Source organism: Crocodylus siamensis, chromosome 5 (assembly GCF_052110815.1).
Source record: "Crocodylus siamensis isolate JL-2025a chromosome 5, ASM5211081v1, whole genome shotgun sequence".
NCBI classification, from domain to species: Eukaryota; Metazoa; Chordata; order Crocodylia; family Crocodylidae; genus Crocodylus; species Crocodylus siamensis.
Window position 1 is genome coordinate 44,631,137 of NC_143399.1, and position 144,179 is coordinate 44,775,315.

General features: G+C 44.5%; 1 protein-coding gene across 3 annotated transcripts; it reads right to left on the reverse strand.

Annotated features, from left to right (window-relative positions):
- Positions 1 to 16,945: 16,945 nt before the first annotated feature.
- PRRX1 (paired related homeobox 1) lies at positions 16,946 to 100,782 on the reverse strand. Of its 3 annotated transcripts, none has more exons than XM_090046545.1 (4): positions 97,602 to 100,752; positions 32,219 to 32,394; positions 26,925 to 27,106; positions 16,946 to 22,412 (listed from the first exon to the last, which is right to left on the reverse strand). In XM_090046545.1, the coding sequence occupies exons 1-4, from the start codon at positions 97,840 to 97,842 to the stop codon at positions 22,274 to 22,276; spliced, it is 738 nt and encodes a 245-aa protein (XP_089902671.1). In that variant the 5' UTR covers positions 97,843 to 100,752; the 3' UTR covers positions 16,946 to 22,273. The 3 variants fall into 3 exon arrangements, with proteins under 3 accessions (XP_089902671.1, XP_089902672.1, XP_089902673.1); XM_090046546.1 differs by lacking the exon at positions 16,946 to 22,412 and adding an exon at positions 22,419 to 22,963 and having other exon boundaries at positions 97,602 to 100,782; XM_090046547.1 differs by lacking the exon at positions 16,946 to 22,412 and adding an exon at positions 22,970 to 26,340 and having other exon boundaries at positions 97,602 to 100,780.
- Positions 100,783 to 144,179: the final 43,397 nt, after the last annotated feature.

The following is a 144,179-nucleotide window of genomic DNA, read 5'->3' on the forward strand; positions in this document are numbered from 1 at the left end:
CTCCATGGATTTGCCTGCCCTTCTCCACTGGACTCACCATCTCAGGGGCGGGCAACTATTTCATCTGATGGGCCATTTAACAAGTTTTAGTGAGCTGTCAAGGCTTTCACATAATCTTTCAGGTGATATAATTTTAATAAATTATAGATAAAAAAAAGAATCACATATTAAAAGTCAAAATCTACTATAACACATTTTAATTTTATTTAAAAAATATTGTCCCAATTTATGTTTTTTTTCCAGCAGTGTATATAGAAGTGATTGCATAATAGCTGAAAATAAAGACTTACTCTTATATGTTGTGTGGGGGGAGGGGGGAATGTGTGTGGGGCATGCGCATGTTTGTGGGGAGGGACTGCCTGTGTGCTAGGTCCTGGGAGCTGGCCCATGGGTGGGGGGAAAAGAGAGCAGAGGGAGGCAGGGGTGCATGCAGCAGAGCTCACCTGAGCAGTGTGGTACAGGTACAGGTGTGGTCTGCCCTCCACAGACACCTGGCCCATGGCTGCCCTTGCAGCACCCTGCATGGGGCTGAGCCTCACCTGCTCTGGCCCAGGGAAGCCCATATTGTGCTGCTGCCTCCACCCACCCCATGCCTGCCAATGGCATCATCCCAGCCCCAGCCCTGGCCCCAGCCCCTATGCACAGCTTCCCAGCTAGGCTGCTTTCCATTCATTTAGCTGCCTACAGGTGGCTGTTCATTGTGCCTGGCAGGCACAGTGGGTGGAAGGCAGCCAGAAACTGGAGCCCTGTGTACTGGGGCAGGAACCACCTGGCTGCAGCTTTCCCCAATCTGGAGCAATGCAGCAGGGGCAGGAGGAGCCAAGAAGTACCCAGGTGGCTGCAGCAGCATCAGAAGCAGCTCTGCCAAGAAGCTGTGCATGCTGGCCAGGGCTTGGGCCATTGGTGAGTGCAGGCCAAAGTGTGGTTCAGGCTGCCCCAGGAGGGGCTCAGCCCCATGCAGAGTGCTGCTGGGGCAGTGTAACAGGTGGGGTATCCTAGGGTCACCGTGCTCTCCCCTAGCACCCCTTTTTGTGTCCAGTTGCCTACAAGCACCCTTGAATCTCACTCACCACATCTTTAATCTTAAATGTATATGGTAGGGAGGCTGCCTCTTCGTCTCCCTGGACATGGTTTTTCCTCCTGTACATTAGCCCTGTTCCACTAATGGGTGTTCCTGTACATCCCAGCCTTATGGGCTATGCATGGCTCCAACCACCCCTGTACCCTGCCCCAAGTCGCACTGATGTACTGGACATTGTTCAGTCTTAGACTCTTTGACGATCGGGCTCTCCGCAGCACCGCATCTTGCAACTGCACCTCCCAGGGCACTTGTAGAATCACGGCCCCCCTTGTCTGGGGTTTCTTGCTGCCCCTTTGTCTGGGGCTGGTGTTTCCACTCCGCCGTGGGTCCCCTTATGAGGCCTCTTCCAACCCCTAATAGCCTCACCCAAACCTCCGGTTGTAAACAGTAAACACAACTCAAGCCCCTAGGCTATAACAAACTTCTACCAATTGGCTACAACATCACTTGAGCCACCCCCAAGGGTGCTCTATCTTTCACCCGTACCAACTGCTCATGCATTCTGGCCTCTTCTCCTTTCTTGCTCCAGCAGAGTTCCTACCTCTTTGGTTGCCAGCAGGGAACTGCCTCCTGACCTCCAGCCTGTGATTTATATAGGAGCCAGGCCCTGTCCCTTCCAGTCAGCTGACCAGGCAGGTGTGGGTCCTTAGGTCCCTTTGGTTGCCCTGGAAACCTGCACCTGGGTGGTTATCCTGGCTCTCCAAGTAGCAGGCTTCCTTGGTGCCCTACTACAGGCAGCCATGAGCTGGACATAATGAATTGGCAAGCCAGATCCAGGCCCTGGCCCATATTTTGCCCACCCCTGCACTATCCCACCAACCCCTCACTTTGGACCCACTAGCCTCTCTAATCCCACCAATCCCCACCTACAGAACCGACCAACCCTTCCTGTGGACCTGCCTACCTTCACCCTACTCTAACTTACTTGCATTGGACTCCTGGCACCAGCAAGTGTCTGTACAGCCAACACACAAACTACAATCACACCACTTAAAGCAGGTGCGGGCAAAATACAGCCTGTGGGCCAGATCCAGCCCACCAGGCCATTCAAGCCAGCCTACAAGGCCCTTTAAAAAAAAAAAAAAAAAAAAAAAGTTTAGAAAATAAATATTTATCTGCTCCTGGCTGCCTGTCAAAGATGACAGAAGCCAGGGGCAGTAGGACCCAGGGGGAGTCATCAGCAGGATGCAGCAGGCAATCCCTGTCCCACCCCCAGCCATTTCCCTGCCTTTTTGTTCCCACTCTGCTCCAGCACCATGTGGTTCCTGGCTGCATCACTGGACCACAAGAGCCCAGGGCCTGCGCCAGTACTGGGAGTGTGCATGTGGGACTCACCCTACAGGCATACCCCACCATACACATGTACCCACCCCACCCCCCACACACTGCCATACAGGCATACCCCACCATACACATGTACCCACCCCACCCCCCACACACTGCCATACATGCAGACCCCCACATCCACTCGCCACCTTCCCCTCCAAACCCCATCTCCACCCACAATCCACACACACACACCCCTTACTCCACAGACATATCCACACCTTCCCCCACATATCCACAGCCCCCTACAATATATAAGAGTAAGACTTCATTTTAAGCTATTAGATACAAATCACCTCTATGTACACTACACAAACACATGTAAACCAGGATAAAAAAAATTTTTGAAATCAAAATTAGTGAATGTTTTAGATGTTTGCTTTTAAGAATATAATTTAGTATTTTTCTAGTTCCAAGATGGCAAGCCCCTTTGCTGAAAGGAATACTTCCAGGGGGAGGGATTTCTGGAGGCAAAAAAGTCAGGAATTAGGGAGCAGGATTTCATCACAAGATGGCAGCCAGGTGGCAGGGTGTTGGATGTTTCTGGACTATCTGAGCTCAGTTGCCCTGCCCTCTACACATGAGCAGAGACAAGGAGCATTACAGTTAAAATCCATGTCCCTCTTCCTTTGAGCTTAGAAAATGCAAATGCCTCAAAATAAATCCTATAAGCTACAGAAGCACAAGTTGAGGGTTTACTAGGTTCGAGGCTAAATCACAGCTTCCCCATCCACTGCCTAAAACAGCTTGTAAAAGCCTTTCACTTCACTGTAAACTAGTGCCCCCTCTGTGGAAAGTGGAAAGTGATTTTCTGCCTCATCCATATAGATAGCCTTCTGTAGATAAACCCTGCTGTTTGGGGTACGGATTGTCTTTCACCATGTGTTTGTCAAGGGCCCCAGTATGGTAGGCGCTACTTTCTAATGACAAGTACTACTAGAATAAATAAGAAGTACAACCCACTGAAAACAAGAGAATTCACAGATATCTAGTCTGTACACCATATTGGTAATGAGTCTTCATTTGGTACAGCACTTTTAGATAAGAATTTCTAGAGGATCTGCTCTGTTTTGGGAAACAAAAAGGCTTTTCCAGTGCAAAGGTGAAGAAAGCTTGGCTATTTTGCTTTTTGTGTTACTTGGTTCAGGAAAGTGAGATTTTCCTTAAATGTACTATTGCTCTGGTTCCTCAGTAACTGACTAAACTTCTTCCCATGGTTCAGTCAGATTAAGTGATTGCAAAAGTCCAACCAGGCCTTTTAAAAGCTAGGAATTGATTGATCTTGTTCTATTTACAACATGAACAACATGCTACTGAACAAGAGTGAATGGGTGGAGACTTTCAGGCAAATTGCCTCCGTGAAGCCTTCCTGTGCAACAAAGCTTCAACACGCTACTGAGCAAGAACGAGCAATTAGTGACAGACAGGCCGGGGGGCGGGGGGGGGGGGCAGGGGCAGGATGGGACAGACAGAGACACACACACACACACACAAGGCTGAGCTTTTAAATGAGTTTGCCTCAGTGTTCCCAAACAGAGCTCAAGATAAGTCTGCTAATGGGCTCTTAAATGGGCACCAGAGGGATACCTGCCCACCAACTGTTAATGCTGACTTGGTGCAGAGTCACTTGGATGGATTGGATGTGCTCAAGTCAACAGGCCTGGGTGAGCTGCATCCGAGGGTACTGAAGGAATTGGCCGGTGTCATAGCAGAACCACTGGCACGGTTGTTTGAGCACTTGTGGCACTTGGGTCAGGTGCTGGAGGCCTGGAAAAGGGCCAACATGGTCCGTATTTTCAAGAAGGGGAGAAAGGAGGATCCCAGTAATTATAGGCCAGTCAGTCAGTCTCACCTCCATCCTTGGAAAGGGTCTTTGAAAAGATTATGAAGGATCATATTTGTGGGAGTCCAGCAGGAAAAATAATGCAGCAGAGAACCCAGCATGGATTTGTAGCAGGTGGACCGTGCCTGACCAATCTGGTTTAATTTTATGACAGGGTCACAAAATACTTAGACACAGGAGTACAGGTGGATGTCATTTTCTTGGACTTTAGCAAGGCCTTTGATATGGTATCTCATCCCATTCTCATAAATAAAATTAAGAGGCCGTGACGTAGATGTTTACATAGTCCAGTGGGTGGCTAATTGGCTTTGTGGTTGCACCCAGAGAGTGGTAGTAAATGGGTCGGTATCAACCTGGAAGGACATGGGTAACGGGGTCCCTCAGGGTTCAGTCCTTGGACCTGTACTCTTCAATGTCTTCATCAGTGACTTGGATGTGGGCATGAAGTGTACTCTGTCCAAGTTTGCAAATGATACTAAATTGTGGAGGGTAGGGAACAATTGCAGGTAGACTTGGACAGGTTACAGAAGTGGGCAGTACAACAAAGACAACAAATGTAGAGTGCTGCACCTAGGGCACAAAAATATCCAGTACACCTACTGGGTAGACAGTGACCCTCTCAGCAGCACAAAAGCAGAAAGGGATCTTGGAGTCATAGTGGACTCCAAGATGAACATGAGTCATCGGTGTGACGAAATCATCAGCAAAGCTAGCTGCACTTTATCATGCATCAGCAGATGCATGACAAATAGATCCAAGGAGGTGATACTATCCCTTTTTGCGGCATTGGTCAGATCGCAGTCAGAGTACTGGTGTCCAGTTTTGGGTGCCGTACTTCAAGAAGGATGTTGATGGACTTCAAAGGGTCCAGAGGAGAACCAGTCATATGGTTAGGGGCTTACAGAACAAGCCCTATGAGGAGAGACTGAGGGACCTGGACCTCTTCAGCCTCCGTAAGAGAAGGCTGAGAGGGGATCTTGTGGCCACCTTCAAATTCATTAGGGGGATGCAGCAAGAGATCAGAGATGTTCTGTTCACCAGGGCCCCTGTTGGTGAAACAAGGAGCAATGGTTACAAACTGACAGAGAGCAGATTTAGGCTAGATATCAGAAAAACTCCTTCACGGTGAGGGTGGCCAAAATTTGGAATGGGCTTCCTAGGGAGGTGGTGCTCTCCCCTACCTTGGGGGTCTTTAAGAGAAGGCTGGATAGGCATCTGGCTGGGGTCATCTGACCCAAGCACTCTTTCCTGCCTAGGCAGGGGGTTGGACTCGATCTGTTGAGGTCCTTTCTGACCCTGGCCTCTATGAATCTATGTCCAACATGGCCTCAGTACCATGCTAGGGAGCACCACAGTGAAGCATATCACTACTACTCTGTAAGCACTAAACCTAGAAATGCATGCCATGTAGCTAACCTTAGAGCAAGATTGGGCATGCATAATAAGACCTCTGTCTCTCATGTGCTTGTTGAAGTATGATGTTCAATTACAGTGCCTTCCATTCCAAAGGGTTTTATTTCACCCATTACTGAAATGAAACTACCTTTATGATGCGAGACAGCAGCTGTTAAATAGCATCTAACAGCAGTACTATGACAGGCAAAGGCAGGCAGTGAAGAAAACATTATGTCAGTCTGAAACTGTTGAGGGTCTTTAGAGAGATGGTACAATTTGGCTAAGGCATTCAAAATACCAACTCTAATCCCGCCTAAAGTGTTATGAGCTCTATAGACTTTTGATCTGCTGTTTCCCCCCTTCAATATTATGTTAACTGCTCTAGCACTGTAGGGGGGCTCTAGCCTATAATGACAGAGGCCCTGACCCTACTCCATTGAAGTTGGCAAGGTTTCATTGGTCTTTGCGCCACCTATTGTGTCACAAAGAGCATTCCAATCCATACCATAAATGTTGCCCATATGGGTTCTGTCCAAATACCAACCCTGCTACTACAAACACTTGTAAGGATATATGCTTTGTTACAACAGGTAGCTTGTGACAGCAAAAGATTACTGACCATTGGGTTAGAAGATCAAAGGGTGATTAAGCATTAATATAGCGGGGGCCAACTTTTTTGTCAGGTGTGTCACAAATTAAGCCCCACCCCATCTCTGAGTGCCACTCTGATTCTTTTTCGCTATCCAATCTACTGCTCTGCTTTCTGCTCCCTGCCCTATCTACCACATTATTACCTGCCCTCTCCTTGATTAGTCATATGCTACACACAGAGGTTGGCCATACCATTTGTGGCACATGTGTTGCAGGTTGGGCACCTTCTGCTTTTACACAGAGTGTTCCCATAAATGGAAAATAATTAAAAGGAGTTAAAACATTTCTTTCTATTCTTTTTTCAACACCACCGTTGGATGCATGTTTTGCCACAGAAGATACACATGGGCAGAGATAAAGGAGCAGTTCTCAGGTATATGGAGAACACCTGGAATTTTGTATCAATACAAAAATCCTCAGGCCTCAAAAGAGGCTGGATTTAAATAGACATAGCGAGCTGCGAAACTAAAATGTTTCCAGGTCTATCGTCTGCATGCACGAGTGGTTTTACACTATGTAGCATGGGTCCAATCTGTCTGTCTATCACTCTTCCAGAAAGCCATCATCATAATGTCCAAATCCCAAAGAATCCATTTCTCACCCCTCAGGACATTTACAGGGTGCAGAAAGGACAAATGTATTTAGCCAAGGCCACTGAAAGAAATGTTTCATGAAGAAAAACACCTTAAACAAAGTTGTGATAACAATCTGGCTGTATGGGTATAACAGAAGGTTAACTACGGCCTTCTATTCAGGGAAGTAAGGGACTGACATTCACATAATTTCTCTTCGAGGGAATTCCAGGAGCAATGGCACAGTACAACTGAGAATCCAGCTTCATTCATATCACAGCTCAAAAGGGCATTGTCAGGGAAAGCCATAGAGCCCAAAGATTGAAGTGTATGCACTCTGTAAATGGAGTGTGATGTGCACCATTTTCCCCAGGGCCCCCCCAGAATGTGCTGTTCTACCTTGTTTCAGAAAAATAAGGGTCTGTTAAGAATAAGTCTGCAGTCCAGCTTATTCACTCACTCATGCAAATAAACACATTTCAGATTCAAGTCTTTCTCCAAAGAGAAAAGAGGTAGTTAGCTACACTAGTCTAAAGTCAAGTAGAAGGCAGGGTAGGGTGGCACCTTAGAAACTAAATGGTTAAATAAGACTGAGGCTTGTGGAAATGAGAAGTTATCCCAGAGGTAAGCCTTAGTCCAGTGGGTCACAACAACAAATGGATTGTGACTGTCTCAACAACAAGTGGGGTTACAACATTAATGGATGGAGCTGCAGGGGTGGAGGGCTGTTGATTGGGAGTGAGGGGCCATGCTGAGGAAACGGGGCCATAAGTGGGGTTATGTGGAGAAGAAGTTTGGGAAGCACTACCTTAGTCTTTTTCTGGAGACAAGCAGCAGGATAGTAGGGAGAAGCTTTGGGTTCTGGGAGCATTGCAACAGCTGGGCTTGTGATGGTGCCATAGCCGTCAGGATTTGTGGCTGATTATCATTTGCCTGAATCACTGTTTTTCTCCTGCAATAAGTAAGACAGTTACTGCACTTTGGAGACAGAGATGCCTTCTAGAATCATGGAACCACAGAAAATTTGCATGTCACGTAGCTAACCTTAGAGCAAGATTGGGGCTCCAAAGGACCTTAGGAGGTCATCTAGTCCAAGCCCCTGCTCAAAGCAGGACCATCTCCAGCCAAGGCTTTGTCTACCAAGGAGGGAGATTCCACAGCCTCTCTGGGTAACCTGTTCCAGGGTTTTACTACCCTCCTGGCAAGAAAGATTTTTCCTAATATCTAAACCAAACTTGCCTTGCTGCAATTTGAAACTATTGCTTCTTGTTCTGTCATCTTCCAACACTTGAGAACAGCCTAGATCTATTCTTTGGAACCCCCCTTCAGGTAGTTGGAGTCTGTTATCAAATCTTTTACCCCCCCCCCCCCCCAAGTCTTCTGTTCTCCAGATTAAATAAGACCAGGTCCCTCAGCCACTTCTCATAAATCATGTGCCCGAGCCCCCCACCCATTTGTGTTGCCCTTTGCTGGACTCTCTCCAATTTGTTCATATCCTTTCTGTACTGGGGGAGGGGGACAAAGCTGGACACAGTACTCTAGATCTGGCCTCCCCAGTGCAGAATAGAAGGGAAGAATCACTTCCTTTGATCTGCTGACAACACTCCTACCAATGCCGCCCAGTATACTGTTAGCCTTCTCGGCAAGAAGGACACACTGTTGGTTCATATTTAACTTATTTTCTACTGTAACCCCCAGCTCCTTTTCTACAGAGCTGCTGCTTAGCCAGTCAGTCCTCAGCCTGTACCGGTACATGGGATTATTCTGTCTTAAATGCAGGACTTTGCATTTGTCCTTATTGAGCTTCATGAGATTTCTTTTGGTCTAATCTTCCAATTTGTTGAGATCTCTCTGAATCCTATAACCCTACCCTCAGGGTATTTACTACTCCCCCTCCAGGTTGGTGTCATCTAGTAACTTGCTGATGGTACACTCCATCCTATTTTCCAGACAGTTGATGAAGATATGGACCAAAACTGGCCCCAGGATCCATCCCTGGGGCACTCCAGTTGATACCTGCTGCCAATTAACCATCAAAGCATTGCTTATTAACCTTTACACCCAACAATCCAGTCAGTATATCCACCTTACAGTCCATTCATCCAACTTGTACTTCCTTAACTTGGCAGCACAAGTGATGTTGTGGGAGACCATATCAAAAGACTTGCTAAAACCAAAGTATATTAGGTCCACTGCTCTCCTCACATCCACAGAGCCACTCATCTCATCATAGAAGGCAATCAGGTTGGTTAGGCATGACTTGCCCTTGGTGAATCCATGCTGACTCTTCCTAATTAGTCACCTTCTCTTTCAAGTGCTTAGAAATGGATTTCTGGCATTGCAACATCCTCCAGCCATTTCTCTACACCTCTTAATCTGCTGCTGCTCTCTTTCTACCTCTCTCTAAGCAGACCTTCCCTAGCAAACTCCCCTGTAAGACAAACCTTTGGGGACCAAGGAACAGTGAATAGATCCCTTCCCTGCTAGCCTGCTTCCTCTCACCAAGCTTACAGTGAAGGATGGTGAGAAAAAGTTTCTGGGAAAACTCCCTAGCAAACTCCCCCTCCCCTTGGACTCTAGTTAAACAAGAGCCTCAAGTATTGGTCTTGGTGTAGAATTTTAGCTACTTACACTAAATATATGGAAGTTAGTTAATCTTAACTTAAAAAGAACTTACCTTAGATGTTTCCTTTCAAAGGGTGGGGTGACAAACTGAGTTGCAAACTGCCCTGATGGCTACCCAGGTGGCTCTGGGAGTCTCCTTTTATACCTTTCTGGGCCTGGACTGGCTCCACCCTCTTGTTTGGGCTTTTGTCAGACACAAGCAGTAATCACCAGCAATCACTTACCTAGCAGCACCTCCAGCTTCTCAGAGCACACACCCAAACACACAGCCCACCAAACAAGCACTCAGCAAGCCCAACACACAGGAAGGCATGGCTCACTTACCTTTCCTAGAGCAGGATCTGGTATCTTGTGCCTGGTGCCTGGCTTCTTTCCTCTTCCTCTTCTTTCTCTTGCTCCCAGAGAATTGCTTGCAAACTGGTTCTTTTTTTTCTGGTAACAGGGACAAGGTAGAAAAGAAAAAAGGAAGGTGCAGATCCAAATAAAAAGGAGCTGTGAACCAAAGCACTGCATGTAGTAGTGTTGAAACTGGAGTGTTGAAACATTTTTCCTTTTTTAAATGCCTCCAAATGTATCTGTATTCACACCCCTAGCTTGCTTGTTCCTGGTTCAAGGTGAGGCATTATTCTGAGGATCTGTAGAATAGCGACTGGGCAAGAGAGAAGTTTCAGGTGACTACACTGACTTCAGCGAGGCCGAGAGTGGACACACATTCATTGACCTTGCCAAGATAGGAACATAAGGTGTTTATAGATGTGCTCCGGGAGTTGGGGGCGGGGGCAGGGGTGGGAGGGTGCTTTAATTAGAGTGACTCCGAGAGCCGCTCCAATGAAAGCCCCCGGAGCATCATGTGTATCAGTGGTTCATGCTGAAAAATAGCAGTGGGGATGCTTTAACTTAAACTCATCGAATGAGCTTTAGTTACAGCACCCCCACTACCATTTTTCAGCACAGGGATGCTGATACACATGACACTGGAGTTGGCTGGAGCACAGCAATTACCACACTCCAGAAGACTGGATTAATCAAGTTTGCTCTGATGTGCTGTAATTGCAAGACCTTGAAGCAGCCTTGCTGCACATGTATAGGCACTCATAGGGTATAAACAGGGTTTGTATTTCTCCCAGGAGAGCCTTTGGTTCTGGGATTCTGCAGACATATCAGTCCATCCCACTTCAAGTATCTGTGAAGTATGTGAAATAAAATATGCTAACACTTCCCTCCTCCCTGAAGATAATTTCACTTTTTTCCCCATGAAGAGGAGTTACATCAATGGAGATGTCACAAACTCATATCCCTGAATGAAGGCCCCTAGCTAGCCCTGTTTTTGCTGAGTGCCTCTAAATCAATACCAGCTCATTCAAAGTCAACTGCCAATTGTTCCAGGAGCAATCCAGTCAGGCTAAGTGATTTCCTCCACCCCTGAGCAGCAATGGAGCTTGGAAGATCTACATGTTTAAAGGGCAGTGCCAACTCCTCTTTTGTCCCATTCAGGACCACCCCAGATGAGAAACCTGTTGACAGCCCTCATTTTCCCAGGGAGAATGCTGGACAAGATGAGATCATTGATAGCCCATCGTGATCTGGAAAAAACTCCTAGGGAATGAACAGGTGTCGCATTTGTTCGAGGCCTGGTTGTCTCTGTATTTGTACAGGATCCAAAAAGTCACACGATTGCACGTACACGTGCCACCGTTCCAATCTGCATTTAGTGAGTGATTGAATACACTGCCGCTTCTCTGCCAGCAGACGACTGGTGAGATCACACATCCCAGCATGCCTCACAGCTGTCAATGTCCCTAGGTTCCCAAGGATTCCCTACTCTGATTAAAGCACCCATTAGTCTGTCGGCTGGGTGGGAGTAGCTGGTAAAATTTTTATGGGAACGACTTTAGTGGAAGTGACCTCAACTCCTACCCTGAAATACCTGGCGTTTATCCTGCTACCACTGCCATCCACCACTATCAACCAGTCTGAAGAAAGCATCCGTATGTGGTCCTTGCCTTGCAGGCTACGATGGCTTAGCATTGTGAACTTGTGCTCAATATTATGTGGAAGAGGTACCACAAGAGGGCCAGGATGGCCAACTTGGCTACAGCCATTAATAGAATCTGTAAGGAGTAAGGCCCAGGCACATGTTTCAGGTATGTTTTCAGGAATTACTTTGTATAGGTAAATGCTCTATCTGTGTCAACAACAGAAGGGGAATAGCTGACAGACGGAGGCAGCTTCCCCGCAACTATAGCTTAGGGACAAGTTGAGTTTCAAATGCTGCTGAGGTTGTAGAATGCTCCTTTTGACGGGCAAGCCCCAGCCAAACCTTGTTCATGTTCCCTATTCAAGCTGTCTTGCTGAGCCGCAATAACATGACTGCAGTCTGCTGCCTCCACTCAGTAGACAGCACAGCAGCCAAAATACATTCAGCACATTTACTTAGTGTTTTCCTAAGATAACAGAACTTCAGAACTACACAGCTTTTCTTTGCCTGAAATTTTAAGAGTCTTACACTTTCCCACTGGTACTGAGTTGATGTAAAAGCTAGGGATAAAGGCCAGGAACTGGGCTAGGTAAAAAAAAAAACATCCTAAACCTCAAGACAAACTCCAAACCTTCTCCAAGTTTGGAAAGGTTACATTCTTATTTTTTTCTTCTTTCCCCATGCTTCTGCACTTCCAACCACAAGCTGAGGCCAGAAGCTGCAGCAGCAATGGTTGCCATATGCCCCTGCAGCCACGCTTTCCCCTCTACATAGCAAAATAGCATTCCCAGTTCTGTGTGAATTATTTGGTCTAAATCAGGCTCCAACATCACTGGGTCTCCTACCCTGCCTGTCCCCATACTGAAGGTGCATTTTGGTGTCACTGGCTGGCTTCCTGATGCAGGCAGCAGGGGTCAGAGATAGTTTTATGGAAAAGTCCCTTCCCCCATAGTCTTCATTTAGAGAAATTCAGAAAGAACTATGTTCCTTTCTTCTCCCCATCCAGTTTCCAGAATTTGTCTCTTCATCTGAAGGCAGAAAATTTTCCTTTTTATCTAAGAGGGAATGGGCCAAGCAAGATATCTTAGCCTCCTCTTTCCAGCTCAGGGCCAGAGGGGAATTCCAGATGCAGTCCAGATCGGGATTCTCTTAGCATCTTAGCAGAATTATTTTCTTAGCATCTCAGCTAAAAGCAGAATCACCTCAAGCCTATCTCACCTATGTGCCCTATGCAAATATGTCTGTAAGAGTAGCCACTCGGGCCTGCAGGCATAGGGTATGTAATCATAACCACCCAGATGAGGGGGGAGCATGAGACTGACTTTTAAATACTTCTGAAAATCCCACCTGCACCTTCAAAAATTCTGAGCCAGATCTGGGCAATAATAAACAGTCTTGTCCCAGCCATCTTGTATGCCAGACCTTTCTTACCAAATTCAGAAGAAAACATAATCATAAGAGCAGAAATGGACACAAAGATGTCTCCCTAGGAAAGGAATCTGGCAAAGCACTAATGGGAATAGTTTCAGGACTTTGAAATTTTCCTGGAAGCAACAGGTACTCTAGTGAAATTGGAGAGGGTGAAATTCTTCCCACCTCTACATCTGGATATGTAGAAATACTGAATGGCTGCAGCACATTCCAATGGACTGCAAACTGCTAAGGCAAAGGCACACCAAAAAATTCAATAACAATGTGATCCAGGCACATGTGTCACTTGAGAAGGGCTCCTAGGGCTCTGTTGGTGTAACTCCACTGAACTCCATGGAATTACACTAGCAGATTTGCTTTCCAAAAAACTAAGCTGCCGAATGAGACTATTTAACCATAATGATCAGCTTGTGTAAGAAAGCAAAGTTGGGTGACTGTGAACAGTGAACAGATGGGTTAGGTAGAATCCTTAGCATTTTGCCTCTTTATATTGTTAGGTGTCAGTGTTAGAGGATGAGTTGTAATGCCTGGAGTTGGCATGGAGTATTATTAAGAATAGTTTTACAGTGTCTCTCTTTAATGTGACTCTCTGCACCTTTTGCTTTGTATTTGTATAATGAGAATGAACTGTCACTGGGAGGGGCTCAATTATTCTCACATTAATTGTGAGTTCCTTTTTAGTATATTTTGACTGTTGGATTTTCACTGCGTGGAGACCTTGTAAGTAAAAAAAGCTCCAGTTGCACTCCTTTATATTCTGTACACATGTGTTTGCCATTAAAGCTTTCCAACTGACAACAAATCTGATGCCTGTTGAGACTAGAGTGAAAGGTCTGGAAATATTTTTGCATGAGCCTAACAAAAGGCTATACCAAAGAATTAACTATGTAGTCATTAAAGTGCCTTAGATACTGAGCATTTAGTTTAGTACTTCTTTAATAAAGTATTAACTAAATGTGTAGTACCTAGAGTTACTGTGTAGTAGCACCGGCACGTAGTTATTTAGTGACACTTACTGCACATTAGCCTAATAACACTGCACAGTAGGCCATTGGCATGGTTTTTGCCGTAACATTCAACTGTGCAGTGTTATTAGGCTAATGCCCAGTAAGTTTCTTGTGTAGACGCAACCAGTGTAAACATTAAACATATATTTCCAAACTTGAATTTCTTGTAATACCAGTGGCCTAAGAAAGTTAGTCACCAGATTCACTGGAAGCCAACCAGATCTGAATACCTAACTCCTTGGGCTGCTTGGAAAGTCCAACAGAAAGTGAAAAATTTTAAAGAAAGTCCTTTTTAAATCATGCTTTCTGTGAATCTGTGTGCATGCATATGCAATGGACAGAGTTCTTGACTGAAAAGCTTTTCTCACAAATTGCATGTTTCCTAAGAAAATGTCAGTTTCCACCAAAAACATTCTTATATATTATGGGAAAATGGTCAACAAAATGTTGCCTTTTGAACTGACTTTGTGTACCTTGGAAAAATGTAAAGATTTAGAAAGGAAATCTTTTCTGTCAGATGTGTATTTCAAAAAGAAAGGTTACATTTTGATTGGCACAATCAATATTTTTCAAGATATGTTATTATACTTTGTATGTGAAAATCTGCTTCCCTTTTCACCTTTTGTCCTATTTTGGCATGAAACAAATATCAAAATACTATTGTTTCTAGTGGAATAGAAATTCCATATTCCAAACTACTGCATTCCAGATGGATACAAATCTCCAGAAAGGATAAAAAGAGGCATGCCATTCAGTAGTACAAGGCAGCAGCAGGCTGAGATAACACCAGCTAAGATGTCAATATTTCCTCAAACGAGCATGCAAAGGTTCTGAGGCCTGTTCAAAATCATGCCAAACCCCTCTGGCTTCAAAATCAGCTCAGAAACATTGTGAAATCAAGCTTGCAGTATTCCACATCTTTGTTGTTTGGAATTTTGTCAACCAGGAAATAATCAGAAACAATCAAATTTAGACACAGCTTTTATTCTCCACAAAACTAAATGACTAATTCTCACAAGGAATGTGAGTTATGCTTAAACCATGCAAGCAACTGAAAATGTAAAAAGAAAAGAAACAGAAATTTTACTGAGGCATTTTCAGGATTCACAAAACTGGGGTCAGTCAACAGGATCCATTTCTGGCTGTATATTTTTCTGTCAACTGTGGGTTATATTTTGTTACCTTTTGCTACAAACCTATCCCATTCAAATGGCATGCATGGGGGCATCCTACCAGCTCCAGTTTGCCTAGGTTTGAATGAACAAATCTAAACCAAGTAAAATTGTGAAATACTGCCACACTTCATAGGTTACAGACACAAAACACTAATTTTGACAGGCATCAGTCCATATCACCTCACCTAGCTCCAAGATCAGTTCTTTCCTTTGAGGGCACCACCCCACACTCTGTTGGTAGCTAGCCATTCGAGGTGTGCAAAATGGGCCCTATTTGGTTCAGATTTGTCCTGAATGAGGGACAGTGATTCGATCCGTTGATTTGGATCACTGTCTCCAATTCTATTCAGCTGAATCTGAATCTGATGATTTAATGCTGATTCAGCGAATCAGTGATTCAGAGACAGACCCAGCTTTAAAAGTTTTGTTCTACATACCTTGAGGTAGCAGCATGGCTCATGATCACTGCGGTACTGGGGTGGATGGAGCATCCCACAGCAGTGCTGTGGGCTCTCCAGTGTGCTAGGCAGTGAACCCAGAAGTGGACCAGAAGTACTTCTGGTTTACATCTGGGTCTGCCAGGAAGCATGCTCAGGCCCCTCCCCCGGCTCCCTCCCTGGCTCGGCAATCGGCCACAGGGGGTGCCTCCCTCCAACCCAGAAGGCATCAGTCGCCGAGCCAGAGGGGTGCAGGGGGGCCCTGCACACTACCTGGTGGACCAGGAAGTGCTTCTGGTCCACTTCTGGGTCTGCTGCTGAGCATGCTGGGGAGCCCCTCACACTTCTGTGGGACACTGAATCTGTCCCAGCACTGCAGCATTCAGAGCCCCTGCTACCTAGAGGTATGTAGAAAAAACTGTGTCTGTGTCCAAATCACTGAAATTCTCCAAATTGATTTGGAGGGTTCCAAATTAATTTGGAGAGATTAAAGGGTCCTCTGATTCAATTTGGATTCAGAGATTTGGCCACTGAGTCGGACCGAATCTTTGCTGAATCGAATCAGGGACTGAAGTTTTGCACAGCCCTACTAGCCATATTTATGAACCATCATTATCCTCTTAAGCCTTTCTGGACAGATCACTTTCTGCAAAGAGGCTGAAAGTGCAAAGAGAGTGGAATCATCAGACAACATCATCAACCTCTTCCTTCCCCTGCTTTTTTCTTCCTACTTGCTGAGACCTTTCTTGTGGCATCTATTGTTTCTGATGCCCTCTGGGCATTCTTTCTCCCTGTTCCACTTGCTGACTCCCCACTTCCTTCCTCCCCTTCCTCTATTAACGCTTTGCCCTGATACCTCTCCACCAGTTCAGTAAGCTTCCTGCACTCCTTTTCTCTACCTGCTGGTATCTTTCCTTTTCTAGTTTCTCTTGAGCCAGGAACTTGCAATGCATTTTTTCTAATGTGCCCAAGTTATGCCTCTCTTTGTTCTCACTGTTTTTAATGGTAACATGCCTATTAATTTCAATAGGAATAGAGTTCAGCCAAGACTGAATGCTTAAAAAAAATCTGACCTGTTAATACTCTGTTCCCCAGTTCTCTATCACTAAACTGGGAATAACAACATTTCCTTCTTCCCAGGCCTAATCTCTGTGGTCTATTTAGATTGTAAGTTTCTTTGGGGCAGAAAGTGTCTCTCACTGCATGGAGGAACAGTGCTTAGCATAATAAGGGCCCAGTCCTATTTAGGGGCCTCTACACACACCTGTGATAGCAGACCCTGGTGAGAAGGGCAAGCTAGATTTTGGTTCAAATGCCATTTTCCTCTTACCTCACTCAACATTTTCATTTTTGTCCAGTCCCAGATGGTATTCTTATATAGATTGGAGAAGCAGACACATAACAAACATATGACAACTTATGGAGATGGCTTCTTTTTTCCTTTTATTGAAAATGATTGTTTCTATTCTAGTGCAAACACTGTATATTTTACATCATAAAGCAAGATATAATTTACAGAATACATTTCCATGAGATTTTTGCATCAATTCTACCATCATTGGCATCATTGTATTTCAATTTTTTCCCCACTTAAAATTCCATATATTTTACCACCCCCTCTTGCTTCTGGATAGAGCAAGGGTGGAGGTTAATCACCAGAACATGTGCAGGCTGGTAAGAGGGGAGACATGCCTCATGAACATTTTCTACCTTAAGGGTGCCCAAACTTTGTGATGCCATGAATTACCTTGGTAATTTCCTAGAAGCCCACTCACTGCACCTGGAAGGTATGATTAAAGCCATGAATAGTTTCATGCTTACAGGACTGAACTCCTAATTTGCATACATATTTATACAGTTTTATAATTTACAGAATAAACATATGTGATCATAATACTTTGCTTTTGCTTGTTAGATTAATAGAAATTGCCTTGTTGCTTGAAGTAATCAGAAAGGGAAAAAAACCTGGAATTGTACAACGTTGTCCCTGATTATATTTAGAAAAGGCAGCAAGCATTTGGGGTGTATTTTTAGAATCTGTAGGCTGCATCTGACTGGACTGCCCTCTACTCAGGCATACTGGAATTTATTTCACCATCGGGATGCCATTGAAATAGAATATCCCAATCCAAATAACAAGACAGAACCTAGCGGGATTGTCCATGGTGAAAATGCTACAACCATTGACTCACCTGCATAAGTTTATGCACCGAGTTGTCTCATTACACCCAATGTGAAGCTTCACAGGAGTAAAATTAGGCATGTGCATAAGTATTGGCAGGATCAGGGCCTTACTCAAGTTCTGGCATTTATATGCAATCCTTATTTTTATAGTCATTATAACTCAAGGAATGCAAGATGGACATCATTTGTATTAAACATTGTAATTGCACTTTCTCTGAGATGTTTTTCTTGCTAGCATAAGAAATGGTTCCTTTGCTTAGAAACCCAAAAAACACCTTGGTTAAATTGAAAGTGACGGCTGCTTACAAATAAATGCTTTGGCTTCAAAAACTGAGGGAGAGAGAAGGGATTATAAAAAATGTGTGAATTAGTTGAGAACTTTGGGCCTGATCTGCAGGTGGTACCAGTCCTCCAAAACTTCACTTACAACATTAGGTCAGTCTATACCAGATGAGTTGCAGCTTTTGATTCCAGTTCAGGTGTGTGATTTTCCCTATTGCTCTAGTTGGTGCAAGATAAGTTGGGGCAGGGGGGAAGGGGGGTCTGGCAGTCACCCATGTTTGGATGTAAAAACTCAGAAAGAAAGGAAATTAGAGTCCGAGGGCCTTTTCCTATAGGTATGCTAGCATGATTGACACTTGCTGAACACAGTGATCTGAAGAGTCCTGCGAAGATATATCATGGCCCTTTCCCCAACAGAGAAACCCAGTTTTCCAAAGGAAACAGTTTCTCCCTGCTGGGCAAGAGCATCTTGTAACTGTTCACAGTGTCGCATAATGTTTTTGACTGAGATATCACTTCCATCTGATATCTCAACATGGCAGACTAGGAGCGTGAAGCATGAAAAGGTGCAATCACTTGACCCAGGCCACCCAGTGATTCAGTGGCAGCTACAAGGACAAAATCCAGGAGTCTGGGCTTCCAGTGCTCCAGTAAACAACACAAAGTATCTAAGAAAATTGAAGATAACATAAAATGCTTTCCATCATCCACAATTTCATTCTAAAACTCGCCAGTATTCCCCTTAAGATCTTCCATGTCAACTTCTGCTTGGAAGTGGATCACTAAAAAAATTCCTTCTCCCTCTACACACCTAAGTCCTATTGGAAAGGTATACTTCTAACACTTTTCTTTCATTTTTTCCTCTGCCATGCTACCAGCCCCTGCTGATAACCATGGCAAGGGAGTTGGTACAGACGGGTCACTGTTATTGTAATTGTTGTGCTGCCTCCCCCTGCTCTGAGGTCTATCCACACAGTGATTGAGACACATGTGGTTGCCAACATTGCTACCACCTTTAGAACAGCACTTATGGCAGAATAAAAATAGTGCAGGCTTCAAGCCTTCGAAAATCCAAAGTTCCTCCCTACACCAAACGTGAAATTGAGTTGAAAAATTTAATAAATGTTGGCTTCTGATCCTTTTTTGTTTGTTTGTTTTTGCCTGCTGGATCTTGAGTGTTTAAGTTATGCATGGGTCACATTTTCAAATTTTCTTCATAACCATAATAGCCAGAAACTTAAGATTTCTCTTTTAGTGAAAGCTGAAACCAGGAGCTGTGGCTTTAAGAACAAGAACATTGGTGCAGTGGCGGGAAATCTGAGGAAACCACTAAGGCAGACATGATCATAGCAGCCATGTTTTAACATCAACACTTGATGCATGAAACTTCTTTGGACATCTCTAGCTATGTGTGAAAGTCTGGCCAGGAAAATTTCATTAGCAAAGCAGTGATAGATAGAAAAATAGAGGATGAAGGCCACCAAAGAGAATCTAAAGGTCAGTGGGTTTAAAAAAAAAATCAACTCTGTTTTACAAGGTAAATCCCACTGAAGTTCAGAGGTGAAGTTCTCTCTTCCAGGGCAATGAATTTGTACATGGACTGGACTGTAAGGACGGGCACCTGCCCTGGAATAGATATAGAACTGATCAGCTTGCATGCTTCCAAAAGGCACTGTGGTATTAGCTGTTAGATGAAACACAAAACAAAATCCTGAGTACTTTTAAAGCCTGCTGTTCAGCAACATGGAAGTTGGTACAGCTTTGCAGCTGAGCTGGTCTGGAATTCTTCAATGAAGCTATTCTACTGAAATATGTAGATTTGTCAACAAATCTGTTTACATGACAAGATTGATTTTAATGAATCTCTCAACTTGTTTTTTTTTTTGGAAAAAAGAGTTTTAAAATGATCACTGTGTCCTGTTTCAATAGTTTTAAACAGGAAAATTTGGGGGGCTTTTGAGTCAAAAGTACTTTTCATTTAGAATTTTTTTTTTTAAATTCACACTAACAAAAGGTTCAAAAAAGAAAAGGTTGAAAAAGGTTAAATGAAAAAGAAATCATTCAAAATTACTGAAAGGACAGTCTAACTGACTAGAACTAAAAGTGTTCTGGTTTTCAGTTTGCAATTTTTTTGAGCTTTCTATTGGTCCAGATTCAAGAGCAGATTTTTTTTGTAGGAATGTTTTGTTTCTGATACCTTAAAAAAAAAGTGTCAAGAAATGGGAAATCTTTTCCCCACTCATGTCTCATTGTGGTCATTGGGGCTCTACCACTTTCCGCCAGTTGTGTAAGTGGACCTGTGCTTTTTCAAGCATTTACCCTTATACCCTTATACTCTGGTAAAATTTATATTTTACCTATCTAATGCTCCACTTAATTTTAAATGGAGCATGGATCTATTTCGCACCTCCTGTAATATATTGTTTTACATTGATGTCTATTCTCAGAATACTTCACACCCATATTGGGCAGGGGTGGAACAGGGACAAAACTAGCCAGGGATGAGCTGGTGTCAGACTCGTGGAAGTCCCAGGCAGAGGTTAAGATCTGGCCCCTCCTCTTCTCCTTCCCACATGTAAAAAGTCGTGGGCGACTGCCCTGATTGTTCATCCTTAAGGACATGAGTGACTGGTGCCTCCTGAATCTGGGGGGGGGGGCGGGGGGCACCCACAGAAGCTGCTGACGGTGGTGGCCCTGTCAGGGGGGCACCAGCCCTACCAACAGTATCAGCTATTGCGGGGGCACATGCACCCCCGTGCACCCCCTACCAGTCACTTACGCCTAACGACTGGCTCTGCCTGGAAGAAGTAGTAAATCATACATATTGGAGCCTTATTGGGAGAGGGGGTGTTAAGGACAAAATGTGATGCTGCTCCAGGCCAGATTATCTTTACGTGGAAGCCCTCTGTATTAGGCAAAGCCTTCATAGGAGAGTCTGTTGGCTGGCACAGAGCTTTCATGCAAGTGAACCTGTCTCTTATGACTCTCCTGATATCCACCTGGTTGCAGGGCCACACCCTCAACTTAAACCTTATTCCCAACAGGGGGAGATATGCAATGAGGTTCCCTATTGTATTTCCCCAAGGATATCTTCTGGCAAGTCCTCTTGCAGGAAAAAGTGATGCAGCCCTGAATACAGCCTTCAGGATTTGGTCCAATGGAAGCCTAAGTTTGCCTGAGCAGTGAGTTTTGCCTGAGTTAAGACTGGCTCACAGACTGTAAAGTGCTTTGGCACCCTGCAGAATGAAAAGTTCTCTCTAAGTGATATAGGGTAGGGTATGCCCATAAATAAAAGTCATGTGGGTGAATTTGGCACTTGGTATAGAGCAGTCTCTACAGGCACCTGGATGCAGCACAAACATCCTGAATACTTCCAATGCATTTTATTTTGTTTAATAATAAAAAAACACCAACCAAGCTTGCATGTATATCTTATATATATAAATATATACAGTATATATAAAACAAATGCATTTGGACAACACCTTTACCTGTGGCAAAAAATCCGAAGGCACAGGGGAAAAAAGTAAAAGTCCTATTCTTAGACCTACAATGATCTTCCCGTCTATACACATACACTCTGCCTTAAGAAGGGTTTTCTCTTCTTTGGTTTTTCAAAGAGGCTGTGCCAAAACTAATCAGAAAGCAACAACTAGTTTCAAAACCCAAGGAGACTGGAAATAAAACCCAATGTTCCAGGCCACTGAGACAGAGGGACCCACAGCTTTGCACACAAAGGCTTCTCAGATGCTAAATGATAATTGCTCTTCAGCTGCAGTCCACTCGTGGTCCAGATACCTGGGTCTCGTGGATATGCTGGAGAGGCTTTGGCTTCTGAATTCCCTCTTCTAGGGTGACCTGGGGCATAGGAAGTGAAGGGGCAAGCACTGAACCTCAGGACAGTCTAGAGTTCAAGGGCTGAACTGATAGGATTTCATTTTGCAGTCTTGTCCAAAACACAAAAAAACAAGAATGGGATTCTCCTTAACTGAAGAAGCTCATAGTATATTGAGCAGAAGCTATAAACCTGACAAGAATTGATGGCATTATCCAGAAAGGAAGAAAGAATATTGTAACTAATTTGCAGCTCATTTTGCTCCTGTTTCTGTCCCAATATTCTGTGTGTGCGTATATGTGTGTGTGCGCGCGTGTGTGTATGTGTGTGTGTGTGTGTGCGTGTGTGTGTGTGTGTGTGTGTGTGTGTTTTGCCCTCTCTTTCTGAACAAGTTGCTAAGCAGGACAGGTGTCATTTTATTTTTCCCTTCTTTAAGACTTAGCAGCAGTCTTTAATTGACTGTTGGCACCTGATTCCTCTGTAAACTATATTCCTTTGCCTTCAGTCTCAGGTTGGCAATACTGTTGGCCATGTTCATGCCCTGTGCTGGGCTAGTATTGGTACATGTGGCGGAATAGGTAGCCATAGCACTGTAGAAGAGAGAGAAAAGGGAGAAAAAGAAAAAAAAAATCAATCAGAACGTTTTAAAATTCAAATGAAAGCTGTATTTGAGCTTGAAAGTGGTAGCTAAGTGAGCAGGTATTGGCCTGATATGTGCCCAGGTGTATAATGCTTTGTTTTACTGGAGACAGCCTTTCTGAGAGGGAGTGAAGTAGCCATATTTTAGCACACAGCAATTCATCTATCTAAGACTATATGAAGTGTGCACTGCTCCATACACACTAAACCCCTGGCTAGAAGAAGTGTAGCAATGTCCACACAGTGCTCGGGGCAGACTCATCAGCACTGCTGAGTGACTAAAAATATATACAGTACAAAGTCATTATAATGAACCCCCATGGGACTGGGAAAAAAAAGTTCATTAAGAGAGGGTGTTCACTATAATAGGGTTAGTCAATTGGCTGCATTGTCGTTGGCAGTCCCTCGATACAAGGATGACAGTCTTCCAGTAAATGGGAAAGTCATCGGTGAGTCCATAGGTGACTGAGGAGGCCAATCCAAGATCCTCACGTTCGACTGGCTGTATCACAATAATGAGAAAAATGTTGGTTCCTGCTGTTGGGATCATTAAAAGCTAGGGTTTGTTAACAAACAGGGTTCACTATAATAAGGATGGACATTATTATTTGTCCTAAATTGCTTATTTCAGTAAAGCAGACCCATTAAACAAGATTCTTGTTGGCGGTTTGTTAAATTCTACCCCCCGCAAAAAAGGCCAGCCTGGAATTGCATACATCTTCATGTATGGAACAACATGCACTTTCCCATCCCAGACAATTTCTGTCAGACTCTCATGCTTACTGTTATTTTCTGTCCGTCTCTAGTGTTTGTTGAGTAACAGGGCCAAGAAGAGAAAGCTGAGCTTCATACCAATAGCCACCAAGAAACAGAAAGGACCAAGAACACCCACATGTCTCCCTGCTTAGTCTTGATGCTGTATTGATAGCAGTCCATGACTTAGCTCTAGGAAAAGCTCTCTGGGTGCTCCTGAGAATTTAGCAATGATTTGAATCAGAATTTGTGGTTCCCACTGAATGTAAAAGCTGTCCCCTTTGCATTCTTGATGGAACTGTGAGGGGTGGCAAATTGGGGTTTTATCACTGAATAAGACCTCATCAGCGTTTCCATCAGGAAGTTTTGTTCCCACTGCTCTTTTTTCTATTGCTTCCTTTTTTGGGTCAGACTGAAGTGGTAAGTCTCTTTGAAACCACCATGCTTCAACAGCACAAGAAAACTTTTAATGGGGATGAGAAGTGGTGCATAAATTCATTGTGGAGCCAGTTGCCATTCAGCAACTTGGGACCTGTTCTTGTGAATGGATGCGGATTTAGCATGCAGCAGGCAGTGCATATATGACCTATCAGACTTCTCTTTAAGGGCCTGATCCAAAACTACTTTTCATCAGTGAAAGTCTGTCCACTGACTTCCAATAATCATTGGAACAAGCTCATAGCTGGAACATTATAAAAGCTTGCACTGTTTCTACTGCATATTACTTTTGTGACTGGAAAATACATATATAAGGTTATGCAGGGAAATATTATGAGGGAAAGGATCAAACAGCATTAAGGATGAATTGGAGTGAATGCAACATGAATCAATGTGAACTTTTGTTCTCAAACATAAATTTAAACCTTTAACCCTGAACCTTAACTGATGATAAAACATGCTTGGCTATAATTTTATTGTGCTGTAGCCATAGTTAGAATCCCCAGTCACGGACCAGGCCCCTACCGTGCTTCCTGCTGCATCATCACAGAATATAATGATGATCCCCAGTACAATAAACTATTTTACATTCTTGTGCTATATCTACCTTTCCAGATTATGACTCAAACAAAAGTAAAATCCCTTATTCCCATGAGATTTCCAGATTTATTGTGTCATTTAAATAAATATGGTGCACTGAATGAATTAGAGATGGCTTGACTGTCCTTTTTATCATAGGCACCTCAATTAAGGAGTACCATCCAATCACCTTGGATTTGGGTCTTTGTCGAGGCTGGTCCCAGTTGTCTGTGATTTTTAATACTACAAGTTTCTGTTCTTAAAGATTATAATGGAACATACATGCAAATAGGGTGGGAAACACCCTTGAGCACTGGATCTTGAGCCACTTATGCCCTTAAAACAGGTGCTGTTTGGAACTTAACTAGAATATGAATATGTGCTTGTGCTGGTACTATGCACAAGATGAATTGACACACACCTCACTGGGGTTATTTGACCCCAGCAGTCTTTTCTGCCCAGAGCAGGGTGACTGGACCTGATGATCTCACGAGGTCCCTTCTAGCCCTAAACTTCTGAGAACCTGTGAATTTGCCCCTCAAATTTTGAAGACCCTGCATCAGTAACTTGAAGTGTAGCACCTCTCAGTAAAAAGAGCCTGTTGGATTGTGCCATATATTCTGTACATGCATGTGTGCCACATGGCACCAAGCACAATGGGGCCTGGATCTTTGATCAGGATGTCTAGCTCCTCCTACCACACTAGTATTTAACAATAATAATAATAGTGGTAGTAACACCACCACCACCATCACAGCTCAAACAGGGAGTTGGATAGACATGCCCATAGGGAAAGTAGGAAAATTATGAAGATTTTAGCAGCACAGTTCAAGGTTTGTGGCTTCTCTTTAACGAAAAAGAAAACCTACCTATACACACACACACACATATATCAAAAATATAATTAAACTTCATCTTTCCTCCCTGTGAAATGGCTAGACACAAATCTCTTTGGCTGGGAATTTCAAAAGGGCTTAATGGAGTTAACTGCCTGGTTCAGTAGGATTTGTATATCTAACCCAACACTAAACTTTGTCTCCATCTTATGAAAAGTAATTTGCTAGCCAAAAAAAGAAATACACATTGTTCCCACATATATGTATTGCGATATATATTGATCACTTGTTATACATATGTAACATGTGATCCTGGCAGTCTTCTCTTGCTACTGATATCTCAGTGACATACCCCTGACATTTCTTGAGGTCATGGGTTTTCTTGTTAGTAGTAGTATTCTGTGCAAAACCAACAAGCTGAGTTGCCTCCCAGCCTTTTCAGTGACCATGCAGCCTCTTTCCCATAAAGTCCTTTCCACGATGTCATTGGACCCTGGAAGTTACCTTACATTGCCCTCTGCTAAAACCTCTTATGAAGCCTCCCAACATCTTGCGAGCTATGAGGATTATTTTGATAAGTGTGAGAGGTTGGAGTAAGCCAAGCAAGTCCAGCAGATGTTCTGAACTGCAATCATAACAGCCTTAAAGGAGACAAAAACCTTTCTTGGACCTTCTCAACACCTCTTTCCTCCCAGAAAGCAACTCTTTGGCAAATATCCCACAAGGATGGATGCCTGCTGTGAGTTTTCCTTCATAGGAAGGGGCCTTTCCAAACACGTATTTTTACATAAAATCCAAAGGTTAAGGACTGGCTCCAGGGTACAGGTTGGAAAAAAGGTGGTCTTCAATGGCACACGAATCATAAGGGCATAATCCTTCTACAGAAATTGGCTATCCTACCCCTTTCTGTCATGGGATATGATCCATAAAAGCTTGCAAACCACTGATGTAAGGAGAAGAAATATAAGGGATGGTCTGGTTTTAAATACTTTATTGAGTGAGTGACAAAGGACCTAAGAGGAGTAGATCCAATCAACTTAGGGCAACTTTGATGTGGGGCTGTTCTTGGAGGCCAGCACAGGGGGAACAGGAAACCACATGTGACTTTGCCCGATAGACATTGTGCAGGGACAGGAAAAAACAGAGCCAAAAGGTCTTAAGCCGATTCATATGCAGACCTCTGTACTAACAATGTCTGCTGACCAACAGCTCCTTATGAGCCAGCGCAACTGGTGAGCTTGCTTCATTCACATGGAAACAGATTCCAGTTGTTCTGTGGAGGGAGCACAAGAGTGACATAAGGGTCATGAACATTATGGAGTACAAATGCTAAGGATATTTTTCCTTTCGTGATTTTATATTGCCAGCACCTTCCGTGGTTCAGGTTAGTCCAGAGCAGTGCATACCTCTGTAGAGAAGTGACTGTCCTCACTTTTTAGCAAATTATTTACTAATTCCCCAGTCTACCACTCCAGAAAGCTCTTCATTAGTAATGTTGTTCAAGGGAGCTGGAGAGCTGTGCCCCTGTTTTGCTACCTAGATGGTCCTGCTTGTTCATTTCCAAAGCTGGCAGATCAGGCACTGCGTGAGTGAAGCATAAAGTTCTGGGAACAACCAAATATTAGCATAGCAAAAACCCTAGAGCCAGAAAAACCACTTTCCACATCAGCAGCAGGAAGGCACCATGGTGGCTTACAGCCAAGTCATAGGAAAAGAGCAATGGGAAACCTGGCCCAAGGCATGGATCTCACAAGGCTTTCACAGGGAGCAGCTCTGGCAAATAAGTAGGTAGCTCAGAAAGAGTGACTGGACAAGATCAAAGGACACTGATCACCTAGAAAATGGTTTTTCATTCACCTGTAAGGTGAGGCTGTCCCCCAGGAGAGATAGTCAGTGGGTCTTGGAGATGGACGCGGTACGATGGGCTGCTCCACAGCAGTCAAGTCCCCCGAGTAGGTTTTGAGAAGAGAAGCATTCTTGTTGGCCAGCAAGGCTCTCTCGTTCCTGCGGAACTTTGCTCTTCGGTTCTGAAACCACACCTAGGAGGGGAAAAGTACAAACCAGCCCCAGGTGACTACCTGCTCCACTGATGTACTGTTGCTTTTCCTGCATCAATTGGCAGTGGAGGGGCCCTAGGAACCATAGCATAACATTGAAGGGCATAATGGCAGCACTGACAGCCAGGATCATTTTGCGAGTAAAAGGTGGCCAGATACACGGTGCTTGCAGAAGGCAGAGGAAGACAAAATGAGTCTGATTTACCAGGGGTCATTAACACAGAACAGTCCAGCCAGGCTCACACAGTGGGATCAAAGCACAGCTTAGAACAGAAAGACCCAAAGCTCTTCAAAGGGTGATAACTTTCATAAGGGTTCTTCATTTCTCCAAAAGACTCACTCACACAGCACTCCTTCACTTAGGAACCTGCACAGGAAACTGAAGGGTGATTGAACTCCTCAGAAGAAATGTGCCTCTCTACAGGGATTCCCATTACACCCGAGCTGCTGATACGTCTAGCTAACCAAAATGAAAAAGAAATGAAAAGTCAAATGTTATCAACTTGGGGCCCCCAGAGAAGCTGCTCACTGATTGGATCCCTCTTGCTTCCAGGATACCAAGAAACCTCAGAGGAATAGTGGGAACTTCATATTTCTTTCCCAATGCCAGTGCAGCAAAGATCTTCTTCTCAGAGAGGATGCAGCAGGCCTGCGCCATCTTTCAGAACAGCAGGGACCCTTCATTACTGCAGGACAGGGATTTAGGGAAACCTGATGCTTGCCTGTTGGACATACCCATGTGCATGCATACCCAGAGGTTCTCTCAAGTACCCATGTGTATCTGCCGTAAGTGCCCTCCCAACATACATGCACACATACTTAAGTGCGTGTACACACTAAGCAGCCAATACATAGCAGGCAATGCATCACAACATACATGTGTGTATATGCATGCACACATCTGAACACATGTACATGCATATAGACACAAGTGTTTAGCCACATGCTCATGCACGTACACTCACACACATCATCAGCGGCACATGCATGTGCATGCTTACACACACAGAGCTTCTTTTTTGATCCCAATAATCATCAGCATAAAAAAGTTGATTTCATTCATTTCTTTGCCCATCTGATTCTTGTACCTTCAGGCTTAAGCCACTCAAAGGCTCTAACCTCTTTCATCCCCAGATCTTTGGGGAAAGCTCTACTTTATACAGATTACAAAGGTACAAAGAGAACGTTTATACCATTTCATATGGTGGTAACTGATATAGTGGTTAGAGAAGTAGACCATGCCTTGGAATACCATTCTGCTCCTGCATAGTCATTGAACTGAAGGGCAGATCCATTCCAGTAAAAGAAAATCTAATGCCAGTGACCAAAAGCTCAAGCAGAACTCAAGCTGCCTGCCCCTCATATACTGGTGAGGTAATCTGCTTCCTTGTAATTTTCAATTTGATGCAGTATTGTGTCCCCAGCCTCTGGCAAGGATCAGAGCTGCTTATTTGCATGGTGTTTCCAGCCTCAGTAGAGGCTAGAAGCACTGGCAGTCCCATGAGGAAACTTCTTTCTGTATATTGCCTTCCCAGTTCTGAAATACCTTGAAGTTTAAATAAAGTGAAGAGGATCCTTGGAACCAATACAGATTATCTGTAGCACAGTGGAAATGTACTAGGTGGCAGATGGCTGACATAAAGGCCAAGTACGGACTTTCAAAACCCCCAAGGCAGAATCGATCTAAATTATGCAGTTTTCTGTAAGCAGTGTAGTTTAGATCAGTAGCAAACAGAACACACGTTCACCCTTCGGTGGGACAGGGGAGCAAATCTTAGGCCAGGTGCTGCCATTTTTAAACTAGGCTATTTGTGCTGAACTTCTGTTCTGTTATGGGTATAGATGGTTTCTGATCACTTATACCAGTAAAAGTACCTGTACCTGGCCAAGCAGCTTTCACTCTCCCAAGAGGGCTCAACATATACCTAAGAGCAGTGCTATGCTCCCCAACAACATAACCGTTCCCAATGAGTCAGTTATCTCTGTAGAAAGGCAAAACTGTCCTGAGACTGCTCAAACATGGCTAAGGCCAAGACAAACCTCCTACCTAGAGCCTCTAAGGTAACCTTCACCACTTACCATCCCCCTCATCATAATCAAGAACCTTGTTCCCTTCCCGCAAAAGCAGCATATGTTTGCCACATTCATTAAATAGCTGTGTAATGTCTCACTAGGGCTCTCAGCATCCAGTGCATAGCTCATAAAGCTCACTTTGGAGAAGGCTTCTTGACTTGGAAACTTGCCTGTAACATAAATCTGATTACAAAAGTGGACACCATCTCCAAAGTCCTAGTGACCTTTTTCTAATGTCTAAAGGCAAATATAGTTTGCAATATGTTTCCTTTACGGAACATTCCACAAAGCTGAGTCGGGAGTGCCCTCCCTGCTATAGGATTCCATCGGCTGGCTAGAAAGCTCTCGCTCTGCCAGGATATTAACTTGCTATTAATTCTCTTGATTTTGGGAGGATAGACTACAAACTTCCTGGGCGAAGAATGTTCAAGAGCATGGAAGTGTATTAGGAGCCTAAGTCTCATTTTCAAAAGTAACTTAGGCTTTAGGAATTAGAGTCCCATTGACTTTCAGTGAGATTTAGGCTCCTCATTGCTAAGGGTATGTTTGCACCATGGTGACTGTTTTCCCATGCAGACATCTCAGCTAAGGCATAGTCTACACTAGTGTTTTGCCAGTATAACAAACTTTAAACAAGTCTGTGAAGACAGAAGACTCCTTTCTGACGTTCACATTACACCACCCCTGCTGAACAGAGAAGAGCTTCTGCTGCCATCCAGCAGTCATCCAATGGTGTGTGTGGACTCTGCAGCCTCTTCTGTTGGCTGTCATGGTCCCTTCAGCAGCTGGTGACTTCCCTGGATGTACTACACACCCTTCAAACATCTGCTGTAGTAGAGCTGCCAAAAGCTCATGAGTACATATATATTCTGACAGCTGAGCAGCAGCAGCTGCTCTCTGCTGCACAAACTTCTGGTGGCAGAGGCAGAAATTGTGGACAAGGTCTGCCTTTAAACTAGCAAACTTGGGGCCTTGTCACACCTTAGGTTGTGAGCTGAACAAATGTTAATAGGCTCAGTGTTGTTTGTTTTAGTGGAGCAGTCACACCATAAGGTGAAAAACGGTCTCTGGCTGTCTTTCACCTGCACAGCTGTGACTTGTCACTAGAGGCTTAGGGAGAAGGAGCAGGACTAGGAGCTAGGGGAGGCACCAGATCATTGCTTCTACCAGATGGAGCAAGTGCCACAGCCCCAGAGTGCCTCCCACTGCTGCCCAGACCAACTCACTGCTTGAGCTCTGAGGGGCCTGCTCCTTTATTGCTCCAGAGCCTGCTCTGCTGCACCGCCCCTGCCTGGGTTGCCCAAGCTCCAGAAAGGATCGGACCCCTCAGAACTCAGGTGCAGCCAGCTGGCCAGCAGTCCAGCTGATGGTGGCATGGGGGGAAAAGCTCTGGAAAAGAAAAAGGATTGGGCCCCCAGGACCTAGGCATCTGTCAGGTGGCTGGAGTACAGCAGAGCTCAGCAGCTGTAGCATGGCAGTCCTAGGCTGGTTCCCACTGACACTGTGCTCTGCCAGGCTGCGCAGGGTCCAGCCACCAGCTCCCTCCACCTGACTCACCCAGCAGCAGCTGTGATTAGTAGGCATTTGAAGTCCCTGAACACCCTGTAGCAGCCAGGCAGCACCAGGTATGGTGCATGGGGCTCAGCACTGCCCGTCCAGGCTGAGGCTGCACAGGGCAGGCAGGGAGGCTGCGTTACTCAGAGCTGCCTCCCAAGCCTGGGAAGTCACATCCCTGTACCTCCTTCCAGGGGCTTCAGGGGCCTCAGGCATCTGCCCATCACAGCCGCTGCTAGGCAAGCTAGATGGGGGAGGAGCCAGAGGCCAGACCCTGCACAGCCTGGATGAGTAGGAGGTCAGCAGGAAGTGGCTTTGGGCTGCCACGTTGCAACTGCCAAGCTCCACACTGTTCCAGACATTTGGCCCCACCAAGGCATGTATCCAGTCCTGGGGCACAGACGCTGGTCAGGGGACGCACTGCAGCAGACTGTGGGGCTGGGCACAGGTTCAACCATGGGTCAGTGAGAGGAGTGAGCACCAGCCTGCTGCCCCACACAGGCACTGCAGTCCAAATGTGATTGGGCATTTGGTGCAGTGAGCCAGTCCAGGAGGCACAGTAGTCACCAAATGCTCCAGGGCTGTAGCATTGGCTTTCCTGTTGCCCAGGCCCACTGCACCCTGGCATCCCTGCCCTAACTCAGGAAGGAACATTGCATCCTGGGATGCTGGAGGACTACAACTTGGGTGTAACAGCTGTGGAGATTGTCCGTACCTTCATGGAACAGGAGTAAAGTTATGCAGATTAGAAATAATCCTGTCTGGGAGTGGCATAACTTTAAACTGAATTATGAGTGCTTTAAGACACTTAGAAGGTTAATGTGCAGCAAATCCAAGGGTTAAGAGCTCCAGAAGCCACTTAAAATTGCCACGTAGCAGGTCCTTGGGTACTGGCTGCAGGGGTGCTGTGGTAGCATGGAGCTTATTGGAGCAGTCTTGTTTGGGTCTTGTAGTTCACTCTGAACTCCATCCTGCTGTGAATATACTAGTAATGGTGCCTGAGCTAACTATATTTAAGCTAGCTAACTCAGGTTTGCCTGTACAAGCCACCAACAAAGCAATGACTACAGAGCAGACATCAACCAAATCTCTTGTGTAAAAGGAACTTCAGCATCTCAGTCATGTCTGACAATTCTGTCCCTTGTATGAGTATAATGATACACATTTCAACAACACTGAAATGATACACATTTCTTTGTGGACTCAATCTTGATCTGGGGTCTCTGAGGTCTACTGTAGTATCATCATCACCCTACATGATTTCAGTATAACTCTACTACTTTGACCCTATTAAATATAATGGGACTTTTCAAGATTTCTGTCATCTGTGTATTTGAGTCTTAATAACAGGAAGACTTCTACTCTAGTAGTTCATTCAGTTCCTGCATTCCTGCACCTCGCTGACCCAAATTACCTGGGTGAAAGTAGTCTGAGTGAAAACTGAGTTTGGCTGCTGGTGTTCATTACCTGAACTCTGGCTTCAGTGAGGTTGACTCTGCGTGCAAGGTCTTCTCGTACAAAGGCATCAGGGTAATGTGTCCTCTCAAAGACTCTCTCTAATGCCTGAAGTTGGCTGCTATTGAAGGTGGTCCTGTTTCTCCTCTGCTTTCTTTTCTTCTTCTCTTCTGAGTTCAATTGATCATCTAGAATGAAAGATAATTGGAAAAGTGAAGTGCTGGAAGACCCCTCCAAGAGGAACAGTAGCTGTAGAGGCAAACAAGTGAATTAATTTTAAGATGGAGCTTGACGAGCAGCCTGCGATCACAGGGGCCTGGATTTGATGAGCCTTTCAATCCTAAGTTACTAGCACTGGTACCTTCTTTTTATTGCTACATCTGTCCCTTTTGAAATAAGAGAAAAACATCAACATCCTGACCACTAGGATTAAACTTTAAAACACACAATTTTCATGGATTCATATAGATTTACAGATTCATAGATTTTTGAGGTCAGTGTCTGTGGTGGGAAGGGGGGGGTGACTGCCCATAGGCAGTGTCTGTAGCGCCTTTTCACAGGGGGTGTACCGCTAAGCTCAGGGGATGTATATGCACCCACATGCACCCCCTACGCATTGCCAATGAACAGTTTCACTGCATTGTAATGGAACTGAAATGACCTATTCCCTCTGCATAATTAGTCTAGAATACTGAACAAATGTCATGGGCCTCAGAGATGATGGTAACTGAACTGTTGTCCTCCAGTTCCTGCCATCATGCAATTGGTGGGGGCAAGACTGGTTTCCATTGCATTGCAATATTTACTTAGACTTAAGTGAACATTTCATCCACAATTTATTGCATTGATCTTGCACTTTCTTACGAATTATCCACAAATGTGTTTGAAATCTTTACCTCTCTGTAGACAATTGAACTTGTATTTGTTTTTCAGTCTTGCTCATTGCTCAATGAGTTAGGCGTGCAAACTAAATTCTGCTAATGCTTTGTCCATTACGGCTGCACAAAGCTGCACAAAGCTTCAACACTGGTTGCACTAAACGACTACGACTTAGTGGGGCTGACGGAAACCTGGTGGGATCCATCCCACGACTGGGCGGTACATATTGAGGGCTATAGATTGTACAGAAAGGACAGAGTGGGGAAAAGGGGGGGAGGGGTTGCGCTCTATGTTAAGGAGCAATATACTTCAACCCTCATCAAGACAGAATCAAAGGATGAGGAAGTAGAAGGACTGTGGGTTAGGCTACATGGGGGGCAAGGAGAAAAGGATTTGGTGGTAGGGGTCTGCTACAGACCCCCACATCAAGGGGAAGAAATAGATTTGGGGCTCCTGAGGCAACTCTCAGAGACCATAAAAGCTAAAGAGGCGGTGGTCATGGGGGACCTAAACTACCCGGACATCTGCTGGGAGACACAGACAGCAAAGTCCCACTGCTCACGCAGGTTTCTAACCTGTGTACAGGACCTCCACCTGACGCAGGAGGTACATGGTCCCACTAGGGGGAATGCCTTACTGGATCTGGTATTGGCAACGGGGGATGACATAGTAGGGGACCTACAGATCGGTAGCCATCTGGGGGACAGTGATCACCTAAAAGTACAATTCAACATAAGGCGTCGAGTGGGTAAGGTAACCAGTAGGGTGAACGTGCTGGACTTTAGGAAAGCTGATTTCAGCGAACTCAGGCGATTAGTGAAGGATGCACTGCAGAGTAGCAGTTTTGAAATGATGGGAGCCCAAGAAGGGTGGCTGTGCCTTAAAGAAGCTATCCTTCGAGCACAAAGCGAGACGATCCCCGTGCGAGGTAAAAGAGGGAAAGGGGCCAGGAGGCTTCCCTGGCTGACCAGAGAAATCCAGGGCAGACTAAGGGCCAAAAGGGGAGCACATAAAAAGTGGAAACAGGGAGAGATCACCAAAGAGGAATATACCTCTTCTGCTCGTGCTTGTAGGGAGGCAGTTAGACAGGCCAAAGCTACCATGGAGCTGAGGATGGCAACCCAAGTAAAAGACAATAAGAAATTGTTTTTTAGATATATAGGGAGTAAAAGGAAGGCCCAGGGAGGAATAGGACCCCTGCTAAATGGGCAGAAACAATTGGTGACGGACAGAGGGGACAAGGCTGAACTCCTCAACGAGTTCTTCGCCTCAGTGTTCCTAAGCGAGAGGCATGACAAGTCTCTCACTGGGAGTGTAGGGAGGCAGCAGCAAGGCACCAGACTTCCATGCGTGGACCCTGAGGTGGTGCAGGGTCACTTGGAGGAACTGGATGCCTTTAAGTCGGCAGGCCCGGATGAGCTCCATCCGAGGGTACTGAAGGCACTGGCTGACATCATTGCAGAGCCACTGGCGGGAATATTTGAATGCTCGTGGCGCACGGGTCAAGTCCCGGAGGACTGGAAAAGGGCCAATGTGGTTCCCATTTTCAAGAAGGGGAGGAAGGAGGACCCGGGTAACTATAGGCCAGTCAGTCTCACCTCCATCCTTGGCAAAATCTTTGAGAAAATCATCAAGGCTCACATTTGTGAGAGCCCGGCAGGACAAATTATGCTGAGGGGAAACCAGCACGGGTTCGTGGCAGGTAGATCGTGCCTGACCAATCTAGTCTCTTTTTATGACCAGGTCACAAAACGCCTCAACGCAGGAGGAGGGGTGGATGTCGTATACTTGGACTTCAGGAAGGCCTTTGATACGGTATCCCACCCCATACTGGTGAACAAGTTAAGGGGCTGTGACTTGGATTACTGCACAGTCCAGTGGGTGGAGAATTGGCTGGAGGGTCGCACCCAGAGAGTTGTGGTGGATGGGTCGGTTTCGACCTGGAAGAGTGTGGGCAGTGGGGTCCCGCAGGGCTCGGTGCTTGGACCGATACTCTTTAATGTCTTCATCAGCGACTTGGACGAGGGGGTGAAATGTACTCTGTCCAAGTTTGCAGATGACACTAAGCTATGGGGCGAAGTGGACACGCCGGAGGGCAGGGAGGAGCTGCAAGCAGACCTGGACAGGTTAGACAAGTGGGCAGAAAACAACAGAATGCAGTTCAACAAGGAGAAATGCAAAGTGCTGCATCTAGGGAGGAAAAATGTCCAGCACACCTACAGCCTAGGAAATGACCTGCTGGGTGGCACAGAAGTGGAAAGGGATCTTGGAGTCCTAGTGGACTCCAAGATGAACATGAGTCGGCAGTGTGACGAAACCATCAGAAAAGCCAATGGCACTTTATCGTGCATCAGCAGATGCATGACAAATAGGTCCAAGGAGGTGATACTTCCCCTCTATCGGGCGCTGGTCAGACCGCAGCTGGAGTACTGCGTGCAATTCTGGGCGCCGCACTTCAAGAAGGATGCGGATAACCTGGAGAGGGTCCAGAGAAGGGCCACTTGTATGGTTAAGGGCCTGCAGGCCAGGCCCTACGAGGAGAGATTAGAGAAACTGGACCTTTTCAGCCTCCGCAAGAGAAGGTTGAGAGGCGACCTGGTGGCTGCCTATAAGTTCGTCAGGGGGGCACAGAAGGGAATTGGTGAGTATTTATTCACCAAGGCGCCCCCGGGGGTTACAAGAAATAATGGCCACAAGCTAGAGGAGAGCAGATTTAGATTGGATATTAGGAGGAACTTCTTCACAGTTCGAGTGGCCAAGGTCTGGAACGGGCTCCCAAGGGAGGTGGTGCTCTCCCCTACCCTGAGGGTATTCAAGAGAAGGTTGGATGTGTATCTAGCTGGGGTAATGTAGGCCCAGCACTCTTTCCTGCTTATGCAGGGGGTCGGACTCGATGATCTATTGAGGTCCCTTCCGACCCTAGCATCTATGAATCTATGAATCTATGATTTGATTCGGCAGAGATTCGGCCCGATTTGGTGGCCAAATCTCTACATCTGAATCAAATCAGGAGAACCTTTAATCTCTCCAAATCGAATCAGAACCCTCCAAATCAATTCGGAGAGATTCAACAATTTGGACATAGACACAGCTTTAAAGGTTTTTTCTACATACCTCAAGGTACCAGGTGGCTTGTGGATGCTGAGATGGTGGGGAGGATGGAGCATCCCAGGGGAGCACGGGGTGGTCTCCAGCGCACTCGGCAGCGGACCCAAAAGTGGACCAGAAGCACTTCTGGTCCACTTCTGGGTCCGTCAGGGAATGCATGCCCCCACCCGGGCAACTGGTGCCTCCTAGGTCTGGGGGGGTACCTGGGGTCCCCCCATGGCTGATCACTGAGCCGGGGGGGAGGAGGTCCGCTGCGCTCCTGTTCTATGCTCCATCAGCCCCACGATCTCAGTGTTCACGAGCCATGCCTGGTACCTTGAGATACGTATAAAAAACATTTAAAGCTATGCCTATGGCCAAGTTGCTGATTCTTTCAATCAGCATCGAATCTTCAGATTCCGATTCAGCTGAATCAATTCAGGACAGTGATCCAAATCAATAAATCAAATCACTGTCCTCTGAATTGGGCTCAATCCAAATCCAGTCGAATACAGCCCGCTTCAAACACCTCTATTGTCTATGCCTGCCTGCTACTAGTAGTCATTCATCACAAATCATTGTTTGCCTTATATGAGCTTAAAATTTGTTTACAGATGGGGATTCTTTAAGAATAACTTCAATCCCAACTCCTGATTGCCTCAATGTGTGGTTATTTTTAATCCTGATTGAAAGTTTCATTCCTATTTATCATAGTCCACTTTAAAATCACACCTACCTTAATATGAAGTAAGCACAAGTGTACAAAACTCCAACCCACATGGTTTTGTTTCAGTTAGCCCTGTTTGGAATACCAGAAAGAATGCTTAAAGATCTCACTAGAGATTGCTGCTCCCAGAGATGTAGTGAGAGAAAAGGAACATCCATGTTGCAATGCAAAGATATAAATACAGCTTGTACAGACAAGCCTGAGCAAGCTTTAAGACTAGCTACCTTGGTACTGATAGTGGCATAGCTGCGGGAGCATGGAGCTGAGCACAGACTGCAGGGTATGCTGTTGTCATTGCCCAAGCTAACTAGTTCGCACCTAACTCAGGTATGTTTACCTGAGCTGCAGTTGGACCTTTTGTTCACATTAGGCATCTACACACTTAATGTACAGTAGCCTAATAACACTGCACAGTAGTATGCTAAGCAAAAACCATGCCAATATGCTACTGTGCAGTAGGTGTCACTAAAAACCTGTGCGCCAGTGCTACTGAGCAGTGGTAACTCTAGTTACTGTGCATTTAGTTAGAACTTCATTAAGCAAGTACTAAATTAAATGTGCAGTAACTACTGTGCATTAATGAAAGTGTAGATGTGCTCAGTGCAGACATATACAGAGAGTGTTAGTAGGGAATCAGCAGGCTTGGGAAGTTTTTTTTAAACTTTTCCTGTCTTCTTTTGCACCTCAGAGTTTACTATATTTAGCTGCATGCATGAACCTTGGATTTTTAATAAGCTACTTTCCCTTCTGAAAGGGAAAGGGCAAAACAAGATATCATTTGCAGCTAATAGACTTCCAAATCAAAGTTCTCTTGATACATTCAAGGAATGGAAATTGTAGGCTTATGTCTTCACACAGTCCTAGCTACAAAGGTTGAAAAGGATACTTATCAGAGTCATTTAATTGCCTCTGCGCTGGGGCTCTGGCTTGAAGAGTGAGATGTTCTTCAAATATTCTTCCATTTCATTTATAACTACACATGCTATTTTATATATCAAACAAAGGCAATGACTGAATCCACTGGCCTCATTTCATGCTGCACTACCATCTGCTGACAGACAGCCATAGTCAGCTAGCACAGAGCTTTTTATAAAGGACACTCAAGTGACTTCTTTGATTGTGTTGAATACATTAGCATCAGACTAACTGGTTTCAAGAAACACTGCCTTCATGTCATTATGGATCACAGTCAAACAGTCCTCAGTAATGTGATATATTCTATTAGGCCCCTATGTTGAACTGTCTCTCTACTCCCTGTTGTACTGATTTCCTGAATACAAATCCTCTCACCTGGGAACTGCTTTGTAATTCCTCTATTCCTGGACATCCCCATTTGCTATTGTATATATCTGCCAGGTGCATGGATTGAAGGTACTGGCCTATTTTATATCACATTGGCACACATCAGCTGTTGACTCATTTGGTAGAACTTTGCATGGTCTAACCCACTGTTTCCCTCCAGAGGATAAAAAGAAACAAGGAAACACATCACAAGAGGCAAAGTTGAAAAATACCCAGGATGACATCAATGTGGAAAGACTCAGTCTCTGTTCATTCTGTCTGTCACTTGAGCATATTTGCTAAATATAAATATGCTGAATAAAACCAACCCTTTGAAGTTATAGGCAAGACAAGCCATGGAAATATCAAGCAAAAACCTGAGCTGGTTAACATCCTGCATGGCGGAAGTTCATCATGGAAAGAGACTCCCACAGTGCAATGGGTACACTTTGAATATCAGCCCTTCAGTTTGCATGGGACATCTGCCTTTCCTCACTAATCACTTGAACTGTAAGCTCCTTGTTTCACTTTGCTAGCACTGGAGACCGCAACATGGCACAGGCTTTGAAGAAATATTGGAATGAAGGCAAACGTCATTGATGTTTACAGTTACCCTAGAGTTGAACAGACCTATCGGAGATTAGTACAGAAAGAATGGAGACATGTTACTTAGCCAAGCAGCTATCCAGTTCCTGTTCAGACCAGTCCTGGATATAAAAGGCATCTTGAGCAAAGATGGAATTTAGTTGTTCCCATTCTCCACTCTACCTGCGACAGTTTGCTCAGCAAACCACCCATCCCTTTGCTCCATTCATTACTTCTTCCTTAACACTTATTCACAGAAACCAGAGACCATCAGCTCTTAGTACCATATCCAGAAATGGCCCCCGAAGCAGGTATAGATTAACTTTACAATTCCCAAGTTTTTCACCAAGTAGAAAGGGTAATACCAAGCTAATGGTGCAATAAGGTACAAAATAATTCCAACCCTGTTGTTCTTGTCAACCACTTTTTTCAGGTCTAATCCAAGCAAGAAAGGTCCTAAATAAAGACACCATAAATCCTTTTCTTCTCATTCCAACACTTAAGGATAAGGCTTGTGTTCACCATGCAATTCTTCATTCCATTAAAACTCCTTAATTCTTGAAGCCAATTAACATAGGATCACAGAATAGGAATCAAGTCCATAACAGCATTCTCACATTCTGAGGTGGAGTTTTCAGACTTTTCCTAATGGAACTAGATACCCAAATTCAATTAACATTCCAATGGGCACATCTACACGAGATGCTACTGTGTAGTGGTTACTGTGCCTTTATATAGTACTCATATAATCAAGTACTAAATAAATGTGCAGTAATCAAAGTTACTGTGCAGTAGCACCAGCAATCACCTTCTTAGTGTTGCTACTGTGCAGTAGCCTATTAATACTGCTTAATAGCATATTAGTTCTGTTTGTGCTGTGACATGCTACTGTACAGTATTATTCAGCTACTATAGTTAGCATCCTGTGTAGATGCGCCCAAAGGGAATGGAGTACTTCATTCCTTTAGGTATCTATGAAAGTCCCAGCCTAAAGCTTTTGTTGTGCATATAGTGGTATGAAGGATGCTATGAACAAACTGCCATTGTATGAATAATAATGATTTGTACTTTACTTTCAAAGGCAAGTTAGATTTCTACTCAGAAAAAGCATTTAAGAACATGTTTAACTATAAGCATTTGAGTTGTCCCCACTGAAATAAATGGGACTAATGTTTTAAGTGCATTGCTAGATTGAACCTTATAATGTTCATTTATGCAATGGGATAGATCTTCAGATGTCGAAAACCACTTGGATCCGTTGAAATAAACATAGATACACCAATTAGACCAGCTAGGGATATGGTGTAATATACACAAGAATATATCAAATATTGCACTTTAAAAATAATCCTGTTTGTTCTATAGGGATACAACCTAGAGTGACAGTACTCGTCTCCCTCACCCCACCCTAATGTCCCTGGGAAGGGATACAACCCCATGAGAGAAAAGTTTTATTAAGGAAATGAAAACCTAAATCTGTTCTTTTGCCACCTCTTTGCATTGCTTTTTGCTGTCCATCTGGTAACAGTTATTGCACCTGAACTCCTCTGGATCAAGGCCCATCCATTTGGGAACAAAAGCACATTCCACTTAAATTGAAGTGGGGTTTTCAAATTCCAAAAGCTTTACAGCCCCCTCATCTCATCTCCTCCCCATCAGACAGACAATCCCTGGACAGATTCCTTTGCTGTCTAGAAATGCTTGGATACAAACCTGCCCACACTTTTCTTTTTTGCAAGAGAAAGTGTTTGGATATTATTTTTAAACAAGAGTATTGAATATTTAGACTGACATAGGAAGATACTTAGGCGGTTGGAATGCATTAGGAGTGAAAATATGTTTTAGGATTTTTAAAGTATTGAAGAATGCCTACATGTGAAGATAGCCAGTCATCTTGTTCAGGATGAGGTGAGAGAGCTTTTCATTAATAATTGTACAGAGTATAGTGTTTGTGTGTTAATTTACCACGGGCTTTATTTCAGTGTCTTCAACCATTTATGGGATCATACAAACTGTTTATTGCCTTCCACCTTGTTTAGACCTCTGAACTTTGCAAAATCGGTGGAGAATGCTATGAGGTCTTACACCAGTAACATAAGGTACCAGTCAGAGGAGAATCTCTCTCAAGGTATGGTCATCTTATGGCAGTTCAGTTTCAGGGGTAGTGGAAATACTTTATGACCAGCTTCTCTGATGTTTTGATTCCCAACATGGTTCCTGGAAGCATTAAAAAGAACTGTGAAAATGGTAATAGTAAGTATTTAGATATTTGTCTTCATTGTTGCTATTTTGTGCCTTACTTGGCTTCCTCTGGATCTAAAGTAAGGGTATGAAGTATGAAGTAATAGTGGACCAGTAGAAAATAAAGAGCAAGACCTACCACCTGTTGGAGTCAACTCATTGGAAGTCTTCATGTTTAATTTTGTGGGCATTGGATCAGGCCCGAAGTAAAAGCCATGGGGTAGAGGCATAGAAACCAAAAAAGAACTCTAGCACAGCACCAATAAATGATGGACAACTCTCAGAAGGTGCACAGATACAGTTTAGGAAAGCACTCAACAGCGTGGATGCTTGTCTGAGCTACAAGCATCTCATCTCTCAACAGCAGGGGAACAGATTCCTCCTCCTTCTTAGTATTATTTATTTATTTTGTAACATTTCAGCACTTTAAGTTGCAGCCAGAACCTGGACATGCAACTTCCATGTGTGAAAAATAAAGCTGCTTTAAAAATACGATGTCTACTTCTGAAAATATTTGGAATTGTGCTTCAGTTTCAATGTAAGTTGCAGGTGAAAATGTAAGCTGACTCTTTGCTCAAGTGTACCAATGGTCATGAAACCCCACTTATAGGTAAGAATTGTGCGTTATCGTGGTGCATTTATTACTGATTCAGCTGCTTTGTTCCAATGGCAATGCTACGACAGGTGCTTAGGCAAATGTTCAAAAGGTATTGGTGTACTATTTATCTGTAAAGATCAAGTGTCTGGGGCCCAAGGTGGACTATTTTGTGAAGGCCTGCATAAGGTGTTTGGGAAGCAACCTAAACAGCTCTTTGCCGAGGCACACATGTTATGACTTCCCTCTGAATTGAATCTGAGCTGTTACGAGTTTGGCAGGGATAGCTTCATCTACTGTGCTATGACATCACCACAACATCTGGGACAGCACTGCTGCAAAAATCACGTGTTGCAATGATGGCCCAGAAGGTTCCTGTGCTCTCAGCTTCCAGCAGGGTGAGGACATTGAACACAGGTCCTGTCTCACTGTCCTTCCTGGATGGAATCTGAATCCAAACTTCTCCAGATCTGTTGAACTCCATGGAAAGAAGAAGAATAAAAAAGACCCTGATCCACACATTCTTCATCCTCATCAATACTCTCAGGTAGAAGCTATCCCTTCTACCTGAGAGTATTTCTCTCCTAGATGAACTAATGGCTTCTTGCATCCTTTGAATACTTCTACTTTCTTCCAAGCTAAGTAGGTCAGTATATCAGAGGACCAGCTACCCTACCTCTCAGGCTCTACTCTATGAGGAGCACATCCAACCCTGACCTCTACTCAAAAGGTAACAGAATAACTCCCCCATCCTCTCCAAATCTCTGCTGAGCAGTGCTTTTTACCTTCCTTTGAAGAATCAGTTTTGACCAGTACTGGAGACAAGATACAGACAAGATACAATTATTGTACAGCACAGCCTTTTTTTTTGTAATATCAGGGTGCAGTGTCACCTTGATTAGTCATTACTATACTCATTAGACCTGTTTCTCTCATCACTGACTAGTGGAAACATTTCCAATTCATATCAGCATAGAAGAGAAGAGAATCGGGTCTATGGTCTTTTCCTAATTGATGGAAATACAAGTTAGCTGTAAATACAGCTGAGTAAGATTAAAGTCAGTACAACCCCTTACGTAGGCATTCTTAAATTTGTGCATCTCCATCTTAATTCCATTTGTAACTGACTTTGGTAATCTAATTTAAGAGACTTTTAACCTGATTTATAAGTGTCCAGACTCAACTAGCACCTTGGGGCTCTGAAGCATCTGGGGCTGACCAGTGTCAGAGAAAGAGTACTGGTCTAGATGGAGCTAATCTAATCTGGCCATTCCACTGAAACAGCTGCAATGAGGACTACAGTACTGGAGAATGAAAGAACAAAGGCCAAGAGCTGCAAAATGCCAAAGAACAAGCATCCTTCCTGCCAAAAGCTCAAATTTGCTTGATTCCTCATGAAGTGTAATGAGACACCAATGATTCATAGTTCACACATGAGATGGACCCAAAACATGAGGGTCAATAAAAAGTGACTCTATGCCTGTGCAAAATAGAAATTTACAGGCAACGGTTACATTTCAGTGACTCATGCTAAAGTCACCAATTGGCTAATTCACCTCTGCCATCAACTGGCATTGAATGTGGACATTACTCATTGCCTTACAAGAAGTGTCTGGAGACAGACTTCTAAGGAAAACTAAGGACAACACTGGAGATTACACTCACTGAAAATATGGGTTAATTCAAGGGGCACAAGCCAAAATTTTTCGCAACTGTGGAAGAGATTTAGCCACACAACTCCCAGTAATGTCAATTAGAGCTGTGTGGCCAGTTACCTGTGGCACCTTTGAACATCTCAGCTACAATCTATATTTCCTGCCTACTACACAGTTTTGAATCCTGGAAAATGGTATTTCTTGGTAATGAAAAAAAAAAATTATTTAGAAAGAACTGGTAAAAACAATTTTAAAAAGTGTCACCAATACTTTTTCCTCTATGGGAAATGCTGTTTTTTAAATAAAATAAAAATAGTTTGAAGGCATCCAGGGGGGTTTTTTTGTAAAATTTTTTTTTTTAAATTGCAAAAATAAATGTTATTAATTTACGGAAATTGTTAATGTTTTGGAAAATTTTGGCATTTCATGTTCACATTTACAATTTCTCATTTGGGAATTTTGTTTTGAATTTCTTCCTTTTATTCTAAATGTTTATCCTATTTTAATGACAAGTCAGTGAGGGTAGTATGCCATTATATATTTTTATTACTACTCACATTATAAAATAGTCAAAATATTTTGGTTTAAAAATGTCTAGAATAGCTACTACTTGGCATGGATTGAAGGATCTTATTTCCTCTCTGGATCTTATCTCTCTGGTATGTTGCAATGAAACAGGGTGACATCTAGAACATCTTGATCTAGAAACAGGAACTCTGTTTAGTGTTTTAAAAAATAAAATAAATTTGGTCATAATATAATCCAGCAGTAATTGTATTGTATCTTGTACCCTATTACAGCTGCCATATTATGCAAGTGTAAACATAATAACTAATAAACAAGAAAATCCTATATGACACGAAATAAAAATGCTGAAATACTGAAACAATTCAAAACAAACATTTTTCAAAAGCAAAAGTTTTCAGAAATTACCTTGCTTTGAGAAACTTTAAAAAATATATATGCTTTTACTCCAAATCAGGAGAAAAACCAACAACAGTTTTTAAAATGTCGAGATTCTTCACGAGATGAAATTCCAAATTGTGAACGGCTGTATTAGACACCATGCTGGTGTTATATCCCATTATGATAGGCTATTATAATGTAGTTACAATTTGAAACTAAACAATGTAATTTAATTCAAGGAGGTCAGGAGAATCTCTCTGCTAGAAACATTTACCCACAAAATGTAAGATGCTAGGAAAAAGTGCGTCACATCACTTATATAAGCTGGAACTGAGTAATTCCAAGAAGAAAACAAGAACATTGCAATAAATCCATACACTTACAAATAAAGGATAACTATTAAATGTTGAGTCTGCTTAGAGCCGATACAAACAAAAAACAATAGATACATTCTTAAAACTTCTTTTAGGGAAAAAAAGCAAACTAACTTAAAAAAAAAGTTTCAAGCCAAAAACCCATAAAAAGTGTTTCCAGTTTTGAAAATTCTGATGACAGTTTTATATCTGTCTAGATTTATATTTCTTTGTCTAAGCCGCCCTCCCCAAAAAAGACTCAGGGCAGCTTACAATAAGAAAACATAAAAACAGATAAAATAATGAAGCAATAATAAACCAGTTCCCCGCATCAGAGTGCTCTGAAGGGCTGAACACACAACACTGCTGTTATACATCAGTGTAAAGTATGCTGGAATACAAAGGGGGAAAAAAGACAAGCACCTATTCTGGGATAGGCGCTATTACAGTAAGCTGTTACTAGATGGCAGGGAGCAGGTAAAAAACCTGTTTCCTAGGATAACTAGACACACAACCACTATATTCCTGCAGCTTTTACCCTGGTGTAGTTTCTTCCTGATTTTTCCTGAGGCAACTCCACACGAGCTTCAAATTAGTTATATTAGCGCAGAGGTTAAAATCATCTGTCTACACATTTCAAGGATCAGTTACACTGGTATAAATGTATGCTCTGTCCAAACCCCACGAATGCTCATTTTCATCACTGTTTTATTGGTATTCATCATTTGCGCTTCCTGTCTCATGCACTGCTCTAAGGGACTCTTGTCCTCACGGTCTAAAGAAGCCTAGTTCTCAGTAAATAGCAATCGTAAAAGTTGAAACTGTGACTTTAGGTAGATGTGAGCAAAGGCAGCGAGGTCTTGCTGTCAGATCTGCCCAGGATACTCTTCTGAACAATCCCAGAAGAGTATGGAGACCTGATTTGCAGGCATAAAAAATACCTAAATAAAAGTAAATGGATTCAGCTTATTTGACCCTAGCTCCAGGGGAAAAAAGCATTACAGAGATGCTGGAATTACCCCAAACTAAGCATTACACGTTCAAGCATTTCAGAGGTAAGTTTAGACATAAAAGAAAACCGAACATGTTAAGAAATGCCCAGTTCAGTTACCCATACAAATTTAACTCTGCCCTTCAGTAATGCTGTATTTAAACCAATGATTACAATTAAGACAATTCAATGATTGTGGTCCTACTTTAGAATAAATGGATGTTTGAAAATACAGGTTAATTTTTCTCTTCACATGGGCCCAATATAATTGTCCAAGACTTAGCATTCTTACAACCTGGTTCTTTTTTTTCAAATATACGCTGCATACAAGGCTTCAGTTATATTGTAACTATACAGAAAGTCTGACTCTCCATTGTTAAGACCATTTGGGACAAAGAAAAAGCAAAACAGATGCTATTTTTTAAAGGTCCTAGGTTTTAATTAATAAAACTGAAAGAGATTCTCAGAGACACTTGTAAATTTTCAAACAGTTCATTCCACGTACAAAGAGTGTGGGAGAAGTTTGGAAAAGGTACACATCCAAAGATACTGAATCCTGCGTGTAGAATAAATGTTTGTGCATATTCAACATTAAATAAAAGAGCCGAAGCATTCCTCCATTGTATATCTATCCGATTTTTTAATTAAATTGCTGTTACCAGGTTGACAATGTTTAAGTATATCAAATGCCCCTTCTGCATTATATGAAGCTCTATTTTACAGGCTTTTAATGTAATTTTAAGTAGGCACATACTGAATTTTAGTATGTGCCTATTGATTTCACAGAGACCCACACAAAATAAAGCAGGGTCATTTGCAAATATTCTCATGGTCCTAGTGAAATCCAAGGCAGGGACTGGGTACATCTGAAAACCATACTACTTAGAGCACTGGTCAGCAACCTTTTAGGGCTACAGGATAGATTTACCCAGTTGAGGTCAGTGGAAGATGGGCAGGTGCCAGGATGCAGCAACTGCTGACAAAGCCCTCTACCAATAAATTGTCCATGGGCTAGATCAAATGACTCTGTGGGCCATAGGTTTCTGACCCCTACTTTTAGTCTTTGTATAACACCTGGCACTGGGAAGAACTCATAGTCCATGATCAGAGATCCTGGATGCTACTGCAGTGCAAATAAATAATAATTGCCTAAATATGAACTAATGGTATGGAGAGATGACAGTTTTACAGCAGTAAAATCAGCATACACTGGTGTAAGAAGTACCAGACAAATGAAGCAAACCCCTAAAGCAAGGTAATTTTGCCTAAGCCAGTAGAGAACTAGTGCTGAAAGTGTCAGGAGTAAAACTAAATGACACCAGTGTAGGTATCATCTGTCAGCATCCACCCCAGGATACCTTGTCTGATAAGGGCAAAACAGGCTAGAATCTGCTCCAAAGTGCAGCACTAGCTATAGCTACTCACAGCAGCTACTCTGAGATAGTTGCATGTCTGTCTAGTCCTGATCCAGATGTATTTTATAATCATTATGCATAGCCAATATAAAATTACATCCAATTGTATTATATTGTACATCCGATATAAATTACATAGATTTGTCTGTCCAAGGCCTCAGAAGGCTTTCTTTAGACTCCTGGGGCATGTGCAGATGAGCTCAGACATGTGGTATATGGTTCAGCAGACCCATGTGTGGTGCTGCACACCACACACAGCGTACATGCAGGCATTCCCCGCACTGCTAATTTGCAATGCTGGGGGGGAGGTTCTGACATTGGGAGATCCCGGTGTTAAAAAACCCACATGCCTTAAAAAAAGCAGGGTAGCGCAGGTGGCGGCAGCGTATGCCACCAGAAACCAAAGCCTGGCTGGCAATACTCTGGCTGCCAGTCAGACTTTATGCTGCCAGATTACCACAGCTGCAGCCCCTGGAGGCCCTCAGGATCCTAGGTAAGGTTGTTGGAGGTAACCCAGGTGCTGGCCCCAGCCTCCCTTACCCCACCCAGGGCAACATGCCATGTGCCAGAGCATGTGTACACAGGCGCTTCCCAGGGGCAAGCAGCAGCGCACATATTGTGCCACTGCTGTTTGTCCCCTGGGAAATGCACTTGTCCGCTTGTGCGGGTGCACTCCTAGGGTTTTGTTGGGGTTTTTTTGAGGGGGGGAGCGGGAAGTTGCAGATTTTTACCCTTCATTTTCCTTGTCACAAATGCACCATCTGTAATACCACAACAGGTTTTCCCACCCACAGTGATTGGATTGCAGGTGATCATGGTTTGGCAGAGAGGTAGGGGCCATGGGAATGAAAATAATGTCATTTTTGTGGGTACGGTAGCCTGTAGCAAGCCCTCAAGCCACTTGCTGTTGGCTTAAGACAACATGGCCTCATCTCATTCTTTTAGATACATTTAACGAGACAAAATGTATCCCAAGGCACCATGTTACATAACTTTCCTCAGAGCCTAACCAACAGTGCATGTGAGTACAGGCTTGTCTGTACCACCACCACACAGTTTCCAGAAAATATCACCATGTCTACTTGCTCCTGCCCTGCACACACCAACTCCTGAGCACAATGTACAACTGGAGGAATTCTAAGCATATGCCATCACACCTGCATTAAGGTTAGTCATTTTAGGGAAGGCTTCAAAGAAACCATTGTATCAAGTTCTCAAGGAAATGATTATTAGTAGCACGGATTTGGACAAACAAAAAAAATGTAATTGTATAGATTGTCTCATATCAATGATTTGAAGGAATATGGTCCTAGATGTTAATGTAAAAAATGTATTGGGGAGGGGAGGATTACACCTACAACCATCAATTTTGTATAAATCTATTCACTATCATATTGGATCACACAGATAAAGCCGAGTTCTTGTGTAACCATGTTGCTTTTATTCCAAATAGAGTTTTCCAATGGGATTTTGTTCCCTTTCTGCATGCTCTAAAAATTCTTAAGGAACACAGCTTAGTCCTGCTTTTGTCTTGGGTTTTCTACCAGGTCTCAAGGTCATATTGTTCCCATAATATAATAAGTCCTATATGGATTTCATGCGCTCCGAGGCATGATGTGTTATATGTTTGGAATTCCGTGTATGCTTTATACTTCACATTTTACATATTGTAATTTTTATATGCATTACCACACTGATCCTTGGAAAATTAATAAAAAACAAACATGTTTTTTAAAAAAATTTGCCAGTGGCAAATTATGTTCTATGATTTTGTGCTTTGTAACTGATTAGAAAACCAAAACCGCCAGACATTGTTTTCATATTTTCAGTAACGTAAGTATACAAAACCCTACAACAAAGTCAGCATTAACATCCTCAAATACCTACAATGCCAGAAACATTATCCCCTTCCTTATATGGAACATAGAAGCCAGGGGTTGCACCGTCCACCTCACATCCATAAGCAAGATCCTGACCCTACAAAAACTTCCATACATGTCTACCTAACACTCCACTCCACTACTTCAGTACGCAAAAGTCTGGAGTCTGCGCATGTCTTTGTAGCACCTCAGGGCCATTTTTCCAATGTCTGCATTTCCTCCCATCTATTCTCCATACCCACAATCTTATTTCCTGATGTCTCCTGACATACAAAATTAATAGTTGAGTGTAAGCAAGTTTTAGGTCAAACTTTCTATAAACATTTAAGGAGGTGCCTCCCTTTTATATTTTATTTCTCCTGCAAGACATATGACTGTATTCATCATGATTCACTCTCACGTTTCGTTCCAGCCTACTTTTTCTTAACCCTCCAACTATACCTTCCCTTCCTCTCCCACCTTTCTCTCTCTTTCCCCACAACTTATTTTTATGCAAAGTCTTGTAAGATCGATAAGTAGATGTCAAATTCCTTCTTAACCAGAGTGAGTGATCAGCCTGAAGATTATAAACCAAACTAATACTAGGGCTGAGATTGTTTTTACCTGTTAAAAATGCCAAATGCATTCCCAACTTTTCTTGGTTTACTGGAATTGCCATAACAGATAAGAAAAATATATAATCTAATCCAGTATCCTATTTCCAATAGTATACAGTACAGACAGGCTCAAAAGAAGGGGCAAGAACCCATGAAGGCAGCAATTAGTGAACAGATTGTTTCCAATGGCATCAGGAAAGCATTCTTTCTTGTGTTTCTGTTAGAGTTGCTGCCCTTTCAGCTTTAGCTACTGGCCTCTTCTTGTCTTATATATGTAATTTCCTTGGATTGAGCAATGTTAGAAGGAAATTTTGACTCACATACTATTAGGTAAGAATCACAAAACCAGTTGCACACACTTTTAAAGTCACATGACATGTCACATAAAACATTTAAGACACATTGCTGGAAACAGAAATTGGCAGAGAAACACCAAATATTGAAACAGGACCTTTGGTATAAACTGCAGGTTGAATTTGTGTGTCTCAACATGGGGAAAAAACTACCACTCCTAGGTCCTAGTGCATCAGCTTCCCTAGATCTCACAGTTCAATGGAAAAACCAGAATAAAAGGGAAAGCTTCATGGAACATCCAGGATCACTGTAAGACAGGATGGACGCTTGGCATACCTTGCTGGCCCAGCACAGCTGGTTCTAAGTTGCTCCCTTGACAAAAATCAGCAGAAGATAAAAGGCCATTTTTAGCTGACTTGACTCTTCAGCAAACTCACTGAAGTAAACAGGTTGCATGCAACGTGTAAGAAGGCAGGATTTAGCCTGCCAACCTTAGATTAGACTCATAAAAAGGAGACTGTGTGGAGGCATTTGTTAACATCATTCCTTTCTGACAAAATGCAAGGCTTTGATGATAGTGATTCAGGATCCTCCCCTCCATCCTGGAACTGTATCATGGGTCTGTAAGTATCCCATAGATGGAAGGAGTCCTTTGATGCAAATACTGCAGAAGACTTCTACACGACCGCTTGCAAATCCTGACACTAGGGAGGTGGTATCACAGCATTCAGTGCTGCAGAGACTTCAGGCAGCAGCGCAGCTCACAAGTAAGACTCACCTAACCTACACTAGGGGCTTGCCTAGTCCCCAGGGCATCCCAGGATTCAGTGGAAGACCAGCTTAAAACCACCTCAGGTGCCATTCCCCTGGACTGTGGATTTCACCCATTGTTGAAGTATTGACTAAAGGCCAGAATGCTTGAGGTGCTTTTCTGCTATGTGTCTTCTAGCTTCTCTCACAACAGTCCACTCTGTGAAGGCAAATGCATGTGACTATTTGTTTTTATTTCTATTAAAAAAGCAGCAAAGTACAAGTGAGCTCACCTGGGAAATAAGGGAACATTAAGGAAAATGTTGTATAAAACCATTTTAAAAACCTAAGTTCGCAAGGAGAACTCTACATATATTGCAAACCAACCATTTGTGCACTTCTAATGGCCTCTTCCAAATTCAGAGGCAGCCACAATACTCTACAAAATTACCCAGAACTCCCAATAGCCTGCACTGGAAAACATTTACTCAATCTTATTTGATTCATGAATGTCTTTGCTTGTTTAGGTCCCAAAGTGGCCTCACTCCACTGCTGCAAAGTGTCATTATCATATAGTCTCATCCTAACTGTATCTGGAAATTCACTTTGACATGTTTTTTTCTATTCACAGGCCATGTGAACGCATAGACAATGGCCTTTGTGATACAAATGCCAGCTGGCCTTGCCAGTAAACAAGAACATTATTTTCAATAGATATTTCATCTGTTTATAATTTAAATACACAGACCTCAAAAAGCTCAAGAATGTCAGCCTCCAGCTCACCTTATTTGCCAGCTCTTGTTACCAAGGACTGGATCAATTGTGCTGCCATTTACAGTACTAAGAGGATGTTACAGGAAAAATATGAGATACAAAAGAATGTGAGAACATAAAGATCAGGTCTCTGAAGGTGACATTTTCTTCTCATTAACATCCAAAAACAAATGTATTTTAACCAAATCAGACCCATTTCCCCAAGTAATGTATGAATTGTGTTGGAACTGTTAGCAGATTTTCATTTGGAAATCCAGATCCTAACCACTAATGCATTTTATGGGTCCCTCCTGATTGGGACTGGAAAAAATGATGGCATACAAAATCCAGTAACAACAGAACCTGAGCCTGGTTATTAGCTTCCCGGCCACACACCTCTTCCAAGACCAGAGCATCCAGACAGTCAATGCATTCCACAGAAGCAAAATATTTTTATCCAGCTCTACTAGCGTCTAGATAGAATCAGTGGGATTCGAGAGTTTAGATCTATTTAAAAAGACCCAACAATAAAAAGTTTCTCATTCCTTTAACTGAAAGGTAAGGTCAAAAATCCTCCTGACCCCAACAGCCCACAGGGATAGGTATGACTAAGGCATGTGATTTCCATAAGTGGCTCTAGGATTGAGAAAAGGGGCATATGGCAGATGTACTTAGTGCCACAGTTCAGACCATGGGTGGGATGGGGAAGAATCGCAGCTGGATGGCACAGAAGGCACAGGAGCGGCCAGGCAGGAAGAAGACATAGAAACGGGGGGAATAGGGCCTATCACACACGATCAAGGTTCTGAAGAATTATAAAGAGCAATGTGCCAGGTTCAGTGCCAGTCTATAATTATATAAATCTAAGGTGAATCTATTAACATGACTGGAGGTATCTAGATATACAGCAGTTCACGTTGATATTAGCTTCTCACCCAGCTTCTATACTTTGCCTGTCCTATACAAATGCATTTCACATTAGCTAATAAAATTGCTGCGTCTTATGTTTCTTAACCTTTTGGAATGATGAATATTTGGAATGTATTTTGAATGGTCTCTTGCCAAAGTCAAACAACTATCTGGAGGTTTTAAATCAAAAGGATGAGAAATGGAAACCAATATATTTTCACAAAGTTCACTGAAGTTTGAAAAGCAAAAAATAATCCCAGTAAAAGAGGCAGAATCATTATCATCAGGACTTCTGAGAATTGGGATAGTGAGTGATATGTTGGACTCTACACTATACAATATTAAATAGTAATGTTCACGTCCATGTGATGAATATTATAAAACAGCCATGCCTATCATTTCCCTTAATCTGGTTTAAAATATCAGACAACCCAACCTGGAAGATTGGGTGATTTATCAGTAATAAGCTATAAAAGCTTTCATGCCTAGACTTTGTCTGATCCAGGTCAATAACAGCACATTGCCTTTTTTTTTTTCATTTTAACATAGAAGGTCCCAAGATAGTTTAAAGGCACGAGTTAATAAATCTCAACATACCTTTTTTGGTTATGTAACTATTATCATAGTCTTCATTTTCTGAAAGAATAAACTGAAGCAAAGAAAGATCAAATGTCCAGCCCCAGATAACAAGGTTAAAAGAATAAGGAATCAAAACCCCAGACTCTTGCTTCAACCTCTAGGCTTCATTGGTTCCATAAACAACAATCATTTCTATGTGATCACTGACTGGGCCACTTAAAATAAGGATGCAAAGCAACCATCACAATAGAAAACTCCAATTAGCAGGCTTGTCTCATCAAAAAGGTAAAGACCTGGATGGGCCAAATAATAAGCTTCTGGCTCCCTCTGTGGCTATGCTCCATCTAGACACATTGGCAGGGCAGTGCACAGCTGCATACTTAAAATTTCTGGCCCAAGGGCTGTCAGTATAGGCACCAATAAATGCAATACAATTGGTTGAGTGCAAAAATGCCAATAATTTTTCTGGGATTTTTTTTCTCCTCAAAACCTCATATACTTTTCATGGTGGCAAGGGAACACTAAAAAGAAAAATCAGTTAACCCCACCCACACACACATTTTACTAACAAATAGTTTTGGTTTAAAAAAATGTCAGCTTTGAAACCAAAAAATTAAAATCTGAACCAAAATTGTAATGGAAACCTGAACATTTTTACCAGAATTAAAATATTTTCACCAAAGATATTTTAGTTTTGGTTTTTATTTTTTCCATGGGAAAAATGTGGACGTTTAGGTTTAAAGTGAATACTTTTGATTTGGCTGAAAATCAGCTTTGCACTGAAAAGTTGTTTTAATGAGACACTTTAATCCTCTCTAATCATGAATTAAAAAAGAAACTTCTGTCTCTGACCTCCTATAGAATTAGGGGTAAGACATTTCACCTCTGAGCTTCAGCTATCCTTCCAATTCTTTTCCTGCCTTTGAATGTATGTTCTTCATGACATGAAGGGTCTTTCTGCTCATCTCCACTGCTCTTGGCACAATGAGAGCTATCTCGGATCTAGTTGTTTATAGGGTATAATACTGAGTAATAGAAAAAACCATAATAAAGTATTGTGAATCTAAACCATAATGTCAATATCCAGAGAACTATAGAAAAATAGGGCTGGAAGGCACCTCAGGAGGTCATCTAGTCACACTATTTGCAATACTGTGCTTAGCAGTCCTTTTCTAAAGCATTAGCAAAATTATAGTTATAAATTTACAACAACAACATTTGGCAGACACATTGCAAAAGTACTGACTTTTGCATATTAGATGTAAAATGACAAAAATGAGCATAGTTACAAGTACATTGCATCACAAATGGCACTTTGTCTTAATTTCATTCTAATCAAACATCATCATTCTGCTTAGTGTATTAGCATATGCCCTAGCATATATTTTCTAGTCATAGCTGTTATTAAATGAGACTATAGTCAGGACTCCACACTTAGTTCTTTGTTGAATGGGGGGAGGTCATCATTTTTGTAATATGAAATGTAATGAATTTCAAATGAACAACACACAGCTGTAAGCCACTGACGGATAACAGGCTTCACTCTACATCTGATCCAGAGCAGGTGGGTCCTTTACAGCTGTCCTAAAACTTAGGTTGCTTTAGGAAATTGCAGTTTTTATCCACAGAAATATTTAGTTCAATCCCTATGGCAGCCAAGATGGCAGCTGTCCGTGTGTTATCCAAGAATAACTGCTTTATTGTTATACAAGAACCAGTAGACCCTTACCACTTCCATTCACTAATCACTTCTATCAGCTTTCCAAACATACATTTTAATGAACACAGAAACCACAAATCAAATGTATTTAATCATCAAAGCATTGATAGTTATACAAAGCCACAACAGAAGATACACGGAAAAAGTCCTGCTGGTAACTAGAGACTGCAAAAATGTCACCGAACTATGCAGGGGAAATCTAATACAGAAGAACAGAGTCTTTTCAGTCTTCTAACCAAGTGCTCAACAGACAAAAAAAAGAAAGGCACAGAGACAGAAACAGGCAAAGAGAAGCACAGTGTACCTCGGAAGATGCACCAGAGATTAATTTAGTCCAGTGGGACAAACAGTAATGACATATATAATGTCATCAGTGACTAACTATATTCTTACTAGGGGTGTGCAAAGAGGGCCCTATTCAATTCAGATTCAGGCCAAATTAGGGACAGTGATTCCATTTGCTGGTTCAGATCACTGTCCCCGATTTGATTTGGCTGAATCCAAATCTGAAGATTCGATGCTATTTTGGAGAATCAGCAATTCGGCCACAGACACAGCTTAAAAGTTTTTTCTCGAGGTACCAGCGTGGCTTGTGAGTGCTACGATGCTGGGGTAGATGGAGAGTCCCACAGGAGCGTGGCGGGGGGACCCTCCACATGCTCAGCTGTAAACCCAGAAGTGGATTGGAAGTACTTCTGGTCCACTTCCAGGTCCACCAGGGAGCATGCAAAGCAGCCCCCTCCACACCCCTATGGGTGGTTGGGGGCCTGGCACACTCTCCAGCGGACCCCAGGGAGGACCCTGGCCACGGGGGGACCCCAGGCGCCCCCCCCAGACCCAGAATGCACCAGTCACTGAGCCAGAAGGGTATGCCCCCCCACGCATTCCCCAGCAGACCCAGAAGTGGACTGGAAGTGCTTCTGGTCCACTTCTGGGTCTGCTGCCAACTGCTATGGGGAGCCCCCCCGTGCTCCTGTGGGACACTCCATGCGCTCCAACCTCGCAGCACTCATGAGCCCCTGCTACCTAGATGTATGTAGAAAAACACTTAAAGCTGTGTCTATGTCCGAATCTCCAAATTTTCCAAATCGGTTCGAATCAGAGGACACCTTAATCTCTCTGAATCGATTGGGATTCAGAGATTCGGCCACCAAATAGGGCCAAATCTCCACTGAATCAAATCAGGGATGAAACTTTACACAGACCTAATACTTACATGCTTAGTATATGTTTGTGAGAAAACATGGTAGCTTGGCTCACCATTCACAGGGGACTCAAAATGACCTTGCCTGTCTTGCCCACTGTTCAAAAGATTTTGCTTAGTACCTCCATTCAGCCTGTGAGGCCAGAAACAGGGTGAATGCAGGTATGCCCTTCATCTTTAGGCTACCACCAGGCAATGGTTTCCTTGAAGACCTGAACTACTACTATTTCAATAGCTCCATATTTGTGTTGATGAAACATCTAACAGCTCAATTCAGAAACAATGGGGTTTTCTCTTAGCTAGTTTCTAGGCCTACATAAACAAATCAGCCATCTCTGGAAGTGGAAGGATTGTGGGATTAAATACAACAGAATCACTCTTCTGTTTTCTTCAGACCACTACCTCGTGTTTAGGGGGACTTCAAAATTCTCCCACTCTCCAAGCAGGAAGTATCTAGTGCTACAACCACAAAAGCTCATGGGGCTGTTTCTTTCCAAAATTTTCTTAAGAAAATGCTACCAAACTAACAAGTCAAGAGGATAGATGAATTAGAAAGAGACTACAATCGCTCTGTAACTGAAGTGACTGACAACCTCCGGCAATGATGCGTTTCCTCCCCTCACAGGTATCTACATAGTTCTTTCTTAAATTATTTAATCAGACAAGCAGGAAGGCACATCGATGGCAGAAGACACAATGAGGTTCAGGCAGAAGCAATTCTCACAAATCTTGACTTCTGCTGTGGGAGAGGCCAAGTAATCTTGCTTCTCTTTGGCCATAGCTCCCTGCTCCCATAGCACCATAGCTCTCATGCCACAGAATTGCTCAGGCTGTCAATTGGTTTTACAAACTGCATTTTCTTGTACTGACCTCCAAAACCCAGCATTTTTGCTCTGAGGAGCTACAAAACCACTTTGCTGAAATCATCCATCTTGGGAATGGCTTCTCTGGACATCAAAAATAATCAGTCAAGGACAAGCCCAGTATTACAACCCTTCACTCATAGAAATTCTCATTCATGCTCAGGCAGTACTAACAGAAATTGGAGCCATGACCTATAAAGCTGTTGAGTGTCTTTCCAAACTAGCAAAAGACAGATTACAGCACTACATTGCCTAACTGGGGAAGACAACACATCCTTTGAAGAAGATCAACCTCTTACCCTGAAACACAGCAGAATTCAAAAAAGCTATTTTAATTAAACCACAAACTACTGCCTACTACCTCTTTCATTTCAGAGCAAGCTAATCAAGCATGTGACAGAGAGGTAACTCCACGTCCACCAACCTCCCACTAGCATGAACTGTCCTAACCCCTTCAGATATTAGTCTTCAGATTTTCCCATCTTTTCCTATGATTTCTTCTGTGCGCCTGGGAAAATGACTTCACCTGTTCATGCCTCAGTTTCCAGCTCAGTCTTACAAGTACATAACATACCTGAAGTTGATATCATCATTCCTGGAATATGAAAACTATTTTGTAAGTACTAAATGTAAAAATACTACAGACCTTAAGGGCTTCACATCTAGTTAGGAAAGAGCCCTTAATACAGAATTGACTGCCAGATCCTGAAATGGGGTTTTAAAATGCAGTTCATTCAATGTTTGCTGGAAAAACAGAAAAGCATTTTCCACAGAGAAGAGGACATCCAAGAAAAGCCCTTTTGGACTGAAATTGGCAAGAGTCTTCCAAGCATTTATCTTCAGCATAGAATGTGCTCTGTCAGGCGGGCTGTAACTAACAATACGCTAAAAAACATGCCACAGACTTCCACTGTATTTTATTTGGCACCAAAGGATTATTCCTCAGCACAAAGTATTTGCAACTGGCATCAGTTAAACGAGAAATTACAACCTTCAAAAGATCTATTTATCATCAACTGCAAGAGTATGGAATTTGCCGTTGGCTTCAGTGACAACAGATTATGCACCATAAACACTGTGCACACACTGGGCTACAATGTGTTTGGCAGCAAGCAGCAATTCAGGGTGGAAGATTAAGAGGTTAATGTTTAGCACCCCTTTTTGTGCTGCCTGTTTTATGATATGTTATTTCTTTCCCCTCCCATTCCGTCAATTTATGCAGCTGACAAATTCAGGGCATTTGGATTAAACCACCATGATGCTGATATTTTTTTTTAATAGCCTGTCAGAGGTAATCAGTAATTTGATAGACCAATATTTGCCACTGGCTCCAGCCAGGCTGCAAAGAACCCCCAAATGCCAAAGCATCAGTTTAATTTGTAATTTTTTTCCAAAAAAAAGAGTTGGATTCTGATTCCATTTCCAGTCGTGTCAATCCCAAGAAATGCCAATGAAATCTATGGGCCAGTTTTAGCTGGAGTAAATTGAAGTCAATGGAGCTGTCAGTTTTCCCCAGCAGACAATCTGATTCAAACTGTTTCAGTATAAAAGTTAAGGGAGCTTCTCTGCATTTACACCAAGAAGAGTTTTACCTTTAGTAACAAAGCAAACTGACACAAACCAACCTGAAGTTCTTGAGACACGGCAACTGGGCAGGAATTCTTATGAGAAACATATTTTTATGGCATTCCTTTGAAGTAAAAAGGGCAGAAGATATGCAAAAAGGAAAAATATAAGCACCAAAGATGCGTTACGTGACTTTTCCAACCCATAAGACTTTCCTCTTAGGTTTGGTTTGAGTGTAGATGAGTGGTTACTGTACCCGTACTCATTTTCCCCACAATAGTGAAGAAACATAAGACCAGATCTTCTGCTACTGTGAACTAAAGTCCTCCAGTTGCTGCCAGCTGAGTTCTTGCTCCTACTTTGAAGCTGGGATATCTCAGACTGGGACCACAGAGGACTTTGCACTGTGTTCCACAAGGATGAAGGGCAAGCGGCTTCAAGCATTTGAACAGTGCAAGGCATCTGTCAGTTTTTATAGTTGTCTTCAGTGGCATATATGAATGAGTTTATGTCCCTGTTACTCAGGTCATCCCATAGTGAGCCATATGCTGTGGGAATCCACAAGCAAATCACAGCATTTCTGAAGGAGAGCAATTACACAGTATCATCTTACCTGGTTTGGCCCTTCTTATGGAGCACATAAAGGAATGGGTATAAGAAAGGGTAGGACACAGGAGGGGCTGTATTCTTGTATCCCATGTGCCTGGATTCCTATCAGGGGCAGGAGGTAATGCTCCCTCAAGCTATATTACTTTTGTTGGGTCTCTTCTGTGGCAATTACTGAACAGCCCCTGCAGGACTTCACTCTTAGCAACACAGTCCCTGCAAGACTCAACCCTGCTTTGGAGGAGGAGAGCCAAGCAGCAGATGTGCCTGCAGGATGTGGAGATGGGAGAAGCTGCAGACAGTAACCTTCACCAGTCCTTCCACACTTTCCACAAGAGGTTGTACTATCAGGGGCATGGTAAAAAGGAAAACCATGTGGTCCTTATGCACGCACACGTGCACGTGCACACACACACAAGCATACCCCTGGCTCTGTCAATGGGAATTATCACTAAGCTGTCTCTTAGTGCTACCCTTTTCCAAGAATCATAGGACTCAACTGGATATCTCTATTTAATTTTGTTAAACTACAGTAAAAGGAGCCAGGATATTTCTCAGTCCAAAAATAATCTCTTTTCATTGGTTCTCAGAATGAACTCACGAGAAGTAAGCTTCAGCTAAATTAAAGCTTTCATCCAGCAAACCCCAGGTCCTTTTACTGAGTGGTAAATGTTCTCTCTCTCTCTTTCTCTCTGTGAGAACTTTACTGTTTCCTTCCTCTGGTGGAGACCGTGCTCAGATTCAGAGAAAGTAGCTCATAACAAACCTGTAAAGACTAGTTTTATTTTACAAAGACTCTTACTTTAATTTGCCATAGTGGGATATTTAAACATTTATAGGGTTTTCCAAAATAAAAAAAAGTTTGGGGAGCTGGTAGGGAAGGGAATTAAAATTATTTACATATAAATAAAGGCCTACAGACCTGTCCCCCAAAAGGAAACATGTGCTAGCAACATTTCTGCTCAAAGTCCTCGTGGAAATTAAAAATTAAAAAAAAAAAAAAAGCATCATGTTATTTGTTAGGGTTTGAAACAGATCTTAAAAGGTTAGTACATTCTACACAGCACTGAATTAGCCTCAGGTCCTACAGGCATACGCAGCAGCTTAACTTTCACGTAAGTAGTCCTCCAGCTTCAGGTTATGCACATGTGTAAATCCTTATGGCGTCAGGGTGAGAGATTATCTGTCACACATCACGGCTATTACAATTCATTGCATTCATGGCATTAACCATGAAGAGCCAGATCTTCAGCAGGTGTGAATTACGGATTCATGCTACCAGGGGATTTGGCTTTAGGGCCCTAATCCTGCAAACATGTGCAGATCTGACTATGAGAAAAAAAGACAGTAGGAAGGAAGAAATTATCATTATAAAGATTTAGGAACTAACTGCTCCTCTGGATGGGAATGGGTAATTCTGTACAGGACATTTTGCTTTCCCTATACAGTGTATAACACCTTTTCTTGTTATCTGCAGGACAGCAAAACCAACTGCAATACAGCCAGTCCCAAGAATTCAAAATTTATGAGTCAAACCTCAAAAGGCAGGAGATGGGCTTATAAACCTGTTATGAAATGTTAAAATAAAATGAAAAGCACATAGTGGTGCCTTTTTATTTAACATCTGTGTTTTTTTAACCTATGTTCCTCATTCAGGCCACATTTCCAATCTTTTCCCTTCACCTATAAGAGCTAGGAGAAGGAAAAAGAAGGAGAAGGAGGCGGCGGCAGCGTCGCCAGCAGGTGGACATAGGTTCTCACTGTCACAGGGCTCCAGGATCTGAAACTAAAGAAAAAAAACACCAAATGCCACATGGCCCATGATAATGCAGAATGAGCTGTCACCCTGATAACATAGCACCTAGTATAAAGGGGCTTTGGTCTCAGTTGCCATATTGACAACTATTGCTGTATTATCATGAACCGCATGGCATTTGGTGGTTCTTTCTTAAACTCCAGATCCTGGAGTCTTTCAGCATACCATATCTTATGCTATACTATTTACTATTATAATCAGTTTGTGTATAATAAATTACACATGCATACACTCACAGCATTTCGTTCAAAGATTACACAATCTAATAAGCAAGCAAGTATAGGATCCCACTAACTACCATTGATGTCTAACTAGTTTGAGGCGTGAGTTAGGCACCCAAATCCAGATATAGAGACCTGAAGCCAATGGAATTTCAGCACCTTGGAAATTTAGTCCATTTATATTTAGGTGCTTTAACTTTAAGCAACAACCTTTGTAAATATTGGCCATTTATTGATAGGAGAAGCAAGGGTTTTTGTTACACTTTTACGTGGACCAACTGTATAATTGAGAGATGTTGGATAAACTTTTGGACATAAAGTGCCCTACCTTCCCAGGCTGCATTTTTTTAAACCTGAAGAAGAGCATCTTGTGCCCAAAAGGTTGTCTAACATATGATACAGTTAGTCCAATAAAAAAAAAAAAATTACAAAAACCCTTGCCTCTTGTACATTCCTTGGACCATCATGGCTACAATACTCCATCCCTACTATAGTTATTGATATGGAAGTGCATAGTATTATTTTTCACTGGGACAAATCTTGGAGTCCTTCTTAATTCTTATTCACTTGAAGTCAGTTTTAAAATTTATTTCACCATCTATCAAAACAAACCCATTCTCACAAAGAGAGTTGGCTTAGTAATACCAACATGGGAATGATTTATTCAATGACTAAGGAAAAAAAATAAATCAAAATGCAAAATCACTTTGCATTCTTGGACCATTTATTACAGCTAATGAAAGATATGTTTGTAAATGATCAAGTTGCCAATTCAGAAAAAATGGTTAAGTATTTGTTTAACTTTGAGCATGTGTTGAAGATCTCTTTCTGAACAGGGATGATTTCCTAAATCAGGAAAAAATGCCAAAATTCAAAATCAGATATATTATTCCTAACAAATTTGTTTTGATCATATCTGTTTAGAATATTAAAAGCATCATAGCAGCTGGAGAATGAATACCCTTAGTAAAGTATAAAATCAATCTTTCATTCTCTGATGCAGTATGTTTCAGCTGTGAAAGCCTTTGATTCAGCAAATGCCACTGGGAGATCTGTCCCTGCAAGTTACTCATTGTGATTATTCCTTTAATAACAGGTATGCAAAGTCATGCCTATTATGGACATGGTGCTGTTATGTTATGCATAAGCTTCTCAAGAAAGCCATTCTTATTAAAATTATGAAAAAAAAAAAAATCAAGCATTACATACCCTTCCTCCCTTAAATTTGGCAGTTTTATTAGAATCAATAACTACAGGACAGCCCCACTGGTGATAATATACTGTATGCCTTCCTCAACTTTGGAGACAGAAATCATAGGGGAAAAAGAGGCTGGTAGGGACCTCAAGAGGTCAGCAAGTCCACCCACCACCTCCAAGTAGGATTTGCTGTACGTGGTTGTAGTTTTTTTTTTGTTTGCATAACCAGTCTAGAACCAGGATTTTCACAATGGATCAGTATCCTGCACAGTTTCCTGATACTGAGCTCTTCCAAGTACTATAAAAAGAATATGGACAGGAAGGATCATCCAGTGATTAGTGCAGTCACCTAGTCAAAATATCAAGTCAATTTACCATAGGATTTCTTCCTTACCCTAGTCAAGACCCTCAGTTCCCCTCTCTACAAAGAGAAAGGTGGCAAGGGCAGTACCACACCTCACAGCAGGAATGGAAGTGTGAATGACTGCAAGGTATTCAGGTGCAACTACAGAAGGGACCTTATTAGTACCCAAGATAAACAGATTGGGGTGCATTATCACTGTTGAGACTCTTTAGCCCGTTTTTCAGAGGGGGAACGCTCAGGACCCTTCAGCTGCCTCACTTCCCATAGAGATGTGGGTGGGAGATGCAGATACTTGATGCAAAAATGGAAAATTAAAAATTCTCCACTATGTGACTGTGGTCACCCAGAACAGACTGTGGAACACATTATGACTCAATGCCCAATCCACAAACATGAAAGAGGTATCACAGCAATACACTCTGCTGCTCATGACGCAATTGTCTGGCTCAACTATCTAAATGTAAAATTATAGTTGCTGTTCTGTATCTACATCAGCTATACGAAAGAAGCTGCCTCAAGTTGAGCACTCAAGAACTACAGCACCGCCCCCCCCCCCCAAAAAAAATCATTGATGAAACATTTTGGCTGCAACTCTTCCTGCATGGTTCAACCCCTGCATTACTCTAGGGTCCTCTAATCTCTCTCTACAGAGGAAAGGAAATTGTTGACTCCCATGGGAAAACCTCCAGTGCACTCACTATCTCTTGACATGGGTGGGAACTGGTCCAACACCATACCCAGTAGTAACTGTATCTTTTTAGCTAGACCAGTGGGAAGGTGTCCAGACCTATTAGGAACCATTCAGTTAGCAGCAGCTGAAACAGTCTAAAGTCAGTCTGAAATCTGATTCTTTATGCAAATGAAACTTCTTTTCCCCCCTTTCATTAACAACGTTTTGATAATGTCTGTTGTTGCTTTCCATTTTCATCAGAGCCTCTGTATTTCAGCTCCAGTGCAGGTACTTCTCAACCCTTTCCCAGGCAGCTAGTTTCTTCTGGGGATTTTCTGCCCATGTTTGTAGAAGGTAAACTCTGGATAACAAAGAGCCCAATCTATTCCCCAACTATAGATAGATGGATAGATAGATAGATAGAGATCTATATCTATATAAAATATTATATATAGAGAGAGATATATAGATATATGTGCCACACAAAATATCTAGAGACAGAAAAAGTTGTTCTAAAGTTCAAAAAGAAAACAAGCTCTATGAACCAGATGAACAGAATCACTCCCACCTGTACCACTGCAGGCATTGCCACCTACTCTTTGTCTGTTGTGTGTTGTATTACACTTGTTCTAGAGTCCAAACTCCACTCCCCTACTTCCAGCTTGGCATAAATGTTACTTGCCACCAGTTTGTTCAGAGATGTATAGCCTGGATGTTTGGGGTCTGGCATGCATCCCATCAAAATACTTCCATTGATGACAAGAAGCTCAGGAGTTCCTTATGAATACACAAGCAGTGCACTTTTCTAAGGCACTAGCATGGTTTCTTCTCCCAAAGTATGTACCTAAGCACTTCATAATCCTCAGTGAATTTGCCTCTTCAGTCATGGGGGGGAGGGAAGGAAGAACAGTTGACTTTCTCTTACAGAAGGGAAACTGAGGCACTGAGAGAATAATGCTATATTGAGAGCTTAAAGACACATCTACATGATCTCTGTGTGGCTCCCAGAAGCACCATCATGAAAGCACACCCCACTCTTTTGCTCCTTCTCTGTGCTTGTCAAATCTCAGAAATGAGGCCCCTTAACTACCTGAGGGTGAACCCAGAACATGGCAGTGAACCTGCCACAGAAGACGGTTTGAAAGTGGTATTGGATGCATGCTCAGAATAGGCCATCTAGTTTTCAAGAACTGGTGAGCATGGGGTAGGGCTGAGTTGACAAGGTGAGCTCCACAGCAAGGACAATGTAGAAATGCCCTTTATGATTTACCATATGGGGAAACTGGAAGTCAGTATCAGAGACTTAAATCTGTATTTCAAATCCCAGATTACCACCAGGCAGTCCTTCTTCCTTTTTACTTACCTCCCCTGTCTCCAAATAATACTACACATGGTATCAACTAGGGGTGAGTGAAGCTTTGGTCCCTGATTCAATCTGAAGAAGATTCAGCCTAATTCAGAAGCTGAATCACAGAATCCAAATTGAATCGGAAGACCAAAAAACCTCTCCAAATCAATTCTGGAAAGATTCAGAAAAAGATTCAGAGATCTGGAAGGCAGTCTTTCAGGGTAACAGAAACTGAAGGGGGGATGGGAATTGACATCTGTAACTGGGCAGTGACTGTGATCTTTCCTTGAGTCCCCTTCCAACCACAGTGCTCTGGGGGAGGGATGTAGAAACAGTATATAAGCCTCTATTGGCAGTCTTCTTGTCCCTTTTGTGAGCTGTTTCTGCCTGAGCAAAAGAAGAGCAGGCAGATGGCCTGGAAACAGGTGGGTGAACAGAGATCTAACCATCCCTGCTCTTTTCATCCAAATCTGCCTTAACACACACAAGTGACATGAGTTTTGCTTTCAGCAGTTTGACATGAAGTTTCCCAGAAACCCCTATACCTATCTCCTTGAAACTCAACAGGCTTCATGCCCTCAGAAAGGGGATACCATCCCTGCTGCTTTTATCCAAATCTGCCAAAAAAATGACAGTTATAGGTATTTCAGTGATTCCCCATTATAGTTTATGGCCAAATCACTGAATCTCTCCAAATCAGCACCAAATCTTCTAAAGCCAATTTGGTTGAATTAATTTGGGACAGTGATCCAAGTCTCCAAATCCAATCACTGTCCTCCGAATCAGCTGAATCCAAATCCGAATCGAATACTGCCTCATTTGCACAGGTCTAGTATCAACTTGCTTTCCAAATGATCACCTCCTGGACAATCGAAAGATATTTCCCTCCTCTCCCTCCCCACCAGACCATGCCCTGCTCCTTTGGGTAGATTGTTTCCGTGACAACTTGCAACCGTCAAACTTTTGCCATTGCAATTTTTAGGCCCACTCAAAGAAAAAAATATTTTTTTTCCATTTTAACTTAAAATAACCCCTTGACTGTGCTTGCTCACACTTTCTCAAACCAGAGAACAAGCCTGGCAAATTTCAGCATAAAAGTTGAATGCTTTAGAAAGATATGAATCAAGGGAACAGAAAGGAAATGGCTGTGCAGCATTTGCTATGCTGTGGTGTGTGCGTGTCTGAAAACAATGCCTTTGGTTTTCTGTCAACAACACTTTCAAGTTGCAGCAAAATGAGATTTTTGCTTAATAATGTACTTCAGGCCTGGGAAGGAAATTTGAACACCAGAGTAACTAAAAAGTTTTCCTCCCCTGTTCTCCCTCCTGGGTTTTTGTATTCAGGGCATTTGGCATCCTGCTCCGAATACAGTTTGCCACGTTGTAGTGAAATGAGTTGAAAACGCGCCTATGACTTTCAAAACAGCCACAACAGAAAGGGCCTTCTCTCCCAGAGGATGCATCACAAGAGACTGTCCTGAATCATTGAGAAAATGAGGCCAACATGGAGTATGTTCCAGAAGAGAGAGGAAAAAAACAGCAACAGAGAATGAGCATCTAAGAAACACAACTCCCACTGGCGTCAGGGAGACCTAGGAGGGAGAAGCTTTTGCCCTATAGAAGTTAAAGAGAGCTGAATACCTCTACTCTCTTGGGCTCCTTTGAAAATCCCAGTCTAAATTTTTAAGGTGGTTCTTGCATCACGTTTCTTTACCCTCTGCACCATCATCTCTATTCTTTTTTACACTTCAGAGAAAGCCAAATGGTTAAGGTGGTGGGGAAGGGTCCTATTATTTCTCCAAAACAGTGGCATCTGGAGAATCAGGTCCTAGAAGACTACAGAGCATACATCTACACTATGGCAGGAGAATGCACAGTCGCTGCTGGAGAAATAAACCCCACCTAGCCAATCCCAGAAATATAGAGAGGATACCCTAAGAGTATCCTCCTGACACTGCACTTAAGACCTGGGTTTTCAGTATGCTTACAGAGTGTGCCTTGGGATGCCCCCAGAGTATTTTCAGTGCCTCATTTTTGGGGTTGATGAATATGAAGTGGGAATGAGAGAGATCCAAGGTTTACTACCTCAGCAGAGACTGAATCATTTGCTGCTTTGATATAGATATATCCACAGTCTCTCCTTTTCAAGACTGTACCCCTGTGGGGTTTCAGGCTGAAATACTTGCACCACTAAAGTGATTTGCAAAATTAATCAACTTCCATAAAACCAGGATTTCATTAAAATCAGTAGTTGTACATCTAATTTATACACCAATATGTCCAAGTCTCCAGTCCCTCTGAACTATGCCCAGGATGGGACCAGTATGCAAATCATCTTTGATATCTTGGTATTCCAATTAAAATAATCCCCTCCATCCCTGGCATTGCCCATCTCTTCCACAAAATGTCTCTAGGCTTTTCCCCCTTGGAAAAAAAAAAGCACAGTACATAATTTTCAGAGGCACTAATAAAGCCTGGTCCAGCTCCCTGTGCTCAAAATGCTGCCCTCCCCCCCAATCACTTTTCAAATGAGAGTAGGAGGGGAGTGGGCAAGGGGCAGAGGGCAGGTAACAGGCTCCAACAGTCCCCATTATCACAGTTAATGAGCGACTAGCAACAAGGTAGACCTATGTGTTCCAGTCTAGTTCCTGCTCATAGCTGTGCAGACAGCACAGGGCAGTGGGTGCTTTACAGTCCAGGCCCTTTTATTTGAATGAACGATTACACAAATCTAGTGTTTATGCTTTTGCATGACTTTCCAGGGTATTACACTTGCCAGGCCAGTTGTGTAACTATATCCTGGTCACTCTATATCCCCGTTTAACAGCTTTTGAAATATGACTGTTTCCTCTGTCAACTTAAACAGCAAGAAGCCCTGTACAGATGGGAAGCTGTTACCTCGTTTCTGCTCACATATCTCAAAAAGTTGTTCCCATTAAAAGGCCCCGTTTTCAGATGCTTAAACCCTTGCCAAACTTTACTTGATTAGGCTGAATTTTTTTGTGCCTTGTTTCTGCCTCAGCAGGTGCTGGGATTTGTTTTGGAAAATGAAGTAAAGTTCTAACAAAGTTATAATTATTATATTACAGTGAAACTTAAAGACCTTAATCAAGGTTCTAGTGTGCTAGGCATTATACAAACAAACACTCTATCTACTTACAAGTTAAATAAAACAAGATAGACAAAGGATCAGAAAGGAAAAGGATTAAAAGCGGGGAAGAATTTTTCCAGGGTCACATGGCAAGTCAGTTGTAGAGCCTGGACAAGCATACAAGTCCCCTGAGTGCCAGCCTACTGCCTCTAAAGAGAGGCTTTAACAGAGTATCTCTCTGTAGAAAATCTTTACTCACTGGGCGTGTCTACACATGCATTTATGCTGGCTTTAATGAGCTTTAGCACCTGTACAAGTAGATGCTGGCCTATTTCTGCTTACTGCTCAGTAACTTACTGTGCAGTAAGCAGGAATAGGCCACCAACTACTTGTACAGGCACTAAAGCTCATTAACACTGTGTGGACTGACTTGAGACTCAAGTTAGTCCCAAGTCAGTCCACACACACAGTGTTACTGCGCAGTAACTAATCAGGGGTAAATTTGATACTCAAGTCTGTATAAATCACCATAGTTACTGCACAATACAGGCATGCACATCTAGACGCGCGCCCATTCTGTGTAGTAATTTCGTTTACTGCACATGTGTAGACACACCCGCTGAGTAGGCAAACTATTTTGCCTGGATTGTTGTTTGCAATCTAACTGGCACTATTTTAGTAAGATCGAACAGAAATCCTTAAACGATAGAAGTCAGTAAAGGGTAGCTTTCCTACTGCTTGTATTTTATATAGCATTAAGTATCAGAGTCATACTTGGGCTCTTCTGCACCGAGCTAGCAGAGGAGCAGTTGCTATTTTTGTGCACACACATACACACAGACCCCAGCTAACTTGGTGCCTGGGCCTGGCACCAATTGTCCTCTCTCCCCTCCATTCCCTCGTAGTTATGCCACTGCTAAGTATTGCTCCCCATAAAACCCTCCATGTGAGAAGGGTTGTCGAGTGTTCAACACAATCTGAGATTTGGAAATCTGGCTCAGTTTCTTGCTTTGCAACAAAATCCCAATGTGGCCTTTGGCAAATCACTTAATACCTCTGGGTGTGTCTATAAGAGATGCTTAACTTCACATTAGCATAGTTTACTGTGAAGTAAATGTGTGTTTCTACATGTGTACATGTTTACTTCGCAGTAAGACTCCCTAATCCCGAGTAAATTTGCTACCTGCAAATGCAAGTAGCAAATTTGCTTGAGATTAGTAATGGTGCTGTAGTGCTCTGTAGATGCCTGACTGAGAGCAAAATGTGCTCCCTGCCTCTGGGAGCTGCCTGCTGCCAGGGCAGGCTCAGCCACAGGATCCTGGGTGGGGACTATGTCCCCCTGCCAAACCAGCAGGGAGCTCCAAGTTCCCCCCCTCCACCCTCTGAGATTGCAACTGGGGACCAGAAGCTAAGAGATCCTTATCTCCCACCCCCCACTCCTCAATTATGATGGCAAAGCGGGGGCTGGGAGACCCTCGTCTCCTAGCACTGGCTCCACTACCACAGGGCCAGTGCTGGGAGATCATTATCTGCATGCAGAGCAGGGACTAGAAACTGTCCTGGTCAGAGATAGGACCTAACCCATGCCCCAATCAGGTGATTGAGACACGGGACATTGAAAGTTGCAGGAGTGGGGCAGGTCCCAGCCCTCTGCCCTAATCTGCTGATGGGGCAGCTAACAGCAGAACAGCTGCTAGTTGCCCCATCAGCAGATCAGGGCAGGGGGCTGGGACCTGTCCCTCTACAGCTCTTTCCGAGTCCCCTGACCCTGACTGGGGAGCCAGGAATAGCAGCTCCCTGCTGCCGGGGCAGAGGGACAGCCGTCTCCTGGCCCTGTGCTCCCTGCCAGCCCCTGGGCTAATGGGCTGTGGGGGGGGAAGCCTCGAACTCCCCCCAGTGGCAGCAGGGGCCCACTACAGGGCTGCAGGAACACTGCAAAGAAAATTAAATCTGCTTCCTAATCCCTATATATGTAGCTTGCCCAAAAACACATACTCTGGATTAGTTTACACTAGGGTAAATCTAGGCCAGCGTAAATGCATGTGTAGATTCACCCTCTGTGTTTCAGTTGCTCTTCTCTAAAGATAATAGTGTTTCTCTACCACACAGCTGTCTTGAGAAGCTAAATATTTACCACTGTGAGGTGCTTGGGTAATATAATTGTAAAATACATAAAACAGATCCTAAATCTTAACCAGTAGATGGCATTGTGATAACAGAAAAAGCTTTCCAATTCTTACCCCATACTATTCCATATTCCCATAACACTAACTCATTCTAGCAGCTTTCTTTGCTGCACTACTTTCTAAATGCTGAACATGAGTCTTCCACCCCATATGGTTTTGAAAAAGGGTGGGTTGTTTTTCTTGTTTACAGACAAGTTATATTTACAGCCCACACTTCAGCACTGAGTCTAATATTTTTTAGAATATATGCAACAAAACTCTCAAGTACAATGGCTATATTAGAAAGATCAAGGATAATAAAAAGTCCTTTTTCAAATATATAGGGAGGATGAAGAAGGCACCGGGTAATGTGAGACCCCTGCAAAGTATGCTGGGCAATCTGGTGGTCGCGCCAGAAGAGAAAGTGTAACTCTTTAACCAATTCTTCACCTCTGTCTTCTTGTGCAGGGACTGGGACTTCCCCACTGTGCTGCCAGACAGACTCGAGGGGAACACCTCCAAACCTCAGGTTGGGGAGGACTGGGTTTCCGGAGAGAGCTTCTGGAGGGGCTGGACGTGTTCAAGTCAGCGAGTCCAGATGCTCTCCACCCCAGGGTATTGAGGGAGCTAGCTGGGGTTATTGCAGGGCCCTTGGCATGGCTTTACGAGCGCTCGTGGTGCTCGGGCCAGGTGCCAGATGACTGGAAGATAGCCAACGTGTTCCCCATCATCAAAAAAGGGAAGAGAGAGGACCCGGGCAACTATAGGCCCGTCAGTCTTACCTCAATCCTAGGGAAACTCTTTGAGAAGATCCTCAAGGAGCACATCTGTGATGGGCCGGCTTCAGGGATGATGCTCAAGGGCAACCAGCATGGTTTCATTAGGGGCAGGTCAAGTCAGACCAGCTTGATTGTCTGTTATGATCAGGTCACAAAGGCAATGGATGCAGGTGTCGCCATGGACATAGTCTTTCTAGACTTCAGCAAGGCCTTTGACACCTCATTAAAAAACCAGGCGACTGTGGCATTGATGCCTACACAGTAAGATGGATTGCAGATTGGCTGAAGGGTCACACTCAGAGGGTGGTGGTGGACGGGTCATATTTGACTTAGGGAGAAGTGGGCAGCGGAGTCTCCCAGGGCTCGGTCCTGGGGCCTGCGCTGTTCAATTTCTTCATCAGCGATTTGGACAACGGGGTGAAATGCAACCTGTTTAAATTCGCTGATGATACCAAAATTTGGGGTGAGGTGAGCACACTCGTAGGGAGGGAAGGATTGCAGCAAGATCTGGTTAGGTTACAGGAGTGGGCTAACATAAACAGGATGTGTTTCAATACTGACAAGTGCAGGGTGCTGCACTTAGGCAATAGAAACCAGCAGCACACTTAGAGAATGGGAAACTCCCTTCTTGGGAGCACGGAGGCAGAAAGGGATTTTGGAGTCATTATTGACTCCAAGATGAACATGGGCCGACAATGCGAGGTCACGGTTGGCAGGGCTAACCGGACCTTGTCATGCATCCACAGGTGCATCTCAAGTAGAGCCAGGGAGGTGATCCTCCCCCTCTATGCGATGCTGGTCAGGCCGCAGCTGGAGTCCAGTTTTGTGCGCCCCACTTCAGGAGGGATGTGGACAACATTGAGAGGGTCTAGAGGAGGGCCACCCGCATGATCCGGGGACAACAGGACAGACCCTACAATGAAAGACTGCGGGACCTAAACCTGTTCAGCCTTCACAAGAGAAGGCTGAAGGGGGACCTGGTGACTCACTAGGAGGAACCAGAAGGGTTTGGGGGAGATGCTGTTTCCCCTCGTGCCCCCTGCATAACAAGGAATAACGGCCACAAGTCGCTGGAGAGTAGGTTTAGATTAGACATCCGCAAGAACTACTTCACGGTCAGGACGGCTAGGAGCTGGAACCAACTTCCTAGGGAAGTGGTGCTGGCTCCTACCCTGGGGGCTCCTACCCTGGGGGTCTTTAAGAAGAGGCTTGATGCCTACCGCCCAGGCGGGGGGTCGGACCTAAAGATCTACAAGGTCCCTTCCGACCCTACTTCTATGATTCTATGAAAGAACTATGTGGATAACTACATGATTTTTCAGTTTGCTGGCAGTCCCAAATGTTTTTAAAATGTATTAAATTTAAAATTTAATTTTTAATTGATTTCAGGCATACCCCAAATATTTTTTTTGTCCCAAATCTTCAACAAATGAAAAAGGTTTTTTTAAACTGGAATTGAACAAAATGGTCTTTTCAACCTTAAACTAAAATTTTCTTTTTAAAAACCAATTTAAGAATATTTTAAAAACTAAATAGAATTAGAACATCATTTGGAATAAACATATGAAACATTTCATTTTGAAAGCATCCAAGAAGAGTTTTTAAACTGTGGGGGAATTTGCCAAAAGGTGACACAAATTTTCAAACTACCGCTGACCTGAATCAAAGTAAAGTATTATTATATGTCTTGTTTTAGATTGATATCTTGCCATATTTAAAAAGGTTGAGTGCGGCTACATTTAAACTGAAAAACTTCACGCAGCTATAACTAGGAGTGATTTTATATATATAGAATATTCATAATTATTGCCAGGCCAATGCTGGTCAAGATGCATAAAATTAGGTCCCATATACAATTTTTAGTAGAATTTGTTGTAAGTCAAGAGGGGAGGAGAAAGTGGAGTCAACTTAGTCCTGATGGCCTGAAGCAGTTGAGAGTAAGAAGCATGCAACAATGACAGCTATGGTCCTGACTCAATAAGGTATGTACCTAAATTTACGTGAGAGAATAATTCCATTGACTTCGATACTGAATTGACTCTCAGTCACCTGCTCCAACCTCACTGGAGTTAGCGGTGGTCCTTCCATTTACTTCAACTGACCTGGGAGACATAGGCAATGTGTAGAGGGGGCTCCGGGGGACAGCATGTGCCCCCTCTGAGTTTGGCTGCCACCAAAGCCGTTGCACGTGGTTGCTGCCTGCACCTGCCTCCCCTCTCACCATCTATGCAGCCAGTGATGGCTGCAGGTGGTCCCCACTCACTGCTCGCCACCCCCCTGGCATCGCTGACACCACCAGCAGCAGCTGTGGGTGGTCCCTACTTGCCACTGCCAACACCACAGGCAGCAGCTGCGGGCGGTCCCCACTCGCCGCCATGGTGCCCCCCCAGTCATGGGAGGCACCAGTCATTCATGCCAGGGGAACTATATATGTTCACTCCCTGCCACGTCAAGGCAGTTGGAAGATGTGGGATGTTTTACTGGTGTTCTTTTACACAGCCATCAAGTCACCCAGGTTATTTCTCCCCATCAACTTCTTCCCTTGCCTATGGTCTGAGAGGTCCTTGGCACTAGACAGCAGGAACTGCTGGGAAAGACATTAAGAAATGAAGTAACTAAGGATTGCCTGATGTTTGAGAAGTTGTCCATAGGTATATGGACTGGCTGGCAGCCTTATCTGAATCTAGAACAGAAAGCAGAACATAGAAGAAGCTTCCTGAATTGTGGAGCAAGAGCTTAATTGCATCCACTCAGTTCATATCCAGACCCTATCAAAACAATCTCCTGTCTTTTCAATAAATCTTCAGCCATCCATTTCCCACCACAGCCTCCTGCAACAAGCCATTTTTGGGCACAGCAGTTATATTACTAGTAATCACAAAGCTACATGCCCTGACTTAGTCTCCTGGATCCAACCCCACTTCATGCCACCATACAGGTTTCTACCAACATCAGTCCACACTGTCCATCATCCATTTCTGCTCCCCAGTTTCTGCCTTTAAACTAAGGAGGTGATTGCTGTGCCTTGCTAAGGAAGTGTTCAGCCTACAAGGGCTACCAACTGAATGACCTGGTCATTTTTGTTTCACAGATTTGAATGGATGGTCTCAAAATAATTTCTAAAGCCACGTCCAGTCTGGCACATAAGCCATCACTTACTTACTGCATACATGGCTGAAAATTCAACAATGGGGGTCAGAGACCCCATTCAAACCTCTGAAACAAACTAACACAACCTGGTAGATATACCAATGCACTCATCTTTTCTTAGGATGTATACTTGGCAGTTCCTTGTTTGTAGAGGTGCTGAGATAACAGCCTAGTACAGCCATATTGAAAGGTAAATTAAAAGGAAAAATAAAATAGACCTACAACAGAACTCACCAACAAGCCCTATCCCAGTATTAATAATATCCTGTCCTGGATCTGAACGTTTGGGTTCGTGATGATTATTACAATAGGGCAAAATTAAAATCCAAAATGCAAAAGCTTCTGAATTTTTGGAAAGTTCCAGTTCAAATCTGGATTCACATCACAGAGCCCAAACCAGTCTGCAGTAGAAATTTAACAGGTGCCAGAATAGCTCATACCATTGGTCCATGGAGTCAGATACCCTTCTTCCTATCAGAAGTGCAAGAGAAAAAGGAGAAATACTTCCTAATGCTCAGCCTGCTGTACTGCACTATACTCTGTGACCTTCCTGAGCCTGCTGCGGTCAAAGGGTGCCATGAAACAACTCTCACACAATTTTTGTTTCTAGCCATGTACTTTTTAGAGTCAAGAAATCAAAGGGATTGCTTAAGCAAGTAACTATCCAAATCATACATGCACGCACACACTTCAATACAGAGGAAGCTTATAGGAAAGTCAGACCAGCTTCATTTGATTCCCAAAGGTGAGCTCATGTTTCTTAAGTCTCTTCCTCTGCACAACTGTCAGTATTATTGTTAAGTGCAGCAGTCGTCAAGTCAGGTAGTGTATTATCATATCAAAAACCTATATGCAGTATAAGTGATGAGGGCTAGGCTGAAACATCTGGGGCAAAGCACTTTTCTATTGACTCCTAACAATCACAGTATGAACACCTGGTCATTACGATTTCAGTGGGACAATAGGGTTCAGTTTGGGGTGCAAGTGCCATATGAAGGCCTGAAAGTCTTTAAACAAACAGCATTAACCCTTTGAGATAAAAAAGGAGGTAGTCTCATTCTCTTCACACTCGGCTTAGCATTGCTATGATCGCTGACTTGCTTCTGTTTTACACCAGTGCAAAGGACTGAGCACTCTACCCAAAAGCAAGAAAAGTTGAGCTTTTAATATACATATGAGCCTGAGGTAAGAACCAGGAGTTCAGGCTCACAATCCCCTCAACTAACCAGCATTTTTTCCCCAGGGTGAGATCCTGTCAAGTATACATCATTAGAAAACTAAAGCCCCACTAAGTGTTTCATAGTCTCTAAACAGTGGCCACATCTACACGAGATGATTAATGCGCAGTAGCCTAATACTGTGCAATAGCATGCTGGGCAAAATCTGTGCTAATACACTACTGCACAGTAGTATTAGGTGACTGCACAGGAAGCATCATTAAAAACCTGTGGTCCAGCACTACTGTGCAGTTACTCTAGTTACTGCACATTTAGTTACTACTTCATTAAGCAAGTACTATATTAAATGTGCTAGGAAGTCAATCAAGGTGGTTTTGAGCTTCAGACACCGACTAAAGGAGAGACGAGAGAACGTCTGCTGACTTCGTACAGGCAATAAGAGGTTTAGAACCGATGACTACTGATAGACAATCTTGTTCTAACTGAAGTTAAGTGGAGAGACTCATAGAATTGAGTCGGTACTGGTCAGATCCAAACTCAACTCAAAGACAAGGACTGCTTGGAGGAAGAGAAGCAATGGAATACCGCCAGTCTCCAGTTAGCAAAACTGAATTCTCTAAAGAGACGAACCCCTCCCTTGTTCTTCCACTCCCATGTGTGGGCACATGTATACACACACACATTATTCCATCTTGGTCTTGATGCAGTCCTATCTACAAGAAAGTTTTACTATCAAGTCACAAGGGACGCATCTATACAAGATGCTTTACTGTGCAGTAGACCAATTTACTGTGCTGTAAACATCAGTGTCTACATGTGCAGATGTTTACTGTGAAGTAAATTGGTCTACTGCACAGTTAATTTGCTACCTGGCAGATAAATGCAAGTGGCAAATTAACTGCAGAGTAGGTACTACAAAGTAAGGCACATGTAAACAGCCAACTGAGAGCAAATTTGCTCCCAGTCAGTTGGGCAGCAGGGGGTAGGAGATTACTCCCTGCCCCCAGGAACTGCCTGCTGCTGGAGTGGGCTCCGATGACAGAGCCTGGGCCAGAAGCTCCCTGCTGCCAGGGCAAGGGGACATTGTCCAAGCCTGGGCTCTGCCATTGTAGCCTATCAGTTATTTAATATTTATGTCAGCGAGTTATTTACTATAAGAAACTCAAATTCAACCAGCTTTGATCAGACTGCTAAGTTAAAGAAAGGCTTTTGTTCCTCAGTTGGATGAATGCAAATAATGGGGTCAATATTCCAAAACAAAAACACCCAAGATCATGAATTGAGAAAAATGCAAATATTCCGCATTATTTCCTTGTATTTTTCTATTTGAATGGACTTCCCACTAGCTAACAGGAAATATTCATGGCAAATGAATATAAAAATGGAGTACAGGCTCAGCTAAGCAAAACCATTTAGCTTTTCAAATAAAAATGTAGTAAAGGTTTCCTTGTGCCACCCCTACTCTCCCCACCTCATTCAATCAGCCTTAGTTTGGAGCAACCAACCCAGACCTTTACCAAAAACTTACACTATGAATTTGGACCTTTTTCTCAGACTAGAAAATGTTTAAAGTAACATTCCTGCATTGTTTATAGTCCTGTAACAACCACTCTACATTTGCTATATTATCCAAGATCAAAATAACCATAATTACCAGAAAAGTTGTTCATACAGAATGCCCAACATGGACAGAAGCCAGAAAGCTCAAGAAACATCCTGTTATTCTTAGAATTGCAATTTAGTTTTGTGGATGCAAAGGGATACATTTTAGGGAAAATACAATCTTTTAAGTCACCAACCACATTCAAATCTCAGGCATTTAGAAGTCATTCAAACATTGTAAATATCACTGCTATTAATAAAACGCTATTCCTTATACCCCAGGTATGTATGGAATCTTGTTCTAACAAATGAAGGGCAGCATAATCATCATCATCATCATCATTTGAAGAGCTTCATTCAAGCCTGTAAACAAATTTGCAGAACTTCCAGCAAGCAAATTTACTGGTGATCATGTTTACTGAAAGCACCAATTTGAGTAAACCTTGCAAAACACTCAATTTTAAGCACTGATGAGACTGTTTAAATCGTCTAGTCCTACCTTCTGTGCAACTCAGGCCATAAAGCTCCACCCAATTACTCTTGCACAGGAGTCAACAATTTGTTTGACAAGTGTCTTTTGCAGAACTGCCTCTGTTCTGGATCTGAAGGCATCATGAGATGGAGAATCTGCCACTCCCCTTCCTAGTTTGTTCCAATAATTAATCATCCTCCCTGTTAAAAATTCATATAATCCAGTCATTCATTCTTCCTATGCCTTTCTCTGTTGGGTTAAAACTTAATTGATGCTCATGGATAGTAAATTTCAAATTCATAATGACAAGTATTTGCAATGGAAATCTAATGTTATGTTACAGTTGTCCAGTGAGGGAACAAACATGCACCATGTACCCTCCGTACCCAAAATAAACAACTCAGATTTTGAACTGAGAATATACACTAGATACAGCAAGCAGTTCATGAACATATTATAAAATCTGTGCTTACTGTTATGAAGCAGCATCTCTATGGGGTGTGAAGGGACACCACAAATAATCACGTCTAGTCCCATTACCAGAGTATCATTTTTTGCTTGCTTTGCACCAGAAGTGCATTTTAAAGGAGAACAATGTAGCAACTCTATAGATCTGGCTTGGGATCTTTTTTCCACTCATAAGGGCCACATGAGAGAAAGCAATGGAAGTGCCTGTTGGGGAGACAAAAGTTGAGTGATCGAGGCTAGCATGACTGGAGGAGTGAAAAGCAGAAACTTCCAGAATCAGGCCTTAAACTAAATCATACATGTGGACAAGGAAATATGAGCTGTGGGCAAGGCACTTCTGTAGTACGCAAGAAATTATCTCTGTTATCATCTCTGCCATAGATTCCCCACCTGCCCTTGGGCACATCAGTCTCTTTCAATGCTTCCCTTGGCTATTTCCGCTGCAATCTCTTCAGAGGAAGCCTGTCCCTTGCAGGTTGTTTGTACAACGAGTGGAGCCTTCAGGATCCTGTACTAAGAACAATATTAATGATAACATCTGGCATATAAACCACTAATCCCAGCAAGTTTGCACACTCTTTCCTTTCTTATCAGGTTTGTTTGCCACTTGCAAACATTCTGCTATTTCCAGTTCGTGAGGCTAGATGCAAAAGAAAGAGATCTGGATCAAACCGTTGCTCTCCAATTTCCCCATGGTGATTCAGTTGCAAAGAATTTGTTTTCTGTTTTTTTCACATTCCATCTTCTTCTGTCATGACATAATGCACCCCCAATGCCTCATGGGTGCCTTACCTCATGCCACATGGCAATTTGTGCATGTATGCAAAAGAGATAGAAAAATATTCCATGATATGAAAGTGGCTCAGTGGTTTTGCTGAGAAGTAGCAACTACAGGCTAACATTTTGCAGATTTGCTTGCTAAGGGCAATTCAAATCACTGGCTTCAAGGCAGAAATGGATCGATTGTACCTCAGGAATCAGGAAGAAATTTCAGCCCTACTCATGATGATGCAGCTTTTCATGCTAGTGAAATCCTAAGTTTCCCTCCTTCCCTGCAAAATGGTTGGTGGCCAAAAGTAACTCAAGCCATAAAGCTCCAGGTTTCTCATAGAAACTCCTGTATTTCTGTAGAAAAATGGTTTAGATAGTAGGTACATGTTCTCAAGAATCTGCTAAGCAGTCTTTAACCGCAGAGCTCCATGGGACAAAGGCCCCTGGGCAGTGGCAGTATTCAGGATCAAGATGAAGTAGGATCACACTGCTTCTACTTCCTCCCTCAGCTCCTGGAAGCTGTGGTAAGGAGGAGGATCTGGGATTAAATCAGTATGTAAGATTTTTCCCCCTTTTTCCTGCAAATGCTAATTTTCCTAAGAATGACACTTCAAATGCTTGGGCTTCTCAGGGAGATTCACTGCATCTTCAGCCTTGATTGTTTGCCACTGCTTCCAAAGATGATCACATTAATAAAATGGTAATTAATTGACTGACAGGCATATACCTTTCCCCTCTTCTTCTGCATTGTTTCTAATCTTACTGAGATTTCTATATATCTGTAATCCGGGCGGTACTCCAAGAGGTACTCCCTCTCCAATTGAAGGGAGCAAAGCAGGTGCACAAGCGCTGTGGGAGGTGTAGGGACTCTCCTCCCCTATAGAGCAGAGCCAGACCACCAATGGGGACTTAACCATATACTTTTTAATACTGGGAACATAACAGACATAAATCAGAGGGTATAGTGGACACTACATTGCCTCAAGGGGGCAGGATTCAACAAAGGTTAGACACTTACAATCATTGACAAAAAACAGGGTTAACAAAATATAAAAACACAAACAGCAGAACAAACAATATGCGCTGGTGAAATATAAAAGAGGCACAAAATGCAAAATGTCAAATGACAAGGAAATATAGGGCCTTGGTACCTGGAGGGGGAGAAAGAAGGGGAAACACAATGGCCCCTTTCCACTGCAAGAAGATCTGTTTCTTGTTAGCTCACTCATCCCAAGTCACCTCAGCTGAGACGTAAACCCAGATCTCCATGTGGTAGGCAGGAACACTGTCACACAGCTACCACTGGTAGCATGGATCCAGCCTGCTAGGGGTCTTGACCTTGCCAGAGCACCAGCCTCAGATTGGAAGAGCTGGAAGCAGAGCTGGGAACCTCTCAGGTCGCTGCTCAGATCCTCCCTGGAGCGAGGAAGCCTCTCCTGCTGGCTGTAGCCTCTCGTAGGGGATCCTAGAGCCCAGTGGGGAGTCTCTCCTGCCGGCCACATGCCACACTGCTGCAGGTCCCACTACTGCCTGCAAGTCCCACTCCTTCAGGCTCTTCCAGGGCACTGCTCCTGCCCCACTGACTCAGCTTTATGCTGCTCCTTCCTTGTTGCCCCTCACTTGTCTCTCCCCTGAGTCAGCCCACACTGCCCCTTTTATCCCCCTCCAGGGGACCCAAGGGGCCAATCAGGACAGTGGGGGGGGCGAGTCACTGGGGCCTCATTGGTGCAGAAAGGGAATCCCAAGCCCTCCAATCATCTTTTGCCCTTTCAAAACCCCTGGGCTAGGTCACTGCCAGCCAGCCCATCACACATCAATTTGTTATTCCTCAATCTTCATCAAATAGTTTGGACAATCAAACAGCTTTCAGCCTACAGGATGCTTGTGAGTTAGTCTCTGTAACTGTTTTCTTTTTATTAGTGTGACAGGCTGGCTGGCAGTGACCTAGCCCAGGGGTTTTGTAAAGGCAAAAGATGATTGGAGGACTTGGGTTTCCCTTTCCTCACCAATCAGGCCCCAGAGACTCACCCCTTGTGTCCCCTGATTGGCCCCTTGGGTCACCTGGAGGGGGATAAAAGGGGCAGCATGGCTGACTCAAGAGGGACCACAAGGAAGGAGATTCAAAGAGCTGAGCCAGTGGGGTGGAAAGAGTGCCCCAGAAAAGCCTGAAGGAGCAGGACCTGCAGGCAGCAGTGGGACCCTCAGCAGTCCAGCATGTGGCTGGCAGGAGAGGCTCCCCACTGGGTCCAGGATCCCCTGGGAGAGGCTGCAGCTAGTGGGAGAGGCTCCCCTGCTCCAGGAAGGATCTGAGCAGTGACCTGCGGGGTTCCTAGCTCCTCCAATCTGAGGCCGGGCAGCTCAATGTGAGGCTGGGGCTCAAGGAAGGTCAAAACCCGTGGCAGTCTGGCACAGCACTAGCACTAGTGACTGTGTAGTAGCATTTCTGCTTACCACATGGGAGATTTGAGTTTAAGGCCCAGCTGGGGTGACTTGGGGTGAGTGAGCTAACAGAAAAATTCTTCTTGCAGTGAAAAGGGGCCATTATGTTTTTCCCCCCTTTCTCCCCCTCCAGGTACCTAGGCCCTATATTCCTGGTCTTTGGCATTTTGTGCCTTTTTATATTTCACCAACCAGTATTGTCTGTTCTACTGTTTGTGTTTTACACTTTGGTTAACCCTGTCTCTTGTTAACTGGATGAATATGTCTATGATTGTAAGTGTCTAACCTTTGTTGAATCCTGCCCCTTTGGGGCATTGTAGTGTCCCCTATGCCCCCTGGTTTATACTGGTTATGTTTCCAGTATATTTACTCTATAGGGGGAGGAGAGTCCCTACACCTCCCACAGAGCTTGTGCACCTGCTTTGATCCCTTCGATTGGAGAGGGGGTACATCTTGGAGTACCACCCGGGTAATATTAGTTTTATTGCTTATGGTGTGTGATTGGTCCCTTATGTTTCTGTTCCTCAAACAGATTATGCAAAATTTTCTTTAAAAGAAGAATAAGGAATAATATGGAACAAATCATGAATAAATGACAGGCACAGAATTTCAAATGCTTGTTCATTGGCAAAATCTCTTGTTCCTACATGAATATAGGACATGAACAGCCACCGAAACAGCAAACTGCAAGCAAAAGTCCATTTCTGCAAATGATCAGGAATAGGGACAAGCCAAAACCAAACCAAACCAAACCCTACAGTTGACTCAAATAGCCATTTGGAATTTAGATGTATGTTGGTGAATACTGCACTAGATTTTCAGCTTCAGTGGAGCTAAACCAATTAACACCAGCTCATGATATGGCCCATTAGTTATGCAGTAATCTACCAACTCTAAAAAGTCAGTGGGCTCCTTGAGTGCATTTTTCTGAAAACCAGCTATACCACAGCATGATCAAAATGATCACATCTAACCAACAAAGCTCAGATTCTGATATGTATTGAAGACTGAGACAGATCAAGCCAATGGATAAAAATTAAAACCTGAAATTCATCAAGTGAACTTCAAATCACCTTCCAGGAGCAAAAAAAAAAAAAGACAAAAAGAAATGAAGTTTGTACAAGGAGTGTATGCTGCAAATTACTGTTTCATTTCTTAACAGGAAGGAAGGGTAGGGTACCACCTTAAAAACTAACTTGTTCAGAAAAGCATATGTTTTTGTAGGTGATGGCCTATTTTGTCAGATTCTGACATAGGATCTGACAAAGTAGGCCGTTGCCTACAAAAGCATAGCCTTTCTGAATTAATTAGTCTTTAAGGTGCCATCCTGCCCTGCCACCTGCATGATTTCAGACCACATAGCAAAGTACCTCTCCTTGCTTAAACTGAAGTGGACTGTTTTTAGTTAACTAATAACAAGCTTTAACAATAGGGACAGTGGAAAATCCTGACTAGCTGAGAGAGACCCTCACTGCATCACTAACAGTACCAAGCTCTTATATGATACTTCTCTCAGTAGGACCCCAAGTGGTTTCCAGAACAGATCAGCATCATTATCCCTGTTTTTACAGATGGAGAAAGAGAGGCATAAAAAGATAAAGTAGCTTTTTCCAAGATCAGGCCAGTAGCAGAACCAATTCTGGAACCAAAGTCCTTGTTCCAGTTTAATACCATGTCTATTGAGCCACACAACAAGAAGTAAATGCACAGAGGGCAAAACAACTTCTCAGCCTAGACACCCTTCACTGTTGAAAACAGCATGGAAAATATAAATATGAAGTCTGAAAGCAAAAGTGATCCTTAACGTCTACATTTGAACCGAAATAAAAAATGGCAACTCCTCCACAGCTACCTCTGCAGCAGATGTCAGAGACTTCTTTCCATCTAAAGGTACAGATGGAGAATGGCCATTGGCTCAATGTCTTTTACATTTACACAGCTACAAACATGATAGGCTTAAGCCACAAAACTTGGACCTGGATTTCTAGTTGGATTTGATTTAGTCCATTATAAAAAAAGGAACCAACTATGACCAAATTTTGCCGGTATTTTGGTCTTGTTTGCATTTGACCCTTTAAAACAATATATTTATCACTGTTTCCTACAAGAGGGGTGCTTGTAACAACAAACAATAATGCATTTGGTTATAATTGGTACCCTCATGGCTAATCCCCACAGAAAAGCTAACGACCAAAAGGCCTTCCAGTTCAGGGATCAGGCAGTGTGAAGGAAGCCACTGATATTGTATTTTTGGGGGGGAGATTCAAAGTTCTTGCATTTGGTACATTTTTTACACACACACAGAGTCTAGATATATCCCATACACAAATCAGCACTAAAAGAACAAGTATATGGGAAGCTGAGTTTGCTATCCTTGGCTTTGCAGTAGACACTGTTCTTGCTTTTAATGTGCACCATCTACTAGACAGCCATCTACTTGATTTCTACTCTGACAGCATCTTTTAAAGGTTTTCATACCAGTACAGATTTCAGGTGCTGCTCCCAAGATCACATTCTTGGCTGTAAGAACACTGGGGTGCTCTTCTGGCCAGCCAGGAGCACGCTGGAAAGATATCTTCCAGAGCTGTTGGACTGAGATGAACAGAATACTACAAACCTAGATTACTACACCAAATCAAGGGTTAATTGGTTAAATGCCAAGCAAGTGTATATACATAGGCCAACAACCTGTAGTGCATAAAAGAGGAGTGGGAAAAACTGAGAAATGGCATGGGATGACTATTAAAGCCAGTATCCTACCTAGGCTTTAGTTACATCCTTATGACAAAGCTGGTGGGAAAAACAGAGCTTACCTTGGAGAAGATCCTATGCTGTAACCTCCACCAAGCAAGCATGGGTTTAAAGCATGGGCATAACATTCTGTATTAATAAGGTTGAAAGGGTTAAAGTAAAAGCCATGTGGTATCTTGCAGTGTGCCTTCAGCCTTGACATACACATAGTGTCACACACGAAGGAGCACAGTGTCACTGTGGACACAGCCCCTTAAGTACTATTTTAGTGTTGTCCACCATGCCGAGGTAGCCCAACTCAAGAAGAGTAACCTGAGCACTCAAGTTAACAAAACCCTTCTAGCAAGCAAGCCAGGCTCTTCCCTGGCCCACCTCTTATTGGCAAAGACCTGGCACAATCATCACATGTGTATGTTGCTGGAAACAGAGCTAAGGGAACAGGGGACTGCTTGGGCTGGTGTGACCAAAGAAAGCAGAGGACTACATATACATTTTAAAGCAGAACCTTGTGGCGATGAGTAGGAGGTGCATGGGGGTTCATGTGCACCCCCTAAATGGCTGTGCTCGCCGCTTAGGCGATGGGTGGGGGGCAGGTGGGAGCGCTGTCACCCCCCCCTGCAAGCTCCGGCTGATCACTGCAACCTCTCCCAGAAGCAGTTGCAGGCACTCCTGGAAGCGGCTGCAGTGATCAGAAGGGTCAGCCACAGAGGGACCCCTCCCCCGCCCCCCAGTCGGCAGGACTGGTCACAGGGGGGGCACACGTCCCCCCAAGTAAGGCAGCATGAGTTGCCCATGGCAGAATCTATAAAAGGTGAGATGCTGAAATTCACTGAATGCATGAGAGGCACGCTATATATGGGGGGCATGCTATACATGACTATGGTCTAGGAACCCAAGGAAGAGAAGGAGGTGCAAATCCATCAATAAAAATCTAGGCCGAGATGAGGCCTGTGGAATCTCCACTCCAACACCTAAGACCACCTGCAGATTCCCCAGAAGGACTTTCTGGATCCCCTGCTGTAAGGCTACACTTTGTCCTTGGGACTACATAAGACTCAAGCAAAGGTTTTCAGTTGCGTTTTGGCTTATTATATTGCATTTTAAATTAGACTAAGTTGTGTGTACTGTCACTGTGTCTTACTGGGCTGTGTATTAGCTTAGGTGAAGTTTTCTGTTTGTTTGTTGTCGTATGTTTAAAGTTAACAATTGTTGTGTTCAATGCATGCTGTCTTCAGAGAATGGATAATTCTTGTTCAAGCATTTATGAATTCAGTGCCACTGCCTAAAGTCTCATATTAAATCTGGTAATACCCTCCACTGCTCCCTCATGACATTTGTTCTTTGATGTTGGCAGGGGAGATTATAGTGTGCAAATCAATGACTGCCTAAAAAAAGTCACAGCTCTTTCTGTAAGGCATCTCCTCCCACCAAGCTGTGATGTGCATCATTCTACATCCCTATAATCTACCCAAAAGCCAAATTTCCTTTGGAAATTGTTACTAGGGTGGAGAACTAGAACCACAATGAGTCATTCTCATCAGAAACAGAGCTGAGACCAGACTATTGGAAAGGCCCAATACTTGTAATACTGCTATGACACTGTGTCAATTACTTATGATGCATGTAATTATGCAACAGAAAGATTTGCAAGAGCATAACCACATAATCCCCCAGGGTCTACTTAAGATGTCTTTCACAAATGATTAGATATACCATAAACAGGCAACCATGAACTACACAGCTATAATCCTATCAAGGAGATCTGGTGATATCAAAAACCACAGGAGCAGAGCTGAAGCTGCCAGAAAATCCCAGAAGGAATTGTTACCTAGGAATCTAAATTTTCCTTAGATTTTTGCATTTTTTTTAAATTTCATCCTCTACCCCTTCTTCATCCACCTATTCCATGATCATGTCCCTCGCCTTTCCCTTCCATGGAGATCAGCACAACTAATCGAAGTGACTGACGTAACCCCAAGGTATGAAGGGCCAAATGCTCAGTGTAGAATAGATAAATAATGTGGGTCCAGTTCTGTGACCTCTGCTAACATGAATAATTCTCCTGAAGCCACTGGTTGTATCATGTGACTCAAGTCTTTAAATTATGCAGATGAGACCCATACATTCACTAAGCAGTACTTACATGAACAGCCCTACTGAATTCAGTGGGACTACTCATGTGAGTAAAGTTTGCACAAAAGCAGCATAAGGTATTATTTTCCATGCCATTACTGTTTTATAAATCATTTTAAAAAATGGAAAATAGACTGCCTAGTAGTGGGAATTGAGAGCAGATGACAGAAAGCTGATGTTCATTAAAAGCATTCAAGTAGTTTAAACCAAACATTTGTGTTTTATGATAGATTTCAAAATCTAACCTTAATAGAAATGTTTTCATGACATTTTCAAAAACTTAGCTGAAAACCTTTTTCAGATTAAAAAGTTGGAAGCTCTCTGTTGAAGTATTGAAAACATAAATGCAACAGCAGATTACCAGATCATGAGAACCAGGAAGTGAAGCCAATTACAATCAGAAAGTGAAGTTGACTACATGCAAAAAAAAAAAAAAAAATCTAATTTCACTCTCCAAAATGAGTGCAGTATGGCTAACTGTAAAAAATTTTGAGTCAAGTCTCCAGCACCACCCCATACCCCAAATCATAAAACTTTTGACGAATAATAAATTTCCCATTATTTTTGTTTATGTTCTGTTTTTAAGGCTTGAGGTTGTCCCTTGGCTTATGTATCTTTGAAACCATGAGGGGTAGAAACTTACTTAAAGAGTACCAAAAAATGTGAAAAAAAGAAAGCACAAGCAACAGAAAGGGAAAAAGCAGATCAGACTTCTCCCCTCTCCCTGAATTTCAGTGATTTAAGGCTTGTCCTACAGCATTTATAGTGCTGAATAATTGTTGCTCATGTAAAGTATCCCTAAGACTTCTTACATAAGCATACAAAAAAGCTGTTGGATTCAGCATCTATGGTTATTTTTGATAAAACAGGTAAGAAATGTTTTAAAAATATTTTTAGTCCAATCACATTTTCAAAAAAGGCAAAGGGGTTTTGTTACCCCACTCCAAGAACAGTGTTGACAGTGTCAACATCAAGATGCCACTTATGCTAAAGAGTTAAATGAGTTGAATAGTCTTGCCTTGTTTATGATTTGTAACTTGCTGGTGTTAACAACCAACCCTTCTGTAGACATTGTGCTTGTCCTTGGACTGTATACAAGGGAAGGAAGGTAAACTTAGCAGCTGCTAGTTTTAATAAATCTAAAATCCCATCAATGTTCTCTCTTTCTATTCATTGTCCATCCCAAGTCCACAATCTCCAAATCTTCTGAGAATGAGCATTGTATATTAAAACATAAGAAGAGAGTCAGATGATACTAAAAAGGCTATAATAAACCTTTGGAAAAAAAACAAAACAAAAAAATGAATAGGATTTCTCAGTAGATCATAACTTCCCACCTCACAATTTGTGCCTTTCACACAATCCAACAAACAGGTTTTCATTAGTGACTTTGGAGGCATCTGATGTGTCATATTGCTGGCCGTATACCCCATTTTGGTGGAATGAGATGTTTTGTCTTCCTTTAAAGTGCAAGCAGTTTTAAGATGGGATCTAGCCATGGTAAATCTCAAAGTCTTTACAAACATCTCATTGTTTTTGAATGACCCTCTGTGGAAAAGCATGAATTCTGGTTTACAAACATTAGTCAGAACAGACTGAAATTAGAAAAGGCTCTGAATGAACCAGCCAAGGAAAAAAAAGAGGAGCTGTAAGGGAACTCACCAACCTAAACCAGGGCAAGAATAGAAGAGCGCTTTGATCTAACACAATAGTTCTCAATCTTTTTAAACTCAAGGCACTCCCCAGAAAATGCCAGCTCTTAGTTTTCACTCCTTTTTCATGACAGGAAAAATAATACAGCAATTCTGTCGCAAACAACTCAGAAAAACCACAGCAGGTCAGAATGTGATTAACACTATGGATTCCTATTTGAAATCTCTGGGTTTATCTTGTTGATCATGTTTCACACCGAACAGTGCTAACATTACATGGCACCTCTGAAGGGTTCTCAAGGCATGCTCTCTGAGAGTCACTGTTCTAACCCATCCCCTGTATTTGAATCCTTGTATTCCCAAAGGTGAACAAAGGGACAAGCAAGTTATGGGACTTGCCAGTCCTGGGGGAAAGGACAGGACCCCAGAGCGGTGATCCCCTGTGCCTGCTTTAACCGCTAGGTCACACACTCTCACCCAAATCTCTTAACCTGAAGGATGAAGTTCTAGTCCACCCTGGTGCTACCACCCAGTTACAATAATGCTCAAACATGCAGGGCTAATACATCAATTAAATAGACTTGGTTAGGAATTTTTCCCCATACAATTTTCAATAAAACCATTGTTCTCATAATTTATTGCCTTCAAAATTGGAAAGGCTTTCAAGGGAGGAAAAAAAAAAAAAGGCGGGGGGCGGGGTGCAAAGCATCTTTTACCAGTTCTAGAATATGAAATATCAGCACTATTTGGATTTAGCAGTTCCAGGTACACCTGTCTATACATAATACAGGCCAACTCCTTTAAGGCATTTCCTTAAAGAACAAAACAGGGAACAGTCAGTGATAACAGATTATGAGAAACTAATCTATTTTCCACAAAGAGAAATGTCCCAATGCAGCATAGAAGGAAAAGAAGACAAAAGCTACGATTGATTCTGTAATGAAAATGTTCGCCCCCTTTTGACTGCAAGTCAGTACCCCTGCTGGACTTCGAGTATGTGCATCCCTCTCACCACCACCCCTCCCAGCATTGGCAGGAGACAAATAAACCCCAGCTAATTAAACCAAACATTGGTTGTGTTTTGTCTCATGATTTGGCATCAGAAGGAAATCAGCCTTCAAAATCTTTCCAGTTAAACTGCAGATGTTGACTATAAATTACAATCAGCTTTTAATCCTTCAGGGTCTGATGTTCAGAGTCGCCGAGCATTCACAAACCCAGCGGTGAGAGCCGCAGGTACTCGGCACCGCGGAAACCCGCCACTTCGAAACCTTACGAGGACAACAGGAGCGGAAAGGTGGGAGCAACTGAAACAGCGTGTCATGGACTGACTCAACCCCCGGAGCCCCCCACCCCGCCCCGAAACACCCGTCGGAGTTGCAGCAGAGCCTGGTAATCCCGGATCGGCCTTGTCAGGCATCGTCGGAGCCACAGGTAAAGCAATCGTGGAGACGACCATCCTCAGCTGCGAGGGATTACCGACGACTGCGGAAACCCTATCCTTTAATAAAATGACATTTACAAACATTGTTTGTAAATGATAAATGTTCCTGATATACATTTGGAGTAAAGTCGCTGATTTGTCCGGTTATATAAATGATTGATGTGGGTAAAAAAAAAAAAAAAAAGTTGGAATGCAGGAATGTCGAAGCATTCGTTTTGCTCAAAAATTAACAGAAAACGTTTTGCTAGGCCTGAATCAAACCAGTTTCTAACTTGAAACCATACACAACTTTTCAGTAGTTTGATTTTTCGTCTCACTTCGGGCTACCCAGAAATGTCAAAATGTCAGGTTTGCCTGCAGAATAGGAAGTCTGCATCTGATCCTCTCTACACAGCACAAGGTTTTACGGGACAACTCTGCCTTCCCTTCCCTAAACAGCCTGTATAATAATAATAAAAATGTGTTTAGTGGGGGGGGGAATGTAAGGAGTTCGGACTTTCGCAGAAGAGAAAAGCTCATCCCATTATTATAGCACTTAGCTCTTTCCATCAGATCTCAAAATAAGCTCAGGTGTCACTCACATTTTCCCATGGAGAAACTAAATCAGAGAACGAGGGGCAGAGGGGAAGAGACTTGCACAAAGCCCCCCAGCAGCACAGCCAGAAATGAAACTCCGGAGTCCAGTGCTATCACCATCACAACACACTGGCTTCAGCATTGCCAGTGTATTTTTTCTATTTAAAATGTTCTTCCATTATACCCGATAGGACAGCTGCTGCCACTGTCAAAACCCATCACTAAATCTGAAGTCATGAGAGACATGTCCCAAACAAGGAGCAGGTGTATATTTTTGTCCCTGCTTTCCTACCCCAAGCGGGAACGAAACCCTGAAATCTGGCATATGGTCGCCTTCTTGGTGTCACAGTGAGGTGACACGGACAGAGGGGATGGGTGTCATTTTATTCCCCATCTTCTGTCTCGTGCTTGGGCCCTGAGGGGAGTGACTCTCAGCTCTCAGGCAACGGCAGAGGATCAAAACCAGGGGGCAAAAAAAGTGCTGTTTTCTCCCTAACCCACCTGTCCCAGGGAAATTATTATTTTTTAAATGTTAATAGGATTTTTACAAATGTTTTCCATTTTCATCAGAATAATCTGGGTTTTCCTTAAAAAACAAACAAACCCTGAAACTCCCCCCCCACCCCGCCTTCCAATTTTCCCCCAAAAGACGAGGTTGAGTTGTGCAAACAAAACAAGTAAGTGTTCACTTCGGGGGTTTAATTTGGGGGAGTTGCTTTTTTCTAGGGGAGGGCATTGGTAGGGCTCTTGGGCGGGGGGGAATCGCTTCGGACTCGAGTCGGGAGCGGCAGTCTCGCACTCCAGGCGTGTTTGATTGTCACGTCCCTGTCTCCGCTGCAGCAAACACTTGCTTGCAAGCTGCCTCTGGCTGCGGGCGGAGACGACCAAGAGCACAGCGGCTGTTTCTAAGTGCCCAGCCCCTCTTCACTGTTTTAAATGAAACCCTGTGTTAACAAACGTCTTGGGTTCGACTTAAAATGTGTCGAATAACACGGGAAAAGAAACTCCTGTAAGACAGCTCCCTCTCTGGGCTTTTGGATCGTACATTATTGATAGCAATGGCCCTTCTTCTCCGCGTTGTCTCCGTCTTTGCAGTGCTTGCTCACTTGAATAAGGACTTCACTATGATTCTATGATCGCTCTTTTATTTCAACTGCAAAACAGTCCACCTACTCAGCGCCTTGCAGCCGAGCTGCCTTTTCCATTATAAACATTTCTGAGGACACGGATTTGGGGGGGGGGGGGGCGGTTAGCCTCAGTTCCATGTCGTAAAACACCGTGTACAGAAATTCAAGGAGTTACCCAGTAGATCGGTTCAATAATTAAGACTAGGTTTAGTTTGCCACTCAAATTGAAGCCAAGCACCTTCGTTATGAGTGTAAAGAAATGTTGATCGTAACCAAAACGACACCCAGCACTTCAGGGAGAAAAAAGAAATGTTGATGTTTCTAGCTCGTGGCAAGTCAATTTTTTCAGATGTTGGCCGGGTGGGAGACATTAAAAATCAATTCTTTTGAACCGCGGGGTCTCCCACTTTCTGAGCCCTCTTCCCGCAGGACCGGCGCGGGGTTGAAGGCGCCCGGCTGGGAACCGCTGCCCAGGCCCGCAGCACTTCCCGGCGGAGTTGCTCGCGGGAGAAAGGGACCGGGGGGGGGGCTCCGCATCCTCACGCCTCTTCCCACCGCGGCGGCCGGTGTTTTTCGGGACGACCCGTCCCCTGGGGACAGGCACAGCTGAGCCCGCGGGGCTCCGGCAGACGGCACGTGCGGCTGTCAGCTCCCCGGAGACACGGGCACGCATGCGGGGCGTGGGAGAGCTACCAGCTGCTTTGTCTGGCCTGGTGGGAGCGTTTCAGGGAGAAATCCGTGGGATCCTTCCGATCTGTTTTCTCTGGAGTTTCTGAAAGAGATCGCCCAGGGACGCGAGCGCCTCTGGACCCGGGCCGGCCCCGTGGGGCGGACATGCAGCGCGCGTTTCCTCGCAGCCCTGACCCACCACCTCTGGGAAGTCCCTCCTTCAGCTTCACCTGGCCCCGCGGCGGCGGCTTCTGAGGGGGCCGCGTTATCCGCCGGGGATGGAGTCACGCCTCGCTGCCCTTTGGGGCAGGGCGGGTTCCTCAGCTTTCCGGCTGCCCCGGCACACGGTGCGGGTTCAGGGAAAGCCTTGGGCCCGATTTCCCTAGATGGGGGCAGCCTCGCCCTCGGCTCCGCTGTCTCCTCTCCCCCCTACCAGACACCCACCGCGCTCCCCGGCCCCTGACTCAAGCCTTCCCTCACGGAAATCGCCCCGGCCCCATCCATCGCCTTCATCTTTTTTTCTCCTCTGCTCCCCATAGCACGGAGGCTGCCTCTGCCGCAGCGGGCAGGGCCGTGTCCTCTGCTCCCCCCGTCCCCGGGGGAGAAGGCGTGCGACAGCCCTGCCACCTCCCCTCCTGCCAGGGAAGAGGTGGGGGCCAGCACTGAGCTATCGGAGCTGGGGAGGGGGCTCGTGGGGGTGAGGATCCCCAGCCTCCCCCCACTCTGCTCCCAAGGGCCCGGGGAGGGGGAGTCGCGCGTGGATCGGATCCTGGCGGTGAAATGGACACGGTGGATCAGGGCTTCTCGCAGCCGGACCCGGGAGATCCCCACCCCCAGCCCAGCTACCCGGGGGAGGGGCAGCCAGAGTTTCTGGGGTTCAGACAGAAGTGACAGTTTTCCCGGATCTGGCCACAGAAAGCAGTTTATAGCTGTGACCAGACACACGTGCCGGTGGGAGCTCTCTTGACGCGCCCCGGTGGAAGCTGGGCGGCTTGAAGAGCTTCAGAGGCGGCTGCCCAGGGGCAGGGCTCTGCCATGGACCTGTGGGTAGGTGCCAGGCAGAGGGGGCCATTTCAGGTCCGAGCCCGCATCCCCCACAGGGGCTGGCTCTCTGGGACCTGCGGGCGGAGGGAGAGCGCCAGGGAAGGGCTGATCCGCGGCGGGGCCGGGTCCTGCAACCCCAATATTGCCCCCGGGGGAGAGCAGCGCCCGCAGCCCTACTCCCGCCCAGCCGGCACCGCAGCGGCCCTCGCCGCGACGGGGAGATTTCTTGTGCCAGGCACACGCAGTTAGTGGCAAGGGCAGGAGAACTGGGGATTTAAAACAAAAAAAATCGAGATTTCGAAATGGCCGAAGGGGTTTAGGAACGGGACTCGATTATCATTTACCCCCCCCCCTTTCTCCCTGGATGAGACGCTGGTTAACAGCAAAGCGCTGGCAGCGGCGCGGTGACAACCCAGGGACTTCCCTCGCCCCCGGCTAAGTGTGGCTCTGGTGGGACCCTCCCATGCAAAGCGCCCGGGCTGGTAACCCACTAGCCGATGCCCACACTCAGCGTGGCCGTGGAGGCTTGGGGTGTAAAGCCCCCCTCCACGTGCCAGCTCTTGGTTTTCACTCGGGTGGGTTTTGTTGACTACAGAAACTGAATAGCAGCTCTGGCCTTGCAAAAGACTCAGCACGACGGGGACGGGTTACAAACCTTGTGACCCTGCGGACTCCTGTCGGAAATCTCCGCGTTGATGTCGTAGGCACACCTAACAGTGCTAACCCGGCGTGGCACCCAGCCGCACCGCAGCAAGGATCTCACGGCACCCCAGGGCGGCACCTTAGTTGAGAATCACTAAGTTTAAAGGAAGAGCAAAACTTCCCAGCGCTTCCTGCCAGGTCTCTGCAGGAAGAGGAGCCTCATCCCCACATACACCGAGTTACTGTATTGTGCCGTGCTCAGATCAGTGCTAAATTACGCTATCGGGATATAAGATGCAATACTGGGCACGCGATTGTTTTGTCATCGAGATGTGTCCAATGCAGGAGACCGACTCGCGCCCGTGTGGGGAAGAGGCAGACGGGGGGAGGGCGCCCCTGGAGTGGGGGAGAAACCCTAATAGCGCCAGGCACAGCGGGCACAGAGGCTGCATCCTACTCTGACAGGGAAAGGATCCCGCCCGGGATCCCGTATGAGGCCATAAGGGCCTGGGCGCTGTCTATTCGGGGGGTGGGGGAGCTGGGCTGGGGGGGCGGGGGGCTGCTGTGTCGGATCATCACGGCTTGCTCTGTAAATGTTTGGATACGGGCTGGAAGAGGGATGGCAGAAGGCGATCCTTATCCAAACAGCCTTTTAACCTTCCAGGTCTCCTGGCCCCGCAGGAGTCTGCCCTACGTCTTATTAATGACTCTGGCGATTTACACGGGGACGCGACGGCGAGCAGACAGACGCGCACGTGCAGCAGCGCGGGGAGCTCTGAATGATTTCTGTCCCCCCCCCCCGGGATTTCGTCCCCAGGTGACATCTCGGTGCCTCTGGCCATCTCCCCGGGGGCAGCTTCGCAGTGGCTGCGTCTCCTCCCCCAAACCCCGTTAAAGATGCACAGATTTCGAGGACCCGTGCATGCCTAGCGACTGCGGCTAGAGAAAAGAGGAATTAACACAATAATTTATTCTTGTTAGGATTATTATTCCTCCGAATAAATCAACAGTTGTTTGCTGCGGAGACACCTGTAGCTACAGAGCGCAGTAGTGAGCCGGGGGATCCTGGCAGCCCAGCAGCTGAGAAAGCGCTGAAATCCGGCTACCAGGCTGATGACTTGGGCATCACTCACTCTACCTGCCTTTCCTGGCACCGATTTAGACCCCGCGGCGGCCCAGATTCAGGCGCTGGGAGGATTAATCCCGAGGGCTCTTTCAGCCAGACGATGAGCCACCCCCATCATCGGTTTTAGTCCGCTAGGAAGCCGGTGGCGATCAAAAAGGTATGTTTGTTTGCCATAAGCAGGGCTTCGTCGAAGCCGCAGCGCATCCTGATTTTAAAAGGCCAGTCTTTTCTTCGGACGGATTTATGGATCTGCGGAGGAAGCCCTCCAGCTCCTGCTGAAATCTCTGTCCACGGGTCTTCTTAATCATCGCCATCATCAACTCATAATAATAAAGCAAAAAAGCAGAGTTCCTGCATTGGCATAAACAGATGGTGGGCCTGGGAGGGACGGGTCCTCATGAATTTAGGGCCAAACGTGCCGCACGATGTTCCCCAGACTGCCCCCAGGGGCCGCGACTCCCTTCCCCGGGGGACCTGCTGATCTTCATGCCCCTGGGGCGCGCGAGCCCCGGGGCCGGGCTGCTCCGTTTCACGCCGGCGGCGGAGCTTGCTCCAGGCGCCCCGCAGAGCGCTTCCCTCCGCAGCTGTGACACCGGCCCGGCGCCGGGTACTCCCGCGGCTGCGCTTCTTCTCCATCGCCGCTCACTACAGGTTTCACAACCCCCCGGGCCCCTCCGAGCCGCCGCCCGCCGCCCGGACGGCAACGGGGAAGCCGGTGGGGCAGTGAGAAGTGTGCGCAGACCTCTGAGGTCCTCTCTGTGTGCCCAGTGGGGCGACCGTCAACCACAGAAGGAGCTAAGTGGTCACAGGAGACGGGACACAGCTGCTTTTTAAAAAAATACTGTCGTGTAGAGACATCGGAAGGAAACAGGAGAGCAGTCTAAATAAAGCCGCCCTATGCCCCTAAATAAATGCTCCTGACGGGCCTAATTGATCTTTGATCGATGGAAGCTCGGGCTTAGATTTCAAGGAGAGCCGTAACACTTGGTCATGGCAGTGTCCCGTTCAGGGTGAAGTAGGTGCTATGCTAAGGGGGCCCTAAAAGCAGGTTTCTTCGCTTTCCCAAGCGCCGCTGTTTCCTACACTGTCAGTCCCTCCCGGGCCGGGGAAGCTGGACTCTTGTGTCCCTGAGCTCCGGCTTTACAAAACGGAATTTCCCTCCAAGGGGCGTTTTATCGCGAAATAGACTGGTTTAGGCTGCGGGTGGGGAGATGAAAAAAGCGACGCCAACCAGGAGAGAGGGAACAGATAGGCTCCGACGGGGGATAAGAACTCATTTCTGAACCTAGATCCCAGGAGATAAGTATCCTTGCGGCCTCCTCACATCTGATGTGAATTTACTGGAATAAACCTATCCGGCCTATCGGGCAATGTATTCCTAGGCAATAAAATGCGTGTTAGCGATCACAGACAATATTTCTGTCCCCGGAGGGAAGCGCCGCGTCCTCCCACCCCGTTCCCTGACAACAATCCCCTCTCCTGCGAGGCGGCGCCTTTGGGATCCTTGTGTTTTTGCTTGTAAAAAGCGATTGCTTTATGCCAGATACCCCCCTCCCCCCCAGATCCGCTCCCGATCCGCGTTCAGACGTTTCACGCCGGGTGTCAGTGCTACAGACTCAATTATCGTCGCTGCCCTCCGATGATTAATATCTTCCCTTTAATCTTCTGCCTCCTGACTAATCGATTTCTTCCAACCCGCCTCAGATTGGTTTCCGTGGCCGGTGGGGAAAGGGGGGCGGACCGGGACGCCCACCCCACACGTCAGTTTGGTGTCTCTAATTGACTTTTAGTCTACCTTTTTATGGCGACATGTGTTTCTAGCAATGATCTTATTAGGACAAGCTGGCTGCACTAATTTAAAGTTATAGAAGGTGGAAGACGGAGCCGCTTTATAGGAGCCTGAACACTCCCACCTCCGCCAGCGACACAGAAACCCGCTGCCTGCTGAAGGGCACTGGGCTGGGGGGGTCCCAGAGAAGCAGATAATCGCTGGGATCATGGGAACCAGCGGTGCGCGTCTGTCTGGTCGCGGGTAAAGTTGTAACTCAAAAGGCTTTGCAAAAATCGTTGCAGCTGGGAGCTGCACTTCTGTCGGCGCCTCCTAGCAGGGCACAGGTACTGCGGAGCAGCCTCCAGCGGGGTCCCCCAGCGAAGATGGCTGGGGATGGGGAGCTCAGGAGGCTCTCGGCAGCTGGCGATTAAAGCAAGTGAAGGATTAGGAGCGGGCTGGGGGCCTGATCTGGGCAAGGAGAGGGGAAGCGAGCCGCGATTCCCGATCCGGGCCCGGCGGGGAAGACGCAGATCCCCGTGCCCATGACCCCCCCGGGGGAGTGCGTCTCCCGCCTGCCCTGCTCGCTGCCCAGAGTGACTGCGGGGCGGGGAGGCGGCAGAGCTGGGCAGCGGGCTGATCGCGGGGCTCCCCTTGTCCCCTGCTGCCCGGCATGCAGGCGACGTCCCTCGCCCTCCAGCGCCTTGAGGAGCGCCTGTGGGGGGCGAGATCCCAAGCGCGTTTACACGTCGGTTCAAGGCAGCGTCCCTGGCTGGCTGGTGTGGGTCCTGCCGCCCCCCGGCCCGGGCGGCGCTAAGGGGGAGGGGGCGGGTGCGGGGCTGCTCCATCGCCTCCCGGCGCAGCGGCCACAGAGCGGATCCCCCTCGGGCTCCGCATCCCTGCCCCCGGCGGCCACGTCTCTGCCCCGCGGCCCCCCTGGAGGGGACGCGCTAGGCCGGGACAAGGGCTTCTCCCGTCTGCCCGCAGCCCCCTCCGTCTGCCGGGAGCGCTTCGCCCCGGCGCCCGGCTTCGCTGCCGATCAGCCTCGTTTGCAGGGGACTGGAAGGGGGAAGCTGTCTTAAGTCATCTCCCGCCCCCCTGCCTAGGGTCCTTCTCGAGGCAGGCCCCGGCCCCACACCCTGCAGCCCGCTCCCTTCCAGATTACATCGGTGGGGGGCAAAACGCGGCGAGATCCTGCCCCTTCGGTTCCAGGGGCTTGGGCTGGAGGCAGTGGGGAAGGCCGGGGGGCGGCTGGGGCCCGCCCTGGAGGAGCGGCCGGATCGGGCCCAGCCGCTTCTTAACTCTCCTAGGCGGGAGGGGGCTACACCCGGGCTTCGCAACGAAACAGGGGTGTCTGGGTGCTGGGCAGGCCCGGCTCGATCCCGAGTCCCCTCTGCAGACCCCGAGCCCGCCGTTACCCCCAGCAAAGCCTGCCCAGGAGGCCGAAGAGCCCTTCCAGCCCTGCTCCCCGCCGGCTCCCGGCGCCCGCTCCCAGCCCCGCAGGGTCTCGGGCCCGGACTGAAGCGCTGCAGGCGGCTCTGCCTCGCCCTGGGCGCGGGGCTTTGTCCGGGAGGCAGCCGGGCCAGTGGCCCTTAGCAGTCGCGGACAAACAGCGGCTGACCCGGGGGAAGAAGGGTCCGCGTCTCCACCTTCACTGGGGGGTTCCTTCTCCAGCTCCTGCTTACTGGCGGGGAGAGGAAAGGGCGCTTCGAGGGGTATGCACAGGAATGAAGACGGGCAGGTTTCAGGGACGAAGGAAGGGCTGGGTCAGCCTCCCTCGAGCCGGCGGGGAGACGGGGCAAGGAAACGGGGTCCCGCGCTGGCATAAAGGCTGGTCCCTTGATGATCCCGATCGAGACTGAAGGTAGAAGAATGCCCTAGAAAAAGGGACCAGGGTCTGCTTGGGGGAGATGGACGGAGCCAGCCGCGGGGCGGCCAGTGCGGTGTGCGTGCGACCCCCGCCCCGCGCCGGCACGAGATGCTCCTGACAGCCCCGAGCGGCGCGGCGCTGGTTTCCCAGCCCGGCCGCGTGCGGGGCGCTCGCTATCGGGGATTTCGAGGTGCTGGAAACCCTTGCTCGGCAGCTGCTTTGGATGCGCGGGTGGCCGCGCCAGGACCCGCCCGGGGCACTCCCGAGCGCTCAGGGGGCCCGCAGCGCCCTCCCCGCGGGGGCATGTGCAGAGCCCGCGCCGCGAGGAGCTGGGGACTCTCGTCCCGCAGCTTTGCCCCGTCCCCGCGGCCAGCGAGCGCGGGATCCCGCCCCGTCCCGCCGCCCCGGGCCCGCACGCCGCCACTTACTGTCCGCCTGCGGCGTGTCGCTGCCGCTGGTCAGCCCCGGCGACTCCAGCAAGCTCCTGCTCGACTCCCCCACGCTCTCGTCGGCCTGAGCCGCCACCATGTCCCCGGCTTCCTCCAGATCCAGCAGGTGACTCACCGAGAAGTTCTTCTTGGCCTGTAAGTTGTCCAGGTGGCCGGGGCTCTCCAAGCGGGTGGCCAGCACGGCCTGTCTCTCCAGGACATGGGCATAGCTGGAAGTCATGGTTTCCCCGCAAGCCTTAAAGGGAAAGTGCAGGCAGGAGAGGAGCGGGAGAGCGCGGAGGAGGAGGAGGAGGAAGAGGAGGAGGAGGAGGACGGAGGGAAGGGACGCCCTCCCCCCCGAGCAGCAGCACTGCCGGGGCAGCAGGGGCCCGAGCGATAATCCAGAGCCGCTCTCTGCCCAGCCGCTCCCAGGTCTCACGGAAGGGGGAGGAAAGGGGGGCGCCCGGCGACAAGGGCCATAAGCCGAGCGGGGGGCGGGGCGGGGCGGGGCGGGGCGGCCGGGCGGGGCGCGGCCGGCGGCGAGCGCGGCTCGCGGGGGAAGCGGCGCAGTCCCCGGGCGGGCGCGGAGGCACCGGCTGGTCCCGGCTTTAAAACATCTTCAAGGGAAGGCGCTTCCCCCCGCGCCGCGCTCCTGGTGAGTCTCAGGAGTGAGGGAGGCGGTGGGAGGGTGCTGATGTCTTGCAGATGTACTCGGCGGCCGGATCCTCGCTGAAGGCAGAGGGAAGCTTTCTCCACGAGTCCGATCCGACAGGAGGCTGGCGTTTGGTTTTGCGGAGGGGTTTTTTCCCCCTCTCTTCCTCTCTCTGTCCCCTTCCCTCCCTCTCAGCTGCTTTCCACCCCCCTCCCCCTTTCTCCGCTGGATCGAGCCGCTCTCTGGCACTTCAAAAGGCACAGGCTGGCATGCAGGGAGCCTTTGTAGGGTCTACATGAAAATTGGACACCCCTGGGAGGGCAGATCGAGACTTAATAGGAGCCTGTAATTACGTGGCAAAGGCTTTGTGCTGTTCCTGACGTTTTACAGACCCCTCTTCCCCCTCGCAAGCTCTCGTCCTCCTCCCCCCTACCACCAAAAACACGCCGAGCCCCCTCCCGCTTTGCCACCATCTGACTTAGGCTCTCCCTCTCCCTCTCTTTGCTTTTCTGAAATAAAGACTCAGTTCTCACTGCCTCCCCTTTGCCACTGCATCGCGGGCAGAAAAGTCAACCTTGAAACCCTCGGTCACTTCAGCCAGGCTGCTTATGTGGCTACACATTGAACTCCCCCTAGTTTGTTTAAGAGCCTGTTGGAGAATCTCATTTGCATGTTTTGATACCAGCTGCGGGAGAAACCTTTTGGAAATACTGCCCGTCCAGTCCAATCAAGTTTTCTCCTATTTTTTTTTAACGTTTCCTGCTGTTCCAACAGTTTGGCTTCAGGCGATTAAAGAGAGAGAAAAAAACGAACCCAAACAAGGGGTTAGATTGTTTTTTAAAACATATTTGTGCCAGACAATGTGTTGTTATTAAAGAAAAGATCCAGCAAATGGGAGGACCCTGTGGAGAGCTGTTGGGGAGACCTAGAGGTATGGGGGGGGGGCTCGTAGGAACCCTCTCTCTGGACTGTTTTTGGAGTCTGAAGCGCAGGAAGATGGGAAGAAAAGGACTGGGAAATTTGGTATGTCAGCTTGGTTGGGCGATCTGGAATCAGCCAGAGTCAGAAACCTTTGAAGCGTTAGAGGCAGCAAGCTTTGCCTTGAACTCAGCCCCTACAGCCCTCTATACTGTGCCTTTAAGCAAAAGAAAAAAAAAGAGAGAGAGAGAGAGAGACCCATCATCTCTCTTGGAAATCAAGGGGGATTTGGGATGAGAGACAGAATGAGACAGAGAGAAAGAAAAGGGCCGTGCACACATTTGGGGAATCTAAATACCAGTGAATTTTGACTGATCACATGAGATTTATTCTATACCAGTTTGAATGGTCTCATAAGGGATGAATTAGCACCATCAGACCAGGTAAAATATGAAGAGCTTAAAATTAGGGAGTTCTTTAAAACATTTTTTAAAAAAGAAAGGGCAAAAGTAAGCAAAGAAGCCCTGCTTTCATCTTGCAGAGTGGTCGGCCAGGGAAGCCCACGGGGTTGCGTGAGTCTTGAGTGACGGTCTCAACAGGAGAGAGCAGGGCCCATGTGTTTCAATGGCAGGAGTCTGGGTCCAAGCTGCCATAGACAGACCAGAATTTCCAGCCCCCTGATCTTGGAAAAGAACATTTGATGCCATCAAAGGCCTTCAGATTGAAACCAGATGTGCTTCCCTTGGTTCTTTCCATGCATTTAATTAAGGAGCAAGGATGGAGGAGACTTTTTCATCATTAGTCCTCTCCCTTCGCCCCATGACCCCCCCCCCCCCTTCCCCTCTTCCCTGCCTGCAGGATTTCTCCTCAGCAACTCCTTTTACTCTTTGCAGCCTTGAGCACTCAGACTGCTGCCTTGGCAGCCCTGAGTGTGCCTTAGTCATGCACACAATCTCATTGCTTTGCATCCATCAACCTGGGTGCATGGGCCCAAATGTGTGTGCGTGGGGGTCTCTGTAGCTCTAGGTATGGGCTGATGGGGGCCTGCATGTGTGTGTGTGCATTCAACCCTCTGTGTGCGTAATCTCCCGTGTGCCATTTGCATCCAACCCTCTATGCTACATATATTCAACCCTCTGCATGTATATTAATGAACTTCTGCATACCTACTCGCATATGCGAGTATACATCCAGTCTTCTGCATATGTGTGTGCAAACTGTGTATATGCTTGTATATCTTACCCATCTGTCTGCATATGAATGTGTATCCAACCTTCTGTGAGCGTATGAGTAATACGTGTGCATGTGTGTCTTCCACCCCATGTATGTGTGAGTCTTCTCTGTGTATGTGTGTGTTTGAAGAGGGGTTCCCCATGAATGTGAGTGTTTGCATGTGATGTATGTGAGTGTGTGACTTCAACCCCATGTGTGTGAGTTTTCTCTATGTATGTGTGTGCTTGAAGAAGGGTTCTCCACCAGTTCGTATGTGTGTATGGGGCCAGTGTGTATGTGTGTATACAGGGGATAAGGCTGCGTAAGTGTCTGTGCTCTTGGAAGATGGTTCTGTGTGTACCATAGACAGTCTGGATCTGTCTGTGCATACAGGCCAGCTACATGACCGTGGTGTTTAACATACCCTAATAAAGTCTTAAACCTGTTTTTCTGTCTGTGCTTCTGGAGAAGGGTTCTCTCCCATGCCTGGACATGTGTGATTCCCACAGGTGTTTGGGGCATGCCCTGTATAAGAGCCCACGTGTGCAGGTACATTCAGGAGGATGCAAGAGCACTGCCTGCATTATGAGGCTGTGAGAATTTGCTGTGTGCGCCTGCTGCCCATATAGTAGGTGATGCATGGTGATCTCTCTCAGCACATCTCTGAAGCCCAGCATTGTGCTGGATGCCAGCACAGCAGACTCCCACCTCACACATCAATGGGCCTCTTGACTTCTTATTTAAAGCTGGCTTTTGATGGCTGTTGCAGCAGATCTGGCTTTTCTGGTGGTGTGAGGGAAGGTTGAGTGAGCCTGGTGGGGGATTTGCATGCTCTGGTTCTGGCTAAGGGCAGCCACCATGACTCAGTTCAAGGGTTATTCTCAGTGAGGGGGGTGGGGGGCGTTGTTGAGGCCACTCACTCCTGCTTCTGTTGAACTCCAGGGGCAGAGTTGGAAGCCATGGGGTACTCCCAGTTGCTACATGCCAAGTCCCTTTTCATCTGTCCCTCTGGAAACCTCTCCATGGCAGGCAGAGATAGCCCAGCCACACTACCACAGCAGAACACCTTCTCTGCCATTCCCCTCTCCAGCACACCCTTCTAATCCAGCAGGCTCAGAGAAAAAGAAGGCGGGAGGGGACCTCTCGAGGTCATCTGGTCCAGCCCCCTCAAGGCAGGATCACCCTTCACTGAACCATCCCAGGCCCATGCCTGTGCAACCTACCCTTGACAGTTTCCAAGGATGGAGATTTTAGAGCATCCCCAGGAAACCTGGTCCAGTGCTTGACCACCCTCACAGACAGAAAGTTCCTCCTTGTCTCCAACCTAGATTTCCCCTGCTGCAGCCTGAGGAGACATTTCATAAACCCTAAGCACTAGCCAGATTGGAATGGGTCTCCCTTGCTCCTGCCTATACCCCAGGGGTGCAAGGCTGAGGGAGTTTATCCCAAGGAAGAACCTGCCTTTGATTGGTGCATCTGAGATGAGGACTGCCCGGGGACCAACTGCTGTCACTGGCCCCTCGCCCACTGGCTGCTGAGGATCTACCCTGTTGGGGTTGGGAGCCTGAGCTGAGAACAGGGTGTAAGGAGAAAGGATGGTGTAAAGAGGAAGGAACCTACCAAGGACAGCTTTGGAAGCTGACCCCTTCCAAGGGGGCCTCAGTGCTTCGTTCCCCTTTGACATCCCAAGTCAGTATGAGGTCTCTGGGGAGAAGCCACCCAGGACCCCAGCTCCAGCAGGGACATGCCATAGTCAGCTTCTCCTGAAGGGGTGCACCCTGAGGGGCTCCTGATCCACTCTAGAGCTAAGGGGAGTGATCCCCCAGGTCTCTGCCTGAAAGCTCAGCTGCTAAACTAGAACCCCCTCCCCCACAGCCCCGGGCCCCCCAACCTGCTCTCTGCCCCACAGCCACAGGCTCCATCCCCAGCTGGTGCAGTGGGAGCAGCAGCCGGAGCAGGACATACTGCCCCCCAGGCCTGGGGCAGAAGCTGCAGCCACCCCTACCCACAGGTCTGATCTGGAACTGGCATCAGGGGTGCAGACCTACCGCTCACTGGGCATGTGTGGCATGGACCGAGCTCTGGGGGCAACCCCTTTCCCCACCACGGCTCAGTCTGGATGCAGAGGTGCCTAGCAAATGGCACCCAGCAGCCACGGTCCACTGTATTAGGCACACCTGGCCCAGCCTGGCCCAGCCACCAGTTTAATCCGCACTGAGGCAGAGGTCCCTGGGCCCAGACCTAGCTGGCCCATGTGTTTATCCACCTATGGCTGATATACTCAGTCTGTGGTGTTTCTCTATTCCTAAATCAAGAATGTGGGACCCCATCTGCCTCTGCAGTGCTGGGGGACAGGACAAGATTAAGTGAAGTGCTAGATTTCCTTCAGAATAAACAATGTCTAGTTTAGCTCTTGATGTAGGAGACCTCATCAGTAAACCAAGCAATGGAAACAAAACCAGGCCACTAGGTTACTGAGGCAATGGTTGCAAAGGTTCCACAGGTGTACAAATAGCAATGGAAAATACCTGTCTGATATGGCCAGAAAGCAACATGCTTTCCCATGCAACATGCAACATAAACCCACGTACCTGTAGCTGTACGATATTTCCATGATGCAAAAACCTACAACGCAATTAAATGTACAGGTAGCAATGGAAATTGTTTGCATGTTAAGTTATGACCCTGATACACATGCATCCCATACCATTACATGCCTTGCTATAGATACGGTTTGCATGTTATTACTAGAATACCCAACATTTATGATATGAAGATAGAGCCCCAGGCAGAAGAGTTACTCTATGTGTAACTGGAGAATGTCAGTATGATGTTACCATGATACATACCACATCCATGAATGTACCTGTACTTTTCTAAAATATTTACACGGTACTACCACTGAACACAATATAACTAAATGTACAAGCAGCTAGATCAAATGTTAGCTTGATATTATCATGATATACAAGCCTATACCAAAAGTAAACATGTATGTAGCTCTGTACAATGTCTGCATGCTATTACTGTGAAGGCACACATACAATATAATGACATGCACATGTAGCCATGTAAATAGTCGACATGTTAAACTTGTTACATGTACATACAAAATAATTAAGTTTACACTTGACTATGTAAAATGTTGTATTACCACAATACATTTACAAACAATATAATTAAATGTACATATAATGAATGACATAGATATTTAAAATGCAGAATTTAATAGATCACTTCAAAATCCTTAAAACCTTGTTCTCTTTCCTGAACATCATTCTGTAGAATAATAAAACTACTCTTTTTCTCTATTAGATAGATATGGCATAGTTATAAACCAAATTAATATGAAATAATTTATATTATAGAAAATACTAATTTAGCTTGTAACCATGACAGGTCAAATGCATACAATCTTGTCTGAGTTTAAAAGCTAAGCACCTAGAAATCTTGGGTGCTTCTAGTACAAGCCAAGGAGCTGTGGTTAAACACTTGGCAGATCTTAGACCATAGAAACCAAGTGAATGGCAAAATGTCATTTGTTCTCATTGTTGCTACTGAGCTGACTGATGGGAATCAACCAATATTAATTTAAATATTTGCACTGCAATGATACTTCTTAAAATGTGATTCTATTTTCCTTTGATATGTTGGACGTGTGTTTATTTTCCCTTTGTATGCAACTCAGGAATGAATTTCTTAAATCTCTACAAACAAGTGAAAAAAAAGCCCTTTGTGGACTATAATGTTTCCATTTATAATTTTGGGGATGTGAAAGGAATGTTCTCTCAGCTTTCCCAAAAGTTTACAGAAATGTAATTGTGACAATTCAGGGAATTGGTTCATGTACCAATTATGAGTTCTGGTAGATGTTAGACTCATAGAAAAACAGAGCTGGAGGGAACCTCAGGAGGCTATCTAGCTAAATCCCTACTCACAGCAGGATCGTCCCTTTCTAAAATATCTCAGCCACATTATTGGGTCTCTAACTTCTCTACATAAACCTTTCCAATGCTTAACCACTCTTATTCTTCCTAATATCCAACCTTAATTTCCTTTGTTGCCATTTAACACTGTCACTTGTCCTCTCCCTTGCAGCCAGAAAGAACTGTCAGTCACCATCCTCTTTATAATCACCTTTCACATATTTAAATACAGATATTAAAATCGCTCATCATTCTTTTCTTCTCCAGATTAAATAATCCAAGTTCTTCAAACCTTTCTAAGTCATGTTTCCTAGACCATTTTTTGTTGCTCTCTGCCCGATTTTTTCCAGTTCGATTATCTCTGCTTTGAACTGTGATGTCCTAAGCTGGACACAGTACTCCAGGTGAAGCCTCACCAATTCTGAACAGAGTGGAAGAATCACTTCCTATCACTTGCCTGTGACTTTCTTGTTACTATAGCCCAGGATGCTATTGCTGTTTTTGCAACAAGAGCACACCGGTGGGTCATATTGAGTTTGTGATCTACTATAACCCCAAGTCTTTTTCAGAAGTATTGTAGCCTTACCACATGCTCCCACCTTTGAATTTGTGCATTTGATCGTTCCCTCCAAAATACAGTACTTTGCACTGACCTTACTAAATTTCATTTAACTAGTTTCAGACCATTTCTCCAGTTTATCAGGGTCATTCTGAATCTTAATCTTATTCTCCAGAGTGTCTGCAATGCCACCCAGATGGTACCATCTGCAAATTTACTAAGTATACACCCAGTTCTATCTTCCAAGTCATTAATTAAGATTTTAAACAATACTGGACCCAAAGGAAGACCCCCGGGGAACCCTACTTGATACCTTCTCACAGTTAGATATTGAGCAATTGAGAAATATTCTTTGAACAGAACGATCCAATCACTTACGTATCCACCTTACTTTCATCTTGACTGTATTCCCTTAACTTACTAATGAAAACGTCATGGAAGACAGCAGTGAAAGTCTTGCTAAAGTTGAGATATATTATATCCATTGTTCTCCCCCCATACAGACAGCCCATCACCCTGTCATGGAAGGAAATTATGAATTTGTTGCATTCTTAAAAATCTTCATCTGTGTGGAATCAGCCATGCTGTCAAGCCTGTGCCATGTTTCTCCCAAATCAGGAAAAAATGGAAGGTCGTTAAACCTGAATGGCTTCAGTTTAAGGGGGCAAAGAGGTTTCTTAAGCAAAGGGATGGCTGAAGCCTAAGGAAAAACATCCAGCCATACTCACCTGCAAAGAGCAGGCTCAGAGCAGTAGAAATTCCTCAGAAGTAGAAGAGAGAACAAAAACCACATAGGCTAGGTAGGTAAGGGTGAGTCACAGAGGAAGCTCGATAAGAAGAAAGACACGCTCAATGGGGCAAACTCAAATGAAGCACACACAAAAGGAAGGAGTGGAGCATGCGTGTGTAGTAGAAGGGTTCACTCAGGAACAGTAAAATTGGCTGCACAGGAGGGACAGACAGACTGACTCAGTGATTCAGAGTGCAACAAAGCAGTGCTGGACTCCTTAGTGGAATGTGACTCAAGTCCAAAGAATGCTCAAGAGAGGTGAGGAATAAGAGTCAGAAAAATGCATGTAGGCATTTATTATTTTGTCAAGAAGTTTTTATTTCTTGTGCTACCTCAAGTCAAGAATAATTAGCTTTTGGAACCTTTACAAACCTTTCGTGTCAGGGAAAAGGTTTGGTTACACTTCTAGGAAATGCATAGGGGACGGATTCAGCAATGTCTTGGGAAACTTAGGGGCACAAATACCACAAAAATTCCATCGTCATGAAAGGGTAACAAACAGGGAGCATGTGCCCAAGAAGTGAGCTGGAAAGGCTAAGGAAGGAGCCAGTGCTGTTGTGCCTACTCAGAACAAGGGGAGCACATATGGTGGGGCCTGAGCAGCGTCCAGCTGGGGTATCTCTATCAAGTGTGTGTGACAGCGTGAAAATGAAATAAAATTAATGCAATGAAACAGCAGGAGCAGCAGGTTATTTATTCACATTAAAAATGAACAAGTAACTGTCCTCAAATCAGGAGCTGGAAGCCGTGCCAAAGGAGATATCTAGGTCCCCCCCATACGCCTACCTCCTTTATTTTATTTTTCAGACTTGTTATCTGATGCCTTTCATGAAGGCAATTACTTAACTCTTTATTGCTTATCAGTTTGGTGACTTTGGCTTCCTTCCTTGTCTAAGTATTACAGTGTGAAAGTATCACAGTCTAGGGCTTTCATAGTCAATATTTCATCCTGCTGGCCTCTTTCTTCTACACCTCAGCCCTGCTCATGTGCAAGCTCAGATCTTGCCAAGGACTGCAAACTATTGGGCACAGAGAGGCACATTTCTTTTCTCTCCCTATCTCCCTGTCTGTTGCAGATTGAGGAAAATACGCGGTTGTAACGTTGAGGCCTAAGCTCAGAGGCCCTGATTAAAAGTGGATTTGGAAGCTCTCCAAAGAATGAACAGGAGACCCCCCTCCTCTAGCCATTTCCCTTGATCTGATTCAAGGTTAAAGCCAACCCTGGCCCTGCACAACTGTTTGTTCTTTTCTCAGGTCTTTTGTTTTCAGTCTGGAAATGTTTATTGGACCTGTTCAGAAAACGGCAAAGTTTGAATTTCAATAAAAAGCGACGCTTTAGAAATTGTTTCAGCTATATAGTGCAGGCAGTCTCGCCATCCAACTAAGGTTAATTTAACTCCTTTGGAAACTTATCACTATCCATTACCATCTCCCATGCGTGCCCTTTTCAGATGGCTGCAGAAACAAAGCTCTGTCCAGTGTCCACTTCAGGAGGAAAGGGACACAGTCTCCTGACTAGCCATACCCTAGCTCGGACGCACTTGCAGAATCTACCTTGGAATGCTACAAGCCTTGAAGCAAGAAATATTAGGGTGCTCCATGACCCAAGGGTAGAGCGGAATAGACAGTTATGGGCTTATTATGATTAAGGCAGTGGATTGGAGATTTGGATTTAGTTCTCAGCAGTCACTGGCATCCTGTGTGGCTTGGGATTTTTTCTTTGCCTCAGTTTTTCATCTGCAAAACCTAAATAAACAAACAAGATGGACAAAGGAAATTACAGCTGTAAGCTACCCCGGGCAGAGACTGTCCCCTCCTGTGTGTACAGAGCCCTACTGTATTGGGCCCTATCTTAGTTCTCACAGTATTTCATTATACCAGTGAGGATATCAAGCTCAGTTGCTCTCCACAATATGTTGTGCATGCACAATGATGTTACCCTCATAGTAGCAACATGCTTCACAAATATTATATGATAAAGGCTACTGGCCTTATTTTATGGATGTGGAAACTGAGGCAAGAGATAATGAGGTGACTTGCCCTCAGCAAAATAGCAAGTATGTAGCCAAGGGGAAGCTCCAAACCAGAGCTCTCTAGCCTCACCTTAGCCACAAAATTATCCTTCCTCTACCACTCCTGGGGGGTAGGGACACAGTAACAGGATTTATATGGAGTAAGTGAACAAAGACATAGCCAAGGATGAAATAACATTTTATTTCACCACTTTCCAGGTCATGAACCTGTTATTTCGACACTTACTAACTTATCACTAGCCTGCCTCAAGCTGAACACACACTTCCCTTCCCAATTTTAAGCTGCCATCTCACCCAAACATCTTCAGCCCTTTCTCCTGGTCTTTTCAGTTATTCCAAGCTATAGCTCTACTTCTCCCCTGCTCTTTTTTCCCAGCTTGCTTCATAGTTCTTGACTTGTGCCCACTGCATTGGTGACACATCAGTGGGGCATGGGGAGGGACATGCCTCCCCAGATTTCTGCTCCAACAGTGGGGCACAGGGCCGTAGCCTGGCCAGAGTAAGGGCCCAGCAGCAGTGGGGGTGGAGGCAGCAGCATAATTTCTGTGCTAATGGTGGGGTGTGACACTGCAGCCTGGCTGGACTCAATGCCCAGCACCAGCATGGCACTGCGGAGTTGTGTTGCCCCACTGTCAGCACTTATGCATTGCCAGTGGCCTGCTGTGTGCCACCGGCTGAACTCCCCACTGTTTTATCAAAGCACGACATCTACCTTTTTCTAACAGAGGGGACTTGAGTGATGCCCTCTTCCCACAATACCTTCTTAGTCATATATTGCTCCTGATCAGACTATAAAAGACCCCTTCAGTGACGATGGACTTGGCTTTAAAAGAGGTCCTATTGATTCTTCCTTCCTCACAGCCTTTGGCCTAAGTGCAAGATTCTGCTACATCGGTGTCCCAGAGAGCAGAAGCAGAGGCTACTTAGGATTATCAATATCCTAATTTGGAAGCAGGCAGAGAAAACTAAGCTATAGGTATTACTCATGTGAGTAAAGTCTGCAGGATTAGGACTGGAGCAACCTCTACCTGATTCTGTGATGGCCCTTCAGATACCTTTAAGCCTTCATTTTGTTTATCCTCTTTCAGATATCACCAGCAAACAAGGGCCTGACATATTCCTATTGGTACAACTGATCTTACACAGCTCACCAGGCTTCTTTTTTCTCTCCCACCTTCTCCCATAGGGTGAATTATGAGCTCAGCAGTAGCTATTGCAGATAAAAGATATATATTTAGAAAGCATCCCAGTTGCATATTCTGCATAATAGGCAGGGGCTTGATTTCACTTTCCAAATTATGAACTTTTTTAGTGCATTCTTTAACAATGTGACCTTAATTAAAAGGAACAAGGTGGTATACTGTTTCAGAAGATAAAGTCAGAATGGGGGCAATATGGTCTTAACTGAGTTTGGAATCTACAATCTGAGCTTACTGATTGGCCATCAGTGATGTCATAGCCATTTCTAAAATGCCGTGATTGGTCTAATTATTGTATGTTTTATGTACCAGTAAATTCCATTTCACACCAGCAGTAAGATACAGTTCAGACTGTACATTTCTCAAGTGGTAAAAATCAGCCTTCTTGCTTTACGACACTAACTGAGGTGTATTATCATCACTCAGAAATGTGCCGTTCGCTCTCATCTTATTGTTTACATATGTGCCTCCAGGAGATCGTGGCTACATTTTTTTCAGTTTGCAAACTGTAGCTAAAAACTGGCTTCATGACTCAGGCAGGAAAACAAGAGAGAGAGCTTTATAGATTAACAAAACCCTAAAGGCTAAGAGAAAGAGAGATACTGATTCAAAAATTGTGCTGCTTGAATTCAGGGAGTGTAAAATTTTACTCAGGTAGAATGTGAGCTGTACAGCCACACTGAAATGGCCTGTTTTGGGTTGTGTTGCTCTGCATTGTGTCACCTTTTTGTTGCCCTAGTCTCTAGGTATGATCCTGGTGCCTTAACTCTAGTGATTCACCTGGGTCTCTCTTCATTTCAGAAAGACTACACGATCGGTAATCAACAACACCTTTCTGGCAAAGCACTTAAGCTAATAAGACTATTCATCAGACCAAACTGGCCAAAAGTTACACAGAGAACATCTACAGTGCAGGGACTGCAACTTGTGTAGACATCCCCAAGAGAGCTCTAGCATTGTAGCTGTAACAGGGAGCATGGAGCTTAACACAGGCTTCTTGAGTGAGTTTTACATCCTGCATTGAGCTCTGTGTTGTAAGAACTAGATTGCAAGCAGTCTCTGAACTGGCTAGCTGACAGGTGACTCAGGTCTGTCTGAATGAGCTGCAGTCACTGAAGTGTAAACATGCCCACAAAAGAATCAGGCAGAGCCAGGACATGACCTCAGATCTCAAATCCCAGGTTAATGTATCAATTGTAAGGCTATCTTTCCTCTCTAAGCTTGTTGCTCAAAGCATTGTACAATAAGGACATAGTAGTCCCATTGGTTTTAGTGTGTTATTGTACTTTGCCCCTGTACTAAAACAGGCTGCACGCAATGAAGTTTTATAAAAAAAAATAATAATAACTACAAAAACCCCCCCATTTAACTTCTGTTTTATAAGCTAATTTAATGTGAAGGAAAGGTGCTGGGTTAATAGATAGGTACCCTGGCTACTTCTATCCCTTTGAGCCTGTGTATTCCAAGGGACGGTCATCTTAACAAAAAATTCCCTCACCACTATTCTAATTTATACTACAGTAGCACCTCCAAGCCCTAACTTAGGTCAGGGCTGCATTGTGTCAGATCCAGCACAAGCACAGAATGAGAAACAGTCCTTGCCTCAATCACTTTACCACCTCGATGGATCAGAGGTGGAAGAAGAAGAAAGTCATTTGTGCAAAATCACCGAGCTGGTCACTGGTAAAACCAGGGTTAGAGCCAGCATCTTGTTTTCACTCAATACTGTGTTCTGTGCACACCAGAGACACCCCGAGTTCCTACTACTCTGGCTGCCAGGTGGGTGTTGAGGGTAAGGGTAATGTCCACACAATCCTGTCTCTTAAAATACTATACATGCAATTCTACTTTACACTTAAATTGCACTGCTGGCCATGTTCTTAGGTTGAAGAATCTGGGAAGTGCGGAGTGCCTTCCGAGAGATACAGAGCACCTCACTGCTTTCCCAGTAAGATGCAGGGTCTCAGAAGCCCCTCCATATCTCACACAACTAGGTCTTTACATGAAACAAAAACTTAGCCCCTTCTTCTGCTTGCATTGAAGTCAAAGGCTAAGCTCCAATTAACTCAAAAGATGGAGAACTGGACCTTTAAAGCTTATGCTGTAAAACATCTGGCACTGTATAAAATTCTGCTTAGCGTCAGTACAGAATTAGTAAGTGAAAAATCGTATTTCATGGCTTGAATATCTGAGCTGAAGAATATATTTTTCCCTTACTAGTTGTTAATGAATGCTTTGTTATGGCTTGTAGATATGTACCAGCCCTTAACATTCAATAATTATGAGTCAGCCCTGCCTGCTCCATCATAAGATTTTATTAAAAGAAACCACATAGTTCTAAACCATTTTTAAAGATTTATTTTCTAGTTTCTTAGCCTTTGGCAGTGTCACAGGCTCAAGCTTTTGCCTACAAAACTTATTTGAAAATGAAAGCTGTACGATCACGTGACCTCAAGGAGCTGAAGCTAAAAAAAAGCCACAATGAGGAATTACAACAATGTCTGTGTATAGTGGCATGTGAATGTGGTTGTGATACGAGTTGCAAGGAATTTTTTGTGAATTAAGGGCTGCCCTGGTCCAATCAAAGCAATGACAGTTTTTGCAAAAGTCAGCTGCAAAACAAGAGTTGTTCCTACAAGTGGTTTCTGTTGGCTGGATTCACCTCAAAATCTGGGAGGTGGTAAAACTTACTTTCATCCCTCTGTGTGCCTATGTGGATGGGGATGGTGGGAAAAATCACCCTACCTGAAATCAGGCAGTGATACCATCATTTTCCACTGATCAAGGACTCCAAAAGGAGGCTGTTAAAGGAAAGCACAAATCACCCTTCTGGCTGGGCTCCACCCCCCCCCAGGGTTGGACCTATTCCCTTCTGGAGTCCTGCCAGACGATGAAATGTCCATCCCTGCAGGGACTGGGATTGCAGCTGACTTGTGCAAGCCCTCTGCTGGTGACTATTGATGCCCTGAATTCAGCCTCAGTAAACAAATTTGACTGAAAAAGATTTTCCTCCCTACATTACTGAGTGGGTGTAGTTTTAACACCTGATTCCATGTCATCTTTAGGTTAGCCAAATTTCAACCCTTGGCTGAACAAAAACTACACTGCACTGCAGAAAAGAACACACGTAGAAACATTTACATGTATATTAATGTATGAGTGCACATGTATGCATGCATATACATTTTAACACAAGCACATGTCCAGGAATGCACTCTAATGCATGCACTCACTTACACATTTGACACATGTATTCGCATCAAATGCACACAATATTACCAGAAATCCCCTTTCCCACTAAGCTCCAGATGTGTTTTGGGGCCAATATATATCTTCATATTTCATTCTTCATAAGGGTGCATTAGAGGATCTTTGGGTATAAAGTAGTCTACATTCAATTTACACAGCAAGCTCAGCATTTGTTTTTTAATCCCAAACATCTTGATATCATCTGGGAAATGCCACAAGCAGTTTATAATTAGGGTTTAGTGCTCCACGATTAATACAGCCAGCTTTAGGGTGAACAGACAAGAGCCCAATCAAAGTTTAAATTGGGCAGCAATTTAAAATCAAGATTTATTATTCCTCTGTATTATATTTGGAGCTTGTGTATACCCATTCCCTTTAGGTACACAGTGCTTTCATTGTATGCTCTTATTATTGTTTTTTTCTAAAGAAATATTATTTTTTCTAAAGAAATATTGATTATTTGAAGAATGCACAAATTCTGCATTCAGAATTGAGACCCTGTACTGATGGAACACTCAAAGACATGCTTAACTTTAAGCAAGGTTGTCCCATTATTTATGTGGTTAAAGTTAAGCATGTGTTTAAGTCCTTTGCTGGACCGTGATCTTAATGAAGAAGATAAAATAGGGGAATGGAGCACAAGGTACTGCACTTCGCATCTATTGGCTACTGATTTGAACCAGGTAAACAGTAATTACACAAGTTGTTTGTTTTCCCTATTCAGAGGACAATGGCACCAGTGGATGAAATGAGTTGTGTGGTCTCTGCTCGTCTACAGCAATACAATCAGCATTGCAACTGGCATTATCAGACTTATTACAATTCTCAGTGGTATAGTGAGGAACTAAACAAGCTTGTAAACTCCCCCCAAAGGGACTGACTATACAAGGCTCCTGAGGGCCAAATCCAGGTGGCCAAGATACGAGCTAAATTAGCAAGGGTCTCTAGTGCAGCCTTTATCAGTCTTGACCTGAGCTGAAGGGGCCCATGGGCCATTGGGCCACTAGAGGTACAGTTGTTTGCAGGGGTGACTGGTGCCTCCTGAGTCTGGGTGGGGGGGGGGGGCACAATTTGTGGGCGGGCCCAGGGGTGGGCCAAAAGCCCCTATACTTCTGTGCCATAGCTTAGTGCCTCCCCCCCACCGCAACACGCTGCCAGTCCACGCAGCAAAAAAACTGCCCCATCTTGAGTGGTTCTGAGTTGGGGGCCAATCTCAAGGGGGGCATGTGTCCCCCTGTACCCCACCTACCTCTCACTTATGGTTGTTTGGTAAAACATCAGGGCCTCTGTGCTCAGTATAAAATGGGCTGCAGTAGCAAAGGATTCCACCAAAATCACTGCCTGATTACAGGTCCTCATAAACACCTTGGTTCCAGCATTAGAAGCCAAGTTCCTTGCTGGTGTCAATTCATGGAGTTGCACTGAAGCAAATGGAGCTAGGCAATTCATTGTAGCAAAGAATCTGGCCTTCAGATTTTAAATTGACAGGTAGCAGTACCCTGTGTCTGCCAGATCCTCTGAGGATGAGGGCTCTCTAAATGTCTGAACAAGTAGATATAACAAAGCATATATTCATTTTAATTGTATTCCTTAACACTTACATTGGTCTTCAACTCCTTTATGAGTGGAAAGAGTTTAATGATATAGGGTGAGATTCTAACTCTATTGTAATCTACAGTAAGGTGCTACCATGTGGGAGTAAGGAAGTAGGGCTGTGAGAAACAGCACCGTTTTGTTTCAACTTCCATTTCACCATTTCGATGGGACAGTGTTTCATTTTGAGTTTTGTTTCACTTTGAAAGCACTGTTCCATTTTGCTGCATTGAAACTGTTTCACTGTTTTGACACAGTTTCAATGTTTCGCCCATAGGCTATAATGAGGAAGCACAAAACTGCCTATAACTTTGTCATTTTTTGGCAGATTTGGATGAAAACAGCAGGGATGATAGCCCCTTCTGAGGGCATGAAGCTTGCCAAGTTTCAAGGAGATAGGTGTAGGGTTTCTGGGAAACTGCACTTCAAAGTCTTGAAAGCAAAACTCGTGTCACTTGTAAGTGTGAAGGCACAGGGGTTGAAAACAGCAGGCACAGTAGCCCCTGCTGAAGCCACAAAGCTTGCCAGTTTTCAAGGAGATAGGTGCAAGGGTTTGTGGGAAACTGCACCTCAAGCTGCTGACAAACAAAACTCATGATGTGTGACTGTGTGTGTGCTTTAAGGTGCACCCTCACTGGTGCTGGGGCCTTTACATGACATGGTAGTGTGCCCCAGTGAGGCATCCTACTCCCCTACAGCCTCATCCCGGTCCACCACTTTAAATGACAACAGGTTATAACTTAGTAAGCAGCACAATAGCACCGGCAGCATCTCAGGCAGCCGAACAGTCACAGTCAATATGAGAACAGTCCTTCCCCCCCTTCCCCTTCCCCTTCCCTTCCCTTATTTCTGTTTCCCTGCAGGCAAAGCCCAGCTTCAGCTTTGAAACTCAAAACATTTCGAAACTTTTGAAATGTTTCACCTGCCCTCGTTTTGTTTTGAGGCTGTTTCAAAGCCCTTTGTTTTGCTTCGATTTCGAGCTTGAAATGAGTCAAAACAGCGTTGAAATGAAACATCCGATGAACTTTCGCACAGCCTTATAAGGAAGTACTCCTCTTGAGTAATGGGGGTGGATTCTGGCCTTTGATTTATATTTCCAATTCAGATTATCATTAGCCACCATTCTACACCGAATAGTTTCCAACTCCCCAAGGAGTCACGCTGGAATCAATACTACAGCTTATTTATAAGGGTATGACTTGGTGCGAGTAAAAGGGAGCCAACTTAAGCTCTGAGTCCCTGCTTTCCCATTTAACACCAGCTGCTGTGTTAATTCCCCGTGCCTGAGACCTGAACTGATTTTAGAGCTTTTCCACAGAAGAAAGGAGAGTTTGGATAAGCCAGCAGTTTAAACAGGTTTTATTACCAGCCAGGGTAACAAAAGCACTCAGGGGTCATCCAGAAACTTTAATCAGCACCAGGGGTCATTGGAGAGCACTTTGAGACAGCAGACAGGAGCAAGGGGGAGGGAAACCAAATAAATTAATAAATATGGCTCCCCCCCCCTTCAAATGATCAATATGTATTATATATAATTTTTTAAAAAGCAACAGCAGTGTTCTCTACCATCAGAAATGTTAAAACAGCAGTAATTGCCCAATGGAAATGACAGTCTACTGCAAATTTAACCAACAATTTTATCCACAGACTTAAAAAAAAAGAGAAAAAGTCTTCACTGCTGGAGATGAAAGTTTGGCCTTATGGCTGCTTTCAGGATGGATATCAGATATCTCTGACCCTGAAGGAAGAAACCTTCCCAGCAAACTCCTCTCCCCTTGGAAAAAAAAAAAAACTTCCCATAATCAGAGTCTGGGCAGACAAATTGGCACCACTACTTTCCCCCTACCCCACCCCCCAGCTTTCCAAAAGAGGAATAAACCTTCAGAGTTTAGTCACAACTCACAAATATTTGGGGGTATTATATTTCAGAAGGGAAAAAACCACAGAAAAGGTAACTCTGAAAAGCTTAGCCCTTCAGTCATAGGAAGCAAATTTATGCTTTTCTATAAATCTCCTTTGTAACTGGTCATTAAAACAGCATCCAATTTAATATTTTAAATTTTTTTTTTAAACTTTCCAATGCTTTTTTTTAATCTTGCAAACAAATTATGCTATTTGTGTGGTAGTAATTAATTACAGAACAACCTCCCAATACATTTTGGGTTCTTCTAAAAGAAGACATTTTAATATCAGGCATTAATCCAGGAACACTTAAGCCTGTGCTTACTGGTAAGCATGAGTAAGAGCTGTGTTGGGTTGGGGCCTAACGCACAGCTTGTCTATTAGTCCTGGTTCCTTCAAAGACTTTACAGCAACTTTACAGTATTACACATTCAACTTAAAAAAAAAAAAAGTTCAACAGGAGTACGGGCATGCTTAGAATTAAGCACATATATAAGTCTTTGCAGGATGGGAAAACTTAGTTAACTGATATTCAACAGTTCCAAAATTGAATTTGATTTATTTATTTTCGTAAATCAAATACTTGCTACATTGTTTTTAAGCTACTTCTAAGGAAATGGAAACATGATTAAATGCCAGTCTCTGAAGATGGAACGTGTGAAAATACAGCCAACATTTTTTAAACTAATAAATAGATATGTTTTTAATTTAGAAACTATTAACTGTTTCAGGGCTGAATGACTATGCAGGGCATGAAACCATGCTACACAGAATATGTGAACTCCTGACAATGCTGTGGGTTTGCTTTTTCAGATAATATAATGGGAAATAAATACTTCTGGTGCTCTCAGAAAAGTAAGCCAGCTTTAGTATTATGGCTGTGAAAAGAAAAAATTAGTAATTTGATTCCAAGAAAACCATGTTGTATAGCTTGACTGTAATAAATACCAGCTTTGTTTTCTTGGTTTTTAATTCATTTATGTCTGAAATAGATCATTTTATTATGTTGTAATGAACACTCGCATTGTCCAGATCTCACAGGGGAGATAACTCTGATCGTGTCACTTAAACTACAATCAAGCACAGAAATAGGAGGGGAAAAGGGCTTTCACACACCCAGAATGATCTAACAATATGATTGAGCTGCACTGTTATCATTAATATTGTAGCACCTAAAGACTCCGACCAAGTACACCAACTGCTGACACCCAAATTGCCATGAAGTAAGCTAAAGTGTAAACTCAGAAGACATCAGCCAGTCCCCAGTAACTTGTTTAAGGTCACACAGCCAATCAATGGGCACAGAACCCAGGTTTTCCAACTCTTAAGCTAAGTACAAACAATAAAAAAGCCCAAGGCTGAATCGATTCAGTCTTCATAGGTTACTCTAAACTAAGTAGGTTGAATTGATAAGCAAATGAACAGACACTCACTTTTGATTCCCGAAATGCAGCCACATGCCTGCAGTGGCCCAGGCCAGAAGCCAGCACTGGAGCAGACAACTTGAGCCATGGCTAGCCTGCCCATCCTGTGAATGGGGGAGTGTGGGGGAGGTGCAAAGTATCCTGGGATATTGGAGGGCTGAGTTAACTTGGATCTGGAGGGGTCTGGGCCATAAGTTCAATAAACTGATTAACCTAAATCAGTGAAGTATGATACTACACCCACCCAGGTTTATCTTAAACCCGTTTCAGCCATTTTGAAAGTGGTTTATGTACACACTGAACTTCTGTTGTGTTACAGTTTTGAACCAGTTTCTAATCACTTACACCAGTTGATGTGTAACTTCTGTCCCCAATCCTAGTCTAGCATTCATGACATCACACACTCTGTATTGTACCCTTGTAACTATTTTTCTATATAATTCAAATACTTTTTTTCCCCCTCATTGGCAACTTAAAATGTTAGAGCCATGTCAGTTAGTCTTTCTCCAGACTAACACTCACACATTTTGTGGTTTGCTTGGAGATTTCTCTTTGCAGGCACTTCCCAGCTAAATCAGGGTTCTCTCAATATATAGTTATGCTCCCATCCTCCATCCTTTGTCCAAGATAAACAAATTTCAACAATAAAAGTGATAGGACAGTATATAAGTAGAGCATGGGGAACTGTGGGAGATAAATAATCACTATTTCCAGAACTGGTTTTAGCAGTAAACAAAGGCAAATGTCTGGGGCCTCTTATAAGTCATGTTGTTAGAGTAATGTTGCTAGTTATTCAGCGGGTGGGTGACAGAAGGAAGGGGCCTATGTCTCAGCTTCTGCCCAGGGCCCCCACAAATCTAATTCCAAGTCTACATATCTCCCAAAAAGGTCACTTGAAAGTTATCCTTCTTTAAGCTTATAGTGTCTAAACATGTGATCTAGATGGCACATGGCATGCAGCCCTTAAATTTCATGCACACCCCGCAACCCCGCATTGCCTAGGTATGCATGTACCCTAAGAAGAATCTCCATTCCTAAGTTCTACAGGGACTGATGTCCAGATAAGCATGTACAGCACAATTAAATTATACAACAAGCTTTCCTGGGGAAAAATCTAAAAATTACAGCCAGAAATAAATAGATTCTATTTGTCAAAACAGCTCTTTCAAGCTTTTCTTATGGGATACAATTAGCATGCTGGTGTGATTAAAACTGCATTTCACTGAGAGAAGGGCCAGATGCACCCAGATAACATTTCCATTTAACATAGCAAGCAGTTCAAAGCTGAGGCATTAGTTATCTGATTTGCAGCCAATCAATTGGAAATAAAACGTTCCTTTCTGTATAGCTACATCATGCTGTTAAACAGCCAAATCCTCTTCTCTTACATGTCCTTGAGTGAGATGGGTTCCATCTGGTTTGGAGAGAAGGAGCAGGACAGGAATGGAAAGAGGAGTGAAAGCAGCAATTCTTAAAGGCTGATCCACATTCCCCAAGAAAAAAAGAAGTGCTTCTACTGGCTTTGGTGGGCTTTAACACAGGCCCTTACTGCTTTATTGCTGTTTGGGTCTGCTATGCATCAGATCTGGTGACTCCACTCGCTTTAGTTTTCTTATTGGAGTAGCAAGTCCAGTGAAATCCCATTAACTGTCTTGAGAAAGGTGCTGGGCTGTACCCTCTCATCCAGTAAACCATTTTAGCACATGTTTAAGTGCTTAGCTAAATAGGGGCCTGGGACCTTGCAAGGACCTGACCCAAAGTCAATGGGAGTCTTTCTATTGACTCCAACGAGCTTCGAATCAGGCCTGTGTGAGCTGCTGCAACCAATTTTCCTTTCTAAATGGACTTCCATATGTCTAAAAATGTCTCTCAAGTGCTGGTATTTGTTACAAAGCTGATCTGTGCTTTGTTACTCTGTTCCCAGTTTCAACCAATTCTCCCTTTTAATTCTTTGATCACACACTTCTAGCCTTTATTTTACTCACTCTCTAGAAGGACCTTCTAGAAAAGTTTGCCTAAAGCAAACTTTTCCACTACAACAGATCTTCCCCAAGTTCATTTTACTCTTCAGGGAATTTCCATACTTTGAAATTATTGGGAAAAAGAAGTGATTTCATGTGTTGAGAAAAGGTGAAAAAAACCCGAAGGACATCTGAATAGCTGTTGTCTTGAAAGTGGTTTCTCCAAGATACAGATGCTTTTATGATTTTGTGAAAAAAGGTGTTTCAATTACTTTTTGCAAGATGATTCCTATTTTCAGTTTAAAATATTTGGATTTGCATTACCTCACACAAACCAACCAACCAGCCAACCAAAGAACAATACTTTTGCAGTTTGCAGCTTGGAAATTCTAACTTACTTAATATTTTTCAGTTTTAAGCATAAATGTGGGAAAAATATTGAAGAAAAATGTAGGCAGAAATGCACATTTTTTTGTTTGTCAAAAAATAGCTAGATATATTAAAAAAAAATCAATTTTCTGACTAATTTTTAAATATCATTTATGACACCAAGTCACTTTTTAGACATGTAGGAGCCTAATTCTCATCGTCTTTTAGTAACATTTAGGATACATCTACAATGCACAATTCAGTGCCAAGATATCAAGCGAGCTCTGAATGAACTAGCTCATGTACTAGAAGCAGCATACCTACATTAGCATAGGCTAATACAGACTACATGTACATAGCATACTACAGGGCACCCCCTGTTGATCAGCTATACTGAAGAAGTCTTCACTTTGTCATCTCCCCACCCTACTGACATGTCAGGGTAGCCCAGACTGAGCCTGAAAGCTCTGCTGAATCCAGAGCCAAAAGTCAAGCTTCACCTGCTCTTTTCTGTAGTGCATAGCACGTTCAGACTTACACTAGAGGCCACAAACATAGGAAATCTATCAGAAGTGACACTAACTCTCTAGTCCTAACTTCCATAGGTTCTGCATCCCACTTTTTTCTGCTACCCTTACAGCCAAACACAAGACAGACAAGTGGTAGAAAAACCTGATTGCTTGACTGTTCTCTCCCTCCTAAAAAAAAAAATCAGTCTTCCCACTGCTCACATACAGCAGCTGAAACACAATGCAGACAAGCGTGGTTTAGGTGGATCAGGTTATTTAAGATTACCCCCAAAATAGCAGCATAAATATATCCATTCTCTGCTTCTCAGCATGGCTAGTTAGCACAGGTGGAGCCCCTTCTAATGTGGAGATAAGCTTCCAGTAACCAAACTAGTTTATTTAAAGGTAGCGCAGGTGCCTCTGCACAGTACATTATTGTACCAGTACATAAATGTACCATTTGATTCCTAGTTCTAGTCACAATAACCTTGCCAAGTAGAAAGGGAAACTAAGAGAAAAGCTAATATCTGCAGATTTTTATGAACATGTAGATGCCTAATAAATGTATATCAATAAAAGCTCAGCAACAAAGTCCCCTTAAAAATCTGTTGCTACATGTCTAAATTACTTTTTAAAATGGGATTTAGGTTCCTAAGGCACCTTGGTATTTATGAAAACTGTAGTCTCTCTCTGCGTCTTGGTTTCTTTCACTGCTTCAAAGAGCTGTGGTAAACAACTGTGTGAATAGCTGTTTTTTGTTATCTGGATGAACTGAACCATCAAAAAATGATTTTATTCTGGGTCAACATTAAACACATTCTGATCTCCTTGCTAAAATAACAATCAGGGGAAAAAAGTTTGGAGGGAAGAAAACATTTTGTTCAAAAGAAAAGATTTTTTTAATGTCAGGGTTTTACATTTTTTAAAATAAAATTTAAATGCAAGTAAACTGGTCCCTAAAGGGTTGTTTCAAAATGAAAAATCAAAATGTTTCATTTAAAGAATGTAAAAGCAAAGTGTTTTGACTTTTCAGATATTTTTTATTTTGATTAATGCTATTTGCCAAATTTGATCTAGATACATGAACAATTTTAGTTAACATAAAACATACTGGTATTTTTTCAATAAGTAATATTAGCTGCCTGGAAAAGACATTTAGCTGTAATTGTGAGGATACTATCATCATGTAAGTATTTGCAATGATATAAATAATGCTGGAAGAGTGATGGCCATAAAGAATAGAGAGGCAATTTTTTCTTGTTATTTAATATATATTATATAAAAAATAATGAGAAAAATGTATATGCCTCTTTTCCCCGAACATTAATGTTTTCAACATAGAAGAAGTAAAAGAAAAGATTTAGTGCTGTTCAGAACAAATGTTGTACTGTGCCTTACAGATTTCAGCAAGCCTCATTAAAATCAATCTTGAAATATACATATCCTTTAATAAATACAGTTTAATGTGCATAAACACTATATTGAATATAAATTATTTTAACCAAGTATGTAAGGGAAAAAAAACTTACTGGAACTCCCCAATTCAAGGCCATTTTACAGTAGATGAGACTTCATCAGTGGTTTTACAGTTTTATGTGACTTTGGAGTTCCTGTATGAAGCTGGAAGTTCTGTAGAGTTTATTTTGCACCTTGTAATTTAAAACATAATACACCATTGACATTTCTTTTAAAAAAGAACCAAAGTAGTTAATGTATTTGGGTTTAACGTAGATTATATTCCACTCTTGCAAAAATTCATAAAAATAAGAGATGGGATTAGGAGCTTAACAGCCTCACACATTTGCGTAAGTGTAGTATTGACATATGTTTCTCTGTCCTTGTTGAGCTGGGAGCTTGTCTTGCTGCCTTTGGACAATCCTGAGTCACTAGAAAATGTCTACAAATTAAACTATTGACTACTGCATATTTGTTTCTTGAAGTAACAAAATGAAGCCATCTTCCCTTGGTATTTTCTATATTTTTCATTTTTTTGCAGGATATTCTACTCTTAGTAGAATTGATAGAAATGTGGTCCACTCACTTCAATGAAACTCCAGGCATGTCTAAAGCAAGCAGGATTTGGCTCTTGATTAAAGACGCCTGTATGAGAAAGTGTTTGGAAAGTAAAACTTGTGGAGTTTTACCTCTGTCATTCTACAGGAGGGACGGAAGTCTGACATTTCCCCTCTCATGGGATCCAAATCCACTTTCAGCAGATCTGAAGACAGAGCTAAGTGAAATGTTTGGTGAAAGGTAAATTTGGCAAAAACAAAATAAGATAAGTTTTGGAGGGACAAAACATTCTCACAAAACTGGGTCAAATGTGGGAAATAGTTTCAGCTGAAACAAATGTGAGGGAAACCTTTTAAAAGTTGGAAAAACCTTCTGGTCCAACTTTTTCATACCAAAATTTTTAAGCTTAAAATGCCAGTATATTTCATGTAGGCATTTCCAAAATAAAAGTTATTGAATCTTTGTTTTGAAATTGCATTTTTCATTTTAAAATATAGTTTAATGAAATCATAAAATTAACAGGATGTTAAGGGCGGGTTAAGTAACACCCATGTGAAACAAAACATTTAGTTTTCAGTTGAATAAAATGTTTTTGGTTGACTCGCAATGCTTTCTCTTTTTTAAAATTCTACTGAAAAATGTCTGTTTTGGTTCAAACCAAACTTATTTTTTCCCGGTTTTTCAGTTTTGCTACCAACCAAAGAAATTCTCTATCTGTCAAGCAGCTTTTGAATGCTGAGGGTCATGTCCAACAGGGATCTCCAAATGGCATTTAAATCATAGTTTAATTCATGGCCCACAGATGCTGGCTGCACCAACCCAGTGGCTCTAGCTGCCATGGCGATGGGGGCCAGGAAGGAGGAGGTGACAAGTGGTGGCGGCGTTAACTCCTTGGCTGCTGGTGCTGACACAGCAGTTCTGGCAGCTACAGCGAGAAGCCCCACGGCCAAATCTGGAAGTGGGTCATCAAGCCCAGAAGTTTGTATCCGACCCAAGAGAAACCCTGTAATTCAGTTCCAGACTGCTAGCTCGTTTGATTTGGACACCCATGATGTACACACAGATCTTGACGCACAACATTAGCTTCATGGTCCACAAAGCAGCTCTGGGATCTCCCCCTGGCTCTGGCTACTCTGTCTCATTTCAGAGTATCCTCATGAATCTGTGGTCAGGGGTGATATTTCCTAGCTCTCTCTTGACCATTGCACAAAGTTGCTGGAAAAGTTTCCTTTCAGGATATATTTCTCAGTCTTTTCTGGAAGTTAATTTTCTACTAGCCAGTAGAGGCTGGGAATGTCCATCAGGGCTTGAGTGCTTTGCTGCATCCTCATATGCAGAGTCATGTTAGCACTTGCTAAGGATGACGATGATGATGATGATTATGTTTTGTATTACTGTGAATACTACAGGCCTCAGCTGAAACCAGGGCCTCATTTTTGGTCAAATAAAAGATTCTGTTCCATCCAAAAATGAAACACTGAGATATAGTGTTTGAGTGGGCTCGACCTTTTTATTTAAAAAAAAAAATATATTGGGCAAATTTTTAAGCAAAACATCATTTTGAAATGAAACACTGAGACATTTCAGTGAGGAAAGGTCAGCCAAAAGAGTGTCATGTTTGCAAAAAAAAATTCCTTCTGAAACTATTTAGCATAATTTACGAATAGTTTCAGTCAACCTGAAACTCACCCAGACTTATACAGGAAGTCAGTGGCAGAGTGAGGAATTAAACTCAGGCTTCCTTAGCATAGCCCTAGCAAAGCCATTGGGCCAGCTTTTCTCTCTTATAACCCTAACGATTAATAAAGAGCCAACAAAGAGTAGCAGTACTTTTGTTGGCAGCATTAACATTTTCTTTCTGAAAATACAAAGAGCCACCTCCTTAGCTGGTGTAGATTAACATAGTTCTATTCACATCAGTTGAGCCTGGGTGAGTTATACCAGCTGAGAAGCTTCACGTCATGCATGAGCAGTAGTATAGAATGGTGCTCAGCCTATGTTTCATTTTTTTTGAGGTTGGATGGACACTGAGGGTCAGGTCCAAATGGAAGATTATTTAAATCTAGTCTATTCTAAAGAAAAATATCTATGTCTATGTCTATGTCTATGTCTATGTCTAGAGATCTACATCTATGTAGCCTGGGTAGTACCTAGTTGTGTACTCCCTTCTCCAATCAAAGGGAAAAGTTAGCAGGGCAGGTGCACTATGGGGTGAAACTGCTGCTCCACACAGTTTTCCTCCTACCCCTATAGAACCAGACCTGGACACTCTATGAATGTAACTATGTACAAATTTATTTAATAATAAATAAGAGTTAAAAATGAGACATACATACATATATGCATACACACACATACACATACACACACACACACACACACACAGGACCTAGAAACTATATGCAATATATAGATACACACACATAATCCTATATACCCCCTCAGGATACAGGTAAATAACATGAAAGGATCAAGACCAAGGTCTTGAATAAAGATTATACAACCTTAAATTCTATAAAGTGTGAACACACCAACATAAGACACAAATATACAAAATACAAGATGCTAACTTACAAAATACGAGGCATAAGAATATCAGATATAAGCTTGGGGTGGAGCACCAGTGAGATGCTCACCACTCTGGAGCATTTACAAGCTCTGTGGGAGCTTGCTTGCAGAACAAGCAGGAAAAAGCCTCCCCCAGGAACCATTTTAAGGGGGAAAGTGGGTGGTAGAGCACATCTGGTGTCTGCCACTTTAACAGCTGGTGGCAGGTGATGCCCCATCTCTGATGAGTGGCCGTTTTAGATCCAGACCACCAGAGCCAGAGGCAGCAGTTTGCTGCCTGGCACCATGGAAGGAACATCTCTTGGTGGAGCTGCTGCTCCTACAACAATTAGGAGGTAAGAGCAGGAGCTTATGGGGATGACTAGGAGGTTCTTGTTCCTGGGCATGACCTAAAACTACACCCTGTCAGGGAAGGGTGGCCTGGTGGGGCTCCTAGTGGCATGGGAGCCCCCTGGAAATGCTAGGCCAGTTAACTCTCCAATGAAAGGCAAGGAGGGGTGCCTTAACCCCAGCCTTAACCCCTTAACCTTCAAGTGGGTTATTTAACACCAGATGCAGCAGAGGACCAGGCATAGCTGCAGCCACTTGAGCCTGTATAGGGTACAAGACCCCAGAGAGTGGGTAGTGGGCCCAGGCACAGCTGTGGCCACCTGAGCCTGTGTGGGGTGCAAGACCCTGGAGAGTGAGAGTTGTGGACCAGGCATGCTAATGAGTGACACCTGAGCCTATGGGAGTGTTCGACAGGGGCCACTAGGTAAGTGACAGGGGCCAGGGCAGGTTTAGGAACAAGGGGGAAGCATGTGAACCTACAGGAGGCCTCAAATGCTTCTACACAAATGCTCAAAACATAGAAAATAAGCAGGAGGAACTCGCTCTCCTGCTACCTAGCAAAAACCCAGACCTAGTGGGGCTCACGGAGACCTGGTGGGATTCTCCCTTGATGACTGGACAGTGGACATAGAGGGATACAGGCTGTACAGGTGAGACAAAGCAGGGAAAAAAGGCAGGGGCGTAGCATTCTATGTCAAAGAGCAATACACATCCTCAATCAGGATGGGGTCAGAGGAGGGGCAAACTGACATGCTCTGGGTAAGAAAGCAAGGGGGTCATGGGAAAAGACTTGACAGTGGGCATCTACTACAGACGCCTCACCATGGGGATGAGCTGGACCTGGAATTCTCAGGTCAGCTCACGGAGGCTGTAAAGTCAAGGGATGTGGTTGTCATGGGTGAGCTAAACTACCCAGACATCTGTTGGGAGGAGCAGTCAGCCAGGTCCAACCTCTCACGCAGGTTCCTAGCTGGGATACAGGACCTCCATCTAACTCAGGAGGTGCATAATCCCACCAGGGGAAATGCCTAGCTGGACTCGGTTTTTGCCACAGGCAATGACCTGGTAAGGGTTCTGTGGGTACTTAACCACCTGGGTGACAGTGATCATCACCTGATGGAATTTACTATCCAGTGCAGGGTGGTGAAAGCAAGCAGCAAGGCAAAAGTCCTTGACTTCAGGAGGGCCAACTTCAATGAACTAAGCAGATTAGTAGGAGAGGCATTGGGGTCTTGGAGCTTCAATGAGACGGGAGTCCAAGACAGGTGGTTGTTCCTCAAGGAGACAATCCTCCGAGCTCAAAGGGAGTCAGTCCCAATGCATACCAAGCGAGGGCAGGAGAGCTCAAAAGCACCCCTGGCTCAGCAAAGGCATCCAGGAATGCCTGAGGGCAAAAAGGAGGCATACAAACAGTGGAAGCAAGGGGCTATCACCAAGGAGGATTACACCTCCGTTGCTTGTGATTGCAGGGAGGCTGTTAGAAAGGTCAAGGCAGAGATGGAGCTTGGGCTAGCGAGCAGAATAACAAAAAGTCCCCTTTCAAATGCATAGGGAGTAAGAAGAAGGCACTGGGTAATGTGGGGCCCCTACAAGACAGGCTTGGCAATCTGGTGATTGCAGCAAATGAAAAAACTGACCTCTTTAACAAATTCTTTTCCTCCATATTCCTGAACAGGGACCAGAACATTTCCCCCACTAGGATAATGGACAGACCCAGGGGAGGCACCACCATGCCTAGGGTCAGGGATGACCTAGTTAGGGAACTTTTGGAGGGGCTGGACATGTTTAAATCAGCAGGTCTAGATACTCTTCAACCAAGGGTGCTGAGGGAATTGGCAGGGGTCATAGCAGGGCCCCTGACATGGCTTTACACATGCTCGTGGGGCTCTGGCCAGGTACCAAAGGATTGGAAAAGGGCCAATGTGGTCCCCATTTACACGAAGGGGAGAAAGGAGGACCCCGGCAATTATAGGTCAGTCAGTCTTACCTTGGTCCTTGGGAAGACCTTTTAGAAAATTATCAAGGAACACATCTTCAGGGGAGGTAATGTTCAGGGGCAACCAACATGTGTTCATTGAGGGCAGATCCTTCCAAACTAACCTGGTTTCCTTTTATGACCAGGTCACCAAGTCCTTGGATGTTGGTGCTGAGGTGGATGTTGTCTACCTGGACTTCAAGAACGCCTTTGACACTGTTTCTCACCCCATTTTCATAAAAAAAAAAAACCTAGATGACTGTGGCATTGATGCCTACGCAGTCAGATGGGTGGAAAATTGGCTAGAGGGTCACACCCAGAGAGTGGTGATGGATGGGTCGTTTTCGACCTGGAGGGATGTAGGAACTGGAGTCCCCCAGGGCTCAGTCCTGGGGCCTGTACTGTTCAACATCTTTATCAGTGATCTGGATGTGGGTGTGGAAAGCACGTTGTCCAGATTCGCTTATGACACCAAGCTGTGGGGCGAGGTGGGCATGCTGCAGGGGAGGGACAGAATCCAGCTAGATCTAGACAGGTTACAGAGGTGGATGGATAAGAGTAGGATGGAATTCAACCTAGACAAGTGCAGGGTGCTGCATCTGGGGAGAAGGAACCAGCAACACACCTATAGGCTGGGGAACACCCTTCTAGTCAACATAGTGGCAGAAAGGGATCTTGGAGTCATTGTTGACTTCAGGATGGATGTGACCTGCCAAAACCACACCTTGTCGTGCATCTACAGATGCGTTACAAGCAGGTCCAGGGAGGTGACCCTTCCCCTCTATGCGGCATTGGTCAGGCCACAGTTGGAGTACTGCATCCAGTTCTGGGTGCTGTACGTCAAGTGGGATGTGGCTAGCATTGAAAGGGTCCAGAGCAGGGCCATTCACATGATCAAGGGGCAGCGGGTCAGGCCCTATGAAGAGAAGCTAAAGGGCCTGAATCTATTTAGCCTTCACAAGAGAAGGCTGAGAGGGGATCTGGTGGCTGTTTACAAACTCATCGGGGGGACCAGCAGAAATTGGATGAGGCTCTGTTCCCTCAGGCACCACCAGTAGGAATAACACTCACAAATTGTTAGAGAGAAGGTTCAGGCTGGACATGAGGAGACATTACTTTACAGTTAGGGCTGCCAGGCTCTGGAATGGGCCCCCAAGGGAGGTGGTGTTCTCTCCTACCTTGGTTGTCTTCAAGAAGAACCTGGATAGATATTTGGCTGGGGTGTTATGACCCCAGCACTCATTCCTGCCTGGGGCAGGGGGTCAGACCTGATGATCTGTTTAGGTCCCTTCTGAACCTAAGCGCTATGAAACTATGACCCCAGAGCAGGGGGCAGAGTATATGCCTCAGTGGGAGGGAGGTGGAAGTGCAGAGTGGGGTGCAGAGGGGCACCTGAAGACTTGCATGAGATTGGTAGTTATGGGGCGCAGGGGAGAGGGATGAGTAGTGAGTGGTAATTGTGAGGCCCTGTGAGTAAAGGGGCGTGAGTTGGGCCCCTGTGAGAAGTGGGCTTCAGGGTAGGTACTGCTAGCACAGGGGCTGAGTCAGGTCCAGGTAAGCCTTTGGGTGCCTGAGGCCGCAAGTGGGCCTCAGGCCAATTGGGAGGTGTGGCAGAGGAGGAGCCACAAGTAAACAACAGGGTGAGTCAGGAGCCCCTTTACTGAAAGCAGCTAGGTGAGTGACTCGGCAAGAGACCACAGGCTGAGTCAGACCAGTGTTCTGTGAATTGCCCAGCACTCACTCAGATGAGGGTAGTGGGAGATATTCAAAAGGCTGCAGGCTTGCTGGCCAGGGAGTGATGGGAATCAAGCCCAAGGACCACCCCCTCCCCACCCAGGATAGGGCAGGTTGAGTGTGGCCCCTGGGAAATGAAGGGTGATATGAGTGAGGCTCAGGAAGGACAGTATGAAAGAGACCAGATGAGAGCTGGTGGAGCAAGAGAGACCTCAGTGAGAGGGAGGCAGTATGAACGTGGTCTGTAATACGGCAGAACACGAGAGGCCTAAAACTATGATGAGTTGGGTCTGGCCTCAGCCTGGACTAGAGCACAGCTGTTAAAAACATCTGCAAGACATGGAACACATTAAGGGGTGGTAGGAGTGTACTTTCAGCCCTTAGACATCAGGGCCCTTGAAGGGCAGCCTCTCATTTAGTTGCCAACTAATAACTTAAATGCAAGGCATGGCAGATGAGAGAGGCAGTCGGTGTGCCCAGAGGCAGTGGGAGACCAGCACTGTGGGTGGTTTATCCCTTCTGAAGGCTCTGCCCCTGGATTGCAAATGGGCCAATTGGGGAGAGTGGGTGTAGTCCTCACCCAGGTCCCTACACTTTGCCTCACCCCAGATGGGGGCAGGGCACGCCTCTCTCCAGCAAGCCCACCACATCTATGTCTACATCTGTCTCTCTCTCCAGATATTTGAAGAAGATCTCTGTGGTCCCAAACAAATCCTCTCTGATGCTAGGTGTCTCTTGTTCGGATGAGCCTGAACACTGCTGAAGACAGGGAAACCACCTCAATCACCCATTAAATTACTTGGCAGAAATTGAACAAGGGATTCTGGGAGCCACTTCTAGCATATCTATCTACAAGTATTATCATTATTATTTTTGTGACTCTTCCCCCACTACCCAGGATTCCAGGGGGAATACACTCATGCAGGTCTAACTTAGTCACTTAGACCAAGGTATTAGTGAGATCAGAATCTTATCACCTTTTGTAGTATTTCAGTTTTATCCATCGATGTTGCTTCCAAAAGGACCCATGGTTTTATCATAGCCATTTCACAATTTATGCAGTACTGTTTTGATATTTCTGCTATGAGATCCCAACATGTCACAAAGAACTCTTTTTAGGTTTATATACTTCATGCTCTGAATTTTCTTCAATTACTGCTATAACTGATAATATTTGTCAATCTCTTCTTAAATATGTCAATCAAATAGAAAAGTCCACAATGAAACATATTTCTCCATTCTTTTTCATAATCAACTTTTCTGTTTTTAAGCATTTTGTCAACAGTAATGATGGAGAACCCATTGTTTTGGCTTGTTGTTATTATTGCTATGGGACCTGCAGACCCATAACAGAGACCAGAACCCCAAAGTGCTATAAAAAACAAACTAAATGACATTCTTTGCCCCAAAGAGCTTACAAGCTGCTTACAGACATAAAAAAATGCTGCTTTACTGGAAACTCTACATACCCCTGCACCAAGCCCAGCACATGCCCAGAAGAGGCATCATGTTAGCTAGACCTGGCTAGCCCAACATCTGTATAGATCAGACACTTTAGCAGGGATCTTTGGCTGACTGAATCAGCTATTAGATAAAAGCTATTAGATAAAAGCACCAAAAAGCCCCACTGAAACATTCAATATATATAGACGCTGTGGAGCTGGGTCTAACTAATGCACTCCTTCTTCCAGTAGAACATGGTTTTCCCCCGCTATATCTGTCAGCGCCCACAATCGAAGACTCAGCTCTGACAGTGGACAGTGCCCCCGTGTAGGGTGCTATACCCATGGAAGAGGCCTGTTAAAGTTCATGGAGCTCTGTGAAGACCTATCATGTTGGTGATGGTAAGATAGGGGTCTACATAATTACACTTGTTCTGCTAGATCATACTGCCACTGATGGCATGCATTTGTATGTATGCATGGGCATCTGGGGGACCCAAGATGATAATTTTTTTACCTGACAAGATAGACAATAGGACTGTGTGAAGCTTCAGTCACTGATTCGATCTGGCAGAGATTTGGCCCAATTTGGTGGATGAATCTCCAAATCCAAATTAAATCAGGAGACCCTTTAATCTCTCTCCTAATCAAAACAGAACCCTCTGAATCGATTCAGAGAGACTCAGAAAGATTAGACAATTTGGACATAGCTTTAAATGTTTTTTTCTGATTACCTCAAGGTACCAGGCAGCTCATGAATGATGAGATGCTGGGGTAGATAAAATATCCTACAGGAGCACGGGGGGGGGGGGGGGGGGGGGGGGGGGCGGGGGGGAGGATGGGGACGGTCCCCAGTGCGCTCAGCAGCAGACTGGGAAGTGGACTAGAAGCACTTCCGGTCCACCTTTCCAGGTCCACTGGGGAGCATGCTGCCCCCCCCCCCTTCTGGCTCAGTGACTGGTGCCTCCTGAGTCTGGGGGGGCACCCAGGGTCCCCCCATGGCTGATTGCTGAGCTGGGAGGTGGGGGGGCACGTGCTTGGCAGTGGACCCAGAAGTGGACCGGAAGTACTTCTGGTCCACTTCTGGGTTTGGTGCTGAGCACATGCCCCACCCCCCATGCCCCCTGCTCCTGTGGAACACTCCATCCACCCCAGCATCACAGTGTTTACCAGCTGCACCTGGTACATCAAGGTATGCAGAAAAGCTTTTAAAGCTGTGTCTATGGCCAAATCACTAATTCTCTGAATCAGCATCGAATCTTCAGATTCGGATTCAGCCAATCAAATTGGGGACAGTGATCCAAATCAACGAATCACTGTCCCCAATTCGAGCCGAATCCAAATCCAAATTGAATACGGCCCATTTTGCGCACCCCTAATAAACAAAGCAAGAGATTGACAAGGAGGTGATACTCCCCCTCTATGCGGTACTGGTCAGGCCGCAGCTGGAGTACTGCGTCCAGTTCTGGGCGCCACACTTCAGGAGGGATGTGGCCAGCATGGAGAGGGTCCAGAGGGGGCCACTTACATGATCAGGGGGCAGCAGGGCAGGCCCTACGAGAAGAGGCTACGGGACCTGAACCTGTTCAGCCTCCACAAGAGAAGGCTGAGGGGGGATCTAGTGGCCTGTTACAAACTAGTCAGGGGGGACCAGAAGGCACTGGGGGAGTCCCTGTTCCCCCGAGCACTACCAGGAATGACTAGAAATAACGGTCACAAGCTGGCAGAGGGTAGATTCAGACTAGACATCAGGAGGCGCTACTTCACGGTCAGGGCGGCTAGGATCTGGAACCAACTTCCAAGCGAAGTGGTGCTGGCTCCTACCCTGGGGGTGTTTAAGAGGAGGTTGGATGAACACCTTGCTGGGGTCGTTTGACCCCAGTACTCTTTCCTGCCATGGCAGGGGGTGGGACTCGATGATCTGCTCAGGTCCCTTCCAACCCTAGAAACTATGAAACTATATAGACCTGGGGGCTCCAAATTACTCCTCCACTGGTTAGTCCACTGGCCCTGTACGGGAAGCTAGTTTCCACGTTCTGCTGAATCGCTGCATTCTGGTTTCCTGGATTTGCAGCTGAGCTACATTCAGGTTCTACCAGTGGATGTTTTAGTGCCTGGTTCTTTTTAACTGGCACATGTTAAGAGCTTTGAATTAACAGGTGCATAAAAACTGTCAAAAACCACTTAACTCTCAAGACAGTCTGTCAGTTGTATTAAAAATATGGTTTTATGTAACCACATTCTCTCAACACTTGTAGCATATTACACCATGAGAAAGTCATTCAACTCTCCTCCCCACAGAAAACTGCAATTTTTTAAACTCTCCAATGGAAAATAAAGGTTGTTTTTCTCTACTTCTGTCAGGGAACTGATTCCTTCTTTCCCCACCAAATATAACATTCTCTCAGAAAAGTTCACTAGTCTAAGGTCCAAGATAGGACTGACTGTTTCCCATCTGACTGTTGACTATTTCAGCAACAGGCTAAAGATGCAGTTTTTCATAGCCCCATAGGATTAGATCTGGAAGGTTTATTTATAATTTGAGTGGAGAGGTTTCTGACTTTCCAGTAGGAAAGTACAGTATTTGGTTGTAGGCCTTGACAGTCCTGTGAAATCAGACTTTCTAGTCATGACAATTCTAAGCCCAGAAAAGCGATATTAGTCATTTTAAAACAGATTTTTTAAAGTATTTTTTGCAGCTTTCCTTTCTAAGAGAGCTGGACTTACCACAATGATGGTAGGTGAGGGGATGGACAGTGGTGGCACATGGGGCATTGGCCACCAGTGACAATTCTTAAATTCTCTAAAGCATTTCTGAAATGTTTCACTTGAAATATGGATCAGATGATACACCATGCATTGTAGTATGCTGTTCTATAAATGTTCTATTGCACTTTGACTAGAATGACCGGCATATACCAAACATGGTTTTGATAGGTATATAAATGCGGCTATTAAGTGATAGATCTCCCCCTACACATCCCTTCCTACCATTCCACATGGTTACATATTATTCTCTAGCAATGCTTAACTGGGTTATCATTTGTCAACTATCTCCGGCCCAAGTTGATTTCTCTCTGCTTGGAAGCATGGAATGTTGGTCAGGTTGGTTCAGAAAGTTTCTGAGCAGTGGATACAAGAAGGAAGGAGCAACTGGACAAAAGGCAGAAAGAGAAAATGGTTACCAGAAGGGTTTGTGTTGAATAGCTTCCCTTTCTATTGTAAGCTGCTAGGGTACAGGCCATTAGGGCTGTGAGAAACGGAAGCGTTCCATTTCGACCAGCGCTTCGACATTTTGACAGAACAGTGTTTTGTTTCGACTTTTGTTTTGACTCGAAACAGCTGTTCTGTTTCGTTCCTTCGAAACGTTTTGCCGTTTTGACCTTGTTTTGCCATTTCGCCCGTAGGATCTAATGGGGAAGGTTTAAACAGGCTATAACTTTGTCATTCCTGGCCAGATTTGGATGAAACATGCAGGAATGGTAGCCTCTTCTGCAGGCATAAAGTGTGCCGAGTTTCACAAAAATAGGTGCAGGGTGTTCAGAAAAACTGCACCAAAGTCTTGAGAGAAAAACTCATGTCACGTGTATGTGTTAAGCCGCAGTGGGGTCAAAACTGCAAGGTTGGTGGCCCCTGCTGAGGCCACAAAGCCTGCTAAGTTTCAAGGAGATAGGTGCAGGGGTTTAGGGAAACTGCACCTCAAGCTGCAGACAAGCAAAACTCATGACATGGGTGACACTGCGTGTGTTAAGGTGCAGCAAGGTGAAAGCTGCAGGCCTGCTAGCCCAGGGGTGGGCACAATGTGGCCCGCAGGCCAGATGAGGCCCACCAGGCCATTCTATCTGGCCTGCGGGGCCCCTAAAAAAATTTTAAAAATTGATATTTATCTGCTTCTGGCTGCCTGTCACGAGGCCCCCTATGGCTTGCCAAAACTCAGTAAGCAGCCCTCTGCCTGAAATAATTGCCCGCCCCTGTGCTAGCACCTGCTGGGGCCGTGAAGCCTGCCAGCTGTCAAGGAGATAGGTGCATGGGGGTTCTGGGTTCTAGGGCCCTGCACCTCTGGCCACAGGCAGGCAAAACCTGTGTCATGGGTACTTGTGCAACTATGTCTGTCTTGGGGCAGAGGCGGGGGAACCACTGCAGACTTGGCTGCTAGGCCCTGCTGTGGCCACTAAGCCTGCCAGCTGTCAAGGAGATAGGTGCAGGGGGGTTCTGCACCCCTAACTGCTCACAGGCAAAACTCGTGTCATGGGTGCTTGTGCAACTGCTGCCTCTCATCAGGCAGCAGGACTGAAAATCCCCCATCACTTGTCACCAAGACCTGAGGGTAATAACTGACCACAGTATGAACATGAGCTGGCAGCTGGATGCTGTAGCCAGCCGGACCGACAATGCACTGGCATGCATCAATTGATGCATCTCCAGCAAAACCATTGCAAAGAAGTGATTCTTCTGCTGTACTCAGCTCTACTCAGCACTGGTGAGACCGCAGCTGGAGTACTGCATCCAGTTCTGGGCTCTGCACCTTAACAAGGATGTGGTAAAGTGTGAGAGAGTCCAGAGAAGGGCTACTCATATGATCAGAGACTTGCACAGCAAGCCATATGAGGAAAGGCTGAGGGACCTGGGACTCTTTAGCTTGAAAAAGAGAAGGCTGAGAGGGGACTTGGTAGCAGGTTACTGCTACATCAGAAGTGTACATCTAGGGTTTGGTGAACAACTGTTTACCAGGGCACCCTTGGGGAAACTAGGACTAGTGGTCACAAACTCCTTGAAGATCGTTTCAGACTTGTTTCAGGCTCCACATTAGAAAAAGCTACTTCACAACTAGAGTGTCCAGACTGTGACCATTACTCTTTTGAACAACTTTGCTCATTGAGGACTTCTATAATTTCCCTTTTGTGTTAAATGGCCCAGTCTGACTGTTGTTGCTGAGTCCCGTGCACATTTGGTTATAATTGCTTCCATTCCTCTGCCATAGTCTACCTGTCCTGTTTTGTTTTATCTCTGTGGCAATAAAATAGATGTGTGTAATGTCCCTATTTAATTCCTTGATCCAATGTATGGAGTAGCATTTTGTTTTAAACTTCAGTGGGGCTCTAGCTTGGGAACCCAAGCCTGCACCTGAGACTTGTCCTGAAACAAATGCTATGAGTCCAAATTCATGGTCACTATACAGGGTGCAGCAGCATGCTTCCTTGTTTGATGGTCTGAAAAATCTCTACTGCATGCCGCAAGTGGTCCATACACTTATCAGGTAAGCCCTCCTCCAATACCAGACCTGAACAAGGGTCTGGGCAACAATGGAGCAAGTAGGAGAATTATTTTGAGTAGTTCTGTATTCTGTTTTACTGCACTGTGTATAATAATTTAGGTCACAGATTATCATTGCCCTGAAAGCAACACTTACCCTATGTTGTTTTTGTTATTGTAAAACTTTCTTCTAAATGATGGCTAGAAAGACTGCTTTTGCTTCCGCTCATGGCCCACAGTTGCTTCCAAAATATATTAACTGAATAATGCCTAATTTCTCAAACACGTACAGTCTATCAGCTGTAGAGCTGGTGAAATAGTACATAAGATACAGAGCAAACAATGCAGTTAGTAAAAGCACCATTTACCAAGTACCCCATTTAGCTACCAGAACTCAACTACCTCTGTTAGCTAATGTTTCCAGAATGCAGTAGTTATTTTGAGTTGAAGCTAAGGGTGTGGACCCAGATACAGGCTCAGATAATAGTGGGTATCAGTTCCTGCTATTCTCTTCTATTACTGGTAGGTTGCATGTGCTGGGAGCTCATTTCTGTTACTACTCCTATATGTTTGAGGGTAACTACTTCCCTTGGGGCTGGTTATTGTCAGCTGACATGATAGATACATTACAGTAGTCTGGGTATGGGGTAGGATATCATCAAGAAAAGCCCATTGCTAAATATTTTGATTTGAAAAGAGAAGAAAAACAACTGTTATTTTGGAAGCTAGAAAAAAGTAGCAGAGGCATGGAGATCCTTCTGGGAATCAGAAATGGCTTTTTAAACAATTACGAGATGGTTGCCTTATAGAAAATGCCAGAGTGGAACAAGGTCTCTTTCAGCATAGGCCTGCAGCTACATGTATCTCTTTCCTTGCAGTGAAGATAACTATCAGAATGTATTTCATACTCCACCTCCTGGGATCATAGCTTCTTGGTGTGTCAAACATGACCTGTAAGTTGCTAACAATACCATAGTTTTTTGCACATGCATATTCAGCCCAAATAGTATCAAATAACAAATACTCAAATGTGTTTCTTTAAAACAAAAATCTAGATCCAGAGCAGAATTGTTGGAAATCAGAACCCATTGCTGCATCAAAGAAACTAACACACGCACAAAAACCTGGTTCCACAAAAAAATTAGGGAATTCCTTGAAAGGCAGCATAGCTGGATTAGATTAATTTATCAGTCAGTCTAAAAGTAATTCTATACAGTCATTAGCAGGCTTACTGCATCATGTATAGCTATCTAGCTAACATGGACAGCAATAGTTGTGAAGACTTGAATATAGGCTAACAAGTGTATGTATAGCCAGGATCCCTAGTGGATTACATAGTTTTTACAATGCTACTGTTAGCTAATTCACACACTACAAAAATTAAACCCAGATTACAAAATTTGTAATTAGGAATGGCCTGTCATCTTGGATGGAGGTATTAAGCTTGGTTCTTTGGGGATCTTTTTGGGATCTGATATTTTTAATTATTGTTATTAACAACAGGGAGAATGCTGTGGAATAGTCACATCTTAGATGGATCATAAAAATGCAAATATAGCATAGATTTGTTTCAATGGAAATAAGGGAAAGGAATAAATTAAGACTCAGTGGTCATGTCTACACGAGATGCTAAATGCTCAATAGACTAATTCCACTGCACATTAGCACAGCAGGCAAAAACTGTGCTAATGAGCTGTGTACATTAGCATCACAAAGAAGTGTGCACTGGTGCTACTGCTCAGTAGTGCCTATTAGGGTGCATTAAGTTAGTACCTGTTATTACAGGTACAAAACTTAATGCACCATAATTACGGTGCATTAATGAATGTGTATATATGCCCAGTAATGACAATACAGATTAGATCAAACACACAGCAGGAGTGGGACATTTTGGTTAGGCAGTATCATACAGAAGAGGCTTACTCAAGTATGGGCAGGTGTGATGGATTGTATGTGAGTGAATGGTGGGATGCTGTCACAGAGAAGGCAAAGGCAGGAGGCCCACAGGTAAAACAAACAAAGTAATTATTAGGGGTGTGTGAAACAGGCCCTATTCAATTCGGATTTGGATTTGGCCCAAATCAGGGACAGTGATTTGCTGATTGGAGGAGAAGGACGGAGAGGAGGCAACCGGAGAGGAGGCAACTCCACACTTTCCACACTCTGAACAGGCCTAAGCAGTCCTGGAGGAGAAAGTGTAGAGTGATCATCATGGGCCACTCCATCCTGAGAGGTACAGAGGGCCCCATCTGTCACCAGGACCCCTCGACACACGAGGTCTACTGCCTGCCCGGAGCAAAGATGAAAGGCATGAAGGGGATGATGCAGGCCATGATCCAGCCCACCGATTACTACCCCATGGTCCTAATCCATGTGGGTACTAATGACGCGGTGAGGAGAAGCCCTGATCACCTGATGGCAAACTACCACGCTTTGGGGGGCGTGCTGAAGGAAATAGGCGCACAGGTGTTTTCTCTTCTATGCTACCAGTGAGCGGACATGGAAGATGGCATGAGACGTGTATCGCAGAGACCAAGTGGCAGCTTTGGGAATGGTGTCTTGAGGCGGGCTTTGGCTTCCTAGACAATGACCTGCACATCAAGATAAGAGACATACTCAGGTGGGATGGGCTTCACCATTCCCCCAAAGGTAAGTGTGCGTTCTCTTCTAGGTTGGCGGATCTCCTCCGGCAGGCTTTAAACTAGGCTCGTCGGGGAAGGAGAAGACGAGGGAGGAAGAAGCCTTGGACCGCAAAACCAAGCAGCACTCACAAATACAGCCCAGCCTAGACCGACGAGCGGAACATATACCTAAGTAAGCAACAGGGGCCAGGGCAATGGTGAGATTAGGGAGTAGTGCACACATCCATAGGAGGCCTCAAATGCCTCTACACAAACGCTCGTAGTATGGGGAACAAGCAGGAGGAACTTACCCTCCTGCTAGCTGACACCAACCCAGACATAGTGGGGCTCACAGAAATATGGTGGGACCCAACGCACGACTGGGCGGTGAATATCAAGGGCTCTAGGCTGTACAGGAGGGACAGGACAGGGAGGAAAGGCGGGGGTGTGGCGCTTTACATTAAGGATGAATACACATCCTCATCAAGTAGCACAGAGTCAGAGGAGGGGCACACGGAAGTGCTCTGGGTTAGAATACAATGCAGTCACGGGGAAAGAGACTTAACGGTGGAGGTCTATTACAGACCTCCCAACCAAGGGGAAGAGCTAGACCAGGAATTCTTAAGTCAGCTCACGGAGGTAGTTAGGTCAAAGGACGCGGTCATCATGGGTGACCTGAACTTTCCAGACATCTGCTGGGAAGAGCAGTCAGCCAGGTCTGATCACTCATGTAGGTTCCTAGCCAAAATGCAGGACTTCCATCTAACCCAGGAGGTGCACAGCCCCACCAGGGGAGACACCTTGTTGGACCACTGTCCTGGCCAGGGGCGATGACCTGGTGAGGGGGCTGCGGGTGCTCGACCACCTGGGCGACTGTGATCATTACCTGCTGGAACTCACCATCTAGCACAAGGTGGCAAAGGCCTGCAGCAAGGCAGCAGCCCTAGATTTCAGGAGGGCAGACTTCAATAAGCTAAGGAGAATAGTCGGAGAAGCACTGAGGTCCCGGAGGGGAGGGGAGGGGAGCCAGGTGTCCAAGAAGAGTGGTCGCTCCTTAAGGAGACGATCCTCCAAGCCCAAAGGGAGGTAATCCCAACACGGATCAAAGGGAGCAGGAGGGTGCAAAAGCCCCCATGGCTCACCAAGCATCCAGGAATGTCTTCTAGCTAAAAGGGCCCTCTGATTCAATTAGGATTCAGAGATTCAGCCACCAAATCAGGCCGAATCTCTGCCAAATCGAATTGGGGACTGAAGCTTTGCACAGCCCTAGTCATTATTCAGTCATCAAGGATTCCCATTCTGGAGTAATGGATTCAGAGCTGAGCACCACATGTTTTAAAAGAGTCAGAAAGAAACTGAGGGGTACAGCAAAAATGATTCAAGGTTTAGAGGGAAAATCTGTATGACAGGTTAAAGGAAGTGAGGATGTTCAGCCTAAGGGGAGCATGAGATAGCTTTGTTTTGCCTGGTCACTTTCCTATTACTATGCTGTCCATTGTCCCATTATTTGCGTGTTGTTGGGTACTGCAGTAACCAGATGAAGCTAAGTAATGGGAAGTAGTGTGATCTGATGGACAGAATACTAGATTTCCAGTCAATAAATCTGGCTTGTAGTCATGGTTTAGCTATTGGCTTGCCATGACACCTTGTTTGCATCACTTTCCCTTTTCATGTCCCATGTCCTGGTCCCATCCTTTATCTTTTCTATTTAGAATATAACATCTTAAGGGGAGGGACAGTCTCTTGTTATAAATATGTACAGCACCTGGTACAGTGGAGCTCCATTCTTGGTTAGAAACTCTATGTGTCACAATAATATAAATATTAACAACTAAGCTATGGGGAATATGGGGAAAGCCAAACTAGATCAGACCAGAAGTCCATTTAATAAAAGTTTCTTCCTCTGACCCAATCCATAGCAATTGGCTTATGTCCTAAAGCAAGGGTTTATGTCCATACTAAAAATGATATTCCATCTAAACTGTGGATGACATTATTTCTAGCGATATCTACTTTTTTCTAATTTTGTTTAGCAACTGGCCTCCAATCTTGTTCCAGTGATTTTTCAGTCTAATCATATGCTAGGTACTGATAGAATATCTCACTTGGAAATTAGACATCTTTCAGTGGTCCCTATGTTTTAGCATGAGGAGAAGCAGCAGTTTCCCTGTCCACTTCAGTTGACTTCAAAGAGGTCACGAATGCAGGAGCCACATGCACCACAGACTGTCTGGTTTTGCATGTCCTTGTTAAACACAAGTCCTGCTCTAGTTATGAAATAGGAACATTTTCCCCAGTTAGGATGTTTTGAATACCTCCCACCACCATCACCACACATACATGTGCATATGCACACCAGGTGCCAGAGCTGAATCAGAGACTTTAAATCCCAACACTTTGCTTTGTAGAGATGGAAAAATAAAATAAGTGACAGCTCTACATAACAAACAGGTGAGAGCTGGTGGGTAAAGGAAGACAGGGGATTCAGGGTTGGAAGGGACAGGGCACTAAACATGACCAGCTCTACTAAGATCCTCATTATTGCTCATTTACGTGCAGCTAATTGAAAAAATTACTCTAGCTACACAATCCAGTCCCTAATTCCTAGAGCCCTGGAGCCTTTTAGTGCCTCTACCTGTATTTTAAAAGGTTTGATTTAAACCGCGTAACAAACTGATTGCCAAGGCAAGGATTTGCAGGAAAAAAGTTTCATCTGACATCCTATAATATTTTCTTTTGCTTCAGTTCTCTGGTTATTTGGTTTTTCCCAACCTGGCTGCAAGGTTGCTGCTGAGACATAAATCAAAAGAAATGCCAAAGGAAACCAGTCTCGTTCCTCTTCAAAGGAGCCAGCACCCATCTTAATGGGGTTAGGTGGACAAGGCTCACTCAGGCACTTAACAAACATATGGTTTCTATTATACCAAGCAAGATTTCTACACCCCACTCCCTTGACTCCTTGAAGAAATACCTCCTTCTTAAAGGAAGCAGCATAGTTCAGAGAAAAGTGAAAAGACTTCAGAACTGGAGTCTTTTGAGTTCCAAATTGGCTTCTTCACTGGATCTCTCTGAGACCTCAAGCAAAACTAATCTCTGTTCCTTAACTTTTCCCCAACCCCCTGTAAAATACAAATTATAGTTAATACTATATTTGCAATATACAGTATTTGTTTCCTATTGGTCTAGCTTCAACTTGAGGAATACTGGAGGTGAAACACATTTTAGATTTTTCCACTAGATAATATTGATGGGTATTTTCAAAAGGCCATGTAAATTTAAATAGATTTCCGTAAAAGGTTCTCAAACGGACACATCTACACTGTGTTTTACTGCACAGTAGACTAATCTAATGTACAGTAAAGTGTAACTATCTACATATGCGCAGCAATTACTGCACAGTAGATTAATGTAAAGTGCCATTGGCTAGTACCAATAGAAACAGGTACTAGCCAATGGCACTTTACATTAATTCTCCTGAATGCATGTGTAGATGTTGACCTGGGAACAAATTGCTCCCAGTCAGCCCAGGCAGCAGGGGGCCATAACCTGGAGGGCCAGGAAGGAGCTGTCCTCTGTTCTGCCAGCCCAGAGCTGCCCCCAGTGTCCTCTGCCAGCTCAGGGTTCACACTGGGGGAGCCTGGAGCTCCTGGATGCTGCAGGGGGAGCAGAACAGGGCAGGAGCAGCCCTAGATTAAGCCGCTCCTGTTGAACTCAGTTTGCTCCTGACTCAGGCACACATGTAGATATGCACCCAGGTGCAACTTAATACACCTGAATTTTCTGGGCAGATGGGTAGGTGCACCCATGTAGGTTTCATAGATTTCATAGACATCAGGGCTGGAAGGGACCTCGGGAGATCATCGAGTCCAGCCCCCCACCCAAAGGGCAGGAAGTCAGCTGGGGTCATAGGATCCCAGCAAGATAAGCATCCAATTTACTCTTGAAGGTGTTCAATGTAGGTGTTTGAACCACCTCCAATGGTAGGCTGTTCCAGACCTTGGGGGCTCGGACAGTAAAGAAATTCTTCCTTATGTCCAGCCTGAAACGGTCTTGCAGGAGTTTGTGACCGTTTGACCTCATCATCCCTTGGGGTGCTCTGGTGAACAAACGTTCCCCCAGATCCTGGTGGTCACCCCTGATAAACTTATAGGTGGCTATCAGATCACCCCTGAGCCTGCGCTTTTCCAAGCTAAAGAGTCCCATGAAACTCAGCCTATCATCGTAAGATCTGTTTTCCTGACCTCTGATCATGCGCGTGGCTCTCCTCTGGACTCTCTCAAGCTTCTCCACATCCTTTTTGAATTGTGGAGCCCAAAACTGGACGCAGTACTCCAGCTGCGGCCTCACGAAGGCCGAGTACAAGGGGAGAATGACGTCCCAGGTGCACCCACAAACCATTTTTCTACCTTTATTGTTTTGTAAGAACTTAAAGTTGGGACCATTTTCATTCTCTGTCTGTACAATGGCTAGGATATGAGGTTTTGGCCCATACGTAGTGCTCCTTGGCACTACAGTAGTACAAATTATTATAATGGTGAGTCTTATTAAGACTCTCCTACATCCTAAAACTTGGGATGGAAGCTTAGTTAGAAAAGGAGGCCTCCTGAGGTTTGTAGACCTGTTTGCTTCCAGTTGGAAATGCTGCAAGATTTTTACCCAAGACGTATCCAAGAACAGCATGTTGTGGAATTCCAGATCTTCCACATTTGGTCTGGAACCTAAGTTTTGGTTTGGGCCAATCTAGAAAAAATGGTAACTGAATATTTTCAGACCTCCAAAATGATTTCTGGCTTGAAGCTTTGGTTAAAGCCTCACTGAAGTTGACAGGAGTTTTGCCTGTTCAAAAACTAAAAAAAAAGGTCTAAAAATGCAACATGCTTGAATATAGCCCTGGTCAAGAAACTTAAGGAGAAACAGGTGTTGGGGTGGGATGAAGGTAGGGGCAGAGTCGGAAGTCAACTTCATTTTGAAGTATTCGAGACATTTTTGTTTTAAATTCCCCCCGCCCCAAATCCTCAAAAAACTAGATTCCCAGGAAGCATTTTGATAGTACTTTAAATAAACATTTCTTTACCTCTGCCACCTCATTTTTGCAAAACGTTGAAACAGTGCTGAAAAATGTTCACTTTCCAAAAAAGGTTGACTTTTCAGTAAAAATGAATTTTATTCATAAACTTGTGACCACTTTTACCTTGAGGAGCTGAAATAGAGTTCTGTATGCAACATCACTGCAAAGAAGATAAACTCTTAACTTAGATTAGCAGAATTAAAACAGTAGTGAAAACAACTCAGCTCTCAGCTTGAGTCAACAGCTTGTAGGTAGCCTGGGATAGAACTCAAACTGTTAATCTGAGTTAAGATTCATCAATTTGGCTTGTTTTTAGTTCTAATTTAAGATGAGTTAGCTAACATTTGAATTAGACTACCCAATTTAATACACACACACTTTTTCCTTCCCCCCAGTGAAGACAAAGCATCATTTGTCCTTGGGCTTGTTAAAGATTTACATACTTATATTTTTACTAACAGTTTTTTATTTCTAACAATTAAGACAGGGAGAGTGTGCTGATGAAAGGTCTCAGATTAGCAACTGTGAAAACTAAAAATCTCAGTGCGTAAATCAGCAATGACAGTTTCCTCATCTCATAAGGAAGAATATATACATTAAAAATTGTGAGGTACTTGGGTACAGGAAACATAGCCCTCTAAGCAACTTAGATTAATATTTACTCATCTACTCAGAATGAAACAAGAATCCCATCCCAAGAAGCTTCATCAAAGTTAAACCCCTTTTAGCTCTGATATTTCTCCTCCAGGAAGCTTTGTGATGGCTAAACCTCTTTCCCCCCAACAAGCAGGGTCACCATCTTACAACAAATGCATAGGAGAAAGCCAAAAGAAACCCAGCAACAGCAAGGATTTACTGGCTACCACAGTAGGGAGCATCCATCCTTGACTCAGTACAGTAACAATAACTCAAATGGTTGTCAAGAGCAGATTTATATCGTCTTCCTTACATTCTCACTTCTGGTTTCTTTGCACAGGGGTGGTAGTATTACTCACTTTTTCCTGTAAACTGTTGTTTTGTGCACTAATGGAGAAGTGTGGTATTGCATTAGTAGCACGTCAAGGCAGTTCTGGTCATAAAATGTTTTGGGATGAAAGAAGCGATATCATTGTAAATTATCTACCTTCCTCTCTCCCTGCAAGGTGTGCTAAACCCGGAGATGAACTGATTTCATAGTCACACATCTAAATGCAAATTTTAAAATTTTTGCAGTAGACTGAAAAATCAGCACACCCATTACCAATTCATATGGCCCTTTCCCTTTTGGCTTCCCATCTT

Coding starts and splice junctions, on each gene's coding strand:
- PRRX1 (XM_090046545.1), bottom strand. CDS start 97,842: ATGACTTCCAGCTATGCCCATGTCCTGGAGAGACAGGCCGTGCTGGCC. Junction 32,395..97,601: donor CGACACGCCGCAGGCGGACA/GTAAGTGGCGGC, acceptor CTTTCATTCTAG/ATGATCAATTGAACTCAGAA. Junction 27,107..32,218: donor TCACTGAAGCCAGAGTTCAG/GTAATGAACACC, acceptor TTCCCCTCCTAG/GTGTGGTTTCAGAACCGAAG.